General features: G+C 46.8%; 1 protein-coding gene across 1 annotated transcript; it reads left to right on the top strand.

Annotated features, from left to right (window-relative positions):
• Nucleotides 1-52,027: 52,027 nt before the first annotated feature.
• gprc6a (G protein-coupled receptor, class C, group 6, member A) lies at nt 52,028-87,727 on the top strand. The gene is made up of 6 exons (XM_085997379.1): nt 52,028-52,341; nt 58,056-58,359; nt 62,711-63,556; nt 69,111-69,314; nt 81,531-81,654; nt 84,990-87,727. The coding sequence occupies exons 1-6, from the start codon at nt 52,139-52,141 to the stop codon at nt 86,069-86,071; spliced, it is 2,763 nt and encodes a 920-aa protein (XP_085853505.1). The 5' UTR covers nt 52,028-52,138; the 3' UTR covers nt 86,072-87,727.
• The last annotated feature ends 56,452 nt before the right edge of the window (nt 87,728-144,179 follow it).

Raw genomic sequence — 144,179 nt, 5'->3', positions numbered from 1 at the left:
CTATCTCTCACCTTGACTCTTATTTTCCCCACGGGGTATACGTTATGCCCCGTGTATGTCTGTAATACGAACTTGGTATTTCTTAAAGGTATGTGAGAGAATAGCCGGTGGTAGTCCCTTCGGTTGATGACTGATAGAGCTGATCCAGTGTCCAGCTCCATTCTTACTTGGACTCCAGCTATTTTTAGTATGACCCAGATGGCCTGTAGAGCCGTTGCTTTACCCACATTGTGGATTCTCAGACTACCCAGCTCCTGGTTGTTTGGGTCTGAGTCTGAATTCTGTTCGTCTGAACTCTTCTCAGCCACCTTGTGTACCTTGTTGTACTTTTCTGGTGGTGGCTTCCTTTGATTATTGGTCTTTTTCCCAGACCGGCATACCTTCGCGATGTGACCCAGTTTGCCACACTTCCTACACTCTTGGTTCTTAAACCAGCATTGATTCTGGTCATGCGTTGTCTTCCCACAACGGTAGCATTTTGTTGTGCTTGAAGTAATTTGGTCCACCCCGAGTGCCGCCGCCTTTAGTTGCATTTCCGCCGTTCCTTTCGCTGCGGCTTCGTGCGATGCAGCTATAAGGACAGCCCTGTCCAGTGTGAGGTCGTTCTCTTCCAGTAGTCGCTTCTGCATCCCTTCTTTGGACAATCCGCATACGAACTTGTCCCGCAGCGCTTCTGTCAGATTCCCTCCGAACTGGCAGTATTTCGCTAGCCTACGCAGTTCGACCAAGTATTCCGCATTGCTTTCGTCTTTCTTCTGCGTTCTTGCGTAGAATTTGAATCGTTCAGCCAGCATCAGCGGTGTGGGGTTCAAGTGGTCCTTCAGCACAGCCACAATCTCTTCGAAGGTCTGATCCGCTGGTTTATTTGGTGCTATTAGATGCTTCAAGAGCCCGTATGTTTTTGCCCCCATCGAGTTTAGCAATGTTATCGCCTTGTTGTCTTCCTCTATTTTGTTGGCTTCGCAATAGATCTCTATGCGTTCCACGTACGTGGCCCAGTCTTCTATTTCAGAATTAAAGTCGTTAATATTCCCTCGCTTAGGCATCTTTCTTCCCTTGGGAGCAGCACCAGTATTTCTTTAAGTATACTTATTTATTTGTTTGTTTCTAAGATGGCGGTTTTCCCGCGAAATCGGCGGTTTCCCGCTCTTTCCTTCTCTCCCTGCCCACTTCAATGGCGGTATGTCAATCAAGATGGCGGTTTTCCCGCGAAAATGGCGGTTTCCCGCTCTTCCTTTCTCGCCCCGCCCACTTCAATGGCGGTTTCCCGCTTCTGGCGTCTTCTCCGCCTAATGGCGGCTTCCCGCGTTTCTTCCCGGTGGAAGGGGTACGCTTCCCCCACAGCGGACAGGTTCAGCCGCTGGCTGGCTACCGCACAGCTCCCCTTACTCGGCTATGTCTTTTCCTCCCGCCCGCACGGCTCTACCGGCGCTGGGTACGCCCCGTTAACGGAGGACAGTTCAGCCGCTGGACTGGCTCTCGCGCAGTCTCTCTCTCCATACCCGGCTCTGTCGCTCTCTCACCCGCACGTTCGGTGCTACCGGCCCTGGGTGCCCCGTTGGTGGAGAACAGCTCAGCCGCTGGACTGGCTCTCGCGCAGTCTCACACCCCGTTTTCGGCTGTGTCTCTCACCCACTCCCGCACGTTCGGTTTTGCCGGCTCTGAGTACCCCGTTGGTGGAGAACAGCTCAGCCGCTGGACTGGCTCCTCGCAGTCTCTCTCTCCGCACCCGGCTCTCACCCGCACGGTTCCCGTTCGCCTCCCCAGCCCTCTCGCAGACCGGTGTTTCCCTCCCCGGCTGCGGCTGGGTTTCTCTTCCCGCGCCTACTCGCAGGCTCAGCGCTTCGTGGCTGCGGTCGCTGCCCGGATTTTTCCCGCCGATCGCGGTCCGGCTGTCACCCGACGCCGTTGGACCCGACTTTTGGCCGCACAGCTCCCCCTCGACCGAGGTCGAGTGCTCTGCCCTTATCCTCCAGATACTTCTACACCTTCCCCTACTCACAGTCTCTTCGGCCGCCTTGTTTCTTGCTGGTCGGCTCACTCCGCACCATGGCAGAAGGGTAGTCAGTGCCTGTTGCTGATACAGCTTTTGTTGTTCGTCTTCCTGCTTTCTGTTGTTGCAGCCTCGTGTTTTCCTTTGGTAGCACGACGAGGGCGGTTGTCTCTCTTCGACGCTCTTCGTTGCTTTTGGTAATCTTGCCGCAGGGTATGATCGGACTCGTTGCCACTGTAAAGTCTGTGGGTTGTGCAGTTAATAAATACACAGACTTCAGAAGTAACAAACAAACAGGTCTTTACTATTCGAAGGTCCGGGCGAATCTGCCCCAGCAATCATGCCACAACACTTATATACTGGTGTGGTCACTATCGGTATTACAGTATACAGAAGCCAAACAACTAGTGCCACACCAAAAGTAGTTCCCTTAAAGGTGAACGGTTACATTCAATAGTTCCCTTAAAGATAGACGGGTACATACACTACATTTTCTGAGAACTGATCCCTGTACACTTACCCAACAAAGGCACAGATGGCAGACTTAAAGAAATAGCCAACACTATTGTGAATTCAACAGTTCAAGTCATTGTTCCCTGTTGAACAGGAGCCCAAGTTGTTAAACATTATGGGGAATTATTTCCTTACAAAATAAATAGGACAAGGATTGCAAGTGATGCATGGTCTACAAATAAAAATGTGGCTACACTGCTTAACAGTTTTTGGATAGGTTGTTGGGATTTTGTGTAAGAAGGGAAATATTTCAAAATTTAATAGCAACTTAAGAAGATTATATCCTGATCCAACTGCAAAGAAACATTAAAAAAAAAAATTCAATCTTTGTTCAATGTGCCTGAGCAATGACAGTGAATCAATACAATTGTATATTAGAAGCATGCCACTAAGTGAGGAGAAACATCAGTTCCTGGAGCAGTCATAGATATCAAACTATAGCGTGAAGATGATGATTCATTAAGATAATATCCAGTCAGGTGATGTTGGTAGTGTTCATCTTGTGATTACAGCTGTAGCTTATGCTCTGAGGACCAAACAACAACAACAACTTGCATTTATATAGCTCCTTTAACATAGTAAAATGTCCCAAAGCACTTCACAAATGTGATGAAAAAACATGCAACAAAAACTTATACCATGAGGGGGGCCTGGGTCAGTGATCGGGAGGGGGCCTGGGTCAGTGATTGGGAGGGGGGCCGGGGTCAGTGATTGGGAGCAGGGCCTGGGTCAGTGATCGGGAGCAGGGCCTGGGTCAGTGATCGGGTGCAGGGCCGGCGTCAGTGATCGGGAGGGGGCCTGGGTCAGTGATCGGGAGCAGGGCTTGGGTGATGTGCCAAATAACTGCCCGAATCCGAAGTTAAAGCTTAAGACAGAAGCCTTTTATTAAATAAGAATCATGGCAGAGTTAACAGAGTCCATCATCGACCGAGCCCTTGGTAGAACATACCAGAAGAGGGGCGGGGCCAGGGAGGAGCATTAGTGGTTCCCCCTAGTGGAACATTCCAGACATTACAAGTGCAAGTACAAATATCAGAACACAGTTATTTCATCACATTCACCCCCTGCTATAGATTCAGTCTGTCAGGTGGTCTGATAATCCTCTGGGAACGACGTAACTCTTGCTGACGCTCCTCCCGGAGTACTAACTCCGGTTCATTCGAATTCCCAGAATCATCAGTATTTTCCACACTGAGGGTTTGTGTCTCTGAAGGTCCAATACCACGATTGAAAACTCTACTCTCAGAGTCGAACTCTTTTCGAGCTCCAGCAGGTGCAAGGTCTTTAATAGAGACCGTATCCTCTCGCCCATCCGAATATTGAATATACGCATACTGGGGATTAGCATGGAGGAGTTGTACTTCCTCCACCAGTGGATCAGTCTTGTGGCCTCTCACATGTCTGCGCAACAACACAGGGCCCGTGGTCGTCAACCATGTGGGTAACGATACTCCATTAGTAGCTTTTCTTGGAAAACTAAACATCCTTTCATGAGGGGTGGCATTCGTCGCTGTACACAAAAGAGACCTTATGGAATGCAGCACATCTGGCAGGACATCCTGCCAGTGAGAGGTCGGCAGGGCTCGCGACTTCAGAGACAGTACGATAGCCTTCCACACTGTCGCATTTTCTTTCTCGACCTGCCCATTACCACGAGGGTTATAGCTGGTAGTTCTACTCGTTGCAATCCCCTTCGATAGCAAAAACTGTCGTAATTCTTCGCTCATAAAGGAAGAACCCCTATCACTATGTATATAGTTAGGCATGTCGAACAAGGAAAACAGTTGGCAGAGGCATTTAATTACAACAGCACTAGTCACATCCGGACAGGGGATAACAAAAGGGAACCGAGAGTACTCGTCTATAATATTAAGAAAATAGACATTACGGTCGCTCGATGGAAGGGGACCTTTAAAATCGAGACTCAAACGCTCAAATGGTCAAGTTGCTTTAATAAGATGAGCTGGCTCGGACGGCTTATAGAAGCGGGGTTTGCATTCAGCACAAACATGACAGGTTCTGGTCATTGTCCGGACCTCCTCAATAGAGTAGGGTAGATTGTGGGACTTAATGAAGTGGTTCATTCTGGTAACCCCAGGGTGGCAGAGTGCATCGTGGAGACTTTGAAGCTTATCTGTACCTAGACTAGCACATACTCCTCATGACAAAGCATCCGATGGCTCATTAAATACTCCAGGCCTGTACTGAATATCATAGTCATATGTTGACAGTTCTATTCGCCATCTTAAAATCTTATCATTTTTGATCTTGCCTCTCTGCTTAGTGTTGAACATAAAGGCCACAGATCGCTGGTCAGTAATGAGCGTAAAACGTTGGCCAGCGAGATAATGTCTCCAATACCTGACTGCTTCAATAATTGCCTGTGCCTCCTTTTCCACTGAAGAATGTCGAACTTCTGGTCCTTGCAATGTACGAGAGAAGAAGGCTACTGGTCTACCAGCTTGGTTAAAAGTTGCTGCCAACGCAAAATCAGATGCATCACTTTTCACTTGAAATGGGATCTTCTCATCCACGGCACATACCACTGCCTTCTCAATGTCCCGTTTGATATTAAGGAAAGCCTCCTGAGCTTCCGCCGATAGCGGAAAAGACGTCGACTTAATAAGAGGTCGGACTTTATCTGAGTAGCTAGCCACCCACTGGGCATAGTACGAGAAGAATCCCAGACACCTTCTTAAGGCTTTTACAGTGTGAGGTAAAGGTAATTCCTTAAGTGGGCGTAATCTTTCAGGGTCTGGCCCGATTACCCCATTCTCCACAACGCAACCAAGAATACACAAACGTGTAGTATTGAAGGTACACTTGTTTTCGTTGTAGGTCAGGTTTAACCTCTTTGCAGTCTCTAGGAACTTCACGAGATTTTGATCATGCTCCCGTTGGTCACGCCCACAGATGGTAACATTGTCCAGGTACGGGAATGTTGCTTCCAACGCGTATTCATCCACCATACGATCCATCTCCCGTTGGAAGACGGATACCCCATTCGTCACTCCAAAGGGCACCCGAAGGAATTGGAACAGGCGCCCATTAGTTTCGAAGGCCATATAAGGTCGGTCTTCTATTTTGATGGGGAGTTGGTGGTAGGCAGACTTTAAATCAATGGTGGAGAACACGCGGTACTGAGTTATCTGGTTCACCATCTCAGAAATACGAGGCAAAGGATAGGCGTCTAATTGGGTATACAAGTTTATAGTCTGGCTATAATCGACCACAAGTCTTTACTTCTCATTAGTTTTAACCACCACCACCTGGGCATGCCACGGGCTACCACTGTGTTCGATGATTCCCTCCCGTTGAAGCCTTTCCACTTCCTCTTTTATAAATGTTTTATCTTCTGAACTATACCGTCGACTCTTAGTCGCTATAGGTCTACAATTAGGAGCAAGGTTCGCAAACAAAGAAGGCGGGCTTACGTTTAAAGTAGAAAGGCCGCAGACTGTGAGCGGAGGCTGGGATCCACCATACTTAAGGGTAACGCTCTCATGCTGACACTGGAAGTCCAAGCCTAATATTAAGTTCACACACAACTGAGGTAATATGAGGAGTTTAAAATCCTTATACTCCGTATCCTTAACGGTCAATGTGACTTTACAATATCCAGTTACCTCCGAAGTAAGGGATTTGGACGCCATCACAATTTCACTTCGAGTAGGATACACCTTCAATGAACAGGAGTTAACAAGGTTGGGGTGTATAAAACTTTCAGTACTGCCACAGTCTATCAAACACCCAGTAGGACGACCATTAATCTTAATGTCCATCATAGATTTTGACAAGGAACACGGTATGGTCTGGTCAACCGTAGCCGAGGCTAGAGTAAAACGATAGGCGGCAGCAGAGAAGACATCGGGTACAGGATTACCCTTACACACTTTACTAAAATGTCCCCGTTTCTTACATTTAAAACAGGTAGCCTCTCTGGCTGGGCAACTTTGCCTGGGGTGTTTAGATTGGCCACAAAAATAACACTTAGACCCATGGGGCACAGCCGCAACAATAGGATTAAGTGGGGGCTCCATTGGTGTTATGGATGCCTCCATACTCGAAACACACGAGGCTGAGAGAGATGCATGGGCTGATGCATACACTTCTGAATTCTTCTGGGCTACATCTAACGATCGAGCAGCAGCGACAACCGTTTTTAAAACTAATGAGTCATTCTCGAGGAGTCTCTGCCTAATATAATTAGATCGGAGGCCAGATATGAAAGAATCGCGGATGGCTTCTTCCTGATACAATATGGCAGAGACAGCCATGTAGTTGCAACCCTTAGCCAAAGCCTTAAGGTCCTGCAGGAAATCGTCCAGAGATTCCTCAGGTAATTGCCTGCGAGTAGACAGGAGATACCTGGCGTATACTTCGTTAACCGACTTAAGGTACTGGGCTTTAAGAGCTGCGAGGGCCTCTTCATATGTAGTAATATCTTCAATTATAGAGTAAGTTTGATGACTTACCAAGTTGGTTAGAAGACCCAACTTGTTAACCGTCGGATCGGTTGACGATGCGATGAAGTGTTCAAAACATCAGAGCCAATGCGTAAATTTCTTCGACGCATCTGCCGAATGGGGATCGATATCCAGACGCTCTGGCTTCAAAAATCGATCCATCTTCCAAAAGTTGTTATTTAATAAAATTGATGTGCCAAATAACTGCCCGAATCCGAAGTTAAAGCTTAAGACTGAAGCCTTTTATTAAATAAGAATCATGGCAGAGTTAACAGAGTCCATCATCGACCGAGCCCTTGGTAGAACAAACCAGAATAGGGGCGGGGCCAGGAAGGAGCATTTGTGGTTCCCCCTAGTGGAACATTCCAGACAAGCAGGGCCTGGGTCAGTGATCGGGAGCAGGGCCTGGGTCAGTGATCGGGAGCAGGGCCTGGGTCAGTGATCGGGAAGGGGGCCTGGGTCAGTGATCGGGAGGGGGGCCTGGGTCAGTGATCGGGAGCAGGGCCTGGGTCAGTGATCGGGAGGGGGCCTGGGTCAGTGATTGGGAGGGGGGCCTGGGTCAGTGATCGGGGGGGGGCCTGGGTCAGTGATCGGGAGCAGGGCCTGGGTCAGTGATCGGGAGCAGGGCCTGGGTCAGTGATCGGGAGGGGGGCCTGGGTCAGTGATTGGGAGCAGAGCCTGGGTCAGTGATTGGGAGGGAGGCCTGGGTCAGTGATCGGGAGGGGGCCTGGGTCAGTGATTGGGAGCAGGGCCTGGGTCAGTGATTGGGAGCAGAGCCTGGGTCAGTGATTGGGAGGGGGCCTGGGTCAGTGATCGGGAGCAGGGCCTGGGTCAGTGATCGGGAGGGGGGCCGGGGTCAGTGATTGGGAGCAGGGCCTGGGTCAGTGATTGGGAGGGGGGCCGGGGTCAGTGATTGGGAGCAGGGCCTGGGTCAGTGATTGGGAGCAGAGCCTGGGTCAGTGATCGGGAGGGGGCCTGGGTCAGTGATCGGGAGCAGGGCCTGGGTCAGTGATTGGGAACAGGGCCTGGGTCAGTGATTGGGAGCAGGGCCTGGGTCAGTGATCGGGAGCAGGGCCTGGGTCAGTGATCGGGAGGGGGGCCGGGGTCAGTGATTGGGAGCAGGGCCTGGGTCAGTGATTGGGAGGGGGGCCGGGGTCAGTGATTGGGAGGGGGGCCTGGGTCAGTGATCGGGAGGGGGGCCGGGGTCAGTGATAGGGAGGGGGGCCTGGGTCAGTGATCGGGAGGGAGGCCTGGGTCAGTGATCGGGAGCAGGGCCTGGGTCAGTGATCGGGAGGGGGGCCGGGGTCAGTGATTGGGAGCAGGGCCTGGGTCAGTGATCGGGAGGGGGGCTGGGGTCAGTGATCGGGAGGGGGGCCGGGGTCAGTGATTGGGAGCAGGGCCTGGGTCAGTGATTGGGAGGGGGGCCGGGGTCAGTGATCGGGAGGGGGGCCTGGGTCAGTGATCGGGAGGGGGGCCGGGGTCAGTGATCGGGAGGGGGGCCGGCGTCAGTGATCGGGAGCAGGGCCTGGGTCAGTGATTGGGAGCAGGGCCTGGGTCAGTGATTGGGAGCAGGGCCTGGGTCAGTGATCGGTGTTGTGTCGGTACCTTTCTACCTAGACACAATTTAGGACTCAGAACTCAGAGATTCAAACATGAAGTGCTTTATTGGAAGGAAAGGAAGTTCCGAACAAAGAGAGCTAAACTTAGCCGAGAGAATACCCAGCCATTTATCTCCTGTGACAGCGCCACCACAGGTGGGAGGAGAACACACAATAGAACACACAATACATAACATTTCCTCCCCTCTTAAATGGAAGGTCCACATTATTCCTCAATAGGTAAGTTACTTTCAATACACTCAACTAACCTGGGGTAGAGGTAGACTGTCTCAAACCCTGACTTTACCCTGGGGTTTATTCTGCCCCAGTCTTGTGGGTAAGTCACTAAGCCTACAGATCCAAGCGTCTTGGAGGCCGCCGCTCTCTGACAGGAAACCGGCGGTCATCGCTGGCTTCCACAGCAGAAGGCATTGACACAGGCCTGGATGGAGAAGGTGCCTGTGTCAGTTGAAAGTCAGGAGTTTGCACAGGTGGAACAGTCTCTTTGACTTCCTGTGTTGGAGAAGAGCACTGTGGCAAAGGGTGCTGGTTTGCGGTATCATTCGGAAGCAGTTCAGGCCAACCAGCCATTGGAGCCTCTGTGGCTGTCTCTGCTCCTAGCAACAGTTGATCTGTGTGTTTTCTCCAGACGACGTCCTCAGTAGTCTCAACCGTGTAAGACACAGGGCCCGTCTGTGCGATCACCGTAGCAGGAACCCATTTCGGTCCAGTGTTGTAGTTTCGAGCTAGGACGTGCTCTCCCGGATGAAACCGTCTCTCCTTGGCTCCCTTCTCTCTCTTTTCAACTTGAGCTTGTTGTTGACGATGGACAACCTGCTCTGCCCTTGGAGGTTTGAGTAAGTCAAAACTTGTCCACAACTGCCTCTTCATCATGAGCGAAGCAGGGGAAGTTTTGGTTGTGGCATGCGGCTCGTTCCTGTAGGACAACAGGAAGCTGTTCAGACGTTGGTGGATTGAGCCCTGACCTTGCGATGCCTTCAAGGCGTGCTTCAAAGTTTGCACGAACCTTTCTGCCTGGCCGTTAGTAGAGGGATGATAGGGCACAGACCTGATGTGTTGGACACCATTCACATGCAGGAAGGTTGCAAACTCCTGTGATACAAATTGTGGACCATTGTCACTTACGAGTTGTTCCGGTGAGCCATAACGGCTGAACATCTCACCAAGTTTCTCAATTGTTTTCTCTGCCGTGGTAGACCTCATCACAGCGACCTCCGGCCACTTGCTACGAGCGTCCACAACCACCATAAACATCTTCCCTTCGAAAGGACCGGCGAAGTCCACATGTACTCGCTGCCACACTTCTGCAGGCCAATCCCAGGGGTGTAGGGTTGCCAGCTGTGGAACATTCCGGACCCTTTGACATGGGGAACATGTTTTGGCTTTCTCCTCAATATTCCCATCAAGACCTGGCCACCAGAAGTAGCTTCTTGCCATTTCCTTCATCCGAACCATCCCACTGTGGCCTGTATGAAGTTGTTGCAGTATAGGTTCCCTCAGAGGTGGCGGAATGGTGACACGGCGTCCCCAAAGAAGACAACCTGCCTGGACGGAGAGCTCATTTCTTTTTGAAACGTAAGGTTTCAAACTAGGAGAATCTCCTATCGCTCTCCCTCGAATGACATCATCCATTACCTCAGACAGGACTGGATCGTTGCGGGTGTACCTTCGCACCTGAACTGCAGTGACAGGTGCTCCCTCCACTTGTCTAAAGTAGAAGATGTCTATCTGACGAGGCTCTGGGGGAGTAACAGGCAAGGGTAGCCTCGAGAGACCGTCTGCGTTGCCGTGCAAGTCTGATTTGCGATATTTGATGTCGTATGTGTGTCCTGACAACAGTAAAGCCCACCTTTGCATCCTGCTTGCAGCGAGAGACGGAATTCCGGTGTGGGGCCCGAAGATTGAAGTCAATGGACGGTGGTCTGTCAGGAGCGTGAACCTTCTCCCAAACAGGTACTGATGAAATTTTCGAATTCAAAAAACGATTCCCAAGGCCTCGCGCTCGATCTGCGCATAGTTACTCTCGGCTTTGTTCAAGGTGCGTGATGCGAAGGCGATAGGTTTCTCTTCACCCGAAGGCATGATGTGGGATATGACTGCTCCCACACCATATGGTGATGCATCACATGCTAGCTGCATGGGTAGCTTTGGGTTGAAGTGTGTCAGGACCTCCGAATTCAGCAATGCTTTCTTTGCTTGGGCGAAAGCTTCGTTGCACAGTTCAGTCCATTTCCATGTTTTGCCTTGACATAGCAATTGATGTAACGGCTTCAGCAATGTTGCTAAGTCTGGAATAAACTTCCCATAGTAGTTAAGTAGCCCCAGAAATGAACGTAACTGGCTCACATTCTGGGGTGCTGGGGCCTCCACGATCGCCTTGACCTTTGGCGGCGCCTTATGCAGGCCAGTAGCATCAATCACATGCCCCAGGTACTCAACTGAAGACTGAAAGAATTCACATTTGTCTTTACGAACTCTGAGTCCGTACTCTTTCAGTCGTTGTAGTGTCGCATCCAAGTTCAGTGGCATAGTGGTTAGCACTGTTGTCTCACAGCGCCAGGGACCCGGGTTCGAATCCGGCCTCGGGTGACTGTCTGTGTGGAGTTTGCACATTCTCCCCGTGTTTGCGTGGGTTTCCTCCGGGTGCTCCGGTTTCCTCCCACAGTCCAAAGATGTGCGGGTTAGGTTGATTGGCTATGATAAATTGACCCTTAGTGTTAGGGGGATTAAATACGTGGGGTTACGGGGATAGGGTGGGATATGTGTTGGTGTAGGGGTTATGGGGATCGGGTGGGATATGTGTCGGTGCAGGCTCGATGGGCCGAAATGGCCTCTATCTGCACTGTGGGGTTTCTGTGATTCTGTGATTCTGTGATTTGTCCCAGTGACAAGGATGTCGTCCAGGTAGCACTGGACTCCTGGCAGTCCACTCAAAATCTGATCCATTGCCCTTTGGAATAGAGCAGGGGCCGACGTAATTCCAAACGGAAGGCGGCAGTACCTGTATAGCCCCTTGTGTGTCACAATTGTGAGCAGCTCCTTTGATTTGTCATCGACATGCACTTGTAGATAAGCCTGGCATAAGTCTATTTTGCTGAACTTTTGCCCTCTGGCCAGGCCCGTAAAAAGATCATCAATGAGGGGAAGAGGGTACTGTTCAACAGACAGCACCGGGTTAATAGTCACTTTAAAATCCCCGCAGATTCAAACAGATCCATCCTTTTTCAGGACAGGAACAATGGGTGTGGCCCATTTGCTCACGCTCACAGGCTCCAGGACTCCATTCTCGACTAAGGCCTCCAAGTTAGCCTCAACTTTTGGCCTAATTGCACAGGGTACAGGTCGGGCTTTGTGAAACTTCGGCTTGCTGTCAGGTTTAATGTCCAGTCTCACGCTGATCTTTTTCATGCTCCCAAGTTCCCCATTGAAGAGTTCTGCATGTTTGTTTAACACTGCAGTCAGACCTGACTCCCCTTTTGACATCATGCGGACTGCAGGCCAGTCCAGCGTGATTTTCTCTAGCCACGCACGTCCCAGTAGCGATGGGTAATTTCCCTTTACCACATATAGTGGCAGTTTTGCAGTCTGTCCGTTCAATTTAACTGTCACCTCAATGACGCCTCTCATGGCCACAGGTTCGCCGGTATACGTCTTTAGCACAATGTTTGTTGGCTGAAGGGTAAGATGCTTTCGCATTTTGTTGCAGACAGTGTTTGAAACAAGGGACACAGCCGCGCCTGTGTCCACCTCCATCCGCACTGATTGTCCCTCCACCAGTGGTGACACCCAGTAGCCATTTGAACCACCTGCAACCGTCAGTATATGCACCTCTTCCTCCTCAGAGGTGTCGCTCCCCTCTGTTTTGCTTGTTCCATCATACTGCACTGAATGAACACTCTTTTTCCTCTCTTGTCCAAATACAGACATTTTGCTTCCATGCTTCCCAGCTCTGTCTGTTCTTTTTTTACCTCTACAGGTGCGTTCAATGTGACCCTTTTTGCCACAATTTCGGCATTCTAGCTCCGTACACCAGCAGTCATTAGCGTGATGGCCCGTTTTCCCACAACGGTAACATGTGCCGTTCCGCGCACCTTTAGGCTCAGACGACACCTTGTGAACTCTCCCTGTTGAACTCAACTGGTGAGCCTCCTTTTCCGCCATCCCCATGGAGACACTAACTTCAATGGCCTTTTCAAGAGTAAGGTTGTCATCAGTAAGAAGGCGCTTCAGTGTGGCTGCATTTTGCAGACCACACACAAGTCTGTCTCTAATGGTGTCATTCAGCACCTCCTTGAACTGGCAGTGTTCCGACAACCTTTTTAAAGCAGCAATAAACATCGTCACTGATTCCCCCTCCTCTTGATTCCATTTGTGTAATCTAAATCAACAATAACCAGAGGTTTTGGTGAAAAATGTGCTCCAAGAATTTCCACTAGTTGCTTATATGTTTTAGTTCCTGGCTTATCTGGCTGCACAAGGCTGCGAAGTAAATTGAAAGTCTTCGGCCCGATTACACTCAAAAAGGTAGGCACGACCTTTTCATTTGCCACCGCATTCGCCAATACAAAATAGTCAAAACGTTCCGTATATGCGCTCCATTGCTCCACATTTTCATCAAAATCACCGATGTTTCCTAATATAGTAGCCATCTCACATTTCAAATTAAATTCTCTGTTTACTCACTGCACCCATAAAGTACGCAGATTCATCCACTCCTCATTGCCACTTGTTGTGTCGGTACCTTTCTACCTAGACACAATTTAGGACTCAGAACTCAGAGATTCAAACATGAAGTGCTTTATTGGAAGGAAAGGAAGTTCCGAACAAAGCGAGCTAAACTTAACCGAGAGAATACCCAACCATTTATCTCCTGTGACAGCGCCACCACAGGTGGGAGGAGAACACACAATAGAACACACAATACATAACAATCGGGAGCAGGGCCTGGGTCAGTGATTGGGAGCAGGGCCTGGGTCAGTGATCGGGAGTGGGGCCTGGGTCAGTAATTGGGAGGGGGGCCTGGGTCAGTGATTGGGAGGGGGGCCTGGGTCAGTGATTGGGAGGGGGGCCTGGGTCAGTGATTGGGAGGGGGGCCTGGGTCAGTGATTGGGAGGGGGGCCTGGGTCAGTGATTGGGAGCAGGGCCGGAGTCAGTGATTGGGAGCAGGGCCTGGGTCAGTGATCAGGAGGGGGGCCTGGGTCAGTGATTGGGAGCAGGGCCTGGGTCAGTGATCGGGAGGGGGGCCTGGGTCAGTGATTGGGAGCAGGGCCTGGGTCAGTGATCGGTAGCAGGTCCTGGGTCAGTGATCGGGAACAGGGCCTAGGTCAGTGATCGGGAGGGGGCCTGGGTCAGTGATCGGGAGGGGGGCCTGGGTCAGTGATCGGGAGGGGGGCCTGGGTCAGTGATTGGGAGCAGGGCTGGGGTCAGTGATCAGGAGGGGGGCCTGGGTCAGTGATCGGGAGCAGGGCCTGGGTCAGTGATTGGGAGCAGGGCCTGGGTCAGTGATCAGGAGCAGGGCCTGGGTCAGTGATCGGGAGGGGAGCCTGGGTCAGTGATCGGGAGGGGGGCCGGGGTCAGTGATTGGGAGCAGGGCCTGGGTCTGTGATCGGGAGGGGGGCCTGGGTCAGTGATTGGGAGCAGGGCCTGGGTCAGTGATGGGGAGGGGGGCCTGGGTCAGTGATCGGGAGGGGGTCCTGGGTCAGTGATCGGGAGCAGGGCCTGGGTCAGTGATTGGGAGCAGGGCCTGGGTCAGTGATCGGGAGCAGGGCCTGGGTAGTGATTGGGAGGGGGGCCGTGGTCAGTGATCGGGAGGAGGCCTGGGTCAGTGATTGGGAGCAGGGCCTGGATCAGTGATCGGGAGGGGGGCCTGGGTCAGTGATTGGTGTTAAGTCCGTGAATGATTGAGACACAGACCAGCAGGAGTGAAAACAAACAAGTCTTTACTGGTGGAAGTCAATAGTGAAACTAACAAACAGAGGCTCTCTAGCGCCTTTTATACAGGGGTGGTCACTGCCGGTACTGCAGTCTGAGACCAGTTATTCTCTTAAAGGTGCATACACAACAATTCCTCCCCTTTTAGATAAACAGTACATAACATTCATTTAACAACTAAATGATAACTAATTACAATCACAATTACGGTTGCTAGATACATTGGTTAAGTTTAAGCAATTATAAGTTCAGTCTTTGAGGAGGCTTCCTGATTCTGTCTGGATAACGCCTCTTTGGGGTATCAGGTTCTTCTGGCAATGTTGAGTCGAGGTCAATGTCGTTGTTTGGTTCATCTGCTTCCAATATCACCGATTCTGCGGTAGCTGCAATTGGTACGTCGATTTCATTGCCAGGTGTATCAGATCGTGGTGTGGAGTTGACGTTTTCCAGTGACTCTAGAATCTGGTCAGCATGGCGTCTTACAATGCTCTCTCCAATGTCCACGGTATACATGAGAGGTCCTTGCCGTGTACAAATCGTTCCTGGCTGCCATTTCTCAGTGCGGTAGTCCCGGGCCAAAACTGGTTGACCTATCTTAAAACTCCTGGTCGGCCTTTCATTCATATTCTGAAACTGCCTGTTCTCCACATCTCTTCGGACGTTTGGCTTAACCAAATCCAAGCGGCATCGTAGTCTTCGATTGAAGAACATCACGGCTGGGGTTTGGTTGGTAACCGCATGTGTCGCATTCCGGTAGGCAAACAAGAAGTTGTCCACCTTGTGTTGTAGGGGTATATCTTCATTACACATTGCCTTGATAGCCTTCTTGAATGTTTGGACAAACCTCTCGGCCAATCCATTAGTGGCTGGATGATATGGGGCAGATGTGTAATGCTTAATGCCATTGTTCTTTAAGAACCTCCGGAACTCTTCAGACACAAACTGTGGTCCATTGTCAGAGCAAATCTGTTCAGGCAGCCCATTCCTGGCGAATATGGTTCGCAAAACTGTGATAGTTTTTTCCGTGGTGGTTGAGGACATTTTTATTACCTCTGGCCACTTTGAATGTGCATCCACCGCAATTAAAAACATCGCATCCATGAAGGGACCAGCAAAATCAATGTGCACCCTTTGCCATGGAGATGAGGGCCACTCCCATGGATGCAGAGGAGCTTGTGGTGGGGCGTTTTGGACCTTCTGGCATCCTGCACAGCTCTTGGTCATCTCTTCGATTTCTCTATCGATTCCCGGCCACCACACAAACGCTCTGGCTAAGTTCTTCATTTTTACCCCACCCAGATGACCCTCATGAAGCTCATTGAGCACTCTATCCGTCAACTTAGGTGGAATTACTACTCTGGATCCACACATCAAGGTTCCTCTGCACACTGACAGCTGTTCTCTTCTCGGCGAGAATGCTGGCAGCAGTGGTTCGCCATGTGCTGGCCATCCCTTCACCGTTAAATCATACACCCGTGATAGTGTCGGGTCATTCCGTGTTTCCTTTTCTAGGTTTGCATTCGTCACAGGGAAACATTCGACTATGGTCGAGTGGAATAACTCCATTGGATCCACTGCAAGGTCTTCTTCTTCCACCGTCGGCAACGGTAGGCGTGACAATCCATCAGTATTTCCATGCTGTTTAGTACCTTTGTACTCGATGTCATATGGGTGTGCCCCTAGGAAAAGGGACCATCTCTGCAGCCGTTGTGCCGTCATTATCGGTACGCCCTTCTGAGGGTTGAAAATGGAGACAAGAGGTTGATGATCGGTTAGTAGAGTAAATTTTTGACCGTGCAGATAGTGATTGAACTTCTTCACCCCCCACACTAGGCTGAGGGCCTCTCTGTCAATCTGGGCGTAGTTACGCTCGGCAGAAGTTAACGAGCATGACGCAAAAGCTATCGGCCTCTCGAAACCATCAAGGAATTTATGTGACAGTACCGCCCCAATGCCGTAGGGAGACGCATCATACGCCAGCCTGATTGGCAGTGCTGGGTTGTAGTGAGCCAATACTTCCCTTGAAGTGATTAAGTCCTTACTCTTCCGAAAAGCACGCTTACAATCATCGTTCCATTTCCATGCTACCCCCGTTCGTAGCAGGGCGTTCAGTGGGTGCAGAATTGTCGACAAATTCGGCAAAAACTTTTGATAGTAATTCACCAATCCGAGGAATGACCTCAGTTGCGACACATTTTCAGGTGCTGGGGCCTTAACAACCGCTTCAATTTTGTCAGGGGACTTATGTAACCCCTCTTCATCAATCACGTGGCCACAATACGATATCTGTTTCTTAAAAAATTCGCACTTGGGGCGGTTGGCTCGCAGCCCATGTTCCCGTAGTCTAGTGAGCACCTGTTCTAGGTTGTTAAGGTGTTCACTGTCATCTTCACCTGTTACAAGGATGTCGTCCAAGTAACACTGAGTCCCCGGAATCCCTTGCAGGACTTGTTCCATCGCTCTTTGCCATATCGCCGGAGCCGATGCTACTCCGAATACCAATCGATGATACTGGTAAAGACCTTTGTGAGTGTTTATCGTGAGATACTTCCTAGAGGACTCTTCAACCTCCATCTGCAAATATGCTTGTGTTAGGTCAATTTTTGTAAAACGCTTCCCTCCAGACAGTGAGGCGAAGATGTCTTCTATCCTTGGAAGAGGATATTGTACTGTGTGAAGGACAGGGTTCACCGTCACCTTGAAATCCCCACAGATGCAAATCTTCCTTGGCTCTCCGGACTTATTGCTTAACGTTTTCTTCATGACAGGAACGATGGGTGTCGCCCACTCGCTCCAGTCGACCTTAGACAACACGCCCGCCTTCTCCAGATTCTCCAGCTCTGCCTCGACGGCTGGGCGAATTGCATATGGTACCGGTCTTGCTTTGAAAAACTTGGGAACTGCATTCTCTTCTATTTTTATCAAGGCGGTTACGCCTTTAAGCGTGCCCAGTTCTTGTTGAAATACCTCTTTGGCGTTAGCTAAGATTGTTGACAATCGTCCAGGAGTGACTTCTTCATCTTTTTTACCGTCCACCGTCATTGCATGAATGGAATGCCAATCTAAGTTTATCTTCCTGATCCATTCCCGTCCCAATAATGGTGGTCCACCATTTGGCAGTATGTAGAGATACAATTTCTGTATTTTCTTGCCATTGTATTCGACAGGCACCCTTATTTTTCCTCTGGGGTATACTTTTTGCCCCGTATACGTCGTCAAGACAATGGATGTCTCTCTCAAGGGTATGTGTGAAAATAGCCGCTCGTAGTCTCGTCGATTCATGACGGTTAGCGCTGATCCTGTATCCAATTCCATTTTAACTTGGGACCCTGCTATCGTGAGGGTGACCCAAATGGTTCGGTGATCCTCTTTTGCGATTACATTGTGAAGTTTGAGACAGCTTAGTCTCCTGTTTCCGGATTCACTATCGCTCATCTGGTCTTCGGAACTACTGTCCGTCATCTTTTGTACTTTCTTGTACGGTTCCTTAGTAGCCTTTTTATTGTCGCTGGTCTTCTTCCCAGACCTGCAAACTTGTGCAATGTGTCCAATCTTCCCGCATTGTCTGCATATTTTGTCTTTGGAGCAGCAGTCCTTCTGGTCATGGTTAGTTCTGCCGCAGCGATAACATTTTGCAAATCCCCGTGTCATTTCGTGGGTGCCGTATTCCTGTGGTTTTTGTTGAATTTCTGCAGCTCCCCTGGCTGCTGCTTCATACAATACTGCCACCCTGAAAGCCTTATCTAGCGTCAGCTCTTTTTCTGAGAGTAACTTCTTCTGTGTTCCTTCACTCAGGAGTCCACAGACAAATTTGTCCCGTAGGGTATCTGCCAGTCCTGCTCTGAACTGGCAGTGCTTTGATAGCTTGCGTAGTTCCGTAAGATACTCAGCATTGCTCTCATCTTTGTGCTGAGTTCTCCTGTGGAATTTAAATCTTTATGCTATCAACAGCGGTGCAGGGTTTAAGTGTTCCTGTAGGACAGCAACAATTTTGTTAAAACTCTTCGCCTTCGGTTTGGCTGGAGTAATCAGGTCCCGCAATATGCCGTACGTTCTAGCGCCCATTAAGTTTAGCAATATCGATGCCTTTTTCCCCTCCGCTATTTCGTTTGCCTCGAAATATACCTCGACTCTTTCCACATACGTGGTCCAGTCCTCTAATGTATTATCAAAAGCAGTGATACAGCCAGTCTTCGGCATCTTGCAAATCTAAAATGGCGCCTCCCGCGCTTTGCCTTCTTCCCCGATTTAACAAAATGGCGCCTCCCGCGCTTTGCCTTCTTCCCCGCTGTTGTTAGCGCTGCTTTCCATGGTTTCTTGCGCGTTAAGTATTGATTCTTTTTCTTTTATTATTTTCCCGTCGTGGAGCGGATCCTCTGGGACACTTCCCTCCCTCTTCTTAGGTCCAAACGCTGCCCGGCTTCGAAGCACCGGCCACGCCCTGTATGCTCCACCCTCTCTCTCTCTCTTTGCTTCCCGACTCACTGCCCAACCCCGTTGAAAAGCCACCCGATCGAGCTTCAGCCCGCCGCAGCCCAGGAAGGATCAGAGCACTACCTGCCACCAGCCCGATTAGCTGGGAAACCACAGACCGAGGAACCCAGCCTGGCTCTGGACAGTCTCTCCTGCAAGTTTGCAAACCGATGATTGACGGTCGACGCCCGTTTCCCGAGTTTCTTTGGACTCTATTTTTTTTTCTTTCTTCTGGCTCCGACCTTCAACAACGTCGTCTAAGGTGCTGCCGAGTTGCAGGTAAGTTCGTTTCTTACTCGTCGCCAGTGTTAAGTCCGTGAATGATTGAGACACGGACCAGCAGGAATGAAAACAAACAAGTCTTTACTGGTGGAAGTCAATAGTGAAACTAACAAACAGAGGCTCTCTAGCGCCTTTTATACAGGGGTGGTCACTGCCGGTACTGCAGTCTGAGACCAGTTATTCTCTTAAAGGTACATACACAACAATTGGGAGGGGGGCTGGGTCAGTGATTGGGAAGGGGGCCTGGGTCAGTGATCGGGAGGGGGGCCTGGGTCAGTGATTGGGAGCAGGGCCGGGGTCGGTGATCGGGAGCAGGGCCTGGGTCAGTGATTGGGAGGGGGGCCTGGGTCAGTGATCGGGAGGGGGCCTGGGTCAGTGATTGGGAGCAGGGCCTGGGTCAGTGATTGGGAGCAGGGCCTGGGTCAGTGATTGGGAGCAGGGCCTGGGTCAGTGATCGGGAGCAGGGCCGGGGTCAGTGATCGAGAGGTGGTCCTGGGTCAGTGATTGGGAGCAGGGCCTGGGTCAGTGATCGGGATCAGGGCCTGGGTCAGTGATCAGGAGGGGGGCCGGGGTCAGTGATTGGGAGGTGGTCCTGGGTCAGTGATTGGGAGCAGGGCCAGGGTCAGTGATCGGGAGCAGGGCCTGGGTCAGTGATCGGGAGGGGGGCCAGTGTCAGTGATTGGGAGGGGGGCCTGGGTCAGTGATTGGGAGTGGGGCCTGGGTCAGTAATCGGGAGGGGGGCCAGGGTCAGTGATTGGGAGCAGGGCCTGGGTCAGTGATCGGGAGCAGTGCCTGGGTCAGTGATCAGGAGGGGGGCCTGGGTCGGTGATCGGGAGGGGGGCCTGGGTCAGTGGTCAGGAGGGGGGCCTGGGTCGGTGATTGGGAGGGGGGCTTGGGTCAGTGATCGGGAGCAGGGCCTGGGTCAGTGATCGGGTGGGGGGCTTGGGTCAGTGATCGGGAGGGGGCTGGGTCAGTGATTGGGAGGGGGGCCTGGGTCAGTGGTTGGGAGGGGGGCCTGTGATGTGCCTCAATGAATCCGAGACTCGACATTAACGGAGCAAAGCAAGGCTTTTATTAACTCAGAAAGTAATACACATTGGAGAAGTGTCTCTCATCCAGAGATCTGCTGTACTGCTGTGAGACACGCTGGGGCTTGCTTAAGTAGGGGCCAGGTATGGGCGGAGCCCTACACACAATACAATACAGGTAAGGAAATGAAACTGAAACTAAACTAAACACAGGGAATACAGTGCCTGATGAATGGCATATTTCATCACATTCACCCCTTCTACAGATTTAGTCTGTTTGGGGGTTTGATAGTCCTCTGTGACCGACGTAGCTGTTGTGGTGCCGTGGGTGTCGGCTGGGTGTCCCCGGTGGCCTCCTGGGTCTCTGCCGGGGGCGCCGCCAGGGTTGTTGAAGGGGTAGTTGGTGGGGGCACCGTTGGTCGATGTTCTTCCGGGGGTGGTGAAAGGATAGTGGGTGGGTAAGAATTGCTGTGATCGTTGTTGCTGTTGTTGTCGTGGTTGTTGTCGTTACCGGCTGGGGCGACGTCTTTTATGGACACGGTGTCCTCCCTTCCGTCAGCGTGCCGGACATACGCGTATTGGGGGTTGGCGTGGAGTAGGTGCACTGACTCCACGAGGGGGTCCGTCTTGTGGCCCCTCACATGCCTTTGTACAAATACCGGACCTGGGGTGGAGAGCCATGATGGCATGGATACGCCTGAGGTGGATTTCCGGGGAAAGACAAACATTCGTTCATGAGGCGTGGCATTAGTGGCAGTACACAATAGCGACCGTATCGAATGGAGCACATCTGGGAGAACTTCCTGCCAGCGGGAGATAGGGAGGCCCTTGGTCCTTAGAGCTAGAGTGACTGCTTTCCATACTGTCCCGTTCTCTCGCTCCACCTGGCCGTTACCCTGGGGGTTGTAGCTGGTGGTACGGCTCGTGGCGATCCCCCTGGACAGCATGTACTGGCGTAGCTCTTCACTCATGAAGGACGCCCCCCTATCCGTATGGATGTAGCTCGGTATACCGAACGGGCAGAACAGGCTGTTGAGGCATTTAATGACCGTGGCGCTGGTCATGTCTGGGCAGGGGAAAGCGAATGGGAAACGGGAGTATTCGTCCACAATGTTCAGGAAGTAAACATTGCGGTCGACTGACGGGAGGGGGCCCTTGAAATCTAAGCTGAGCCGCTCAAAGGGCCGTGTAGCTTTGATTAAGTGGGCTCTATCTGGGCGGTAGAACCGAGGCTTGCACTCAGCGCAAGTGCGGCAGTTCCTGGTCAGAGACCGAACTTCCTCAATCGAGTAGGGTAAGTTGCGGGACTTTATGAAGTGGAACAGCCGTGTGACCCCTGGGTGGCAGAGGTCGTTGTGGAGGGTCTGTAGCCGATCCCCGGTGGCGCTGGCACACATCCCTCGTGAGAGGGCGTCGGGGATTCGTTAAGGGCCCCTGGCCGGTAAATGATGTCATACTCGAAGGTGGAGAGCTCGATCCGCCACCTAAGAATCTTATCATTTTTAATCTTCCCCCTCTGTTTATTATTGAACATAAACGCTACCGACCGCTGGTCGGTAAGTAGGGTGAAGCGTTTGCCGGCTAGGTAGTGCCGCCAGTGGCGCACTGCCTCCACGATGGCTTGGCCTCCTTTTCCACGGAGGAGTGTCTGATCTCGGGCCCTTGGAGGGTCCTTGAGAAGAAAGCTACGGGCCGCCCCGCCTGGTTGAGGGTGGCCGCCAAGGCAAAGTCAGACGCATCACTTGCCACTTGAAAGGGAGTGTTCTCGTCCACTGCCTGTAGCGTGGCCCGCTCAATATCCCGCTTAATGCTTTTGAAGGCGGCGTGGGCCTCAGCAGAGAGCGGAAAAGAGGATGCTTTCAAGAGGGGGCGGGCTTTGTCGGAGTAGTTGGGGACCCATTGGGCATAATAAGAAAATAACCCCAGGCACCTTTTCAGGGCTTTGGGAGTGTTGGGCAGGGGGAGCTCCTGTAGGGGGCGCAATCGGTCGGGGTCTGGTCCGATTTCCCCATTCTCCACCACGCTGCCTAGTATGCAGAGGTGCGTGGTGTTGAAAACGCACTTGTCCTCGTTGTAAGTGAGGTTGAGTTTTTGTGCGGTTTTCAGGAACCTCTCGAGGTTCGAGTTATGATCCTGCTGGTTGTGACCGCAGATGGTGACGTTGTTGAGGTAGGGGAAGGTTTCCTGCAAGTGGTGGTCATCGACCATGCGGTACATCTCCCTCTGGAAGACCGAGACCCCATTCGTCACCCCAAAGGGGACTCTGAGGAATTGGTAGAGGCGTCCGTTCGCCTCGAAGGCGGTGTACGGGCGGTCCTCTGGTCTGATAGGGAGCTGGTGGCACGCTGACTTGAGGTCGATGGTGGAGAACACCCGGTATTGGGCGATTTGGTTCACCATCTCGGATATGCGGGGTAGCGGGTAGACGTCTAGCTGGGTGTATAGATTAACCATCTGGCTATAATCTATCACCATCCGCTTCTTCTCGCTACCCCTCACCACCACCACTTGGGCGCGCCACGGGCTGTTGCTGTGTTCGATAATGCGCTCCTTCAGGAGCCTGTCTACCTCGGTCGCGATAAACCGCCTGTCCTCCCAGCTGTACCTCCTGCTTTTGGTCGCTATTGGCCGGCAGTTGGGAGTAAGGTTCGCGAATAGCGAAGGTGGCTTTACCTTCAGGGTAGCCAGACCGCACACTGTGAGGGGCGGCTGGGACCCACCGTAATTGAGCGTGATGCTTTGGTGGTGGCACTGGAAATCCAGGCCCAAGACCACGCTCGCACATAGATTCTTCATGATTAGTAATTTAAAATTATCGTATACAGTTCCGTTAATGGACAATTGTACCGCGCAGTAACCCATAATGGTCGATGTCTGGGTTTTATCAGCCATAGAGATGGTGCCCCGAGCAGGGACCACCGTTAGAGAGAGTTGTTGTGCTAGTTCAGGGTGGATAAAACTCTCAGTGCTTCCACTGTCAATTTAACATTTAACCCCGCACCCGTTTACCTCGATGTCCACCATTGATTTGGATAGCGGGTGCGGTCTGGTCTGGTCCACTGTGACCGATGCCACTGTAGGGCCCTGATCGAGACAAGATGGCGTCCGCGCTGTCTGCTCACAAGATGGCAGACCCCACGAGGTCGGGCAAGATGGCGTCCAAGATGGCTGCTCCCACGGCGCACACGCGGCGGTGGTGGGTTTTCCAGCAGGGTTCCCTCTGCACACCTTCCCGAAGTGCCCCTTCTTACCGCACTTAAAGCAGGTGGTGCCTTTCGCCGGGCACAGGTTTCTGATGTGCTTCGGCTACCCGCAGAAGTAGCAGTTGGGGCCCCGACGCGTCGCGGCTGTCGTAGGGCTTCTGGGGGGAGAGCGGGGCCCCGACGGTGTCGGGCTGCCGGGCGGGGAAGATGCCTTCCAAGATGGCGGCGCCCTTGGTGCACATGTGGCGGCGTGGGTGGCGCGGGCTGAAGAGTAGGCGTCCGAGTTTCTCTGGGCCACATCCAGGGATCGCGCTGTGTCCACAGCCTGTTCCAGGTCCATTCCCGTTTTTTCCAGTAGTCTCTGCCGGATGAAAGTGGAGCTGAGGCCTGCGATAAAGGCATCATGAACAAGCTCGTCAGTGTACACTGCGGCTTTTACATCTTGGCACTTGCAGTCTTTGCCAAGCATTTTCAGGGTGACTAGGAACTCATCCAGCGATTCCCCCGGTCACTGTGTGCGAGTAGCGAGCAGATGCCTAGCGTACACCTCGTTCGTAGGCTGCTGGTAATGCGCCTTTAGGATGTCACAGGCGGCCGGGTACGTGTCGGTGTCTTGGATGAGGGGGTAAACCCGGTGGCTTACCCAATTCTGCAGGATTCCGAGTTTCATACGCTCAGCGTCCGTAGTGCCTGTGATGGCTGCGGAATTGTCCAGGAAGAATTCCATACACTTAAACCAGTGTCCGAATCGTGCCGATGCGTCCGAAGCATGCGGGTCCAAATCCAAACGTTCGGGTTTCAAGAGTTGGTCCATTGCGTTGAAAATTGAGTTAATAAAATTGATGTGCCTCAATGAATCCGAGACTCGACGTTAACGGAGCAAAGCAGGGCTTTTATTAACTCAGAAAGTAATACACATTGGAGAAGTGTCTCTCATCCAGAGATCTGCTGTACTGCTGTGAGACACGCTGGGGCTTGCTTAAGTAGGGGCCAGGTATGGGCAGAGCCCTACACACAATACAATACAGGTAAGGAAATGAAACTGAAACTAAACTAAACACAGGGAATACAGTGCCTGATGAATGGCATATTTCATCACAGCCTGTGTCGGTGATCGGGAGGGGGGCCTGGGTCAGTGATCGGGAGGGGGGCTTGGGTCAGTGATCGGGAGCAGAGCCTGGGTCAGTGATCGGGAGGGGGGCTTGGGTCAGTGGTCGGGAGCAGGGCCTGGGTCAGTGATCGGGAGGGGGGCCTGGGTCAGTGATCGGGAGCAGGGCGTGGGTCAGTGATCGGGAGCAGGGCCTGGGTCAGTGATTGGGAGCAGGGCCTGGGTCAGTGATCGGGAGCAGGGCCTGGGTCAGTGATCGGGAGGGGGGCCTGGGTCAGTGATCGGGAGCAGGGCCTGGGTCAGTGATCGGGAGCAGGGCCTGGGTCACTGATCGGGAGCAGGGCCTGGGTCAGTGATTGGGAGCAGGGCCTGGGTCAGTGATCGGGAGGGGGGCCTGGGTCAGTGATCGGGAGCAGGGCCTGGGTCAGTGATCGGGAGCAGGGCCTGGGTCAGTGATTGGGAGCAGGGCCTGGGTCAGTGATCGGGAGGGGGGCCGTGGTCAGTGATCGGGAGGGGGGCTGGGTCAGTGATTGGGAGGGGGGCTGGGTCAGTGACTGGGAGGGGGGCCTGGGTCAGTGATCGGGAGGGGGGCTGGGTCAGTGATCGGGACGGGGGCCTGGGTTGGTTATCGGGAGGGGGGCCTGGGTTCTGGGATAGAGTTCGGGAGCAGCAGCGATTGGGAGAGGGATTAAATGTGGGGTGGGAAGGAGCTGGAGTGCTTAAATTCAGGTAAGTCAGTTAATTTCTTTGTTGCTGGGAATCCCTAGGCTGGGCTGCCTCAGGGAAAACCAGTCTTGGCATTAGGCCCCTCAGGCATGGGTAAAGGATGCCTCTTGTTTGTCATAACTCAATATGGTGGATGGCACAGTTCTGTGCTCTTCATTGTGTGAATCTCTAATCGTCTTCCCTTCAGCTCATATGAAATGGATGCCTTTAAAGCAATTGCAGCAGTGCTTTAAATGTCTTTGTCAGTATGTGTGAGCTCCCACAGGCAGCCCCCTGTGTGGATGTCCATATATAAATGGCACGTAAAGAAGAAGTTCTGATGGGGACAGCCGTGCACTACAAGCCAGTGGGATCTCCTGCTGTGCACTGTTCCGCCAGCAGCCCACACAATCAGGAAGAAGGAGCTACAGATTTCTGTTTAAAAAAACTTTCTTTTTTAATGAAATGTTGATTTTTGAGGGCCTCGGCCTTGCGGGAATTGGCAGCAGCAGGCCTAAAAAGGACAGTGCCATTACTTGCTGCCCCGGTCCCACTCCCAGGCGGACTGCTTTCATTTTCATTGGGACTTTTGCCCCAAGATGGCCCAGATGCTCGCTTGTTTCAGGCAGGAGCCTACTTGTAATATGCTAATCAGGATCATATGATCCCAACACAATTTGGAGTTACCAAGGGGCTGCTGCAGACTGCTCAAAAAACAGCCCAGATAAGTTTTTTAAAGAGCAGGATTAATGGCCCCACAAAAATCTTCTAGCCACTGCCAACCTCTCTGCACCCTCTCTCTCCCATTGTTAGGGAGGAGGAAATTGTGGTTTCACCACGATTCCTTCCTCCCAAACGTTGATCTTTCGGCTTGACTCCTCCTGCTGCCCATCCAAAGTCTGCCTGAAGTGACAACCTACCCTCTAATATCTGATTTATATTTTAGAAATTGCAAGCCAATCCACCGAAGTGCCATTCTGTGTATGGACTAAAGTCAAATTGGTGGCAACCTTCAATATGCATTGCAATCATGTGAGCCTGTGATCAAAGTTTATCGTATGCACGAATGCAACCTATTTAGGACAAGCCTGGCTCTGTACACACCATCCTTGATAGTGTATCATTATTGTTTCAGGAGCATGTACTTATCTGAAGTTTTGCCCTTCATGTAACATATCTATGACTTACTCCAAGAACTGCAAAGACCTTCAGTTGTGAGTAAAATGACAGTTACTCAGTGACATGTTAATTGTGACCATCAAAATGCTGGGGGTTTTTTAGCAATATTTAAAGCAATCAAAAATAAGCTAAAGATTGGATGGCATAATATGTTTTGCACTGCCCTTTCAAATCTGGAATCTGAGTTCAACTCCAGAACAGACTAATGGAATGAAAAGCTTCTCACTCCTCTGTTAACTGTAGGATCTTATTAGAATTGAATTTGCGCAGTGCTAATCCAGGACCCGGTGAACCTAAGTTCATAGCACAAAATCACCCTTAATTCAGCAATAATTGGCACTAGGTTGAAAATTTCAGTCAGAGTGATCATCAGGATAACTGGTTTGAGAAACAAAAAAAATCATATGGGTCTAGCAGGATTAAGACATGTAATTTGAAGGCCAATTCCACAATCTGTCCAGAAAATGGTCCGCGCTGCCTCCATTCATGTGCACAATGTAAGATACCCTAGTCGTGTATATATATGTACATAGGATTAGGATTGGGTGCAATCTCATATGATTAAGGTTTTTGCTTTCTTTTTACTTCTAAATATAGAAACATAGAAGATAGGAGCAGGAGTAGGCCATTTGGCCCCTCGAGACAGTTCCGCCATTCAATGTGATCATGGCTGATCATCCAAATTCAGTACCCGGTCCCTGCTTTCTCCCCATACCCCTTGATCTCTTTAGCCTTAAGAAATATATCCAACTCCTTCTTGAATATATTTAATGAACTGGCCTCCACCGCCTTCTGTGGTAGAGAGTTCCACAGGTTCACCACTCTCTGGGTGAAGAAATTCCTCCTCATTTCTGTCCTAAATGGCCTACCCTTTATCCTTAGACTGTGACCCCTGGTTCTGGACTCCCCGGCCATCACGAACATCCTTCCTGCATCTAGTCTGTCCAGTCCTGTCAGAATTTTATAAGTTTCAATGAGATCACCTCTCATTCTTCTAAACTCCAGCGAGTACAAGCCCAATCGACACAATCTCTCCTCATATGTCATTCCTGCCATCCTAGGTATCAGCCTGATGAATCTTCGCTGCACTCCCTCCATGGCAAGAACATCCTTCCTCAGATAAGGCGACCAAAACTGCACACAATACTCAAGATGTGGTCTCACCAAGGCCCTGTACAACTGCAGCAAGACATCCTTGTTCCTGTACTCAAACCCTCTCACTACGAAGGCCAACATACCATTTGCCTTCTTAACCACCTGCTGCACCTGCATACTTACCTTCAGCGACTGGTGCACATGGACACCCAGGTCTCTTTGCACTTCCCCTTCTCCCAATCTATTGCCATTTAGATAATAATCTGCCTTCCTGTTTTTGCCACCAAAGTGGACAACCTCACATTATATTGCCATGCTTTTGCCCAATCACCCAACATGTCCAAATCATCCTGGAGTTTCTCGACATCCTCCTCACAGCACACACGCCCACCCAGCTTTGTGTCATCTGCAAATTTGGAGATATTGGCCTAGAAATTCAGCTGCGTTCGCCAGCCGTTAGCGCCATAAGAGGGGTAGATTTCGAGCGCTAGGCACTTAGCGCCCGGGCGCAGGCTGATCTGCGCCTACGCCCAACTTCAGTTGACATTTAGCACCGGCACAAAGTGTTTGCGCCCGCTCAGCTGCGCGTGCAGCTTGTGACGTCATTTCGTCGTGCAACGCTGTTTGTGCGCCCCAAACCGGAAATTCAGTTGCGCCCGCCCAATGTGGGCGTGGCGCTGTTAAGAATTGTGAAGTGGAACGCAGCAGAGGCCCTGCGGGCCTCGGGGAGCGCTAATTAAAGGGCACTTAGACTGAACTATAAAGGCCAGCCATTTTGCTGCAATGACTTTAGTGCTTTGGATTTCTGGACAGAGACCAAGGAACAGACCTTACTGATTTGGGACAACATAGGAGAGGTATTTTTGGCTTCTGGCCAGAGCTTGGAAATTTGACTCATTGTGATTTCACTGTTTGCAAGTTTATTATGGGGGCTGCATGGGGTTCCAACCCTCAGTTCCAGCATTATGTGCGAAGGGCTCACAGACGCCGTGTGAGAGGGCCAGCCATGCCTAGACGCAGAGGGGCCATCAGGCGTCGGCAACGTAGGCCTTACCCACTCAGGGAATACCGGCAGCAGGTGTCCTATCTCACCATGACTGCCGCGCATTGTGTTAAGAGGCTGCGCTTCAGAAGGGAGGTGGTTGCAGAGATCTGCCAGCTGCTTCACAGAGATCTGCGTCCACAGCTGATGTGCAGGACGTCTCTGTCGGTGGAAGTGAAGGTCACGGTGGCTCTGAACTTTTATGCAAGCGGATCCTTCCAAGCCGCTGCTGGGGACATAGCGAACATCTCCCAGTTCGCCGTGCATCGCTGCATCCGGCAGGTCACCGATGCCCTTTTCGCAAGGAGACACCAATTCATCTCCTTCCCCATGACCCTAGAGAGGCAGGAGCAGCGTGCAGTTGGATTTGCCAGGATCGCTGACTTCCCCATGGTGCAGGGCGCCATTGACTGCACGCATGTGGCTATGCGGGCACCTATCGACAATGCCGAGGATTACCGCAACCGGAAGGGCTACCATTCCCTCAATGTACAGCTGATGTGTGACCACAGGCAGCGCATCCTAGCTGTCAATGCCCGCTTTCCAGGAAGCAGCCACGATGCATTTATCCTGCGCCAGACTACTGTGGCTGACATGTTCGAGGCACCACCAAGGGGATGGCTTATTGGGGACAAGGGCTACCCTTTGTGTACATGGCTCATGACCCCGCTCCGCGCGCCCAGGACCCCTGCTGAGGAGGCATACAACGAAAGCCATCAAGCCACAACGAACATCATAGAGCAAACGATTGGCGTCCTCAAGCAACGGTTCCGCTGCCTGGATCGTTCCGGCGGATCTCTACAGTATTCACCGGATAGAGTCTCCCAGTTCGTCGTCGTTTGCTGCATGCTGCACAACCTGGCTATCCGCAGGACTCAGGCACTGCCACCTCACGTTGGACCACCACCTCAGGAGGACGAGCAGGAGGACCATGAGGAGGAGGAGGAGTACCAGCCTAGGAGGGAGCCACAAGGTCCAAGGGCCGTCCGCCGGCGGCTTATTGAACGACACTTCTAGGCCCCCTGTCAGGGAATGGCTTGTGGCAATGAACGCACCTGAATGCAGCCGCTCCGCAAGCCCTCAGCCGGTTAACGCAACAACCACTTGAAACATGACACCTGGACAAGCTGAATAAATAAAAAGCTTTATTTAACAAACTCAGGGCCCTTCCCACATGAAACAGAAAAACAGACAAGACCCCCAAAAAACAGTCAAAAACATATCTCACTCCCACAACCTGGGGAGAAATAACAAAACTTGTCCATCCAATTGGCCTTCATCCTCGGCCTAACCAAGACAAACCCCCCCATACAGAACACAAACATCCCCATATAAAAAAACAGTTGGTAACACACTCTACTTGGTGTGCCGAGAGGGCGAGTCCTTGTGCAGGCTTCTCCGGCCCCTGCCCGACCTGTTGCTCCGCCTCAACCTGGGCCCTGTGGGTGTTGCAAGGCTGGGGGAAGGCTCCTGAGGGGCACAATGTGTGACGGCAGATGCCCTTGGGGGTCGGCCTAGACGAGGTCCGGCCCTGGAGGGGCCGGCTGCTGACTGCTGCAGCTGTGGCTGGGCAGCATCAGTCTCACCAGCAGCTCGTCGCAGCTTGGCTGGGGGAGTGGCAGTGGCGGCTGCAGCAATGGGGGCAAGCTGGCTGATGCCAGGCGCTCGCTGGTCACCAGAGACACTGGCACTCGGCCGGGCTGGCACTGCAGCAAGCGCAGCAATCTGGTGAAGGCCAGACCGCTGTGCTGCAGCAGGGCGGCGGGTGCCCTGGCGATGCGTCCGTGACACAGCGAGTGTGGCAGAAGTGAGTGCCCGAACTGCCCTGGTCTGTGCCCGCATCAGACCAGCCAGTGTCTGCACGGCACCACTCAGGAACTCTCGACTCACGTCCTGTGCTGCCGCGAGTTGGTCGACACCCCTGGCCTGTGAGTCCCCGAAATCGGCCACACTATGAGCCAGGGACTCAATGGCCTGAGGCAACTGTCCCACAACCCCCATGAACTCGGTGTGGTGCCGCTCCGAGTCCGCGGACATTTCATCAAGGAGGCGCACCTCCTGGGCGAGGACCGTCTCCGGACTGGAGGCCGGACTCTCCCTCTGGGGAGAAGGCCGCCGAGCTGCCCGACCCTTCCCGCGTGCCTGGACGCCACTGGGCCCAGCAACTGCCCTCCCCTGCAACACTTACCCCCTCTGGGGAGAAGGCAGCCGTGCTGCCCGACCCTTCCCGCGTGCCTGGACGCCACTGGTCCCAGGAGCTACACCCCCCTGCAACACTTCCCCCTGGCTCTCCTCCAGGCAAGGCGTGTCCCCTCCATTGCCATCCCCTGGCGCAGATGAGGGTTCCCCCGATGTGCCGCCTTCCTCTTGGTCCTCGTCGTCCTCCTCTTCCGAGGGACTGGCACTCTCAGCTTCAGGGACCTCCTCCTCACCAGCTGAAAGCAGGAAGGCACAAGAGTAGCTTTAGAGTGAGGACTGGGCATCAGCGAGGGAGGCATGAGTGTTGGCATTATGCGCATTGATGGGACAGTGGCAAAGGATGTAGATCTGAATCGCAAGGGGAACGAGGGAGGTCCAAACGGTCATGTCCTTACCATTGGGGCCCAGCACAGGGTCGGCATCTCCAATAGCTACGGGGCCAACCACCCTGGCACGCATGAGTCGAGCCACGCGCTCCTCCAGGTCACTGAGCTCCTGGAACTGGACACGGCCTCCCCCGGTGACAGTCCGGCTCTTCAGATTCTGCGCCAGCTTGGCCTGCAAGAGAAAGGACGGCCTCTAAGTACAGTGTGGTGCCCTGTTGTTGTGTGCACTGCCTCCCATGGTCGAATAGCTTGGCCAGTGTGGTGCCCTGTTGTTGTGTGCACTGCCTCCCATGGTCGAATAGCTTGGCCAGTGTGTAAAGTGCAGAAAGTGCTATTGATGATCATGCCAGTGCCATAGCTGCGGGAGGAGGGCTGGCCATTAGGCCTTTGAGGTCCCTTTGCCCATAATGTGAGGTGCACATGCAAGGATGAGGAGGACACTGGAAAGGGTACTCACCCTGACCAACCGAGTGAGGTCGTTGTACTTCTTGCGGCATTGGTCACCAGTCCTGGGGACATCGCTGTTGGCTGAGACCCTCTGGGCGATTTCCCTCCAGGCTCTCCTGTACTGCCTCCTGGGAGCCTTCTTGCCACTGTCCGGGCACAAGATCTCTCTTTTCTTTTCCAAACCCCTAAGCAGCACCCTCAAAGCATGCTCTGAGAAGCGCTGCGCTCGTTCACGGGCCTTCTGCATGGCTTCAGGCGCTATTTGGGTCCACCAGCAGTGTTCAGGCCTAGCTGCAGGGCTCCACTATCCAGGGCGTGGCAGCAGACAAAGTCGACCCTTTCCCCTTTAAGAGCTGGCCGGCGTCAGGGTGTCTGCTGTCAATCAAAACATGACCGCACCTGCGCTGCGCCTGGCCTCGGCGTTATCAGTCTGCACCGCCGGCTTAGCACCTAAAGATAGGAGTGCAACGCCAGTTTCAGCGCTCGCCCAAACTCCTTGGCCAAAGTTCCTGAATATCGGCGAAGTGCCCTCCACTTTCCGGCGGGCGCTAACTTTAGCGCCCGCCCGACTTTACCGCCCCAAAAGTGGCTACACTGAATTTCTAGGCCATTACATCTAGTTCCCTTGTCTAGATCATTAATATATATTGTGAATAGCTGGGGTCCAAGGACCGATCTCTGCGGTACCCCACTAGTCACTGCCTGCCACTCGGAAAAAGACCCATTTATTCCAACTCTTTGCTTTCTGTCTGCCAACCAGTTCTCTATCCAAGTCAATACCTTGCCCCCAATCCCATGTGCCTTAACTTTACACGCTAATCTCTTATGCAGGACCTTATCGAAGGCCTTCTGAAAGTCCAGATACACCACATCCACTGGTTCTCCCTTATCTATTTTACCAGTTACATCCTCAAAAAATTTCAGTAGATTAGTGAAGCTCGATTTACCTTTTGTGAACCCATGTTGACTTTGTCCGATCCTGTCACTTTTTTCCAAGTGCTCTGCTATTACATCTTCTATAATGGATTCTAGCATTTTCCCCACTACCGATGTCAGGCTTACCGATCTGTAATTCCCCGTTTTCTCTCTACCACATTTTTGAATAGTGGGGTAACATTAGCTACCCTCCAATCCATGGGTACTGTTCTAGATTCCATGGAATGTTGGAAGATGATCAGCAATGCATCTACTATTTCTAGGGCCACTTCCTTAAGTACCCTAGGATGTAGATTATCAGGCCCTGGGGATTTATCGGCCTTCAATCTCATCAATTTCCCTAACACCATTTCCCTACAAATATTGATTTCTTTCAGTTCCTCCCTTTCATCAGGCCCTATGTTCCCCGGCATCTCTGGGAGGTTATTTGTGTCCTCCTTTGTGAAGACAGAACCAAAATATGTATTTAGTTGGTCTGCCATTTCTTTATTCCCCATTATAAATTACCCTGATTCTGACTGCAAGGGACCTACGCTTGACTTCACCAATCTTTTTCTCTTCACATATCTATAAAAGCTTTTACAGTCAGTTTTTATGTTCCCTGCAAGCTTACTCTCATACTCGATTTTCCCCTTCTTAATTAATCCCTTTGTCCTCCTTTGTTGAATCCTAAATTGCTCCCAATCCTCAGGATTATTGCTTTTTCTGGCCAATTTATATGTCCTCTCCTTGGATCTTATGCTATCCCTAATTTCCCTTGTTAGCCACGGTTGAGTCACCTTTTTTGTTTTATTTTTATGCCAAACTGGGATGACAAATTCTGTAGTTCATCCATTCGGTCTTTGAATGTTTGCCATTGCCTATCCGCCGTCAACCCTTTGAGTGACACTACAATACAGAGAAATGATATTGGGTCAAAGGAGCAGGATAGTGAAACAGTTTGGGTGGAGATAAGGAATAATAAGGGGAAAAAAACACTAGTGGGCGTAGTCTATAAGCCTCCGAACAGTTGCAACTCTGTTGGACGGAATATTAATCAGGAAATAGTGGAGGCTTGTAATAAGGGAACAACTATAATTATGGGGTACTTTAACTATCATATTAACTGGACAAATCAAATTGGGCAAGGCAGCCTTCACAGAATCACTGAATCACAGAAACCCCACAGTACAGATAGAGGCCATTTCGGCCCATCGAGCCTGCACCGACACATATCCCACCCGATCCCCGTAACCCCTACACCAACACATATCCCACCCTATCCCCGTAACCCCACATATTTAATCCCCCTAACACTAAGGGTCAATTTATCATAGCCAATCATCCTAACCCGCACACCTTTGGACAGTGGGAGGAAACCGGAGCACCCGGAGGAAACCCACGCAAACACGGGGAGAATGTGCAAACTCCACACAGACAGTCACCCGAGGCCAGATTCGAACCCGGGTCCCTGGCGCTGTGAGGCAACAGTGCTAATCACTATGATGAGTTCATTGAGTGTATTAGGGATGGGTTTCTTGAGCAGTATGTAACTAAACCGACCAGGGGGCAAGCAACCTTAGATTTGGTCCTGTGCAATGAGACAGGATTAATTAAAAATGTCCTAGTAAAGGATCCCCTTGGAATGAGTGACCATAACATGGTTGAATTCCATATTCAATTAGAGGGTGAGAAGATTGGATCTCAAACAAGCATGCTGAGCTTGAATAAAGGAGACTATGAAGGTATGAGAGCGGAATTGATTAGAGTGGACTGGGAAAATAGATTAAAGGGTAAGACAGTACATGATCAGTGGTGTACATTTAAGGAGTTATTTTACAACTTCCAAAAAAAATATATTCCGCTGAAGAAAAAAGGGTGTAAAAGAAAAGATAGCCATCCGTGGCTAAGTAAAGTAATTAAGAATAGTATCCGACTAAAAACAAGGGCATATAAGGTAGCCAAATCTAGTGGGAGGATAGAAGATTGGGAAGTCTTTAAAAGACAGCAAAAAATAACAAAAAGATTGATTAAGAAAGGGAAGATAGATTATGAAAGTAAATTAGCAAAAAATATAAAAACAGATAGCAAAAGTTTCTATAGTTATATAAAAAGAAAAAGGGTGGCTAAAGTAAATGTTGGTCCCTTAGAGGATGAGACCGGGAAATTAATGGTGGGAAACATGGAGATGGCTAAAACGCTGAACAAATATTTTGTATCAGTCTTTACGGTAGAGGATACTAAGAATATCCCAACACTGGGCAAACAGGGGGCTCTAGGGGGGGAGGAGCTAAATACGATTAAAATCACTATGGAAGTGGTACTTGGTAAAATAATGGGACTCAAGGCGGATAAATCCCCTGGACCTGATGGCGTACATCCTAGGGTCTTGAGGGAAGTGGCGGTAGGGATTGTGGATGCATTGGTAATAATTTTCCAAAACTCCCTGGACTCAGCAAAGGTCCCAGCAGATTGGAAAACTGCTAATGTAACACCCTTATTTAAAAAAGGGTAGTAGGCAGAAGGCTGGAAACTATAGACCTGTTAGCCTAACATCTGTGGTTGGTAAAATTTTAGAGTCCATTATTAAGGAGACAGTAAAAGGACATTTGGATAAACATAATTTAATAGGACAAACTCAGCATGGTTTCATGAAGGGGAAGTCATGTTTGACAAATTTGCTTGAGTTCTTTGAGGAAGTAACATACAGGGTGGATAAAGGGGAACCAATGGACGTAGTGTATTTAGACTTCCAAAAGGCATTTGACAAGGTGCCACACAAAAGATTATTGCTCAAGATAAAAAATCACGGGATTGGGGGTAATATTCTGGCGTGGGTGGAGGATTGGCTCTCTAACAGAAAGCAGAGAGTTGGGATAAATGGTTCATTCTCAGACTGGCAATCAGTAACTAGTGGTGTTCCGCAGGGGTCAGTGCTGGGTCCCCAACTCTTTACAATCTATATTAACGATTTGGAGGAGGGGACCGAGTGTAACATATCAAAGTTTGCAGATGATACAAAGATGGGAGGGAAAGTAGTGAGTGAGGAGGACATAAAAAACCTGCAAAGGGACATAGACAGGCTAAGTAAGTGGGCAGAGATTTGGCAGATGGAATACAATACTGGAAAGTGTGAGGTTATGCACTTTGGCAGGAAAAATCATAGAGCAAATTATTATCTTAATGGCAAGAAACTGGAAAGTACTGTAGTACAAAGGGATCTGGGGGTCCTGGTGCACGAAACTCAAAAAGTTAGTATGCAGGTGCAGCAAGTGATCAAGAAGGCCAATGGAATGTTGGCTTTTATTGCTAGGGGGATAGAATATAAAAACAGGGAGGTATTGCTGCAGTTGTACAAGTTATTGGTGAGACCGCACCTGGAATACTGCATACAGTTTTGGTGTCCATACTTAAGAAAAGACATACTTGTGCTCGAGTCAGTACAAAGAAGGTTCACTCGGTTAATTCCGGGGATGAGGGGGTGGACATATGATGAGAGGTTGAGTAGATTGGGACTCTACTCATTGGAGTTCAGAAGAATGAGAGGCAATCTTATTGAAACATATAAGATTGTGATGGGGCTTGATCAGGTGGATGCGGTGAGGATGTTCCCAATCATGGGTGAAACTAGAACTAGGGGGCATAATCTTAGAATAAGGGGCTGCTGCTTCAAAACTGAGATGAGGAGAAACTTCTTCACTCAGAGGGTGGTAGGTTTGTGGAATTTGCTGCCCCAGAAAGCTGTGGAAGCTACATCATTAAATAAATTTAAAACAGAAATAGATAGTTTCCTAGAAGTAAAGGGAATTAAGGGTTATGGGGAGCGGGCAGGAAATTGGACATGAGTCTAGGTTTGGAATGGTCGTGGCCCTGTGCGTAGTGGAGCGGGCCTAGGGGCTGTGTAGCCTGGTTCTGCTCCTACTTCTTGTGTTCTAATTCTGTTAGATTTCAGGAGATGGTTTTATTCCTGTTCCTGGCTGGGGTGGAGATCGCCTTTACAGAAGGTAAGTACTGTAGAAAATATAGGGACAGAGTGATCTCCTGGACGAGTTTCGATCGCCTAGATGGGTCGGAGAGGAATTTCCCAGATTTTTTCTCCCAAATTGGCCATTGGATTTTTTAATCTGGTTTTTCGCCTCTCCCGGGAGATCACATGGGTTCGGGTGGGATGGAGAGTGATAGTAGATTTGAGGTTAGGGTCAGATCAGCCATGATCTTATTGAATGGTGGAGCAGGCTTGAGGGGCCGATTGGCCTACTCCTGCTCCTATTTCTTATATTCTTATGTTCTTATTCCCCAATCAATCCTACCCAACTCACACCTCAGACCATCGTAGTTTCCTTTATTTAAATTTAGGACCCTAGTCTCTGAGTCAACTACTTTATTCTCCATCTTAATGAAGAATTCAAGCATATTATGATCGCTCCGACCCAAGGGGCCTCGTACAACAAGATTGCTAATTAATCCTTTCTCGTTACATAATACCCAGTCTAAGATGGTCTGATCTCTGGTTGGTTCCTCGACATATTGGTCCAGGAAACCATCCCGTAAACACTCCAGGAATTCCTCCTCCACAGTATTGTTACTAATTTGGTTAGCCCAATCTATATGTAGATTAAAGTCACCCATGATGACTGCTGTGCCCTTATTGCACGCTTCTTTAATTTCCCTTTTAATGCCATCCCCAACTTCCGCCTTTCTGTTTGGAGGTCTATATACCACTTCCACTAACGTTTTCTGCCCCTTGGTTAATGTATTACAAGCCAAATGTATGTTGAATGTTTAAATGTCTTAATCTAAATGTACACTCTCAGGAGCCGCAAGCCTACATTTCGTTGTACTGCACTTGTGCACTAACAATGACAATAAAAGTTGATTTGATTTGATTTGATTAATGCTACCCCACCTCCCTTTCCTTTTTGCCTATCTTTTCTGAATATAGAATACCCCTGGGTGTTGAGTTCCCAGCCTTGGCCATCCTTGAGCCACATTTCCGTAATCCCAACCAAATCATATTCGTTTACCTCTATTTGCACAGCCAATTCATCCACCTTATTACGAATGCTCCTCGCATTAAGACACAAAGCCTTCAGGCTTATTTTTTTAACGCTCTTAGACCTATTAGAATTATTATTTACTGTGGCCATGTTTGATTTAAACCGTTGATTTCTCTGACTGCCACTTTTGCTTTTCTCCTTCCTTTCTTTTGCTTTTATCCTTGTTTCCCTTTCCTCTGTCCCCCTGCTCAGGTTCCCAACCCCCTGCCATCTTAGTTTAAACCCTCCCCCAGAGCACTAGCAAACACTCCCCCTAGGACATCGGTTCCAGCCCTGCCCAGGTGCAAACCGTCTGGTTTGAACTGGTCCCACCTCCCCCAGAACCGGTTCCAATGTCCCAGGAACTTGAATCCCTCCCCGTTGCACCATTCCTCTAGCCACATATTCATCTGAAATGGTGTGCAGATTTGTACTGTAGCTATAATTAATGAAATGTTTAGAGTTGTTCATTCCCAGTATGTTTTAGGGTTTAATGTGTCATGGTACAATTTAGCTGACTATGCTGTTTAGTTTCTGCTAAAAGTGCAGGATGTGTGATTCATGTCTGTTTGATTAAACTTTGTCAATACATTGTGAAATGAGATGGGCCTAAGATAGCGATAGGAAGTGGGACAATGGACCAGGATGGTGGACAGGTTGGCATCTGGTGTTTTGTTCACAATAACTGTTATCAAGATATAATGAATCATCTAAGACAGTGTGCGTGACTAGAGGCCTACAAAGATCTTGAGCTTTCCTTCACAATTTTTAGAGAGAGTCTGGATCGAAAGAATTGATGAAGGTTATATCTCAACACAGAGAAAAGATGGGGTCATTGCATTTATTTCTCTGTCTACTGCTTCCAGACATTGCGTGTGTCAAAGACTTGGTTGAACAAAATAAAAGGATTATGTTGCAACCACATTTGGTGTCAGATTCGAACTTTCTTACAGCAGCCCAACTCCTCCCAATTATGATGGCCATATGCTCTAGCGGCAATGGGATGCTTCCATAGTGCACCACTTCGGAATTGCCACTTAGTTGCAAAGTTTATCAAACGTAGATTGCTGTGCTATTCCTTCGATCTTTGCAAAGTCTTCTCTTTACCAAAAACAAGCTCAATTCCTTAACCTTTCCTCATAACCTAAATTCCTGATCCCTGGAATCATCTTCATTCGTTACCTCCACACCCTCTCAAGGACATTAATATCCTTCCAATGATTAGATGTCCAGAATAGTGCACACTACACTGATTAGGCTCTGACAACAGGAGGCATTTGTCAGTCTGTCGGTTCAAACCTACAAGAACTATTGCTACCGGGATAGCAACATTTGGTGAACAAACTGAAACATTTCTAGAACTTGAATGTTATGAAACCTAAATAGTTAATTGTGGATGTAACTGTTTAGTATGAGTATGGAATCCAGTGTTATTCTTGTCGCACTCCTGTACAAACAGATTTAGACTATTTTGTTTGCTATGTACTCATGCATATTCTGTTTCAATTTACTATATTCTTGCTTTTCTTATTTAAAAATTACAAGGAAGTGCAACATGCAATTTTTTTGTAGGCTATTATATTTCTTGTTCAACTGATCTGTCATGTCAGCCTTTTTCTCCACTCTTCCTGGTGATGCTGACTCTTGCTAAGGTGTGGCTGATGGTTGCAGCAGTGTTCCAGTGCCTCACACTATGTTGTAAACCCCCCCACCCCCCCATCCCCATGACTCTAGGATGTAAAGGGGCTGAGAACGTGGCCCACACCTACGCAGACACTAGGCAGGATTTTCATTGGGCCGTGGAGGCTGGATTGGAGGCGTGTGGGGGTTAAAATCCCGAAATCAGGGGTCCCGACACCATCCCGCCCCCAACCCGCCTCCATGCCAGTTTCAAAAGAGGCGGGTACCCGCCCCGCACTGGGTACCCGCACTGGGACCCGCCTCCCCGAGGCGGGAACGGGGATTAGTGCCAATTAACTGCCTGTTAACAGGTAGTGAACAGGCAGTTTTTAGCCTAATCCCTATTTTTAATGTTGAAGTGTGGGATTCCCCTTGTGTTCCTGTCAACATTCTTCTCTCAACTGATTAATCTGGTCATTTGCTGCTTGTGGATTCACTGTGCTTGTGATGTAAACGTACAACAAAAGAGGAGGTATTTCTTATTCTCCTTCTCAATTTTTAAAGAAATATTGAAGGAGTTATTATATTACACAGCAACAAGTAATACTTGCTCTCTATGACTACATAAATGGTGTTTGACGCAGGCACAAGAATATCATAACAAGTGTGGGTGTAGTCTTGGCAGCACCCTTAGCCTATATCCATGGCAAATTGATACCAGGTAGGAGTTTTTTGCAATTAGAATTAACTGGTGGGTGGTTACCAGTTCATAGTCTGTGGATCTCTGTTATTAAGGGTGGGAGAGAGAAACCTGGTAACTATATGCGTGTCAGTTTACCGTCACTTGTGGGAAAGCTGCTAGTATATGACATTAGGGATAGAGTGACTGAGCAGTTGAACAAATATGAGCTGATCAGACAGACCCAGCATGGCTTTGTTAAAGGTAAATCATGCCTAACTAATCTAGTTGGATTTTTTGAGGAAGTCACTAATAAAGTAGACACAGGAGTGTCTATGGATGTTATCCACATGTATTTCCAGAAGGCATGTGACAAGGTTTCACACAAAAGATTACTGGCAGAAATGAGAGTGCATGGAATTAGAGGTAGCCTTTTGCCTTGGGTTGGAAATTGGTTGGGCGATAGGAGACAGATAGTGAGGATAAAGGGTATGTACTCGGATTGGCAGGATGTGACAAGTGGTGCTCCCCAGGGATCTGGTCTGGGGCCTGAATTTTTCCCCTTATTTATTAATGACTTGGATGAATAGAGAGTTGCATATCCAAGTTTACAGTTGACAGTAAATTAGGAGGGACAGTAAGTAGTGTAGATGAGAGCAGGAAATTACAAAGGGACATAGACAGATTAAGTAAGTGGGCAAAACTATGGCAGATGGGGTTTAATGTGGGAAAGTGTGAGGTCATCCACTTTGGACCTAAGAAAGATCGATCAGAATATTTTCTAAATGGGGACTGTAGAGGAGCAAAGAGATTTGCGATTCCAAGTACACAAATTATTAAGAGCCAGTAGACAGGTACATAAATCATGAAAAAATAGTGGTCGCCCGCACCCATGGTATGTGCAATGATCTGAGTTTCAAAATAGAAAAGCCATTCCAGCATAGATCATTGAATAGAAACTCAAGACATGTATCATGGCAATTAAAGGTTCATTCACGTTTATTGCCTACTGTAAGTGCAGCTTTAATTCACATCCTGCCAATAATGAAGGAAGTCCGAAGGAAGAGGAAGTGCAGGGCGGGGGAGCCTTTTAATCACTTTGGCGCATAAAAAAATTATAGTCTGAAGGAAAGGTGTAGCTGATAGCGGTGAAAGGAAAAGCATTGTCAGCCAAAGTTGTTCTGCAGCACTCGCTGATGTAAACCAGTTAAAGGAACAACCTTCTTCAGCAACATAGAGAAATCGCAGTTTCAAATGGCAATCCAAATCAAGAGTCGACGCACCAACTGACGTACATTATTTAACATGTCCTCTTCAAGGATACACAAAACACTGGAAAATATTCCTGCGCACCCCTCTCCCCCTCCTCCTATTGGACAGTAGTCATGGCACTAGGAATGAAGAAAGATCAAACCCAACCTGGTCAGAAAGGAATGCTATCTCACAGACATAGGAACATAGGAATTGCTAGATGAAAAAAGACCAAAGTCCATATGGTTCAGCTTCTACCAACCTAGCAGTCGCATAATACAATGATAATGGAGTTGTTGACTAATTACAGCAATCAATTTCTATCAATTAGTCTACAACATGAAGCAAAAATAACCCCCAGTGTTGGAGAGCTTTGGGAACCATGGGTCCAAAGTTATCTTCTTCCTTCCAGGCATGCTACATTTACCACAAATCATGTCTCAAATTATTCATATACTGTATGCCAAAATGTTATTTCCTGAAACAAATCTATCTGATCCCAAGGTAACTTCCCAAAGAGCACAGAGTCAACAGAACTCACGCTGCAACCCCACTGAGGAAAGAGCATGGCTGTTCACAAAGATTCTCAGTACCACTCCCCACCCCCTACCCAGGATTAAGGCAATATTTCTGGCTCGGCTTCATGGAAGAGCCACTGCATTTTCTGCACCCTCACCCACATCCACACCCACCCCTCCGCACCACCCACCCCCCCACCATCGCCACGATCGACAAGCTGCCTGTCAATGCTCGTTGAATGCTGGTAGTTCGCCTAAATTATGCAGATGAGACCTGACCATGAAAATGATTTGTGCCTCTTCCTGGTGCCATTGGATGGGGAGTGCGCTACATATTAAATATGGGCCCAGTTGTTGACTAATTATAGCAATCAATCTCCATCAATTAGTCTACAACATTAGTCATTCCAGTGTACAACCCCTAAATGATATTCTACTAGGCAAAATAGATCTGGGGACTTCCTGGTAGATCATCTGAGGACCTGGTACTGATTCCATTGGCTGCTTATCCCGATGAGATACAGAGCCAAATTTGGTGTGCTGGGGTAGCCTATCCTGTTCTGGCTGAGGGACATGCTCTGGGTTGCTTGTCTTGTCACTTGGCACCAACTTGAGAACCAACTGTCTGTCTTTGTGTTTCTGTACACATGCTGCCGCTGGAAACAAAGCCCTCAAGGCAGCCACCGATTTCTCTGTGCAAAGGCCATTGTTTTGCTGCAATGTTTCTGAATTCCTTCCCCCTCCCCCTGATTGCTGTTCCTAGTGTGCTACAAAACAGCTAATGCTTTACACCTGGTGGAACACCTTTTTTAATGGTTCAGGCTTTCTACCAATATTTTTATTGAGTGCTCACAGCAAATCGGTAAGTTCCATAAGCAAAGAAAAACCTGTACCCTTTAAACATATTGTGAGTGAGATAGTATGCCAATGGATTAATAATTCCCCCTTTATTATGATACAGTTTACTGAAGATAATGATAATCCCACCACATTCTCCTGTGCACTCCAAAAGGCAGTAAGTATCACACTGTCAGACTGTTTCATAAAGGCTAAAACTAATGGACTTATTTATAAGTAAGACAATTACACGAAAGCATAAAGTGCAGCAATTTACTGAGGGTACTGCAGTGTATGTACCCGTCTACCTTTAAGGAAACTATTGTATGTAACTGTTCACCTTTAAGAGAACTACTTTAGGGGTGGCACTACTTGTTGGCTTCTGTATACTGTAATACCGATAGTGACCACACCAGTATATAAGTGTTGTGGCAGGATTGCTGGGGCAGATTCGCCCTGACCTTCGAATAGTAAAGACCTGTTTGTTTGTTACTTCTGAAGTCTGTGTATTTATTAACTGCACAACCCACAGACTTTACAGTGGCGACGAGTCCAATCGTACCCTGCGGCAAGACTACCAAAGCAACGAAGAGCGTCGAAGAGAGGCAACCGCCCTCGTCGTGCTGCTGAAAGAAAACACGAGGCTGCAGCAGGAGGAAGGAGGAAGACTTTAGCAACAAAAGCTTCCATCTGCAACAGGCACTGACTACCCTTCTACCATGGTGCAGAGTGAGCCGATCAGCTGGAATCAAGGCGGCCGCGGAGACTGTGAGTAGGGGAAGGTGTAGAGAATATCCGGAGGATAAGGGCTGTGCACTCGACCACGGTCGAGGGGGAACGGAGCCGGTCAGAAAGTCGGGTCCAACGGCGTCGTGAGACAGTCGGACCTCGATCGGCGGGAAAAGCCGGGCAGCGACCGCAGCCACGAAGCGCTGAGACTGGGAGTAGGCGCGGGAAGAGAAACCCAGCCGCAGCCGGGGAGGGAAATACCGGTCTGCGAGAGGGCTGGGAGGCGAACAGGAACCGTGCGGGTGGGAGAGAGAGACAGAGCCGAGCAAGGAGAGAGAGACTGCGCAAGAGCCAGTCCAGCGGCTGAGCTGTTCTCCACCAACGGGGTACCCAGAGCTGGTGGAACCGAACGTGCGGGAGAGAGAGCGACAGAGCCGGGTACGGAGAGAGAGACTGCGCGAGAGCCAGTCCAGCGGCTGAACTGTCCTCTGTTAACGGGGTGTACCCAGCGCCGGTAGAGCCGTGCGGGCGGGAGGAAAAGACAGAGCCAAGTAAGGGGAGCTGTGCGGAAGCCAGCCCAGCGGCTGAACCTGTCCGCTGTGGGGAAAGCGTACCCCTTCCACCAGGGAAGAAACGCGGGAAGCCGCCATTAGGCGGAGAAGACGACAGAAGCGGGAAACCGCCAGTGAAGTGGGCGGGGCGAGAAGGAAAGAGCGGGAAACCGCCATTTTCGCGGGAAAACCGCCATCTTAGAAATAAACAAATAAATAAGAATACTTAAAGAAATACTTGTGTTGTACCCAAGGAAAGGAAGATGCCTAAGCGGGCGGACATCAACGAGTTCAATTCGGAGATAGAAGACTGGGCCATGTACGTAGAACGTATTGAGATACATTGTAAGGCTAACAAAATAGCTAAGGATGAAAAAGCTTTAACCTTACTTAACATGATGGGTGCGAAAACATTCGGGTTGTTGAAGCATCTTCTCTCACCAGCTAAACCGGCGGATCAGACTTTCGAGGATATGGTAGCAGTGCTGAAGGATCGCTTGAACCCCACACCGTTGATGCTGGCTGAACGATTCAAATTCTACGCAAGAACGCAGAGGAAAGACGAAAGCAATGCGGAATACTTGGTCGAACTGCGTAGGCTAGCGAAATACTGCCAGTTCGGAGGGAATCTGACAGAGGCACTGCGTGACAAGTTCGTATGCGGATTGTCCAAAGAAGGAACGCAGAAGCGACTACTGGAAGAAAATGACCTCACACTGGACAGGGCTGTCCTCATAGCGGCATCGCATGAAGCCGCAGCGAAAGGAACGGCGGAAATGCAGCTAAAGGCGGTGGCACTAGGGGTGGACCAAATTACTTCAAGCACAATAAAATGCTACCGTTGTGGGAAGACAACACACGACCAGAATCAATGCCGGTTTAAAAACCAAGAATGCAGGAAATGTGGCAAGATCGGGCACATAGCTAAGGTATGCCGGTCAGGAGCAACGCACAACAATAAGGAGTCACCACAAAAATGGTACGGGAAGGTGCAAGAGGTGACTAAGAAGAGTCTGAGGGAACAGAAGTCGGTCTCACACTCCAAATGCAAAGGACTGGACAGTCTGAGAATTCACAACGTGAGCAATGAAGCTGACCGACAAACTATCTGGATAACGCTACAGATTGCAAAGGTCCAAGTAAAAATGGAAGTGGACACCGGATCGGCGTTGACGGTCATGAATAAGCATGACTATAAAAAATTTTTAAAGCATATTCCACTACGGGATACGGAACTAGTACTACAGACATACACGGGGCACAAAGTATTCCCCATCGGAAAGATAGAAGTCAAGGTGAGATACAAGGATAAAGATCATCACCGGTTGGACCTGTATGTATTGCCTGAGGGAGGACCACCACTTCTGGGACGGGAGTGGATCCGAAAAATAAAGTTGGACTGGCAGTCACTAAACACCATGACGTTGGATTCCGAAAAAGAGGATGTCAAACCTGAACGGTTGTCCAGAATATTGGACGAAGCTAAGGAGGTATTCCAGCAAGGACTGGGAACACTGCGAGGAATTAAAGCAAAGGTTAAGATTGCAGAAAATGCAAGCCCAAAGTTTTTTAAGGCCAGATCGGTACCTTACGCAATACGACCAGCTGTGGAGGCAGAACTGGAAGAACTTGAACGATCAGGGGTTCTGTCAAAAGTGGACTGGAGTGAGTGGGCCACGCCCATTGTTCCCGTCATGAAGTCCTCGCCAAGTAATAAGCCAGGGGGACCGGGGAAGGTCCGTATCTGCGGAGATTTCAAGATCACTGTGAATCCGGTGCTTCACACGGTACAATACCCGCTTCCGCGGATTGAAGATATCTTTGCTTCGTTGGCTGGAGGGAAGCATTTCACGAAAATAGATCTGGCTCAAGCATATCTACAGATGGAGGTCGAGGAAGAGTCACGCCAGTAACTCACCATCAACACTCACAGAGGCTTGTATCGCTACAATAGACTGGTTTTGGGGTAGCTTCGGCACCAGCAATTTGGCAGAGGGCCATGGAACAGGTGTTACAAGGAATTCCAAGCACGCAGTGCTACTTAGATGACATTTTAATCACGGGAAGAGATGAGGAAGAACACCTCACGAATTTGAAACTGGTACTCACCAGGTTGAAGGAGTATGGCCTTCGGGTCAATCGCAAGAAGTGTGAGTTCTTCCAAAAACGGATCTCATACTGCGGTCATGTCATTGACCGAGAGGGACTGCATAAGTCACCTGAAAAGATAAAAGCGGTCGTGAAGGCCCCCGCTCCAGGAAACGTATCACAGTTAAGATCATTCTTGGGGTTGATTAATTACTATCACAAGTTTCTGCCAAATTTATCCACGGTGCTGCATCCGCTGAATGACCTGTTGCGGAAAGAAACACCATGGAAGTGGAGTGAAGAATGCAAAAAGGCTTTTCGCAGAAGCAAGGAGTTGATTACCTCTGAAGAAGTGTTGGCTCATTTCAACCCAGCATTACCCCTTCGTCTAGCTTGCGATGCTTCCCCGTACGGAATTGGGGCAGTACTCTCGCACAGGCTACCAAATGGCTCGGAAAGGCCAGTGGCTTTCGCGTCCCGATCATTGACACCCGCGGAGCGAAATTACGCCCAAATAGATAGGGAGGCCCTCAGTCTTGTGTGGGGCGTGAAGAAATTCAACCATTACCTACAATGTAAAAAGTTCACATTGCTGACAGACCACCAGCCGTTGGTGTCCATATTCAACCCAAATAAGGCCGTTTCCACCATGACAGCACAAAGGTTACAAAGATGGTCCGTGTTACTTGGGGCACACCAATACGAAATTGAGTACAAAAGGTCTAAACAGCATGGAAATGCTGATGGGTTGTCCCGCTTGCCATTACCGATGGTAGAAGAAGCGAGTATAGTGGACCCAGTAGAGTTGTTCCACTCATCCATAGTGGAGTGTCTACCGATAACAAACTCAATGATTGAGAATGAGACAAGGAATGACCCGACTCTTTCACGAGTCTATGATGTAACGGTGGAGGGATGGCCAGCACAGAGCGAACCAACACTGCAAGCATTTGCACAGAGGAAAGAACAACTGTCAGTGTGTCGAGGAACCCTGATGTGTGGATCTAGAGTGGTGATTCCACCCAAACTCCAAAAGAAAGTGCTAAAGGAGCTGCACGAAGGACATCTGGGTGGAGTAAAGATGAAGAATCTAGCAAGAGCATTTGTGTGGTGGCCAGGCATTGATGGAGACATAGAGGAGATCACGAAGAACTGCCTAGGATGTCAGAGGGTTCAGAACGCGCCACCCCAGGCTCCTCTGCATCCATGGGAGTGGCCCTCATCGCCTTGGCAAAGAGTACACATCGACTTTGCTGGTCCATTTATGGACTCGATGTTTCTAATAGCGGTGGATGCCCACTCCAAGTGGCCGGAAGTAATTAAGATGACCACCACCACGACGGAAAAAACCATCACAGTGTTAAGGACTATGTTTGCTCGGAATGGCCTGCCAGAACAGATCTGTTCGGATAATGGACCACAATTTGTGTCCGAAGAATTCAAGAAGTTCTTAAAGAGCAATGGGGTTAAACATTACACGTCAGCCCCATACCATCCCGCCTCCAATGGATTGGCTGAAAGGTTTGTCCAGACCTTCAAGAAGGCCGTAAAGGCCATGAGTAATGAAAACATAAGTCTACAACATAAGGTGGATAGCTTTTTGTTGGCATACCGAAATGCAACACATGCGGTCACAAATCAAACTCCCGCAATGATGTTTTGTAATAGACGCCTAAGATGCCGGCTGGATTTACTAAAACCAAACGTCAGAAGAGACGTAGAGAACCGGCAATTCCAGGGCATGAACGACAGGGTCACTAGATCTTTCCAGATCGGCCAACGAGTGTTGGCCCGGGACTACCGTACTGAGAAATGGCAGCCTGGAACTATTGGGAAAAGGCTGGGGCCGTTGATGTACACCGTGGACATTGGAGACAATATAATAAGGCGTCATGTTGACCAAATCATAGGGTCCGCCACAAATGGGCAACCGACTTCACCACTTTCTCCGGGTAAGGTTGAGACTGAGATACCCAGAACACCTACTTCCGATCTAGTGATACTGGAGTCAGCTGAACCTGACACGGCTTTACAAGCCGAATCGAACTTGCCAGAAGCACCTCCTAGCCTGCCTGAAATGACGACACCACTGCGGCGTTATCCGGACAGAATCCGGAAACCCCCAGAAAGACTGAATCTATGAACTGTCTTACATAAACCTGTATATATGTTAGAATGTATGTTCACTATGGACTTAGTGTGTTGAAAGCTAAAAAGGGAGGATTGTAGTGTATGTACCCGTCTACCTTTAAGGAAACTATTGTATGTAACCGTTCACCTTTAAGAGAACTACTTTAGGGGTGGCACTACTTGTTGGCTTCTGTATACTGTAATACCGATAGTGACCACACCAGTATATAAGTGTTGTGGCAGGATTGCTGGGGCAGATTCGCCCTGACCTTCGAATAGTAAAGACCTGTTTGTTTGTTACTTCTGAAGTCTGTGTATTTATTAACTGCATAACCCACCGACTTTACAGGTACAGATACTCAGAAAACAAAGCCAGAATCAGTCTAAAACAGAGTTAAAATATGAGGGCCAAACTTTCTTCCCTCCCCCTCTCCCCCTCCGCTAGGCACAAATCATGTGGAGCACACCTCTGACGTGCGATCCACTGACCTGACCTGAACTTGCTTATAGTTGTGGGTGATTCCCCTAGGCCCAATGTATCCCATTTACAGACCTACCTCTTGGAAATGGGAATGAAAATCTAACTACTACTGCAGACCTGCTGTCCAAAACAGCAGCCAGAATGCTCCAACCCTAATGAGCCTGCAAAAGAAGGCACTCATGTTCACTTCTGGATGTTCCTCCAAGTGGGTGCCCGTTGGTTTATGAGAGAGGAAAATGAGATGAGTTACTGTTACATCGGTCCTTTCTCATTTGCATGAGGTTTGAATGATGCCACCCCTTCCCACCTCCAGAGAAACCCCAGAAATCCAAGGGAAATGCAATGGAGTCAATTAGATGTCTGGTGGTAATTAGACAGTAAAATGATCAACCATGGAAATATCTGCCTGGTGTTCCCATTGGAGTGACATCAGAACGGCAAAGTCATACCAGAATGCCAATTCAACTAATTTTACAAAATTATATATTTTTTTCACATTCAAAATACACCAGAAGCATATGTCACTCATAATTTATCTGGTCAGTTCACTTGTGGAAGAATTTGTCATGTTGAGTATAATATATATTTTTGGGGACAGGGAATGTGTTGCTAACCAAATATGCAGTTCTGTCCAATACTAACTATAGTAGTTCAGCTGCCCAGGGAAATATATCAAATAGTTGGTAACAGGTATCAATCAATTATACAATAGCTGGATGCTGGAAATCTGAAATAACAACAGAAAATGCTGGAAAAACTCAGCAGGCCAGGCAGCATCCGTGGAGAGAGAAACAGAGTTAACGTTTCGGGTCGAAGACCTTTCATCAGAACTGGAAACAAGCAGGAAAAGGAACAGGTTTTAAAGCAAGTTTAGGGGCTGGGAAATGGGGGAGGGGATGGAAGAACAAAAGGGAAAGTCTGTGATAGGATGGAAGGCAGGAGAAAAAAAGAGGCATTAAGAGATATTCAAGGCAAAAGGAGATGGTAATGGGACAGGTTAATCTTTCGATTAGGCACTTTACAGCCCTCTGGACTCAACATAGAGTTCAACAATTTCAGATCATAACCTCGGCCCCTATTACATATATATTTTTTATCCACACTTTTTGTTTGTGCTTTTTTTCCACATGGCAGCTGTCTTTCATTCTGCCAGCACAATTCACACTCCATCTAGAGCCATCCTTTGTTTCTTAACCTGTCCCATTAACTCTGTTTCTCTCTCCACGGATGCTGTCTGGCCTGCTGAGTTTTTCCAGCATTTTCTGTTGTTATATCAACCAATTATAGACTGTTAAAGGATTCTATATACTTTTACAGTAAGGATCTGGCACAGAACTGTCTTTCATTAAGCTTTATCAACAGGAGCAATTTGTTGCCTATTGTATACTGCTACCTGATATGCTTGCATTCAGGAGGTAATTTGAGGCACAATGTAAAACCATACATTTGGATCAGCATAAGAAAGGTGTTTCAAATCAGGCTAAATCTATTTTCCTCCTTGCAATATAAAAAATATATTCCCCATTTCCTGAGCGGAACTATTCTCCGTAACTAGGGCACCATTTGATTACCTCGCCAGCCTATTAATATCTTCACTGAACCTGTGATTGACATTTAGATTGGCAGATTAAAATTTATTAAGGACAGATGGGAGCCTATAAATTAAAAAAAAATTGACACAGATTTCCTCAGGGAAACTCAAGGCTCTGTATGTATAAATGTAATTTAAGTAATCACGAATGCCAAGATTTTAAGATTACTCAATATATACTAATGCTTTTAGCTGCAATTTCAAATAAAAAATTAATGGAAATCAAAATGAAGAAATTTGGTGGCTGTATTAATATTTTTGCATCAAAATCAAAGGTATAACAAATGCAATTTGTACTTCACTGGTACCACAGATCAAAAAAGTGTACGTTCTGGACAACATTACATGACATTGTGGGGGGGGGGGGCGGCGAGTGCGAGTGAGAAGTATGTTCATGTATGGGGGTGAGTGTGCGTGTGTGTAGGTGAGGTGCAGAATATAATGGGGAAATAATACACAGTGAATTGAGAATATCTTTCTAAACTCAGGAGTTAAAGTGACATTTGGTTGTTGATTTCCCATCCCTCTAGACATCCAGGCAGATTTGAACTTGGCACACCCAGTGGAAATGGAACCGTAGCAGAGTTAGAATGACTGTGTTGAACTTACCATCCGGTTCCCACACCAATGCCAGAGTTACTGGGCCTTCTATGGGTGGCCCAGCCATCCGCCTGAATGTGGGAGTCTTGTCACTGTATGCAAATTAGGGTCCTATGACATACATAGGACTCTGAGACAATTGCATTGGGTGGTGAAGAGGAAAAGGCCTCAAAAAAGTAAGTAATAATTATTTTTGTGGAGCCAGGATGAGCAGGAGTGGCTTCCTAGGCTGTCCCATTCCACGATTGATTCCCCCCCACCGCCCACACCCCCCCCCAACTCAGAACTACCTTCCTGCGGGCTGTGTTGGCCTCAGGGCCTTCCAATACTGCGGCATTTGGGATGTGCAGCATGGTAATAAGGCCTGGCCCTCGAAATAGACTGGGCCTCCCACCAGCAGGACTGGGCGGTAACAATCTACTCTGGAGTGCTTAATGTTTCTTCATTTTACTAGTGGTGACAAACATGACCGTTTTTTTTTAGTATGTGTGGAGGGAATAACTATGGGGGCTATTTTAAAACCGGACAGGGGAGAGCCAGTTAAAATTACTCAGGTTACTTACCCACACTTGAGAGGCCTGGATTCCGCTGTCTGTGATTTTTACTCAAGCTTACTTAGGCTGAGCCAATGTCCAAAACCAATGAGGTCCCACTTTAGATATGCTGATAGGGGTTCAATGGTGTCAATTGGATCCTGGCACCATTTTTACTCGGGCCTGAGCGAGGACATCTCCCTGGCTTTACCGCCAAGAAATCCGAGTCAGGACTTGCCGGTAAGGAGGCGGCCTCAAAGGTAAGTTTTAAACACAAGGAAAGTCGCAATCTTCCCTGCCCAGGACTCGCCACTTTCCTTACCGAGAGACCCCCAGAATCCCCTTCCCTATACTTATCTGTCTGCTGAGGGATGGCCAAGATCCAGAGGCTGGGAGCCACTTCCCGCCCACTTCCATCCCATTCCACGTGAGAAGTAGACTAGTATATTAAAGAGGCCCGGCGGTTAAAATCATGCTACAAAGGGCGGGCAAGAAACGAACTCAAAAACTATCGGTTTCCTCACGGAAACCCATGGCAGTTAAAATACCCCCGATGCTTAACCATAAATCTAACCTGTTGGTGATAAAATCTCATTTAGACAAACTGATAAAATTGTCTAAACAGTCAAGAATAAAACTAGCCATAACATGATATAAATGAGTGAAACTGTAATCTAACACCTGTGCAATGATGACATGGCACTGGATTTCTGATTGGTGCCAATACTGTTTCTGCAATCCAGGAACCTGCCTATAACACCAATAAGAGAAGCAGAAACTATTAAACAAGGTGTGGCTGAGTATTTTAGACTTTGTTTCTCGTGTAACCGGCAGATACCAGGAACTTGCCGGCTATGTAAAAACAAAAATCACAGCCTGAGCTAATCTGTCATTAGGAAACAATTTAGAAATGCTCAGAAGCATGATTCTGTACAACGGGTTCCTTGTACTGTGCACCTTATCTATCAATATGCTACGTGCGTGTGAAATTCTTGATGAGTTTGACAACACCCAGGCTTCAGGAGACATCATCATTGGTGGTCTCTTCCCAGTACATGAAAAGACTGTAAATTTGATGGATCTCAAAAAACCAGAAGCTCAAAAATGTGAAGGGTAAGTCACTGATTTAAAACATAACAAAAGGAGAGATATGTATTTAATGATAACTTGAGTCAGTGTAATTGGTATAAAAAATTATTGTTCTAAATTTAAAATACTTTTTAGAGATTACTACATTGACTTAAAATAAGCGCAGTGATGTAAACTCATTAAGCTTTTCTATCTTACCTACATTGTTAAAATGCAGAAGGGAAAGGGAAGTTCTTTTGCACATTATAATGCACAAGCAGTCATTTTGTACCTTTTAAGTTGCTGTAATCCTTTGTCTTAGAGCTTTTAGATGCCTATAATAAAATAATACATTTAAATAATAATGAGAATTCTGATGCACTATTTCAAATTGTTAAAATAATTTTGCCTTATGATAGAAATGAAGATGTATCACATTAAATAAAATTCAGATCAAAACCACTGAGAAACCCATTGGTGCTTGTAGGTAATTACTGGTTTAGGTCTCCTTGGCAACACATAAGGGAGCATATCTCATATCATTGTGATCCATATGATCCAGCAGGGCATTTATAACATTAGAACCTTTAATAAGCAAGAAGGCAGTGTGGTTAAGTAATATCGTGGAACACCCATGGCTTGTGCCATAGAACAGTAGAACACCAGCTTTTGATTATCATTGCCCACATTGTGTTATTCTTAGTAGCAGTTTGATGCAACGGAGTGGCTTGCGAGGCCACTTCAGAGGGCAGTTAAGAGTCAATCACATTTGTTTGGGACTTTTGTGGCCTTATCACCCTGTAAGCTTTCAGTCTTTGTTATGAATGCAATTATTGCTACTTTTAAAATTTTCATCCTTGTCTTCAAATCCCTTTATGGCCTCGCCCCTCCCTATCTCTATAACCTCCTTCAGCCCTACAACCCTCTAAGATATCTGTGCTCCTCCAGTTCTGGCCACTTGCACATCTCTGATTTTCATCGCTCCACCATTGATGGCCATGCCTTCAGCTGCCTAGGCCCTAAGCTCTGGAAATCCCTGCCTAAACCTCTCCGCCTTTCTACCTCTCTCCTCCTTTGAGATGCTCCTTAAAACCTACCTCTTTGACCAAGCTTTTGATCACCTGTCCTAATATCTCCTTATGTGGCTCAGTGCCAAATTTTGTTTGATAATCACTCCTGTGAAGCTCCTTGGGACATTTTATTATGCTAAACGTGCTATATAAATGCAAGTTGTTGTTGTTTATTTGGGATGGAAGAACATTTGGAGGAGGAGAGGCAGCAGCAGCAACCTAATCAACCAGCACCTACAGCCTTTAAGCAGACAGTAGGTGAGGGGGCTGCTCATAGGAGGCCATACTCAGCAAACAGGGTCTATAGACCAAGAATTACCATTTTGGACCTATCTGAGGAGCAGTGCAGGAGGAGGCTTCTCCAGGCAGGCTGTTAAAGACCTCTACAGCCTCCTGGAACATGGCCTGCTGCCTCCTGCACCATGGAGCCATGTTTTACCAATGGCTCTCAACGTCACCACAGCCCTTCATTTTTTCACAACTGGATACTTTCAGTCTGCTACAAGGAACATCAACCGCATATCACAGTCTGCAGTACAGAGCTGCATTAAGCAGGTTACTAATGCTCTGCTCACCAGGGCTGACCAGTACATCACCTTCTCCATGGACCTCAGCAGTCAACAGGAGCGAGCTTGGGGGGGGGGGGGGCGTTGCAGCAGTGATTGGCTTCCCTTGCGTGCAGGGCTTTAATAACTGCGTGCATGTTGCCATCAGGGCAATAGAAATGGACACCACTTCATCAATGTACAGCCACTGACCAATCACAGGAACACCATCATGCAGGTCTGTGCATGGATACCCAGTGAGCTGCCACAATGCATTTATCCTGAGACATTCTACCCCAATATTTGACACTGTGACAGGATGGCTGCTGGGGGACAAGGGATACCCCCTGCACAACAACAACAACTTGCATTTATAGAGCACCTTTAACGTTGTAAACCATCCCAATGTGCTTCATAGTGGCGTTATCAGACAAAATTTGACACCGAGTCACATAAGGAGATATTAGGACAGGTGACCAAAAGCTTCATCAAAGAGGTAGGTTTTAAGAAGCGTCTTCAAGGAGGAGAGTGAGGTGGAGAATTGGAGAGGTTGAAGGAGAGAATTCCACCGCTTAGAGCCTGGACAGCAGAAGGCTTGGCTGCCAATGGTGGAACGAAGGAGATTGGGGATGCACAAGAGGCCAGAATTGGAGGAACGCTGAGATCTCGAGGGTTGTAGAGCTGGAGGAGGTTACATAGGAGCAAAACTGGTGAAAGGCCACTGTTCCAAAAGTTTGGACCCTTGAAATGCTTGCACATGTAAGACCCCAGCTGTAGACTGCTGCACCTCAGCTACTGCCGGGGCAGTCTGGCCCAGCTGACTTGCTGGCACCATGGCAGATATTGGTTCAGGGGGTGATGAAGGAGCAGAGGTGCTGACATCCTGAGAGAGGCCAACATGTACCACTCCCATTATATCACTGCTACTTTCATGAAGCTGGGCCTCAGCACCGCCATTGATCTGTGGGAGAGCAAACTACAGAAGATGAGTGACTCCTTCACTCCTTTACACTCCTCACTTGTGCCTTGTAGATGATGGAAAGGCTTTGGGGAGTCGGGAGGTGAATCACTCGCTGCAGAATACCCAGCCTCTGACCTGCTCTTGTAGCCACAGTATTTATGTGGCTGTTCCAGTTAGGTTTCTGGTCAATGGTAACCCCCAAGTTGTTGATGGTGGGGGATTTGGTGATGGTAATGCCGTTGACTGTCAAGTCAAAGTGGTTAGACTTTCTCTTGTTGGAGATGGTCATTGCCTGGCACTTGTGTGGTGCAAATGTTACTTGCCACTTATCATCCCAAGCCTGAATGTTGTCCAGGTCTTGTTGCATGCGGGCATTATCTGAGGAGTTGCAAATGAAACTGAACACTGTGTAATCATCAGCAAACATCCCCACTTCTGACCTTATCTTGGAGGGAAGGTCATTGCTTAAGCAGCTGAAGATGGTTAGGTATGACTCCAGCCAGTGGAGAGATTTCCCCCTAATTCCCATTGACTTCAATTTTACTAGGAATCCTTGATGCCACACTTGGTGAAATGCTGCCTTGACGTCAAGGGCAGTCACTCTCACCTCACCTCTGGAATTCAGCTCTTTTGTCCATGTTTGGACCAAGGCTGTAATGAGGCCTGGAGCTGAGTGGTCCTGGCAGAACCCAAACTGAGCATCGGTGAGCAAGTTATTGGTGAGTAAGTGCCGCTTGATAGCACTGTCGATGAAACCTTCCATCACTTTGCTGATGATTGAGAGTAAGCTGGTGGGGCGGTAATTGGCTGGATTGGACTTTTCCTGCTTTTTGTGAACAGGTCATACCTGAGCAATTTTTCACTTTGTTTAGTAGATGCCAGTGTTGTCGCTCTACTGGAACAGGTTGGCTAGAGGCGCAGCTATTTCTGGAGCACAAGTCTTCAGCACTACAGCCGGGATGTTGGTGGGGCCCATAGCCTTTGCTGTATCTAGTGTGCTCAGCCATTTCTTGATATCATGTGGAGTGAATCAAATTGGCTGAAGACCGACTTCTGTGATGGTGGGGACCTTAGGAGGAGGTTGAGATGGATTATCCACTTGGCACTTCTGGCTGAAGATGGTTGTCTTTTGCACTCATGTGCTGGGCTCCACCATCTTTGAGGATGGGGATATTGTTTAATTGTCCACCACCACAACTGGATGTGGCAGGACTGCAGAGCTTTGATCTGATCCGTTGGTTGTGGGATTGCTTAGCTCCATCTAAAGCATTCTGCTTCTGCTGTTTAACATGCATGTAGTACTGCGTTGTAGCTTCACCAGGTTGGCACCTCATTTTTAGGTACACCTGGTGCTGCTCCTGACATGCTCTTCTACACTCCTCATTGAACCAGAGTTGACTCCCTGGCTTGATGGTAATGGTACAGTGAGGACTATGCCAGGCCATGAGGTTACAGATTGTGGTGGTATACTATTCTGCTGCTGCTGATGGCCCACAGCGCCTCATGGATGCCCATTTTTGCGCTGCTAGATCTGTTCTGAATCTATCCCATTTAGCACGGTGGTAGTGCCACACAACACAATGGAGGGTGTCCTCAGTGTGAAGACAGGACTTCATCTCCACAAGGACTGTGCGGTAGTCACTCCTACCAATACTGTCATGAACAGATGCATCTGCAACAGGTAGATTGGTGAGGATGAGGTCCTCACCAATAATTAGTATTATTACAGTTGAGTCTTGATTGGTTAAGGAAATCATATAGAAAAACAGCATAACATTTAGCTTTTCTTTTCGTTGCTGTTTGAAGCAACAAAAAAAATTAGTCATTTCTAAAAGCGCAAAACATCCCCTATATAATTTGATATGAGGGGCAAGCATTCTATTGAAAGCTTTCACATAATACAACATTTATAGGAAATCTTATCATTTTTTGTCCTCATTTTTTGTAATTACTTCTGACTCCTGTAGGTGCTGCTGCAATAGAACTTTCAATGTTCAAAGTGCCACATAAACCCCACTGTTATACTGGATGTCCTGCAGAGTACTTATATCTATATTTTCCTCAAACATCATTCAAAAGTATTTGCTGAAAAAAAGTTTGACTTACCATTTTTCTCTCCATAACTGAAATTTCCAATGTCCGAAATAAGGTTTTTGTTTTAATCAAAAAATTATATTTCACAATAACATGATTAAATTTATCTGTTGAATTGTCTTTTGTGTCCATAATCCCTTCATTAAAATTTTTACTTGAAGACCTGATTAGTAGCCGGGTTGAGCTACTGTGGGGTCGGAGGGGCACTCCTGCTCCTCTCAGCTCCACATTCAGGTAAGAATGGACTCCTTCCTGCCGGTTAGCACCATGTCGTGTTGTGTGAGTTCAGCACATGGCGAGTGAAGCGCTGGGGTGTTCAAAAATCGAAAACAGGTCCTGCAAAACGTGCAGAAACCTAATTTGAATAAATTATTCTGGCTTTTAAATATTCCCAATATGCACTCCCGCTACCTTATCCTATAAGGCGGGTGGTGCACTTCTGGCCAGAAATGCGTGCACGCTTCCATATTGGGAGCTTATTAGGCTGAATTTCTAGGCCCATGAGTTCAAGCCCCACTCCGGAGCCTTGAGCACGTAATCTAGGCTGGCACCTCAGTGTGGTACTGAGGGAGTGCTGCATTGTCGGCGGCGTCATCCTTTGGATGAGACATTAAACCGAGGCCTTGTCTGTCCTCTTGGGTGGATGTAAAAGATCCAATGACACTATTCTATTTGATGAAGAACAGAGGAATTCTCCCGGTGTCCTGGCCAACGTTTATTCCTCAAACAACACCCAGAACCAGATAATCTGGTCATTTATTTAATTTCTGATTGTGTGCAAATTGGCTGCCGCATTTCCCACATTACAACAGTGACTACACTTCAAAAGTACTTCATTGGCTGTAAAGCACTTTGGGATGTCCTTGAGCCGTGAAAGTTACTATATATAAATGGAAGTTCTTTCTTCCTAGTAGCAACAATAGTAGAATAATAACAATCATAGTAATCATAATAATATTAATTATCACTATAATAGTAGTAATATTAATAGTGATCATAATAAATGTAATGCTGAAATACTATACATCCAGTGCATCTGTTTATAATTTACCAATTTTATTTCTATTTCTAATACTCTCTGATCTTCAGGTTTGACGTGCGAGGTTTAGTTAAAGTTCTCGCCATGATCCACTCCATAGAGATGGTGAACAATTCGACTCTGTTACCTGGAATCAAACTGGGATACGAACTATATGATACTTGTACGGAGTCTACAATGGCACTGAGAGCAGTCTTGAGGTTCCTTTCTAAATTCAACTCTTCAGATAACTGTATTGAAGTTCAGTGTAATTATACAGATTATTTGCCAACAGTAAGGGCAATTATAGGAGCGGCTATCTCAGAAGTTAGCATTGCAATTGGAAGGTTGTTAAACATACATCTTATGCCTCAGGTAACTAAGCTTTCTTCATTGGATCTGGACATTTTTTCATTTTTCTGTCAAATTATTTTAGTATTTATCCTGCTTATCTTATCTTATATGGTCTTGTCTTAGTCTCCTTATATATATTATATTATATATAGGGTAATACACGGCTGGAATTGTGTAACAATGAGGTAACATAAGAGTTCAGAGGACATAAGAAAATAAAAATTTAGGAAAAGAAAAAAGGCCGTTAGGCCAATAAACCTGCCATTTTTTGATTGATTTCAACCCCGTCAAACCACCATGCCCTTCAATGCCTTTTCTTTTCAGAAACACATCTCTTTGGCTAGTAAGCCCATTTATACTATCCACTAAAGTTACATTCAATGGTAACTTATTCCAAAGCCTTTTTGTTTCTCTCCATTCTTCCTTCCCTTCCTAAAATATTGTTAGCACTAACATTAGAAGTCCTGTTATATGTTACTGCCACCTGGTACGTCACTCCTTCAAGCGCTATTCTGGACTTAGTTTTAGGGAATAAAGCTGGGTAGGTAGAAAGGGTAACAGTGGGAGAGCATTTTGGTGGTAGTGATCATAATTCAGTTAGATTCAGCATAGTTATGGTAAAGGACAAGGATGGACCAGGAATAAAAGTTCTCAGTTGGGGAAATGTCAATATTACTAAGCTGAGATGTGATTTAGCAAAAATGAACTGGAAACAGCTACTTGAAGGTAAATCGGTGTCAGAGCAGTGGGAGGTATTCAAGGAGGAGATAGTGAGGGTTCACAGCAAATATGTTCCCACAAAGAAAAAGGAAGGGACTCCAAAATCTAGAGCCCCTGGATGTCAAGGAGCATACAGAGTAGGATAAGGAAAAAGAGGGAAGCTTTTATCAGATGCCGAAAGTTAAATATTGCAGAAAGCCTAGAGTAGTATAGGAAGTGCAGGGGTGAAATTAAAAAGGAAATTAGAAAAGCAATGAGAGGGCATGAAAAATATTGGCAAGTACAATCAAGGAAAACCCAAAGATGTTTTATAAATACATAAAGAGCAAAAGGATAACTAAGGAAAGAGTAGGGGCTATTAGAGACCAAAAAGGTAACCTGTGTGTGGAGGTGGAAGACATGGGTATGGTTCTTAATGAATACTTTCTATGTCTGTCTTCACAAAAGAGAGAGATGATGCAGACATTGAGGAGGAGGAGTGTGAAATATTAGATGAGATAGACATAGTGAGGGAGGAAATATAAAGAGATTTAGCACCTTTGAAAGTAGATAAATCGCCAGGTCCGGATGAAATATAGCTCAGGCTGTTAAGAGAAGCAAGGGAGGAATAGCAGAGGCTCTGGCCATTATTTTCCAATCCCTTTTAGTTACAGGACTGGTGTTAAGGACTGGAGGACTGCTAATGCTGTACCGTTGTTTAAAAAGGGAGAAAGGGATAGACCGAGTAATTACAGGCCAGTCAGCCTAACCTTGGTGGTTGCAAATTATTGGAAAAAATTCTGAAAGACTGTATAAATCATCATATAGAAAGGCACAGATTAATCAAGGACAGTCAGCATGGATTTGTTAAGGGAAGGTCGTGTCTGACTAACTTGCTTAAATTTTTTGAGGAGGTAACAAGAAGGGTCGATGAGAGTAGCGCATTTGATGTAGTCTACATGGATTTTAGCAAGGCTTTTGACAAGGTTGCGCATGAAAGACTGGTCAGAAAAGTAAAAGCTCATGGGATCCAAGGGCTCAGTGGCAGGAAGCAAAGGTTAATGGTCGATGGGTGTTTTTGTGACTGGAAGGCTGTTTCTAGTGGGGTTCTGCAGGGCTCAGTATTAGGTGCCTTGCTTTTTGTGGTATATATCAATAATTTAGATTTCAATGTAGGGGCATAATTAAGAAATTTACAGATGATACAAAAATTGGTCGTGTGGTTGAGAGTGAGGAAGAAAGCTGTAGACTGCAGGAAGATATCAATGGACTGGCCAGGTGGCCAGAAAAGTGGCAAATGGAATTCAATCTGGAGAAATGTGAGGTAATGCACTTGGGGAGGGCTGACAAGGCAAAGGAATATACAATAAATGGTAGGATACTGAGAAGTGCAGAGGATCAGAGGGACCTTGGAGTGCATGTCCAAAGACCCCTGAAGGTAGCAGCACAGGTAGATAAGATGGTTAAGAAGGCATACGGGATGCTTTCCTTTATTAGCCGAGGCATAGAATATAAGGGCAGAAAGGTTATGCTTGAAATGTATAAAACACTAGTTAGGCCACAGCTGTGAACTTTGTACAGTTCTGGTCACCACATTATAGTAAAGATGTGATTGCACTAGAGAGGGTACAGAGGAGATTTATGAGGATGTTGCCAGGACTGGAGAATTTTAGCTATGATGAAAGATTGGATAGACTGGAGTTGTTTTCTTTGGAACAGAGGAGGCTGAGGGGAGATTTAATTGAGGTGTATAAAATTATGAGGGGCCTAGATAGAGTGGATAGGAAGGACCTATTTCCCTTAGCAGAGAGGTCAATAACCAGGGTGCATAGATTTAAAGTAATTGGTAGAAGGATTAGAGGGGAGTTGAGGAGATAATTTTTCACCCAGAGGGTGGTGGGGGTCTGGAACTCACTGCCTGAAAGGGTGGTAGAGGCAGAAACCCTCATCACATTTTAAAAAGGACTTGGATATGCACTTGAAGTGCTGAAACCTGCAAGACTAGGGACCAAGATCTAGAAAGTGGGATTAGACTAGATAGCTCTTTTACGGCCAGCACAGACACAATGGGCTGAATGGCCTCCTTCTATGCCTTAAATGTCTATGATTCTATGATACATAATGGCCCAGAAATTCGGGTCTCCACGGGTGAGTACGCATGGGGCACTCACCCGTAGGCCCAATGGAAGTGCCGGTTTCGTGCATGCACTTCGCATGCACGGGAAACCGGCGCTTCCGTTCCCCTGAAAGAAGGGGTTCAGAGGTGGAACGCGTGCGCAGGAGAGCCAGCGCATGTGCATTGAACTAACGTTTTTTTTGCAGGTTTTCCCGGGAGGGTAAGTCTCCAGGCGCAAGGCCTGCTTTTTAAAAGGTAAGTGGTGAATTAATTAAAATTAAAACATTTTTTCCACAGGTTTATTATTTTTAAATACTTTAAAGAAAGGTAAGTTTATTTTTAGCCCTGTTAGAAAATGTAATTAATTTTTTCAAAAATTTTAAATTATTGTTTAAAATAGTTATTTCATGTCATTTATAGTTTATTTTAAAAATGTGATTTAAAAAAAAAATTATTTGAAGATTTAGTGATGTTTTGGGGCTTGTAGTATTTATAGGTTTGACGGGTCTTCCTGTCAAACTTATGAATGAAGCATTCCCTGCTACCATTGGCTCTCCATGGCCCACGTGATCCCAGGGGACGCATCAAACTAACTGCACCCCTGGGATACGCAAGCACTGCGCGCCGGCAGTTGGAGGAGGCCCAGGACCGGAAACCCACGCGGGCCCACAGCTCAACGACCGGCGTGGTAGGTAAGTGCAGGTCGGGGGCTTGAACCAGCGGGAAGCCCCCGACCCGAATTTCTGGGCCATTAATATATACAGAGTTGCTTTCAGTTTTATGAAAATGTGCAATGAAGTTTTGTAGCAGAAACACACAATTTTCAGTGGCTCAAACCTCAATACTACTTATCATGTGTCATAATGCAGTAAGATGGACTTTTATTTCACTGCATGCCAATTGGAAATAGCATATCATGTAGGTTATATATAATTTAAAACCTTCTGACTCGGTCAAATCCCCATGCAGGTCTTATGCCCTGCAGACTTGAATTATAACGTGCATTGGTATGCTACTAAGAACTTGCCCTTGTAAAAATTGATTGTGTCCCTTTTACACTGGCCTGACCAATATACCATATTTAATGGCAGCTTCTTTTTTCTTTGAAGCACTGTGGGCACCATCCTGTTCTTTTGTGTGTCAGCATAATCTTAGAATCAACAGTAATGAGATCATGCTGTGTTGCTTGTTTGGAAAGTTCAGCCCTTTGTGTCATTGCCAGACCAAAAAACAAATTTCTTCTCATTTAGCTCACTCAGATAATACTGACCATGCTGAAATGCTCTATATGTCCATATACTTCAAATTATATTTTATTATAACATTCAGTATTAGGAATTTACAAAACCATCATATTCATAGTTATTGAGAAAGAAAAAGACTGATTGTTGCAAAAAGTTATTTACACTCAAAAATAGTTAATGCCACTTCATGTGGCCTTATATTTCTGCAAAACTTTAATAAAACATTTGACGAATAATCCTGAATTATGGAGCATACCAGAAATGTAGACTTCAGAAATAAAACTTTTCTTCCGAACATTTAATTCTTTTACAGATCAGCTACTCATCTTCTGCTAAAATTCTCAGTGACAAGGCTCGATTTCCTGCATTTTTGAGAACTATTCCAAATGACGGCTATCAAACCAAAGCCATGGCCAAGCTGGTTCAAAATTTCCAGTGGAACTGGGTGGGAACTATTGCGAGTGATGATGATTACAGCCGGTCTGGAATAGATAACTTCATTTCACAAGCAGAGAGCATGGGTGTATGCATCGGTTTTCAAGAAATTATTCCATTTTATTCATCGGACCGAATAACTACATCCAGAATAAAAGAAATAGCAAACACTATCATCAACCGAACAAAAGTGAACGTCATTGTTATTTTTGGAAAAGGATCTCATATCATTGAACTATTTAAAGAGTTGAGTACTTACAACATAAGTAAAGTTTGGATTGCCAGTGACAGCTGGTCAACTAACAGTAATATTACTCGCTTGGAGAACATTCACAACATTGGGGATATTGTTGGATTTACTTTTAAGAGTGGAAATCTATCCAAGTTTCAAAACTATCTGAAAAAATTACCAGTTAATTCTACAAATGTTAACACATTTTTAACAAAGTATTACAGGCTTCGTACCCTTTGTGCAAATGTTCAAAATGATGATCTCGAGACTTGTATTTCAAACAAGACCCATCATTCGGTGGTTAATGAACGTCGTGTCAACAGTGCCATGGAAATACAATACCAGGAAGATGATTTTCTGGTGAATAATATTGAGCCCGGTGTTATTTCCAGCATACAATGGTCAGTGACTGCTCTTGCACATGCTCTTCGAAAGCTACTCAAATGTAAAGAAGGAATTTGCCAGAAATCATTTGATTTTGCACCTTGGGAGGTAAACCTTTCTCCTACAGCACAAACAATGAATGACATAATCCCACTCGCAGGCTAACCACTACACATATAGCTTCCATGTAGATCTTTAATATAATTGTATATTGAACTCTTCCTATAAAGTGTATGGTGCCTTGCAGCCCTCTTCTATCTGATGCGGGCAGATTATTAGCAGTGTTTGCACTGAGAAATAAAACCAATGTTCAAAGTTTAATAAACTTTCCCTCCCATTACTGTACAATCTGGGTACGTATAGGTGAATGGAGTAGTGTGACAATGAGATCAATTATGAGTGTTGTAATATCCGTGTATCTTAATGTTGTGTCCTTCAATAATCAGACAGCAGACTGCAGGGAACGATCAACAGGTGTTTACTGAATGAGGGTTCAAACTGCAACTGACTGTACAGATCACTGCTCAGGGTTTATATACAGGTGTGGTCACTGCCGGCACTACAGGATACAGGAGCTGTAAAAAGTAGTTCTCCCCCTTAAAGGTACATACATTACAATTCCTCCCCTTTTAGATTAACAGTACCATAACACTCATTTAACAATTAAATATCAAACTAATTACAATTAACACTTTTAACATGCAACATTAACTGAAAATAGTCTATTTATAAATTCAGTCTTTGGGGAGGCTTCCTGATTCTTTCTGGATAACGCCTTTCCCGAGTGCCTCGCTCTTGGTGCAGAGGCGATTCTAACACCCTGTCGTCAGTTGATTCATCAGCTTCCAATGCTATTGTTTCTGAGATAGATGCGACCTGTACGTTGGGTTCCTCACCAGGTACGTATGGCCGAGACATGGGGTTGACTTGTTCTTGTGACTCTAGGATCTGGTCAGCATGGCGTCTCACAATGTTCTCCCCAACATCCACTGTGTACATTAATGGCCCCTGCCGTGTGCATATCATTCCTGGTTGCCATTTCTCTGTTCGGTAGTCGCGGGCCAAGACTGGTTGCCCTACATTGAAGCTCCTTGTCGGCTTCTCATTGAAGTGCTGGAATTGCTTACTCTCAACATCTCTTCGTACATTTGGTCTGAGCAAATCCAGACGAGATCTCAACCTTCGGTTAAAGTACATCATGGCCGGGGCCTGGTTGGTGACTGCATATGTCGCATTTCTGCAGGCTAACAGGAAATTGTCCACCTTATGCTGCAGTGGAATGTTGTCATCGCACATGGTCTTTACTGCTTTTTTAAAGGTTTGTACGAACCTCTCAGCCAATCCATTTGTGGCTGGATGATGCGGGGCGGATGTGTAATGCCTTACCCCATTCCTTTTCATAAATCTTCGAAACTCTTTGGACACAAACTGTGGTCCGTTATCAGAGCAAATCTGCTCTGGCAAGCCGTTCCTGGCAAAAATGGTCCATAGGACTGCAATAGTGTTCTCCGTGGTGGTGGAGGACATTTTGATCACCTCAGGCCATTTCGAGTGCGCATCCACAGCTATTAAAAACATTGAGTCCATGAATGGACCAGCAAAATCAATATGCACCCGTTGCCATGGAGATGAGGGCCCCGCCCATGGGTGTAGAGGGGCATGTGGTGGTGCATTTTGGACCTTCTGGCATCCTGAGCAGCTCTTTGTCAGGTCCTCGATTTGCTGATCGATCCCCAGCCACCACACATAAGCCCTAGCAAGGCTTTTCATTTTCACCCCTCCCAGATGACCTTCGTGAAGCTCATTGAGCACTCTCTCCCTTAACTTGGGTGGAATTACCACTCGAGATCCACACATCAAGGTCCCCTGGCATACTGACAGCTGTTCTCTTCTGGATGAGAATGCTGGCAACAGTGAGTCGCCATGTGCTGGCCATCCCTTCACCGTCAAATCATATACCCGAGACAGTGTCGGGTCATTTCGGGTCTCCTTCTCTATACCAGCATTACTTACTGGCAAGCATTCAATTATAGTCGAATGAAATATTTCGACAGGATCCACTGCTGGTGCTTCCTCCGCAGTAGGCAGTGGCAGGCGTGATAGCCCATCAGCGTTTCCATGCTGTTTCGTGCCCTTATACTTGATTTCATATTGGTGCACCCCTAGAAAAAGGGACCATCTTTGTAGCCGTTGCGCAGTCATCACCGGAACGCCCTTCTTTGGATTAAAGATGGAGACAAGTGGTTGGTGATCAGTCAGCAAGGTGAACTTCTGCCCGTGCAGATAGTGATTGAACTTTTTCACTCCCCACACTAGGCTGAGGATCTCCCTGTCAATCTGGGCGTAGTTACGCTCGGCTGAGGTTAGTGACCGAGACGCAAAGGCTACTGGCCTCTCCGAGCCGTCCGGGAATTTGTGCGACAGCACCGCTCCAATGCCATAGGGTGATGCATCACACACCAACCGAATTGGTAGTGCTGGGTTGAAATGAGCCAACACCTCTTTTGATGTGATCAATGCTTTGCTCTTCTGGAAAGCTCGTTTACATTCGTCACTCCACTTCCGTGGTACCCCCGTTTGCAGTAGGGTGTTCAGTGGGTGTAGTACGGTAGACAAATTCGGCAAGAACTTATGGTAGTAGTTCACCAGCCCGAGGACCGACCTCAGTTGTGACACATTTTCCGGTGCTGGAGCCTTGACTACTGCCTCAATCTTTTCAGTGGACTTATGTAACCCCTCTTTATCAATAACGTGGCCACAATACGAGATCTGCTTCTGGAAAAACTCGCATTTGTGGCGATTAGCTCGGAGCCCATATTCCTTCAATCTAGTGAGCACCTGCTCCAGGTTGGCGAGGTGATCACTGTCTTTTTCGCCCGTGACCAGGATGTCGTCCAAATAACACTGGGTCCCTGGAATCCCTTGCAGGACTTGTTCCATTGCCCTTTGCCAAATAGTCGGAGCTGATGCTACCCCGAACACCAGCCAGTTGTATTGGTAGAGACCTTTATGAGTGTTGATCGTGAGGTACTGTTTTGAGGCTTCTTCTACCTCCATTTGCAGGTATGCCTGGGCCAGATCAATCTTAGTGAAGCGTTTCCCTCCAGATAGCGAGGCGAAAATATCTTCAATCCGCAGAAGCGGATATTGCACAGTGTGAAGGACTGGGTTCACTGTCACCTTAAAATCCCCACAGATGCGGACCTTCTTTGGTTCCCCAGGCGTATTACTCAACGACCTCTTCATTACAGGAACGATGGGTGTAGCCCACTCACTCCAGTCCACTTTGGACAGTACTCCTGAACATTCCAAACCTTCCAGCTCTGCTTCGACGGCTAGGCGGATCGCATAAGGTACCGGTCTGGCCTTAAAAAACTTTGGGCTTGCATTTTCCTCTATTTTGATCGTCGCTGTTATGCCTTTTAGTGTTCCGAGTCCCTGCTGGAACACTTCTTGTGTGTCAGTTAGCATTTTTGACAGTCATCCAGGTGTGATGTCATCATCCTTTTTGGCAGCTACAGTCAGTGCTTGTATGGAATGCCAATCTAGCTGTATCTTCCGGATCCATTCACGTCCTAGTAGTGGTGGTCCTCCATCTGGCAATACATATAGGTCCATTTTTGGTGTTTCCTTGCCGTTATATATAACGTTCGCCCTTATTTTTCCTTTGGGGTAGACTTTTTGCCCCGTGTACGTCTTCAAGACAATCTCTGTATCTCTCAAGGGTATATGTGAGAATAGCCACTTGTAGTCCCTTCGGTTTATGACCGTTAGGGCTGATCCTGTGTCCAATTCCATTTTCACTTGGACTCCTGCTATCTTGAGCGTGACCCAGATAGTTTGGTGATCCTCCATTTTGATCACATTATGTAGTTTCAGACAACCCAGCTCCTTGCTTCCGGAGTCTGTATCATTCTTCTGTTCATCTGAACTACTCTCCGTCACCTTATGTACCTTCTTGTACTTCTCCTGTGGAGATTTCTTGCTGTTGGTTTTCTTTCCCGACATGCAGACTCTTGCTATGTGTACTACTTTTCCACAATGTCTGCATACTTTGTCCTTGAACCAGCAATCATTATGGTCGTGTGTTGTTCTGCCGCAGCGATAGCACTTCACTGTTCCGTATGACATTTCATTTGTGCCATATTCTTGCGGTCTCCGTTGTATCTCTGCAGCGCCCCGTGCGGCTGCTTCGTATGATACTGCAATGCTGAAAGCCTTGTCCAGCGTAAGATTCTTTTCTGATAGAAGACGTTTCTGGGATCCTTCACTTTGAAGCCCACACACAAACTTGTCCCTTAAAGTATCTGTTAGTCCCGTTCCAAACTGGCAGTGTTTCGATAGCTTGTGCAGTTCCGTTAAATACTCAGCATTCCTTTCATCTTTATGCTGGTTCCTTTTGTGAAACTTAAATCTTTCTGCTATCAGCAGCGGTGTGGGGTTTAAGTGGTCCTGTAGGATTGACACTATGTTTTCAAAATCTTTTTCTACTGGCTTCTCTGGGGTTACTAGGTTTCGTAGTAAGCCATACGTTTTTGCACCCATTGAATTCAACAATACCAGTGCTTTCTTGTCATCTGGCACTTCATTTGCCTTGCAGTATACTTCTATGCGTTCGACATATGTCGTCCAATCTTCGACTTCATTGTCGAACGCTGTGATACTGCCACTCTTTGGCATTTTTGGGTGTGGTTAGACTGGCTTAAAATGGCGTTTCCCGTGCTTTCCTTTCTTCCCCGCTGCGGCTTAAAATGGCGTCTCCCGCGCTTTCCTTTCTTCCCCGCTGCGGCTTAAAATGCAGAGTTGCAGGTAGGTTCGAATCTGCGTCGTCGCCAATGTTATATCCGTGTATCTTAATGTTGTGTCCTTCAATAATCAGACAGCAGACTGCAGGGAACGATCAACAGGTGTTTACTGAATGAGGGTTCAAACTGCAACTGACTGTACAGATCACTACTCAGGGTTTCTATACAGGTGTGGTCACTGCCGGTACTACAGGATACAGGAGCTGTAAAAAGTAGTTCTCCCCCTTAAAGGTACATACATTACAATTGTCTCTATCGGAATAGTCCCTGGACTAAGTTGTTACTGGGATCTGCCTCAGCTATAACCTGGCTCCTTCTATGGTCTTCTGAGACTTTCTAGGCTATTTACACCTAAACCAAATGCTCTGGTCCCAATTAAATTTAATTCTCCACGGGCCAGTGAAAAGAGAGAATCTTTGAATTTGTAACCCAGTTAATTTACTCCCTTAACTTTCCAATAAAGATCAGTTATTATTCATGCTGATGGTAAAAGCAAGGTCATCACCAAACAGGAAAATTAAGTTGGCAGGTTTACTGATTTCCCCTTGTGAAATCAGGTCCTCTAACATGAGTCTCATTTGGCTTTAATTGCTTTCTATCTAATCCATAGTTTACCTGCACATGTCCTAGAAAGGAAATAGGTGAACACAAATAAAAGCTATTTAGTGCGTGAATGGCTTCAAAGAATTGTTTAGAATTTTCACAATGAAATTTCACAATCTTGATAAAAATGTAAAAGTTGAAGTAGTAATATCCTGTAATCCAATGTTAATTTTATTATTAGAACCTGATATTAAGCTTAGCGATATTGTCTTAAAAGAAAATGCATTTTATTTATTCCTCACATTTTCTTGCAGTTGTTGGAAGAACTGAAGAATGTGAACATCACTGATGAAGGCACAAAAATCCAATTTGATCCTTCAGGAGATTTTAACTCTGGATATGATATCCTCATGTGGAAATCAGTCAATGGCAAGATGGAGTTTAATCACACAGTTGCTGAATACGATATACAGGAGGATAAATTTATAATTAAGGATACAAGATTTAATGATTTAAAGGTAATTTTGTATAGTATTAATAATTTTTAATTTTTACATTTTAGAGTTAAGCATAGAGCCTAAAAATTACAGTTAATATTACCAGACATATGTTTAGCACACATATGACTTTCCTTTGACTGCTATTGTAACAAATGTATTAATGCGTTTGTTAATATAGTGAATGCCATATCTCCATCTCAATTCCCCTTGCCCCCTCTCTCCTCCAAATTCATTGCCATCTTGTTCTTCCTAAACCTCTCCCTCTATATAAACTATCCTACCCAAATTTATGGTCACTCCCTTGACCTTGCCATCTCCCATGGCTTCTCTACCCCCATGGTCTCAATTACAGACAAGGCCATTTTCCTTATTTCCCATACCACCCACATCTCTCTACCTCCTTCCAGCCCCAATGTCTTTCTGTGTTCACCCCTGGAAAAAAATCTCTCCCAAGTTACTTACAACTGTACCTTGAAACTTCCAACTGCCTAGCCTTTAGCTCAACATCCACCACGATTTGCTCAACAATTCCATCATCTCCACCTTTGATGCCTTTGTCACCAGCAAGACTTTTTATCTCTTCCATCCTTTTCAATCCCCCATGTATGGCCCCAACTTTGCTCCCTCAAGTCCAAAGAAATGCAGACTTGAGCGTATCTGGCACACAATTGGTTTATATATCTATCACCAGATCTTGGTGCACCACATCAGTGCACTATCAGGCTTCACTCTTCTCTACAAAACTGTCCACTACTCCAGCATAATCCTGGAGAGCAAAGCTAATCTCCAGCTTCTTTTCTCCACTACCAACTATCTCCTTAAACCCCTCTCCCTTGCACCTTCCACCTTCACCTCCAATAACAAGTTCATAGACCTCTTAGTCACTAAAGTTGAGACTATCCGTTCAGCTGCTTCTGCTGCTTCTACTCTTTCCCCTTACTCACCATGCCAAACCTCCCCGCAGGCTCCCCCCACCCTAGCCCTGAGCCCAAATCTTTCATTAGTTTCTCACTTATCCCCCCTCACTGTGCTCATCTTGCCCATGAGATTGATATCCTGCCCTCTCGACCTCATTCCCACTAAACTGCTGCCCACCCAACTTTCCATCCTGACCCCATATTAGCTGACATTGTAAATGGTTCTCTCTCCTGAAATATTGTTTCCCGCCATCCTTTTCCTCTTCAAAGTCCTCAAATGTGTTGTCGCCTCCCAATTCTGTGGCCACCTTTCCCACAACTGTATGTTTGACTCTCTCCAATCAGATTTCTGTCCCCACCATAACAATGAAACAACCCTAACCAAAGTCACAAATGACATTGTCTGTTACTATGACAATGTTACATTACCTCTTCCTCATCCTCCTCAACTTCATTGTAATCTTTAACCTGGTCAACAACACCAACCTCCATGGTCCTTACTTCAGTTGATCTGCTGCTGAAACCTTCCTCGGTGCCTTCATCACCTCTAGGCTCAACTATCCCAATGCTCATCTAGCCGGTCTCCCATCCTTCACCCTCTGTAAACTTCAGCTCATCCAAACTCTGCTGTCCATATCATACCCCGTACCAAGTCCCGCTCACACATTACCTTTGTCCTCGCAGCCGTACATTGACTTGCAGTCCCTCAACACTTCAAATTTAAAATTCTCATCCTCGTGTTTAAATCACTTCATGGCCTTATTCCTCCCTACCTCTATAACCTCCTCTAGCCCTACAACCTGCCCTGAACTCTCCACTCCTCCAACTCTGACATTTTGTGCATCCCCCCTCCCTTTGTCCAAGCATTTGGCAACTGTGCCTTCAGCCACTCATATTCTGGAATTTCCTGCCTAAGCTCCTTCACCTCCCCACCCCTCTCTCCTCCTTAAAGGCCTTCCTTACAACCCATGGTGCTAATTATCACCTCCGACGGCAAACTTGGCTTTTATCGCCCCTGGAGGTGATTGGAGTGCTAAATCAGGCACTTCACACCTGTCTTAAGGCGCAAAGGCCGAGGAGCGAGGCACTACCTCAGAGCGCTGGCAAAGCTCATGTGATATCAGTCAGCAATGGAACACAGACACACTGGCGCCGGCCAGTTCTTAAAGGGGAGTTCTGATGAAAGGTCATCGACCTGAAACGCTAACTCTGTTTCTCTCTTCACAGATGCTGCTTGACCTGCTGAGTTTCTCCAGCATTTTCTGTTTTTATCTTAAAGGGGAGGGTTAATCTTGCTCTCCATCCACATCCTGCTCATTGTAGCCTTGAATCTCGGCCTGGAGAGACCTGTACATCAAATCTGCTGGAAAGAACAATGGAGAGGCCCAGGGAAGGAGCTCAGAGTGCAGCCCCCACAGTCTCTTCTAAATTGATACAAGGAAGGGCAAATCAAAATGAACCTGCAAAGTGCTGCTCAGTACCCAAAACTCCTTCACACAGCATTGAATCACTCCAGAAGTCTCTCTCTCTCTCTCAGAATGCGTGGTGCAAAAATGTCACCAACAAAAAAAGGCAGGAAGCAGTCGCCTTTAAATAGCGCTCCCCCAGTCCCTTCCTGACTGCAAAACGCTCCCCTCAACCTGTTGTTGCTAGCGGTAACGCAGGGGGTGCCACTCAATATCCGGTCCGGGGTGCTACCAGGGCATTGCGCACTCGACTGACGTCATGATCTGCTGGCGCAGGAGATCGTGGCGGTAGTGTTTAGCGCTGCCTCAAAATGTCTAGTTAATTTTGCGAGTGGCGCAAACATCGCCTCGCACGGGCGCTAGTTGCTTTGTGCCCCATTAGCGCCCTCTTAAGGCGCTAACGGGAGGCGCAAACAACTAAATTATTCCCCCTTAACCTTCTCTCGTTTACCTTTGGTGAATAAATATGATCACAATTCAATAGTATTCTATGACAAAGAAAACGTCCCAACTAAAAAACAATACTGCAAATAGATTATTTACCTTTAAAGAAAACTTATGTTAGAATTTACTAAATGAATGAGAAAAAGATAATCCCTTTCGACTGGCTATGAAGCACACAAGCAAATTATGCCTGGCAGTTATGAACACACGTCTGTACAGAAAATTTGCAACTCCTTACTTGAAAATTTAAGCTCTGAGTGGTCTGTAATTGATACTGAACAGACAAAATGCTGCCCAATGTACTCCAGGATGTTGCTCTGAGTTTGGTGATTGAATTTATTCTCTTAAGAAAGAAAAGAAAGACTTGCATTTGTATAGCACCTTTCACGACCACCAGACATCTCAAAGCGCTTTACAGCCAATGAATTACTTTTGGAGTGTAGTCACTGTTGTAATGTGGGAAATTGATTTTGACATTCAGCAGCACAGTCCTTGATTTTCACATTTTTATTAGCTAGATAAGGGGATAACATTCAACTTCAGCAGGGGCTGGAAAACTGGTGGTATCAGATTGGCCCTCCATTACACACACCGCCCGATTCTCTTTCCTGTTGTCTTCAATGGGAAGAAATATCAGGCAGGGTGTATAAAAGGCGGCCGATCCGATTATGCCAGTTTTCCGCCCCCGCTGAAGTTGAAACTTGCCTCAGGGCGGGAAGTGTGTATTCACCAACATCAGCAATCACTTGAACAAAAAGCAAAATGCTGCAGATGCTGGATATCTGGAAAAACTCCCAGAAAATTCAGGAAACACTCAGCAGATCAGGCAGCATCTGTGGAAAAAACAGACTTGTTAATGTTTCAGGTATCAGAATTGGAAGTCATTACAGATGAACAGAATTTTAAAAAGGAACAAGGGGAAGGGATGGGATAAAACATACAAACACACACAGGAATAGAAAATAAATGATTGATAAAGTGTTTAAGTGGAGGACAGGAGAGGGCTAAATGGCAGGTGATATTAGCATGAAACAATAGGAGGAATAATGAGAGAAATCAATGAATAAAAGACATATATGGCCACTTAAAATAAATATAATTTTCATATTGTGTATATTCATCAAAATTCCACCAGGAAATATGTATAGCTATTAGGTTACATACAATATTTTCCAAGTGATTAGCCCTAGCATTGGCTGAAAGACAAGTAAGTATATGTAAATGAGCTGAACTGATTGGGTTATTTACTGATGACTAAATAATGATAAGAAAATTACACTAATTCTTATTGAAAAGATACAATAACCAATCATTTTGAATATATATTTGTGAAGGTAGATTCATAAGTAACTGCTTCAAGAATGCTCGCAAATGTTTAAAGCACGCAAGCTACCATTTTTCAATCAGAGTACAACATTTTTTTTTCATTAGTTTAAATTTTCCATAAGTTTGGAAATTTTCCTTTTTGAAAACTTTGCTTAATTTAGCTTAATGGTGGTATTAGCACAATAGAGAGGGATGACCTAAGTTCAGGAAACCAGGATGTAGAAGCGGTTTGGGTAGAGATGAGAAATAATAAAGGCAAGAAGTCACTTGTGGGAGTGGTGTACAGGCCCCCTAACAATAACCACATGGTAGGATGGAGTACAAAGGAAGAAATAATGGGAGCTTGTCAGAAGGGTACGGCAATAATCATGGGGGATTTTAAGCTGCATATAGACTGGAAAAATCAGATGGGCAAAGGTAGCATAGATGAGGAGTTCATGGAATATTTTCAGTATAGTTTTTTACAACAGCACGTTCTGGAGCCAACCACAGAGCAGGCTATACTAGACCTGGTATTGTGCAACGAGATAGGATTAATTAATGACCTCATAGTGAAGGTGCCCCTATGTAGCAGTGATCATAATATGATTGAATTTTACATTCAGTTTGAGAGAGAGCAGAGTGGGTCCAAGACTAGTATTTTAAGCTTAAATAAGGGCAATTACGAGGGCATAAATGCAGAGCTAGCTAAAGTGAACTGGCAAATTAGGTTAAGGGATAGGTCAATAGAGTTGCAGTGGCAGATATTTATGGGGATATTTCAAAATACACAGAATATTCCAACAAGAAAGAAAAATTTCAAGGGGAGGACCCACCATCCGTGGTTAACTAAAAAAGTTAAAGATAGTATAAACTTAAAGAAAAAGCATATCATTGCGCAAACATGGGTGGCAGGTCAGAAGATTGGACAGAATATAAAGAACAGCAAAGAATGACTAAAAGATTAATAAGGAGAGAAGAATTAGAGTACGAGAGAAAGCTAGCTAGAAATATAAAAAACAGATTGTAAGAGTTTCAATAGATATTTAAAAAAGAAAAGAGTTAACAAAGCGAGCATTGGTCCTATAAAAAGTGAGTCTGGGGAATTAATAATGGAAAATATGGAGATGGCAGTTGAATTGAACAGGCATTTTGCATCGGTCTTCACTATAGAGGATACAAGTAAGATCCCAGAAATAGCTGTAAATCAGGAAATGGAAGGGAGGGAGGAACTCAACAAAATTATAATCACCAGGGAAGTGGTACTGAGCAAATTGTTGGAGCTGCGGGCTGACAAGTCCTCGGGTCCTGATGGACTTCATCCTAGGGTCTTAAAAGAAGTGACTAGTGAGATAGTTGATGCGTTGGTTTTAATTTTCCAAAATTCCCTAGATTCAGAGAAGGTTCCATTAGATTGGAAAATAGCGAATGTAACTCCCTTATTCAAAAAGGGAGGGAGACAGAAAGCAGGAGACTACAGGCCAGTTAGCTTAACATCTGTCGTAGGGAAGCTATTAGAAGCTATTATTAAAGACATTATAGCAGGGCACTTAAAGTTCAAAGTAATCAGGCAGAGTCAACATGGTTTTTGTTAGATCCGTGTGTTAATGGAGACACGGAATGCAGGAGTTGATTTAACAAGTGTTTACTGAACAAAGTCTGGAGGTGAACTAACTACACAAGACGCTACACAGGCTTATATACCCGAGTGGTCACTACTGGTACTACAGTATACAGGGGCTTCAAAAACATAGTTCCTCTTAAAGGTACATACACTACAATTCCTCCCCTTTTAGATAAATAGTACATAACATTTTAAGTAATCATTAAATAACATTTTTACAAGAACAATAATCTACACATTTGCTGAAGTTAATCAATTACAAATTCAGTCTCTTTGGAGGCTTCCTGACTCGGTCTGGATAACGCCTCGGTGGTGTAGTAGGTGTCGGTGGTGTAGTAGGTTCTTTTGGCAAGGTCGATTCGGCTTCAATGCCAGTGTCGGGTTCATCTGGTTCCAGTATCACCGGATCGGAGGTAGATACTATGGGTATCTCTGCTTCATCACTAGGCGTATAGAGTTGTGGTGTAGGTTGTCCTTTTTCGGATGACTCTATGATCTGGTCAGCATGGCGCCTTATTATGCTTTCTCCAATGTCCACGGTATACATCTGCGGTCCTAGTCATGTGCAAATAGTTCCAGGCTGCCATTTCTCGGTACGGTAGTCCCGGGCCAAAACTGGTTGACCTATCTGGAAGGTTCTAGTTGGCCTTTCATTCATGCTTTGAAATTGCCGGTTCTCTACGTCCCTTCTGACATTTGGCTTGACCAAATCCAGCCGGCATCTTAGTCTTCTATTGAAAAACATCATGGCGGGGGTTTGGTTTGTAACCACATGTGTTGCATTCCTGTACGCAAACAAGAAGTTATCTACCTTATGTTGTAGATTTATGTCTTCATTACCCATGGCCTTTATGGCCTTCTTGAAGGTCTGGACAAACCTTTCAGCCAATCCATTGGTGGCGGGATGGTATGGGGCGGACGTGTAGTGCTTAACCCCATTGTTTTTTAAGAACTTCCTGAATTCTTCGGATACAAATTGCGGTCCATTATCAGAACAGATCTGTTCAGGCAGCCCATTCCTGGCGAATATGGTCCTTAATACTGTGATGGTTTTTTCCGTGGTGGTGGAGGACATCTTTATTACCTCCGGCCACTTGGAGTGTGCATCCACCGCGATTAAGAACATTGAGTCCATAAATGGACCAGCAAAGTCGATATGTACCCTTTGCCACGGAGATGGGGCGTTTTGGACGTTCTGGCATCCTAGACAGCTCTTGGTCATTTCTTCGATGTCTCCATCGATACCTGGCCACCACACAAATGCTCTGGCTAAGTTCTTCATTTTCACTCCACCCAGATGCCCCTTGTGAAGCTCCTTTAGCACTCTATCCTTGAGTTTGGGTGGAATCACCACTCTGGATCCACACATCAAGGTTCCTCGGCACACTGACAGCTGTTCTCTTCTTTGTGAGAATGCTGGCAACAGTGGTTCGCCATGTGCTGGCCATCCCTTCACCGTTAAATCGTAGACTCGTGAGAGAGTCGGGTCATTTCGCGTTTCCTTTTCAATGGTAGAATTTGTCACCGATAGACATTCCACTATGGTCGAGTGGAATATTTCCACTGGGTCCACTGTAGGTGCCTCTTCCACCATTGGCAATGGTAGGCGCGATAAACCGTCAGCATTCCCATGCTGTTTTGTTCCTTTGTACTCAATGTCATATTGGTGTGCCCCTAGGAAAAGGGACCACCTCTGTAGCCTTTGCGCTGTCATAATGGGAACGCCCTTTTTAGGGTTGAATATGGAGACGAGGGGTTGATGGTCAGTCAACAAGGTAAATTTTTGTCCCGGCAGGTAATGGTTGAATTTCTTCACCCCCCACAGCAGGCTGAGTGCCTCCCTGTCGATCTGGGCACAGTTATGCTCAGCTGAGTTCAATGAGCATGACGCAAAAGCTATCGGCCGCTCCGAGCCATCAGGGAATCTATGTGATAATACCGCTCCCACGCCGTAAGGGGATGCATCGCACGCCAGTCTGATTGGCAGTGATGGGTTGTAATGAGCCAACACTTCCCTGGACGTGATCAAGCCTTTGCATTTATGGAAGGCACGTTTACAGTCTTCGCTCCATTTCCAAACTACTCCCGTTTGTAGCAGTGCGTTAAGAGGGTGCAGAGCCGTCGACAAGTTTGGTAAAAATTTATGATAGTAATTTATTAATCCCAGGAACGACCTTAATTGTGAGACATTTTCAGGCGCTGGGGCCTTTACGACCGCTTCAATTTTTTCAGGTGACTTATGCAACCCTTCTTCGTTAATGACATGGCCACAATATGATATTTGTTTCTGGAAAAATTCGCACTTGGGGCAATTTGCTCGTAGGCCCCGTTCTCTCAGCCTCGTGAGCACCTGCTCCAAGTTGGCAAGGTGCTCGTTGTCGTTTTCTCCTGTTACAAGGATGTCGTCTAGGTAGCATTGAGTCCCCGGAATCCCTTGCAGGACTTGCTCCATAGCTCTTTGCCAGATAGCCGGAGCTGATGCCACTCCGAAAACCAGTCGATTGTACTGGTACAGGCCTTTGTGTGTGTTTATCATGAGATACTTTTTAGAGGCCTCCTCAACCTCCATCTGTAGATATGCCTGTGCCAAGTCAATTTTGGTGAAACGTTTCCCTCCGGATAGTGAGGTGAAAATATCTTCTATCCTCGGAAGACGATACTGTACCGTGTGAAGAACCAGGTTTACAGTCACCTTGAAGTCCCCACAGATGCGAATTTTTCTCTGTTCTTCAGATTTATCATTATTCAACGTTTTCTTCATGAGCGGGACGATGGGTGTTGCCCACTCGCTCCAATCTACCTTGGATAACACGCCTGCTTTTTCCAAATTCTCCAGCTCTGCCTCGATGGCTGGACGAATTGCGTATAGCACCGGCCTTGACTTTAAAAACTTGGGAATTGCCGCATCTTCCACTTTTATTGAGGCGGTGGCGCCTTTCAGGGTTCCTAGTTCCTGTTGAAACACTTCTTTGGCGTTAGCCAAGATTTCTTTTAATCGTCCAGGTATGACGTCATCATCATTTTTTTTCTTACTGGTCACCGTCAGTGCCTGAATGGAGTGCCAGTCTAAACGTATCTTTCTGATCCATTCACGTCCCAACAACGGTGGACCACCATCTTGCAGAACGTATAAATACAACTTCTGTATTTCCTTGCCGTTGTATACAACAGGCACCTTTATTTTCCCTCTGGGGTATACTTTCTGCCCCGTATATGTCTTCAAGATAATGGATGTGTCTTTCAAAGGTATATGCGGAAATAGCCGCTCGTAATCCCGTCGACTCATGACGGTCAGAGCTGATCCTGTATCTAGCTCCATTTTGACTGGGGACCCCGCTATTGTGAGGGTAACCCAAATGGTCTGGTAATCTTCTTTGGCAATTACATTATGTAATTTGAGACAGCTTAGTCTCTTGTTTCCGGAGTCGCTATCGCTCTTCTGGTCTTCGGAGCTACTGTCCATCATCATTTGTACCTTTCTGTACTTTTCCTTATTGACCTTTTTACTGTCAGCGGATTTTTTTCCTGATCTGCATACACGTGCAATGTGTCCCATCTTTCCGCATTGCCTGCATGCTTTGTCCTTGAACCAGCAGTCCTTCTGGTCATGGGTGGATCTGCCGCAGCGATAACATCTCTCGAAACCCCGTGTCATTTCATGGGTGCCGAAGTCCTGTGGCTTTTGCTGTATCTCTGCAGCTCCTCTTGCTGCTGCTTCGTATGATACAGCCACACTGAAAGCCTTGTCCAGCGTCAAATCTTTCTCAGAAAGTAGTCTTTTCTGTGTTCCTTCGCTTAGGAGACCGCAGACGAATTTGTCTCGTAGAGAATCTGCCAGTCCTGCCCCGAATTGGCAGTGCTTTGACAGCTTTCATAGTTCGGTGAGGTAATCAGCGTTACTTTCATTCTTGTGCTGATTCCTCCTGAAGAATTTGAATCGTTCCGCTATCAGTAGCGGTGTTGGGTTGAAGTGCTCCTGCAAGGTATCAACAATCTCCTTAAAATTCTTGTCCATCGGTTTGGCTGGAGTGATCAAGTTTCGTAACAGCCCGTATGTCCTTGCGCCCATCAGATTTAGAAGTACCGATGCCTTTTTATCATCTGCTACTTCATTCACCTTGCAATATACCTCCACTCTTTCCACATATGTGGTCCAATCTTCTATATCAATATTGAAAGCAGTAATATTGCCAGTCTTCCGCATCTTGAAAATCTAAAATGGCGCTTCCCGCGCTTTTCCTCCATCCCCGATGGATCAAAATGGCGCCTCCTGTGCTTTTCTTTCTTCCCCGCCGAGTTAAGATGGTGACTCCCGAGCTTTCCCGCCGCTGCCGCTGCTGCCAACGCTGTTCTCCGCGGTTCCCGTTGCGACCTGCAGCTTTTCGCGGTATTTCTATTTTTTTAACATTTTTAAAATATATATCTCTTCAATAGTTTCTCCGTTACTTGGAGAACCATTCCCGTCGTGGAGCAGACCCTCTGGGACTTTCCCCTCCCTCTGCTCGGTCCGAACGCCGACCTGCTTTGTAGCACCGGCCGCGCCCTGAGTGCTCCACCCTCTCTCTCTCTTTGCTTCTGCTTCCCGACTCACTGCCTGGCCCCGTTGCAGAGCCACCCGATCGACCTCTAGCCGGCCGCAGCCCAGAAAGGATCAGTGCACTACCTGCCACCAGCCCGTTTAGCTGGTGAAACCACAGTTTTTTTGTTTTTTTTTCTTGCTTCTGGCTTCAACCTTCGTCTGAGGAATCAATCCCCTTGAGGTGCTTTTGAATTGCAGGTAAGTTCATTTCTAACTCGTCGCCACTGTTAGATCCGTGTGTTAATGGAAACATGGAATGCAGGAGTTGATTTAACAAGTGTTTACTGAACAAAGTCTGGAGGTGAACTAACTACACAAGACGCTACACAGGCTTATATACCCGAGCGGTCACTACTGGTACTACAGTATACAGGGGCTTCAAAAACATAATTCCTCTTAAAGGTACATACACTACAGTTTTGTGCAAGGGAAATCATGTTTAACCAATTTATTGGAGTTCTTTGAGGAAGTAACATGTGCTCTGGATAAAGGGGACCCGGTGGATGTACTGTACTTAGATTTCCAGAAGGCATTTGATAAGGTGCCACGTCAAAGGTTATTGTGGAAAATAAGAGCTCATGGTGTAGGGGGTAACATATTGGCATGGATTGAAGATTGGCTAGCTAACAGGAAACAGAGAGTAGGCATAAATGGGTCATTTTCTGATTGGCAAGATGTAACAAGTGGTGTGCCACAGGGATCAGTGCTGGGGCCTCAACTTTTTACAATTTATATAAATGACTTGGATGAAGGGACCAAAGGTATGGTTGCTAAATTTGCTGATGACACAAAGATAGGTAGGAAAGTAAATTGTGAAGAGGACATAAGGAGGCTACAAAGGGATATAGATAAGTTAAGTGAGTGGGCAAAGATCTGGCAAATGGAGTATAATGTGGGAAAATGTGAAGTTGTCCATTTTGGCAGGAAGAATAAAAAAGAAGCATATTATCTAAATGGTGAGAGATTGCAGAGCTCTGAGATGCAAAGGGATCTGGGTGTCCTAGTGCATGAATCACAAAAGATTACTATGCAGGTACAGCAAGTAATTAAGAAAGCTAATAGAATGTTATTATTTATTGCGAGGGGAATTGAATACAAAAGTAGTGAGGTTATGCTTCAGTTATGCAGGACATTGGTGAGACCACATCTGGAGTACTGTGTACAGTATTGGTCTCCTTATTTTAGGAAGGATGTAAATGCAATGGAAGCAGTTCAGAGAAGGTGTACTAGACTAATACCTGGAATGGGTGGGTTGTCTTATGAGGAAAGGTTGGACAGGCTAGGCTTGTATCCGCTGGAGTTTAGAAGAATAAGAGGTGACTTGATTGAAACATATAAGGTCCTGAGGGGTCTGGACAGGGTGGATGTGGAGAGGATGTTTCCTCTTGTGAGAGAATCTAGAGCTGGGGTCAGTGTTTAAAAATAAGGGGTCGCCCATTTAAGACAGAGATGAGGAGAAATTTTTTCTCACAGAGGGTCGTGAGCCTTTGGAACTCTCTTCCTCAGAGGGTGGTGGAAGCAGAGTCTTTGAATATTTTTAAGGCAGAGGTAAAGAGATTCTTGGTAAGCAAGGACGTTAAAAGTTATCGGGGTAGGCGGGAATGTGGAGTAATCGGATCAGCCATGATCTTATTGAATGGCGGAGCAGGCTCGAAGGGCCAAGTGGCCTACGCCTGCTCCTAATTCGTATGTTCGTATGTTTGTATAGCCAACTTGGCCGCAGTACTACTCCAAGCTGCACTTGCTGCAACCACTGTTTGGTTTTAAAATTATAATTAACTAGCATATTATCAAACCTAGCTGATGGTATAATTAGAGAGTTAGAGATTACATTTTGTGATTATAGTACTTTCTAGATCTTTCCCACATTTCTAAATATTGTTTTCATTTTCTTAAAAGGGTATGACATCCAAGTGCTCGACCCACTGCCAACCAGGGCAAATAAAGTTGTCATCTGAAGGCCAACACACGTGTTGCTATGATTGTGTAAACTGCAGCTACAATACATTCTCCAAAACAATTGGTAGGTAGTAAATTATTGTCTACATCATCTATTGTACAATCATGTACCTTACCTAAGGAAGGATATACTTGCCATAGAGGGAGTGCAACGGAGGTTCACCAGACTGATTCCTGGGATGGGGGGATTGTCCTATGAGGAGAGATTGAGTAGACTAGGCCTATATTCTCTAGAGTTTAGAAGAATGAGAGATGATCTCATTGAAACATACAAAATTCTTACAGGGCTTGACAGGGTAGATGCAGGGAGGATGTTTCCTCTGGCTGGGGAATCTAGAATCAGGGGTCACAGTCTCAGAATAAGGGGTCAGCCATTTAGGACTGAGATGAGGAGAAATTTCTTCACTCAGAGGGTGGTGAATCTTTGGAATTCTCTACCACAGAGGGCTGTGGAGGCTCAGTCATTGAGTATATTCAAGACAGAGATCGATAGATTTTTGAATATTAAGGGAATCAAGGGATATGGGGATAGTGCAGGAAAGTGGAGACGAGGTAGAAGATCAGCCATGATCTTATTGAATGGCGGAGCAGGCTCAAAAGGCCAAATGTCCTACTCCGGCTCCTATTTCTTATGTATTACACCATATATATGAAGTATGAATGGTATAAAAGAGGGGATAGTATCTTTGCATCATTAGGCTTCTAATGATGAATGGAGTGGGAGCAACAGGTTAGTAATGTACTCCCAGAAAATTCCTCCACCTCTACAGACATAGCCACAGTGACGTACTGTATCTCTCAACAGAGTCTTTGAAAAGAAAACAATCCTAACAGGATCCATGCTATGGAATTTGTAACATATGAAAATATTCACCATTCCTTTCATGCATCTCACACTAGTACACACTTTACCCTGAGCTTTTCTGACCAATTTTCTCCCCTCCTTCTCGCCTCACTGAAGTACAGTTGTACAAGTGCCAGGTGCCCTCAATACCTTGCTCAAGTGGGCATTATTCATGTGAGACTTGACAATGACTGCAGGAGAGAAATCAAAAAACCAATTAGGAAGACAAAGAGGAACTATGAAATTAAATTATCAAGGAACATAAAACAAAATAGTAAAATATTTTAGAGGCACACCAATAAAAAAAAGGAAGGTTGTGATGGGAATAGGGCCATTAAGGGATAGACAGGACAATACCACAGGTAACGATAGGGAGATAGCAGAAATATTAAATAATTATTTCGCTTCGGTATTTACCAGGGAAATAGCACAGGTGGACATGACATTGGATGATGAGATGAGTAATGAGATAAGTGCATTTAAAATAAAAAAGGGGAAATATTAAATAAACTAATCAAACTCAAAGAGGATAAAACCCCTGGTCCCGATGGATTGCATCCACATATTTTAAAAGAATCTAGGGAAGAGATAGCAGAGGCATTACTACACATGTTTAATAATTCGTTAGAAAAAGGTGTAGTGCCAGAGGACTTTCGGACAGCTAACATAATACCTATATTTAAGAATGGGAATAGAACATGTCATGGGGATTATAGACCAGTCAGCTTAACATCTGTGGTAGGAAAAGTAATGGAATCCCTACTAAAGGAGAGAATAGAAGAACATCTAGAATTGAAAAGTATAATAATGAATAGTCAGCATGAATATCAAAAGGGAAAATCTTGCTTGACCAACCTCATTGAATTTTTTGAAGAGGTAACAGAGAGAGTAGACAATGGTAATGTAGTAGATGTAATTTATCTAGATTTTCAAAAGGCCTTCGATAAGGTACCCCATAATAGACTAATGAATAAGGGCAGAGAATGCGGAGTCAGGGGACAAGTAGCAGAAAGGATTGCTAGCTGGCTTCAAGACAGAAAGCAGAGAGTGGGAGTAAAGGGTAGCTATTCACAGTGGCAGAAGGTGGGTAGTGGTGTTCCACAAGGATCAGTGTTGGGACCACTGCTGTTCACAATTTACATTAATGGTTTAGACCTTGGAATCAAAAACACAATTTCTAAATTTTCAGATGATACCAAATTGCGGGGTGGGGGGGGGGGGATAGTCAATACTGAGGAGGACTGCAACAAATTACAGGAGGACATTAATAAACTTGCAGAATGGGCAAATAATTGGCAAATGAAGTTCAACACAGATAAATGTGAGGTATTACATTTTGGTAGGAAGAATAGGGAGGTCACTTATCACTTGGAGGGTGCGAGTCTAGGTAGGGGAGAGGAACAAAGGGATCTCGGAATACAAATACACAAATCACTAAAAGTTGCACCACAGGTTAGCAAGGCCATAAAAAAGCAAACCAAGCACTAGGGTTTATTTCTAGAGGGAGAGAATTGAAAAGTAGGGAAGTTATGCTAAACCTGTATCAAACCTTGGTTAGACCACACTTAGAGTACTGCATCCAGTTCTGGTCACCATATTATAAAAAGGATATAGAGGCACTGGAGAGGGGGCAGAGAAGATTTGCAAGGATGATACCAGAAATGCGAAGATATACATATCAGGAAAGGATGAACAGGCTGGGTCTCTTTTCTCTTGAAAAAGAAGGCTGTGGGGTCACCTAATAGAGGTCTTTAAAATTATGAATGGTTTTGACAGAGTGAATACAGAGAGAATGTTTCCACTTGTGGGGAAGAGCATAACTGGAGGCCATCAATATAAGATAGTCACCAAGAAATCCAATAAGGAATTCAGAAGAAACTTCTTTACCCAAAGATTGGTGAGAATGTGGAACTCGCTACCACAGGGAGTGGTTGAAGCAAATAGTATAGATGCATTTAAGGGGAGGCTGGACAAGCATATGAGGGAGAAGGGAACCGAGGGTTACGCTGATAGATTTAGATGAGGAAAGACGGGAGGAGGCTCGAGTGGAGCATAATCGCCGGCATGGACTGGTTGGGCTGAATGGCCTGTTTCTTTGCCGTATATCCTATGTAATTCTATGATATTCACCAAGGAAGGCGTCAAAGCCAACGTTATCCAGTTTTTGCTTATAATTCACACAAACACACTCAGCTGTTTCCCAGAAAGTTCACTGAATAGTAGTAATTAGGTGCAAAAATCTGGCCGACATCCCTTTCCTAATGTAGGGAAACTGAGGCCAACTATAGCAGTCCTACCACCGTTGTGGCTAAGATCATTTAAGTCATCAGAGATTGGGGATGGAACTGGGACCATTTTGGCCTGTATTGCTCAACTGATCACTAGACAAATTCACTCAGCCATGTGGATGGGTTGTAGTAAATCTGAAATAAGAGTAGGATTAAAAGGACCCTTGGGTAGACCTCAACAAACCTTTTCCACTAAGACCAGAAGGACAGTCTAACTAAATAATTCAATATGTTAATTTTTATCATTTTTGATTTTCTTCATTTCAGATGCACAGCAATGTTTTCCTTGCTCAGAAGATGAGTGGGCTCCGATAGGAAGTGATATATGCAACAAAAAACACATTATATTTCTTGCCTGGAGTAATGGATTTTCTATCGTATTGCTAATTTTTTCAGCCTTTGGAATTGTTTTAATCATCGTAATAGTTGTTATCTTTATCAAGAATGTCAACACACCAGTTGTTAAGTCCAATGGTGGCAACATTTCCTTTATTATGCTCGTCTCTTTGTCGCTCAGTTTTTTAAGTGTTGGCTTTTTTCTTGGAAAACCGAACAACGTTACTTGCAAAATCAGGCAGTGTTTATTTGGCATCAGCTTTACTCTTTCTGTTTCATGTGCTCTGACAAAATCACTTAAAATACTACTAGCATTCAACTTTAACCCAGCTAATCAAAAGCATTTGAAGAACCTGTACAATCCCTGGCTCATCATAGGTGTCTGTACTGGATTTCAGATTGCCATTTGCACAATGTGGTTGGTTCTTAATGGTCCAAGAGCTCAAAGAGATACCAAGAGATTGCCAAAGGAAGTTTTGCTGGAATGTAACGAGGGTTCTTATGTAGCACTTGCTGTTATGTTGGGGTATATAGCATTCCTCGTGCTGATTTGTTTTACATTTGCCTTTAAAGGTAGAAAGTTGCCAGAAAGCTACAATGAGGCTAAGTTTATCACATTTAGCATGTTGATTTACTTCATTTCATGGATTACCTTTGTACCTGTCTATGTAACCACTCATGGCATGTATCTCCCAGCAGTGGAAGTGGTTACAATTTTATCTTCAACCTATGGGATATTATGCTGCCAGTTTTTCCCAAAGTGTTATATAATTCTGTTTAAGAAAGAATATAACACTACCACTTCGTTTTTGAAAAATCTGTATGACTATTCACTGAAGAGCACAGATGTTCTAGCAAACAGTCAAACTTCTCTAAACTTTTCAATATGTTCCGTTTCTTGCAAGTCCATTAAAAATAACAACTGTCAAAAGTCAGAAGACATAAATTCTAATTCTTTTGTACAAAACAACAGAATCAATAGGGTTTCAAGCAAAAGACGTTCTAGTTGGTAAATGTTTAATTGGCGAAAATGATTTGTATTCAGGATAGTCACATCACATTGAGGCTGTTTTAGGTTTGAGTCCACACTATGGTCAGTTCAATCCTGCCCATTGTAGCATTAATGCACTTTATCATTTTTCGGCCTTGGTTGCTAAATGTGATGGCTCACAGTAACAATGGATTGCACTTTTGTGATACAGAGACTGATATATCATCCATCTTATCCTCTTCCTATTTCCCCACACCGCAAATATAATACACCAGTTCAAGTTGAAGGAGCATTGCTATTGAAAGAAACACAAGAGTCATTCATTAGCCCACATTCTTGTCCTTCCCGATGAAGAGGAATACATACAATTAATGATCATGGATGGAGGAGGGAATGAATGTGATATCATTTGATTTTTGCTACCTTTCTGGATGATAAGATTTAAAAAAATTTATCAAAGTTAGAAAACAGGTAAAATTTCTGAATTTTGTGACATCACTGGATACCAGAGAAATAATATAATGTGATATCACAAAATGTGCATTTGCTGATATGTTAATTTTACATCTTTTCCAATTTCAAACAATAACTTCTAAGAGATTCTTTTTAGGGAAAATTGTGGAAAGATGCAGTTTACTTTTTGTATTAGTATCTCTCATTCTTCATTTTCCCTACCAAACACCATCATATAAGCACCATCACCACACGGACTGCAGCAATTCAAGAAGACCTAGTAGAATCATTTCAGGGCTACTAGGGATGGGCAATAAATGTAGCTGTGCCACCATCATCCAAAACACGAGAACAAAAAATAGAGTATTATCTCGCGTTTTAGATCCTCCCATTCCCTGACTTGGGGTGTTGACTGGTGGCCTGTGTTCAGACCTCTCTCAATGCTGCTCCATACCTTTCCTGAGGAGATTCCAGGGGAGCAGCATGTGGTGAATCAGCTGCTGATTCTCCATGCCGACTTGTTTGTCGGAAAGTGACAGATCATGATCTCATCGTGCAAGGAAATCTTGCAGATGAACCTGTTGGATCAGTTCATCAGTACATCATCAAACTGTATCACCAGATTGATCCAAAACTTGTAGTTTGGTGACTATACTACAGCGAGAGAAGCTTCTCAATGTAATGTTTAAAACGTTCTGTCTATGGCAATGATACAGAAACACGTTGAGCAGGGTAGGCAAGTAAGTTAAAAAGAGGAAAGAGATGGGTAATTTACTATAGCCATTCAGATATTATTAAATTAATATGTTGTGTGTTCTGCTTGTGATAATATATATATAATTATTGATTTTTTGTGAAATTTATATTTGTGTGATTACAATTAATAAAAAGTCTTTACTCTTTATAAATTACAGTCTCCTTATTAATATTTCTCATGTGCATTTTCTCATATCTTGTACAACAGTACTGTACGATCATTAGTGATGGTCACTAATATTTGGCAAAACTAATGCAAATGTAGAATACACAATAGCCATATTATTCTAAGTATTACTTATACCTTTAGCCACTAACAACTTGGAAATCATATTGGTACTTAGGTAGCTCAATTGTTATGTATCACAGCTGTGTATGTTATGCTATATTTTTATTGATATATTTAAATTTTAATTCTTAAACAGAATAAAGAATATACAAATATCTCGTAGAACGGTATTTACAAAGTGAAAGTATTAATTATTTTTTAAATGCATTTCAAATTACTGTTTAAATAAAGCTAAACTCAAATTAGAGCCCTTTTTGTTTGTGACATTCTTACATATTGAGGAATTATCCAGTAAAAACATATGGCCCGGAATTTCCTGGATTGCATTTATGCAGAAAGTTATACCAGTTTCTACACCAATTTTGCTAATGGGAATTTACACAAAAACAGAAAACAGTTTAAACAATTGGGACCTGAGAAAAGTGCAAAACATACGCTAAGTTTCTTCTTTAGGTCACTCTTTACCTTATTGATGTTATGAAAATTAAAGTTTGAAGCCATCAAATCATCATTTATGCCTATTAAGCACAATAGCCTGGAGTTTCCGATTAAATTCCACTAATTTTGAGAAGTGTTATTTTTGTCAAGTTTCCGCTCAAACTCATTTGCGTATTGCCAAACATAGGCCGCTATCTTTATAGAGGAGGCGGGTTGAGGGCGGGCCCGCTACTCGGCAGCTTTTGGACCCGCTCCCGGATGCCGCCTCCCAGCAGTTACTATTTTCGCTTGATTGGCCTCGTTACAGCCGATGTGCTCGTCCCTCCAGGCCATTGGTTGCAGAGCGTCAGATTCTCGCCTCTGATGACACGTTGTTTCAGGTAAAAATTTAAAGGGGCCATGTCCCCTTTGCAAAAGCATTAGGTTTTTCCTCTTAAAGGTGCTGGCTGCTGCAGGAATGGCAGCCCCAAAAACTAAGGCTGCACCCAGGTTCAATGAGGGCTCCCTCCATGCTCATGTGGAGGGAACTGGAGGACATCAGGAGGTCCTCTTCCCTGGAAACGCAAGGAGGAGGCCACTTCAGCAAACCAAGGCAAATTGCTGAGGAGGTGAGTTCAAGGTCTGTGTACAGACACACATGGGTTCAGTGGGGAAAAAGGTTAAATGATCTGCTGAGATCACCTAAAGCGTGGCCTCTGTGTTCTGGGAAATGGAAGTTCAAGAGTGAGGGCTCAGAGCAAATGCCACGTAAAATGTTGGTGGTGATACTGAGCACTTTAGTAGACAGATGATGCCTGGGGTTTTGAGGATGTCGGAATTATATTCATTTCCATGTGCCAACCACCTGTGGTTGAAGCGTAAGCTTACTTGAATCTGGCATGGATGAGTGCATCCCTTGCCTGACGGCCAGCAGTGTGGTCGCCTGCTGCTGGATTGGCCACATGCGGACCCACAAAGTGTCGCTCCCCGTCCTCCTCCTCATCCACCTCCTTGTCCTCTTCCTCGTCCTCTTCCTCTTCCTCTGAGGAGGCTGTGTGCTGAGCCACTTGTTCATCCGGCAGCACTAAGCCGCGCTGCTGTGCGATGTTGTGCAGGACACAGCAGACCACAACAATTCTGGACACCCTGGCTGGTGCATATTGCAAGGCTCCACCAGATCTGTCCAGGCACCAGAAGCGCATTTTGAGCAAGCCAATGGTTTGATCGATGATGCTTCTGGTGGATATGTGACTCACATTGTAGCGCTCCTCAGCATCATTTGATGGCCTCCTCATCAGTGTCATTAGCCACGTCTTCAGGGGATAGCTCTTGTCACCAAGAAGCCATCGGAAAGTTGGGTTGGCAGATGGAAGAGCTGAGGCGCAATAGAATGGCGCAGGATGAAGGAGTCATGGCAACTGCCAGGGTACTTTGCACAAACATGCATGATGATCTTCCTGTGGTTACACACCAGCTGGATGTTCAGGGAGTGGAAGCCCTTGCAGTTGATAAATACAGCTGGGTGGTGATAGGGGGCCCTAATGGCTACGTGTGTGCAGTCTATGACATCCTGCACCATTGGCAAGCCTGCCATATTAGCAAAGCAAACCACACGCACCGTCACACTTGGGCCATCCGTGGAGAAGTGAATGGAATTGTGCGCCTTTGCAAAGAGGACATCGGTGACCTGCGTGATGCAAGTGTGTGCGACCGACTGGGAGATGCCGCTGATGTCTGCAGCTGATCCCTGGAAGGAGCCCGAAGCAAAGAAGTTGAGTGCGGTGGTGACTTTGACAGCCACTGGTAAGGAGTGTCCACACGCTCCTCTGGGCTCCAGGTGTTGGTGCTGGTGTTGTGGCTGGTTGTGGTGCTGCCACGGCTGCTCTTCCTCTAAATCTAACGACCAGGATGAGAGGATATAAATGGTCCCCATCCTGTTGCTGTAGATTTCAGTTGAGGCAAGAAGCTTGCAAGCGCACAGTCAAAGTGGCCTGAAATTATTCCAATCAGGTCACACTGCAGATGGCTGTCAGCTTGACCAGTCACAAAGTCAGTAGAGTTGCAAAACTCTTATCCCAAACCTCCAACAGCAAAGTTGTTGCATTTGAATGTAAGCCATGTTACAGGAGCACTTTTAAACTGCTGCACCAATTACTACAAATCATGTCCTCCAGCAACTCATCTCCTTGCAGCTGGCCTGTTTCTGACAAGACAGGAAACAGGAGCCAGAGGCACAAAAATGGGAAACCACTATAAAAATAGGATTAGCAAGGCAGTTAACAGGCTCTTAACTGTCTTAACTACCTGTCCCACCGGTTCCAGTCGGGTCAGTTTGGGAGCGGCTGACGCAACAGTCACGAAAATCGCGTGAGGGCGGGATGGAGGCAGGTTGTCAGTCTGAAGCCATTTTTTCCGATTTTCACTGCTCACCCACCTCCAAACAAGCCTCTTCAGGGCTATTAAAATCGAGCCTGTAAAATCTGCCATGAACCAGTGCAATCAGGCAACGTTTTAGAACGTAATTTTTTTTAAAGAACCATTTTGCTTTAAAAATATTCTTTGATATATGTAAGAGTGGTAACCTGGGGCATTTGATAAATACAGCTGAAAATGGGTTTATCACAAAAAAATAAGCATTTTTAATCAGAGTGTCTAGTCCAACGCCTGTGAGGAACCCGATTGTAAATAACTGAAAATGACTTTAAAAAAAACTATACAGAACCATTTACTAGTTACACTGGTGTACAGTAGTCAGTTTCTTAGTAAAATAAAAAAAATTATATTCAAAAAAGGGGGAAAAGTTCAGTTGTTTGCGCCTCCCGTTAGCGCCTTAAGAGGGCGCTAATGGGGCGCAAAGCAACTAGCACCTGTGCGTGGTGATGTTTGCGCTGCTCACAAAATTAACTAGACATTTTGCGGCGGCGCTAAACACTACCGCCACGATCTCCTGCACTGGCAGATCGTGACGTCAGTCGAGTATGCAATGCCCCGGTAGCGCCCCGGACCGGATATTGAGTGGCACCCCCTGCCTTACCACCTGCCGCTAGCAATGACAGATTGAGGGGAGCGTTTTGCAGTCAGGGAGGGACTGGGGGAGCGCTATTTAAAGGCGACTGCTTCCTGCCTGTTTTTGTTGGTGACATTTTTGCACCATGCATTCTGAGAGAGAGAGAGAGACTTCTGGAGAGATTCAACGCTGTGTGAAGGAGTTTTGGGTACTGAGCAGCACTTTGCAGGTTCATTTTGATTTGCCCTTCCTTGTATCGATTTAGAAGAGACTGTGGGGGCTGCACTCTGAGCTCTTTCCCTGGGCCTCTCCATTGTTCTTTCCAGCAGATTTGATGTACAGGTCTCTCCAGGCCGAGATTCAAGGCTGCAATGAGCAGGATGTGGATGGAGAGCAAGATCAACCCTCCCCTTTAAGAATTGGCCGGCGCCATTGTGTCTGTGTTCCATTGCTGACTGACATCACATGAGCTTCACCAGCACTCTGAGGTAGCGCCTAGCTCCTCAGCCTTTGCGCCTTAAGACAAGTGTGAAGCACCTGATTTAGCGCTCCAATCAACTCCGGGGGCAATAAAAGCCAAGTTTGCAGTTGGAGGCGATAATTAGCGCCAGGCACTAAGCTTTGCGCATGGCCGATAATCTCACCCCAAACGGGGCGATATTGAATTTTTCCCCCAAATACTTTCAAAACATGCCTATTAGTGCCCTCATGCCTAAAGAAAGATTGGATAGGCTGGGGTTGTTTCCTTTGGAACAGAGGAGTCTGAGGGAAGACTTGATTGAGGTGTATAAAATTATGAGGGGCCTAGATAGAGTGGATAGGGAGGACCTGTCTCCCTTAGCAGTGTGGTCAATAACCAGGGGGCATAGATTTAAAGTAATTGTTAGAAGGATTAGAGGGGAGTTGAGGAGAACTTTTTTCACCCAGAGGGCTGTGGGGGGTCTGGAAAGCACTGCCTGAAAGGGTGGTAGAGGCAGAAACCCTCATCACATTTAATAGGTACTTGGATGTACAATTGAAGTGTCATAACCTACAAGGCTAGTGACCAAGAGCTGGAAAGTGGGATTAAGCTGGATAGCTCTTTTTCGGCTGGCACAGACACGATGGGCCGAATGGCCTCCTTCTATGCCGTAAATTTCTATGATTCGCTGAAAAAAAGCTTAAATTTACGAGCCTTCTCGAAGGCCCACAAACGGACGTAATTAGCAGAAACTCGCAATGGTGAGTCGTTCGAACTGGGGGCGTGGCCAATCCAGCACAATGTTTTTTGAACTAGTACAAAACATCATGGAAACTTGATTTGTGCTGAACGTAATTTGTGCTTAAAATTCCTCGATCTTTTGCAACCTGGCGGAAACTGCATCCCAGCATGTTTTAAAAAATTCAATTGTGGAAGCTATGCGTTTTTTAATTTCACAGATTCTGATGTATTCAAAGATATAAAAAAATACAGTGCGTGTCTCCAAAAGGAGAAATTAAAAACAAATCGCTCAGAAAGAATCACCAGAAATATTACTTTGGGTCCTGCGGTGCCTAACATTTTGGGTGTAAATTTACATTCAGAACTGGCATAAATGCAGGAAGCACAAGTTCTCTGGTGTTTTGCATAGCGGTGGAACTATGTTAATGACCTAAATGGAGTTTCAGTGAGTGGAGCAAATGATCGAGGAAATTCGCATGTAGCGATGTTTCATCATAAAATTGACATAAATCAGTTTCCTTCAAAAAAGGGATGCAACTTCACTCTTGCGCCATAGTTACGTTGAAACTTTCCAGGAAATTCTGGGCCCACATTTTCCCCAGGGGCATGTCATTGATTTCTCCTTTTATGGGTAGCTCTTTGGACATCCCTCTGTATTTGTAGATTTTGGAGGAACAGGAGAATCAGAGAAGGCATACCAGGCAGGTGTACTGGCACCTAAGATGCTCAGCTAGTACCTATCCATCGGCCACCATTTGTGTGCGCAGGGTTGGACAATCATATCTGGACATATCCAAAGATGATTGCATACAAGCACTACGACTTCAACATTATGGCTCCCACAGCACAATTGGGAGCATGATTTAAATTTACCAGCTGATAAAATGCATCTATTTTATGCATGTTAAAATCACATTGGGTTCCTTTTTAAAAATTCATTTTTATGGGATGTGGGCGTTGCTGGCAAGGCCAGCATTTATTGCCCATCCCTAATTGCCCTTGAGAAGGTGGTGGTGAGCCACCTTCTTCAACCGCTGCAGTCCGTGTGTTGAAGGTACTCCCACAGTGCTGTTAGGGAGGGAGTTCCAGGATTTTGACCCAGCAGCGATGAAGGATCGGCGATATACTTCTAAGTCAGGATGATGTGTGACTTGAAGGGGAACTTGGAGGTGGTGGTGTTCCCATGCGCCTGCTGCCCTTGTCCTTCTAGGTGGAAGAGATCACGGGTTTGGGAGGTGCTGCCGAAGAAGCCTTGGCGAGTTGCTGCTGTGCATCTTGTAGATGGTACACACTGCAGCCACGGTACACCGGTGGTGGAGGGAGTGGATGTTTAAGGTGGTAGACGGGGTGCCAATCAAGCGAGCTACTTTGTCCTGGATAGTGTCGAGCTTTTTGAGTGTTGCTGCAGCTGCACTCATCCAGGCAAGTGGAGAGTATTCTATCACACTCCTTACTTGTGCCTTGTAGATGGTAGAAAGGCTTTGGGGAGTCAGGAGGTGAGACACTCCCCGCAGAATACCTAGCCTCTGACCTGCTCTTGTTGCCACAGTATTTATGTGGCTGGTCCATTTAAGTTTCTGGTCAATGGTGACCCCCAGGATGTTGATGGTGGGGGATTCAGTGATGGTAATGCCATTGAATGTCAAGGGGCAGTGTTTAGACTCTCTCTTGTTGGAGATAGTCATTGCCTGGCACTTCTGTGGTGCGAATGTTACCTGCCACTTATCAGCTCAAGCCTGAATGTCGTCCAGTTCTTGTAGCACACGGGCATGGACTGCTTCATTATCTGAGGAGTTGTGAATGGCTCTGAACACTGTGCAGTCATCAATGAACATCCCCATTTTTGACCTTATGTTGGAGGGAAGGGCATTGATGACGTATCTGAAGATGGTTGGGCCTAGGAAAACTGCCCTGAGGAACTCCTAATGACATCATAAGATTTCAATTTGTATTGATGGGGCTCCTGCCTGCTTCTGGCAGTTGCCTCGGCGGCGAAAAGAACTGCACCATTAAAATGGTGGGATGCTGTAGTGTATGTACCTTTAAGAGAGAACTACTTTTACAGCTCCTGTATACTGTAGTACCGGCAGTGACCACACCTGTATATAAGCTTTGAGCATGCCTCTGTAATGTCAGTCTTGAGACTACCCTACTCCAGTAAACACCTGTTGATTGTTAAGTTACAGCCTCCGTGTAGTTATTGGAAAACATCATACTTTAAGAATCACGGATCCAACAGTTGCGACGAGGTCGATTCGAATCTGCCTGCAACTCTGCATTTCCCTTCAAGGATTCGCTCCGGGAGGACGGTGGAAGAAAGTCGAGGCCAGAAGCACGGGCGTCGACCACGAGCAACTGCCCAGTCATCCGGCAGAGAGTGAACATCGCAGGGGAGGCTGTTGAGAGCCGGACTTGGTTCCCCAGCCATGACGATCCAGCAACAGACTGGCAACAGGTACAGTGCAGACCCTTCCCGGACAGCGGCGTCTGGAGCCGACCGACGGCAGAGAAAAAGCCGAGCAACGTCGACGGGGTAAGAGAGAGGGTGAAGCGCACAGGGCGCGGCCGGGGGTTGAAAACCGAGCGGCGTCGAGGAAAAACAAACAGAGAGAGAGAGAGGGTAAAGCAGCAGCCGGGTTCAGGACCGAGCGACGGCAACGGGAAAGGCGCACAGGAGAACGCGCAGAGCACAGCCAGGGCTCAAGGGCTGAACCGCGCCCGCGGGGAGAAGAAGGGAGAGCGCGGGAGATGCCATTGAGCCGCGGAGAAGAAGGGAGAGCGCGGGAGACACCATTTTTAGAAGCCGCAGCGGAGAAGAAGGGCGAGCGCGGGAAAAAAGGAAAGCGCGGGAGACGCCATTTTGTGCCAGCGGAGAAGAAGGGAGAGCGCGGGAGACGCCATTTTAGACAGTTAAATCACACCCAGGGATGTCGAAGAGTAGCAGTATCACTGCGTTCAACAATTAAGTCGAAGATTGGGCGACATATGTGGAACGCATTGAGGTGTACTGCAGGGCGAATGAAGTGCCAGATGCTAGGAAAGCACTGGTTTTGTTAAATTCCATGGGTGCAAAAACTTATGGCTTACTGCGAAACCTAATAACCCCAGAGAAGCCTGTGGATAAGAATTTCGAAAGCATAGTAGAAATCCTACAGGACCACTTAAACCCCACACCATTGCTGATAGCAGAAAGATTTAAGTTCCACAAAAGGAACCAGCATAAAGACGAAAGCAATGCTGAGTACTTAACGGAACTGCGCAAGCTATCGAAACACTGCCAGTTTGGAGTGGGACTAGCAGATACGTTAAGGGACAAGTTTGTGTGTGGGCTTCAAAGTGAAGGAACCCAGAAACGGCTTCTATCAGAAAAGGATCTTACGCTGGACAAGGCTTTCAGCATGGCAGTATCACACGAAGCAGCTGCACGGGGCGCTGCAGAGATACAACGGAGACCGCAAGAATATGGCACCAATGAAATGTCATATGGAGCAGGGAAGTGTTATCGCTGCGGCAGAACAACACACGACCAGAAGGATTGTTGGTTCAAGGACCAAGTGTGCAGACAGTGTGGAAAAGCAGGACACATAGCAAGAGTCTGCAGGTCAGGGAAGAAAACCAACAGCAAGAAATCTCCACAGGAGAAGTACAAAAAGGTACATAAGGTGATGGACAGTAGTTCAGACGAACAGAAAAGTGATACAGACTCCAGAAGCAAGGAGCTGGGTTGTCTGAAACTACATAAGGTAACCAAAATGGAGGATCACCAGACTATCTGGGTCACACTCAAGATAGACGGAATCCAAGTGAAAATGGAATTGGACACTGGATCAGCCCTAACAGTCATAAACCAAAGGGACTACAAGCGGCTATTTTCACATATACCCTTGAAAGCTACAGAGATTGTCTTGAAGACGTACATGGGGCAAAAAGTCTACCCCAAAGGAAAAATAAGGGTGAAAGTGATATACAAAGGCCAGGAAATACCTAAAATGGACCTATATGTATTGCCAGATGGAGGACCACCACTACTAGGACGTGAATGGATCCGGAAGATTGGGTGACCGCTTTGCGGAACACCTCCGTTCAGTCCGTAAGGGTGACCCCGAGCTTCCGGTCGCCTGTCATTTTAATTCACCGCTCCATTCCCACTCGGACCTCACCATCCTTGGCCTCTTGTATTGTTCCACGGAAGCTCAACGTAAACTCGAGGAACAGCACCTCATCTTCCGATTAGGCACTCTGCAGCCTTCCGGACTCAATATCGAGTTCAACAATTTCAGATCATAAGCTCGGCCCCTATTTCATTTTTTCTTGTAATATTTCCACTCCTTTTCCACCCCCCCTCTTTCCTTTTGTTTCTCTCTCACACCTGGCAGCTATCTCTTGCCCTGCCAGTACACTTTACACCTGATCTCAGCCTATTACCATCTCGTCTAGCTTCTAATCTCTTTTACTTCTTTTGTTTCTTTTATTCTTTTGTCCGATCGCAGCCCTGCCTTCGATCTAGTTTCTTTTCTTTCCAGTTTTGAAGAAGGGTTCGACCCGAAACGTCAACTTAAATTTCTCTCCACGGATGTTGCCTGACCTGCTGAGTTTTTCCAGCATTTTCTGTTGTTATTCCGGAAGATACAATTAGATTGGCATTCCATACAGGCACTGAAGGTTGAGGCCAAAAAAGATGACGACGTCACACCTGGACGACTGTCAAAATGCTAACTGACGCACAAGAAGTGTTCCAGGAGGGACTCGGAACACTAAAAGGCATAACAGCAATGATTAAAATAGAGGAAAATGCAAGCCCAAAGTTTTTTAAGGCCAGACCGGTGCCTTATGCAATCCAACCAGCCGTCGAAGCAGAGCTGGAAGGGTTGGAACATTCAGGAGTACTGTCCAAAGTAGACTGGAGCGAGTGGGCTACACCCATCGTTCCTGTAATGAAGAGGTCGTTGAGTAATACGCCTGGGGAACCAAAGAAGGTCCGCATCTGTGGGGATTTTAAGGTGACAGTGAACCCAGTCCTTCACACTGTACAATATCCGCTCCCACGGATTGAGGATATTTTCGCCTCGCTATCTGGAGGTAAACGCTTCACCAAAATTGATCTGGCCCAGGCGTACTTGCAAATGGAGGTAGAAGAAGCCTCGAAACAATACCTCACGATCAACACTCATAAAGGTCTCTACCAATACAACCGGCTGGTGTTCGGGGTAGCATTGGCTCCGGCTATTTGGCAAAGGGCAATGGATCAAGTCCTGCAAGGGATTCCAGGGGCCCAGTGTTATTTGGACGACATCCTGGTCACGGGCGAAAATGACAGTGATCACCTCGCCAACCTGGAGAAGGTGCTTACTAGATTAAAGGAATATGGGCTACGAGCTAATTGCCACAAGTGCGGGTTTTTCCAGAAGCAGATCTCGTATTGTGGCCACGTTATTGATGAAGAGGGGTTACATAAGTCCCCTGAAAAGATTGAGGCAGTAGTCAAGGCTCCAGCACCGGAAAATGTGTCACAACTGAGGTCGTTCCTTGGGTTGGTAAACTACTACCATAAGTTCTTACCAAATTTGTCTACAGTATTACACCCACTGAACAGCCTACTGCAAACGGGGGTACCATGGAAGTGGAACGACGAATGTAAACGAGCTTTCCAGAAGTGCAAAGAATTGATCACATCAAAAGAGGTGTTGGCCCATTTCAACCCAGCACTACCAATTCGTTTGGCATGTGATGCATCACCCTATGGTATTGGAGTGGTGCTGTCGCACAAATTCCCAGATGGGTTGGAGAGGCCAGTAGCCTTTGCGTCTCGGTCACTAACCTCAGCCGAGCGCAACTATGCCCAGATCGACAGGGAGGCCCGCAGCCTAGTATGGGGAGTAAAAAAATTCAACCACTATCTGCATGGGCAGAAGTTCACCTTGCTGACTGACCACCAACCACTTGTCGCCATCTTTAATCCAAAGAAGGGCGTTCCGGTGATGACTGCACAACGGTTACAAAGATGGTCCCTTTTTCTAGGGGCGAACCAATATGAAATAGAATATAAAGGCACGAAACAGCATGGAAACGCTGATGGGCTATCACGCTTGCCACTGCCTACTGTGGAGGAAGCACCAGCAGTGGACCCTGTCGAGATATTTTATTCGTCAATAATTGAACGATTGCCAGTAACTAACGCGGATATAGAGAAGGAGACCCGCAATGATCCGACACTGTCTCGGGTATATGATTTGACGGTGAGGGGATGGCCAACACATGGCGACTCACTGTTGCCAGCATTCTCATCCAGAAGAGAACAGCTGTCAGTATGCCAGGGGACAGTGATGTGTGGATCCTGAGTGGTAATTCCACCCAAGTTAAGGGAGAGAGTGCTAAACGAGCTTCACGAAGGTCATCTGGGAGGGGTGAAAATTAAAAGCCTTGCTAGGGCTTATGTGTGGTGGCCGGGGATTGATCAACAAATCGAGGACCTAACCAAGAGCTGCTCAGGATGCCAGAAGGTTCAAAATGCACCACCACATGCCCCTCTACACCCATGGGAGTGGCCCTCTTCTCCATGGCAACGGGTGCATATTGATTTTGCTGGTCCATTCATGGACTCAATGTTCTTAATAGCAGTGGATGCGCACTCGAAATGGCCTGAGGTGATCAAAATGTCCTCAACCACTACAGAGAAAACGATTGCAGTCCTACGGACCATATTTGCTAGGAACGGCTTGCCAGAGCAGATTTGCTCTGATAATGGACCACAGTTTGTATCCGAAGAGTTTCGGAAATTTATGAGAAGGAATGGGGTAAGGCATTACACATCCGCCCCGTATCATCCAGCCACAAATGGATTGGCTGAGAGGTTCGTACAAACATTTAAAAAGGCGATAAAGGCCATGTGCGATGATGAAATTCCACTACAGCATAAGGTGGACAATTTCCTGTTAGCCTACAGAAATGCGACACATGCAGTTACCAACCAGACCCTGGCCATGATGTTCTTTAACCGAAGGTTGAGATCTCGTCTGGATTTGCTCAGACCAAATGTGCGAAGAAATGTTGAGGATAAACAATTCCAGCACATCAATGAGAAGCCGACAAGGAGCTTCAATGTAGGACAACCAGTCTTGGCCCGTGACTAACGAACAGAGAAATGGCAACCCGGAACGATATGCACACGGCAGGGGCCACTAATGTACACAGTGGATGTCGGGGAAAACATTGTGAGACGCCACGTCGACCAGATCTTAGCATCACAGGAACTAGTCAACCCCATGTCTCGCGTACCTGGGGATGAACCCAACATACCGGTAGCATCTACCTCAGAAACAGTAGCAGTGGAAACTGATGAACTATCCGACGAAAGGGGGCCAGAATCGCCTCTGCACCAAGAACAAGAACCTCAGGAAAGGCGCTATCCAGAAAGGATCAGGAAGCCGCACCAAAGACTGAATCTATAAATGGGCTATTTCTGTTTAATGTGCATGTTAAAGTGTTAATTGTTATTTGAATACTATGGGTACTGCTAATCTAAAAGGGGAGGAATTGTAGTGTATGTACCTTTAAGAGAGAACTACTTTTACAGCTCCTGTATACTGTAGTACCGGCAGTGACCACACCTGTATATAAGCTTTGAGCATGCCTCTGTACTGTCAGTCTTGAGACTACCCTACTCCAGTAAACACCTGTTGATTGTTAAGTTACAGCCTCCGTGTAGCTATTGGAAAACATCCTACTTTAAGAATCACGGATCCAACAGATGCGGGAACAGGACAGTAAGGTTCCTGATGAAATTTTAACTCTGCTACCAACAACAACTTGTATTTATATAGCACCTTTAACATTGTAAAACATCCCAAGACTCTTCACAGGAACGTAATCAAACAAAATTTGATACCGAGCCACATAAGGAGATATTAGGGCAGAGCTTGGTCAAAGAGGTAGGTTTGAAGGCGTAAGAATTGTATGGGTCTTCTGCGGGCAGAGCATCTCCAAAAAGCGGAACCATCCGCCCTTCTCCAGGGCAGCCGGAGGATCTGTCAAGACCATTCTTGACAGATCGGAAAAGACGGTTTTCAGCGCATGCACTGTGCATGCTTAAAACTGGCATCTCCGATGTCCCTACGGGTGGGTGCACAGCGCGTACCCACCCGTAGGGATTGGAATATCTGGGCCATTACTATACAACTAAATTATTCTCTTTTGAACCATTTTTCTATCAATGTTATCTCCTGTGTCATTGCTTATGGACAAAAATGGTAGAGCCGATTTTAACCCTGCGTGAATGAAGTGAGCAGGTGGTTAAAACGACAGTCGGGCACTTTGATGCCGCCATTTTAACCATGCTATTTTTGGTCTCAGGAATTGTTGAGTCTGTGGTTTCAATTGCAGTTATACTGAATAACAGGACACAGACTACAGAAGTAAGTAAACAGGTCTTTAGTGATTGAGGGTCAGGGCTGAACTGAGATACACTTTGCTCTGCAGGGTTTATATACCGGTGTGGTCACCACTGGTACTACAATGTACAGGAGCCATCAAAAAGTAGTCCATCACCTTAAGGTATCCTCTTAAGGTGGTACAGGTTACATACACTACAATTCCTCCCCTTTTAGCTTAACAGTTTACACCCCAAATTAAACATTGCATGGATAACATATATACAATTTACACACAACTGTTCAAAGATTCAGTCTCTGAGGAGGCCTCCTGATCTGGCCCGGATAACGCCTTTCAGGGGTCTCTGGTTCTCGTTGCTGGGGTGACTCATCCACTTGATCTCCTATGGATTGAACATCATCAGGTACGTTCGAGTCTGAGGTAGATGCTACAGGCTCAATAAGTTCTTCAACTGGTGTCTCTGCCATAGACATGGGGTCGACCCTTGTTCTCGATTCCACAAGTTGGTCAGCATGACGTCGTATTACGTTCTCTCCAACGTCTACCGTGTACATCAAGGGTCCTTGCCGTGCATGAATTGTTCCAGGTTGCCATTTATCATCCCTATAGTCCCTGGCCAACACTGGTTGTCCTATTTCGAAACTACGAGTGGCCTTGTTATTTACATGCTGGAATTGCTTGTTTTCGACTTCCCTTCGCACATTGGGTTTTAACAAATCCAACCGGGACCGCAACCTTCTGTTATAGAACTTTACGGCAGGGCTTTGATTTGTCACTGAATGCGTGGTGTTTCGATACGCCATCAGGAAATTGTCCACCTTGTGTTGTAGTGGAATATGGTCTTCACTCATGGCCTTTATCGCCTTTTTGAACGTTTGAACAAATCTCTCGGCCAACCCATTTGTAGCCGGATGATATGGGGCAGATGTATAATGTTTCACCCCATTCTTTTTCATGAATTTCTGGAATTCTTCTGACACGAACTGTGGTCCGTTGTCTGAACATATTTGCTCCGGCAACCCATTCCGTGCAAATATGGTTCTTAGAACTGCGATCGTCTTCTCAGAGGTAGTGGTCGACATCTTAATCACTTCTGGCCATTTAGAATGTGCGTCTACTGCTATCAAAAACATGGAATCCATGAATGGACCTGCAAAGTCGATATGCACACGTTGCCATGGGGCTGAAGGCCATTCCCACGGATGCAGTGGTGCAATTGGAGGTGCATTTTGAACTTTTTGGCACCCTGAGCAGCTTTTAGTCAGATCCTCTAATTGTTTGTCGATACCTGGCCACCACACATAAGCCCTAGCAAGGCTTTTCATCTTGACTCCCCCCAGATGACCTTCGTGCAATTCTTTCAGAACTCTCTCTCTTAATTTTGGAGGAATAATCACCCTTGTTCCATACATCAATGTTCCTTGACATACGGACAGCTGTTCTCGTCTGGCTGAGAATGCTGGTAACAGTGGTTCGCCATGTGCTGGCCATCCCTTCACTGTCAAGTCGTAGACCCGAGACAATGTTGGGTCATTTCGGGTCTCTCTCTCAATACCCGCATTGGTGACTGGTAAGCATTCAATGATGGTCGAGTGAAATATCTCTACAGGGTCAACTGCCGGTGCCTCTTCCGCTGTAGGTAGTGGCAGGCACGACAGCCCATCAGCATTACTATGTTGTTTTGTACCTTTGAATTCAATATCATATTGATGTGCCCCTAGGAAAAGGGACCATCTCTGAAGCCTCTGCGCCGTCATTACCGGAACACCCTTCTTAGGGTTGAAAATGGAAACCAACGGCTGGTGATCTGTCAGCAGCGTAAACTTTTGGCCTTGCAGGTAATGGTTAAATTTCTTAACTCCCCACACGGGGCTGAGAGCCTCCCTATCTATCTGAGCATAGTTGCGCTCAGCGGAGGTCAATGATCTGGATGCGAAAGCGACTGGCCTTTCCGAGCCATCTGGAAACTTATGTGAGAGCACTGCCCCGATACCATATGGAGAAGCATCACAAGCTAAGCGAATAGGCAGCGTTGGGTTAAAGTGAGCCAACACTTCCTTAGAGGTGATCAGTGCTTTGCTCTTTTGAAAAGCCCGCTTACAATCATCGCTCCACTTCCATGGTATTCCCATTTGCAAAAGAGTGTTTAGCGGGTGTAACACCGTGGATAAATTTGGAAGAAACTTATGGTAATAGTTAACCAACCCGAGGAACGACCTCAACTGGGATACATTCTCCGGTGCAGGAGCTTTTACAACAGCTTTGATCTTGTCAGGTGACTTATGGAGCCCCTCCCGGTCAATGACGTGGCCGCAGTACGAGATTCGCTTTTGAAAGAACTCGCATTTCTGGCGATTAACTCTGAGCCCATATTCTTTCAATCTGATGAGCACCTGCTCCAAATTCGCAAGGTGATCGTTATCGTTATCTCCTGTAATCAGGATGTCATCCAGGTAACATTGTGTGCCTGGAATTCCCTGCAATACCTGCTCCATGGCCCTTTGCCAAATCGCTGGAGCCGATGCCACTCCAAAAACCAGTCTATTATACCGATATAAGCCCTTATGCGTGTTGATCGTGAGATACTGACGTGACGCTTCATCAACTTCCATCTGTAGGTACGCCTGCGCCAGGTCTATCTTAGTGAAGTGTTTCCCGCCAGACAGTGAAGCGAAGATATCTTCAATCCGTGGAAGCGGATATTGCACCGTGTGAAGAACCGGATTAACAGTGATCTTGGAATCGCCACGGATGCGAACCTTCCCAGGTTCCCCCGGCTTGTTGCTCAATGAACGTTTCATGACAGGAACAATGGGTGTAGCCCATTCGCTCCAGTCCACCTTGGACAGTACCCCTGAACGTTCTAGCCCTTCCAGCTCTGCTTCCACAGCAGGTCGTATCGCATAAGGCACCGGTCTGGCTTTGAAAAATTTTGGGTTTGCATGTTCTTCAACCTTGATGGTTGCCGTAATTCCTTTCAGTGTTCCAAGTCCCTGTTGGAACACCTCCTTAGCATCGTCTAAGATTTTGGACAGTCGTTTAGGTTTGACGTCGTCCTCCTTACAGGCATCTACAGTCAGTGCTTGTATGGAATGCCAGTCCACATTTATTCTCCGGATCCATTCCCGTCCCAGTAGTGGCGGACCTCCATCAGGTAACACATACAAGTCCATTTTCTGAAATTCTTTACCATTGTAGACCACGTTTACTTTTATCTTTCCTTTGGGGTATACTATTTGCCCCGTGTATGTTTTCAATACAATCTCCGTATCCCTCAGGGGAATGTGCGAGAATAACCTTTTGTAATCTTGCTTATTCATGACCGTTAATGCCGACCCAGTGTCTAATTCCATCTTCACTTGGACTCCTGCTATCCGAAGCGTGACCCAGATAGTTTGGTGGTCTGCTGTGTTACCCACATTATGTATTTTCAGACAACCCAGTTGCTTACTGCTGGAGTCTGAATCCGTCTTCTGTTCATCCGAACTGTTCTCTGTCACCTTGTGTACTTTTTTGCACTTCTCCTGCGGTGACTTTTTGCTGCTGGTCTTCTTTCCTGATCGGCATACTCTCGCAATGTGACCAAGTTTGCCACATTGCCTGCATTCTTTATCTTTGAACCAGCACTGGTTCTGGTCATGCGTTGTCCTTCCACAACAATAGCACTTTACTGTGCCCAATGCCATTTCATTGGTGCTGAATTCCAATGGCCTTTGCTGTATCTCTGCAGTGCCTCGTGCTGCTGCCTCGTGGGATGCTGCAATGCTGAAAGCTTTGTCCAGCGTAAGATCCTTTTCCTCCAGCAGTCGCTTCTGGGTTCCTTCCCTTAGGAGCCCACACACAAACTTATCTCTCAGTGCGTCTGCTAGTCCTGTTCCGAACTGGCAGTACTTTGATAACTTGTGCAGTTCTGTTAGGAATTCAGCGTTGCTTTCTTCTTTAAGTTGAATTCTTTTGTAGAATTTAAATCGTTCCACTATCAGCAGCGGCGTGGGGTTTAAATGCTCCTGCAGGATAGTAACAATATCCGCGAAACTCTTCCCTACCGGTTTGTCTGGTGTTACAAGGTTCCTTAATAACCCATACGTCTTCGCACCCATTGAGTTTAATAGGGTTAGTGCTTTCTTATCCTCCGGTACCTCATTCGTTGTACAGTAAACTTCGATGCGTTCCACGTAAGTGGCCCAATCTTCCACATCGTTATCAAAAGCAGTGATGCTACCCGTTTTTGGCATCCTTGCTGAGTTTCTCTTTCCCCTTTGGATATTATTATTCTTTTTTTTTCAAAATGGCGGCTTTTCCCGCGCTTGGCGGCTTTTCCCGCGCTTGTCTTCTTCCCCCGCCGACTCAAAATGGCGATTCCCGCGCTGTTGCCGTCCACGCCTCCCAGCGGTCCTTTATTTTCCCCTGCGTTGCTGCTCTTGTTCCCCCGCCGCTCCCGCGGTCCCTGTGGCCATAGACGCTTTTCTGGCTGCTGCGCGTCTCTGCCCGATTGCAGTCCAGCCCCTGACACCGGCTGCGGTCATGTTCTCCGCCCTTTTCGTCGTTTTCCCTCCCCTTCTCCCCTGACAACTCGGCCGACTTTCCCCCCGTGCCGCTCGATCGGGCTTACCCGCCGCTGTCATAGAAGGGATGCTCACTGATGCTTGACTTCATGGTCAGCAAACCAACCCGGGTTTCCGATGGCCTCCCGTGCAATGCAGGATGTTGAGGGCAGATGCCCTTTTTCGACGCCCGTTCCTGAGGACGAAGCTTCCTTTGATGCAAAACTGCCGCAAGGTAAGATCAGACTCGTCGCCACTGTTGAGTCTGTGGTTTCAATTGCAGTTATACTGAATAACAGGACACAGACTACAGAAGTAAGTAAACAGGTCTTTAGTGATTGAAGGTCAGGGCTGAACTGGGATACACTTTGCTCTGCAGGGTTTATATACCGGTGTGGTCACCACCGGTACTACAATGTACAGGAGCCATCAAAAAGTAGTCCACCACCTTAAGGTATCCTCTTAAGGTGGTACAGGTTACATACACTACAGGAATGGTGCCTGCCACAGGCAGGCAGGGCCCTCATAAATATGTAAACGTTGAGGTCCTATAACACAATTTGGACCCTGACACGATTCCCTCGGGTCCCTGGCGGCTGCCTGAAATCCCGCTCCCGCCCACCGGCCAGCTCCCGCTTCCTGTCAGGTTCAGGTGGGGGGCTGATGGCCAAATTGGAAATGAGGCCTAGGACTTAAAATCTCCAAGGCCTCATGCTGCGGAATGCTGGACAGTTTGCCACCCACCTTGAGCCCCGCCCTCACAACTCCCAACTGGAGTTAAAATCCAGACTGTTGCCTCTCATTTCTTGTAACTGCCTCTCTCTTTTTCTACCAATCAGGAGGGAGGGGGGGCATGTTCGGGATTGCAGGTAAAGAGGGAGGGCGTCGGCTGAATGCGGCAGATGTTTTGCCTGGGAGGCCGGGGGTGGTGGGGAGGTTGGGTGAGGAGGGAAGCACTCCTGCTATTCCTGGCCCAGAAGCAGTGCTATAATAAGCACTTACTTCTGGAACCGGCAGCTCCTACCTTCCTTCAGCTGTCAGGATTTTCAAGCCCTGGGAAACCCAGCCAGCCAACGTTTAGTTTAAATCGCTGCCAAAATATCAGGAATGGAGCCTCATTTACATATTAAAATGACAGATCCGCCTCTCCAGAGCAGGTCACTCGGCCAATCCCAAACCCGCCGTGGTTGGGTTGGGTTTCTCAAATTTGCCGATTTATCTCTCCCCCTGACCTTCTCCCGCCCATTGTGGGTGGCGGGGGGGATTAAAATTCCCCCCATATCTCTCTGTTTGTGACTGTTTTTCTCATTCCTTCTGTCTCTTTCACAGTTTTTCTATCTTTCTCTCTTTATGTGTCTCCCTTTGTCTTTCTGCTGGTCTTTCCCCTTTGTATGTCCTGCATCAAAATCAGGGCTCCACTCCAGGGACTGTAGCAGAAATGATCTTGTATCAATCTCCCTGCTGGTGAAGGAAGGACTGGGACCTGGAGCAAGACATACAGACTGGAGGGTAACAGAGCACTCAAAAAAACATACTCACAGGCAGAGACATTCGCACTTACATTACTAACTGTCTGTGTGGAGTTTGCACATTCTCCCCGTGTTTGCGTGGGTTTTCTCCGGGTGCTCCGGTTTCCTCCCACAGTCCAAAGATGTGCGGGTTAGGTTGATTGGCCATGATAAAAAAAATTGGCCCTTAGTGTTAGTGGGGATTAAATACGTGGGGTTACGGGGTTACGGGGATAGGGCTTGGGTGGGATGGCTGTCGGTGTAGGGACCGGGTGCTAGGGTTTGGATGATCAGCCATGATCCCGTTGAATGGCGGAGCAGGCTCGAAGGGCCGAATGGCCTACTCCTGCTCCTATCTTCTATGTTTCTATGTTTCTATGTAATAAGGTTTCTTCAAAAAAAAATTCTGAATGAAAGTATTTGGGCCTAGAATGGTTTCCTAAGCTTCCAATAAGACAGGCAGGAAGCACATGCTTAATACAAACCAGAGGTTTGGTAAAGGCCAAAAGATAGGCGTGCAGTGCCCACGCCTGAAACAGGTATTCGGTCCTTTGTATATGCAAATAATAGGAACATAGGAACAGGAGTAGATCATTCAGCCCCTTGAGCCTGTTCCATCATTCAATCAGACCATGGTTGATCAGTACCTCAAGCCCATTTACCCAGCTAACGCCTGTTGGAGGCCTCCACTGCAAGACTGGTTTTCCCTGAGGCAGGCAGGCAGCCTTAGGCCGCAACCAATGAGGTATGGTTTTAAAATATACTTACCTGAATGTGGAACCAAAAGAGCAGGTGTGCCCCTCCCAACCCCACATTCAAAGAACCCGGGCCACTGCTGGCCATCGCTCCCTCCCCACCCCTCCCACCGCCGATCGCTGCCGCTGCCCGGCCACTGCTTCCTTCTCAAGCTGGTCACTCCACTTAAAAGTCAAGCCAGAAGCTGTTGGCTTGAAAACGCTAGTGGGGAGACAGTGGCCCGTATTTTACAATCCCTACGGGTGTGTACGAGCTGTGTACACACCCGTAGGGACCTCGCAAGTGCCGGTTTCAGGCATGTGAAGCACATGCTCTGAAAACCAGCACTTCCGATCTGTCAAGAATGCTCTCGACAGATCACACACCTGCCTGGGTGAAGGGCCTCTGCGGGTGGAGAGTTCCGCTTTCTGCAGAACCTCTGCCTGCTGAAATCCCTTAACAATCTTACATCTGCGTAAGGCCTGCTTTTACCAGCATAAGAGTTTAAAAAAGTAAAAAAACATTTTTTTTTCACTCATTTATAATTTTAAAATAAAATGATCCCCGTAAAAAACTTTAATTTCAAAAAAATGTTTGTTTAAAATATTTAATTTAATGGAATTTTAACTAATTTTTAAAATATGATTTAAAATCACAGAAACCCCACAGTGCAGATAGAGGCCATTTCGGCCCATCGAGCCTGCACCAACACATATCCCACCCGATCCCCGTAACCCCTACACCAACACATATCCCACCCTATCTCCGTAACCCCACATATTTTAATCCCCCTAACACTAAGGGTCAATTTAACATAGCCAATCAACCTAACCCGCACATCTTTGGACTGTGGGAGGAAACCGGAGCACCCGGAGAAAACCCACGCAAACACGGGGAGAATGTGCAAACTCCACACAGACAGTCACCCAAGGCCGAATTCGAACCCGGGTCCCTGGCGCTGTGAGACAACAGTGCTAACCACTATGCCACCGTGCTATATATATAATATATATAATATATATATAATATATAACAATATATATATATAATGTTTTGATGTGTTTTTGGAGTGATCTCCATTCATACTTTTGATGGGTCTAAGCTGAGAGACCTGTCAAAAGTATGAAGGGAGATTCCCTTCTCCCATTGGCTGGCCTGGCCCACGTGATCCCAGGGACATTTGCGAACCACATGTGCCCCTGGGATGCCTGGGCCCTGCGCATTTCGTAGAGCAGAGACCCAGGAGCGGAAATTTCCGGACCTCCGGAGCCCTCAGGTAAGGGCATAGATTTTTTCCAGATCAGAGGCCCCCGCACGCAGGAAGCCTCCGATCGGAAAATACGGGCCAGTGTGTTACTGAGTGCACCATTCAGGATTGGGAAGCCAGGAAGATGCCAGGTTAGATCAGTGTTGATTTGGGCAATAGATGTAGGGTTAGGTTGGGCTTGGGACAGATCAATATTTCTGGTATATTAGCTGAAACCAAATACAGGGAAGTATTTTTTTTAAGTTTAAACAGAAAATATAAAGTATGCCTGCCTTTTGTATACTGTAGGATCTGGTTGGTTTCCTCTCAACACATAGTTAGCATAGACAGTTCCTGGGATCTGATTGTTCTGTGGTGTCAGTTACAGCAAAGCTTGAGGTTCACTGTGGACAGACAATTTTATTTAATAATTTGTGTCTCTTTTACTTGAACAAGATAATTGCATCACAACACAAATATATTCATTTGATGGTCAGACATATTTGTCCAGATCTGGGGGTAGATTTTCATCCGGGCATAAAGAATTGACTTATGATAGATCCTGTCTGATTTCTCCTTGTTTAAATGAATGGAAGGAAAATAGTTAGGTTCTGTTAGCGATGTGCAAGTCTCTCTGCCCGATTATGCTCCCTGTGCTCTATCTCGGCGATAATTCATGTCCAGAGATCATAGACAAAAATCTATCCCTTAGTTTCTATCTTTAGTCATTAGCATCAAAAAGGAATTTCTATAATTTCCTCAATCTACATTTTGCAATACCTTGTGCGTCACTTTGTCCCCCCATAAATTTAATTTTAGATGGAATGTGATACTATGACAACCAGCTTAACAGGTTTTGAGCTATATAGCTTGAAGCAAAGCTAGGTACAGAGTGTATATCATAACCTTATTTAAACAATAAATAAGATTATGCTGAAGGAATGAGACCAAAGTATCCGAATTGGGAAAATTTGCCGTTTCTTTGAGAATGCCAGATTTTGCCAAATTTAACTTCGCTTTGATATATCTATCCCGTAAATTATGTGTAGAATTGCGTACAGAGTTACACATCCTCATCTCTGTGAACATTCTCCCTACCCGACTGGGTTTTGGGAAAATAGTTGCTGTTTGTGGCTGCAGTCACAACAACAAGACACTGATGTAATCAAAATAAAATGCAAAAATATAACCTAATGAGGAGGCACTCAATTCCTGAGAGTGAAATAATGAAGTAAAGATCCAATGACCAATTGATCCATTCAGGGCTTTTAAGGTGATACCAACCAGTTTAAAGGTAAATATGCATTGGTATTCCTTAATGGTACAATGTGACGATTATGTTTCTTAAATGTTATACATCTTGTGGAATGTCACACATTTCCTGTGGAAACCCGGCTTTGTCTCTCATTGTACATTTCTGCTGAACGTTTCATGGTGTCTTCAATAGCCGAGTCAGCTCAGCTCAATGTCAAGTTCATCAAAATAATACTTACCTCTGCATAGCATGTGATGAGAATCAGGAGGAGCGTGAAATTAACTTCTGAGTGTTGATTTCCAAATTCAACTGATTCAGACTGGCAAAGAAAGAAGAGTGGATGGAGCCTGATAAAACCAAGCTGCATGCAACTTTGAAAGGCTTTTCTAAAAATCTGACGAGTCTTGAATTTGCCTCTGGCAGAATTATTGGGAAAAAGGGAAAGGAAACAGCACAATGAAAACAGAGATTCCTGTTTGTCTCCCAGTTTGTCTTCAGGGATTCACCAGAGGTCTTCATGTGTGACTTGAAATTTACAAACAGACCTGAAGTTCTGTTTTTCTCTTTATTTTGGATTTCAGACTATATTTATGATTAATGTATTCAGTGTATCCCAAAGTAACCAATTACATTTTAAAAACAGACAAAGGATGCTTTGCTTCATGTGCAATGACTTTACAATAAATTTCTGTCTTGAGCGTCCTGAAAATACATTGATATCTTTAATGAGTTGAGAGATGTTGGCAGGATGCCTGCATCTCCAGTGATCAATGCCAACTCCCACACTGGCCACTTGGTTTGGGATCAGATCTTCAGAATAAGCTTTATTCTTGGCTTTCAAAGCTACATTGAAAGGGAGAGGAATCATTAGTCTCACCACTGGTAGGTGTAGTGTATGTACCCGTCTACCTTTAAGAGAACTATTGTATGTAACCATTCACCTTTAAGAGAACTATTTTAGGTGTGGCACTACTTTGTTTGGCTTCTGTATACTGTAATACCGACGGTGACCACACCAGTATATAAGTGTTGTGTCAGGATTTATTGGGCAGATTTGCCCTGACCTTCGAATAGTAAAGTCCTGTTTTAAGTTACTCTTAGAGTCTGTGTAATAATTAACTAAGCAACCCACAGACTTTACAGTGGCGACGAGTCCGATCGTACCCTGCGGCAACAATACTTCCGAAGCAGTTAACGAGCGTCGAGAAGAGGCAACCGCCCTCGTCATTCTGCTGGGAGAAAACTCGAGTCTGCAGAGCTGGAAAGGAGGAAGAATTCAGAGACAAAGACTTCCATCAGCAACAGGCACTGACTGTCCCTTCTGCCACGGTGAGGAGTGAGCCAATCAGCACGAGAAGCAAGCCGGCCACGGTGACTGTGAGTAAGGGAAAAGTAAAAAGAATAACCGGAGGATAAGGGCGGTGCACTCGACCACGGTCGAGGGGGAAAGGAGCCGGACAGAAGTCGGGCCCAGAGGCGCTGAGACTGGGGCAGCGTGGAGCAAGGAAGCCGCGGTACAGACAGGCTGGGGACGCAACGGCGTCGTGAGACAGCTAGACCGCGACCGGCGAAAAAGGCCGGGCAGCGACCGAAGCCACGAAGCGCTGCAACCGGGAGCGTAGGCGCGGGAAGATATAAAAATTCAGCCGCAGCCGGGGAGGGAAGCACCGGACTGCGAGAGGGCTGGGAGGCGCGATTGGGAGCCGAGCGAGCGGGAGAGGCAGAGCCGACCAAGGGAGACTGAGCGAGAGCCAGTCCAGCGGCTGAAACTGTTCGCCGTCAACGGGGTGTACCCAGCGCCGGTAGAGCCGAGCGAGCGGGAGAGAGACAGAGCCCGAGCAAGGGAGACTGAGCGAGAGCCAGTCCAGCGGCTGAAACTGTTCTCCGTCAACGGGGTGTACCCAGCGCCGGTAGAGCCGAGCGAGCGGGAGAGAGACACAGCCCGAGCAAGGGGAACTGAGCGAGAGCCAGCCCAGCGGCTGAAACTGTTCGCCGTCAACGGGGTGTACCCAACGCCGGTTGCCCTGCCGAGAAAAGGGAAAGCACTGCAGCCGACGCGCAGGCTGTGAACCTGAAAGCCAGCGGCCGTCGCCCGTGGGGAAAGTGTACCCCTCCCACCAGGGAAGAAACGCGGGAAGCCGCCATTAGGCGGGGAAGAAGACAGAAGTGGGAAACCGCCATTGAAGTGGGCGGGGAGAGAAGATAAGCGCGGGAAACCGCCATTTTCGCGGGAACCGCCATCTTGAAAAAAAAAAAAATTTTTTAAAGAAATAATTCGTGGTGTTTATCAGGAAGAGAGGAAGATGCCTAAGCGTGGTAACATCAACGATTTTAATTCCAAGGTAGAAGACTGGGCCACGTATGTGGAACGCATTGAGATCTATTGTGAGGCCAATAAAATAGAAGAAGATGACAAAGCTATAACCTTGCTAAACTCGATGGGCGCGAAGACATACGGGCTCTTGAAGCATCTACTATCACCAGCTAAACCGGCGGATCAGACTTTCGATGATATTGTGGCTGTTCTGAAGGATCACTTGAACCCCACACCGTTGATGTTGGCGGAACGATTCAAATTCTATGCGAGAACGCAACGGAAAGACGAAAGCAACGCAGAATACTTGGTCGAACTGCGTAGACTAGCGAAATACTGCCAGTTTGGAGGGAATCTGACAGAGGCATTGCGAGACAAGTTCGTGTGCGGATTGGCAAAGGAAGGAACGCAAAAGCGACTACTCGAAGAGAACGACCTTACACTTGACAGGGCTGTCCTTATTGCAGCATCGCACGAAGCCGCAGCAAAGGGAACTGCGGAAATGCAGCTAAAGACAGCGGCACTCAGTGTGGATCAAATTACCTCGACAACAACAAAATGTTATCGTTGTGGGAAGACAACACACGACCAGAACCAATGCTGGTTTAAGAACCAGAAATGTAGGAAATGTGGCAAACTGGGTCACATAGCTAAGGTATGCCGGTCAGGGAAGAAGACCAACAACCAAAGGACCAACAACCAAAGGAAGCCATCACAGGAAAAGTACAACAAGGTACACAAGGTGGCTGAGAAGTGTTCAGACGAACAGAATTCGGACTCAGACCCAAATGGCCAGGAGCTGGGTAGTCTGAGAATTCACAATGTGAGTAAGGAAGCTGACCTACAAACTATCTGGGTCATGCTAAAAATAGCTGGAGTCCAAGTGAAAATGGAGTTGGACACGGGATCAGCTCTATCAGTCATAAATCGAAGGGATTACCACCAGCTATTCTCACATATACCCTTAAGAGATACCAAGTTCGTATTGCAGACATACACGGGGCATAAAGTATACCCCATGGGAAAGATAAGAGTCAAGGTGAGAGATAGGGGTAAAGAACACCCAAGAATGAACTTATACGTACTACCTGAGGGAGGACCACCACTTCTAGGACGGGAGTGGATCAAGAAAATAGACATGGAATGGCACTATCTAAAAGCCATAACGAGTGAGGACTCGGTGCAGACAATCAGCTCAGATTCTGAATCGGATGACGATAAGACCAACCCAAATGTGAAAGACAAGGCTAAAATGGACTTGCCGACTAAGGTTGGAAAAACGAAGGCATGCAGAAAGGCTTATGCTCCAGAGAAGAACAAAGTTTCAGAACAGATCTCCACCGAACAACGACAACATAGTTTGACAGAGAATTCTGAGTCTGTTCAGTTTAAGGACATATCCATGACGGAAGAACACCGAGCTCGGACTCAACTTTATTTCAAATTACGACAACAATTAGAACAATTGAGTTACCGTCTCGTACAAGAGATGAAAACAATGAAAAAGTTCTATGACACCGAATGGGAGAATCTGGAAAGACAACAGAAGCAGTTAGCTCAAGCAGAGAGCGACCATAGAGCCATCGTGACCAATCACCGATCACATCTCCCTTATGATGTTCAGGAGTTAGAATATTTGCAGAAAGAAGCAAATGAAGAGGAATCTTCAGGAAGCCAGGATTTTATTCCAGTTCTTCTCTACGACTCTTTACAAGCAGAGTTTGAGAAGTTGAAGGAACAGTATGAACAGGCCCAGGCTACAATCCTGGAGGGGGTTAACTCGGCAACCTCTGAAAAGCTAGTTTCAGTGGAAGCATATGAGCAACTAAAGGTTGAACATGAGCAAGAAGTCCAAAGGCTGCAGGAAATTCTTGATGAGCTCAAGGCCAAGACAGACTCATCGGTAGAAGTTCCATCCATAGATGAGAAATTAGAGGTGAAAGACATGGCAGAACATGAAAGTCAAGATGTCCAAGAACTCATAAAAATATTGAAGGAAACCCAAGACAAATATGAGGCGGCAATGACCGAGGTTCAACAACTTGAAGAACAGATTCAACTGGGAATTCTTTCAGTGAAAGAAAAGGCAACTGTAAGAAACACAGAGACTGTAAGAATGGCCCCTGAACATGAGCTAGAGAGCATCAAGGCGCAACTTCTCCGAGCGCTTAAAGCCAAAGTACAAGAGGAAAAAAAGGTGAAAGCATTGGAGGAAAAGGTGGATGAAATGGAGAAGACTCTGATCCACAGGGACCCCGTGGAAGAGTTAACGGTCAGCCAACTCCTTCATATGCTGAGAGACAAGACTCTGCAATGGGAACCATTTGAACACGAGCTTCAATCTTCAAAGGGAAGGGGTTCGGAGCTCTCAAAAGTTTGGGGAATAGTTGAGGTTGCAACACAGATTTTACGGGGCTGCCGAAAGTACGCTGAATCACGTCAATGTGAACTACAGAATGTTGAAACAGCTGCTCCAGTAGAAGGATTGAGTAGCCCGATCAATCAATCCCCGATGGAAGGGGAAGTATTGGAATCACAAATGAGGTCATTAGTGAAGGATTGGCAGGAAACCCAGGAAGAGCGGGATGAATATGAACGCATGAAGGAGTCTCTTCAGGAAAGATGTCTAGGGAGGGAACAACAGTCGGCTAACGTCCAGTTGGGTAAGGAAGAAGTAGCAGGCCCTCTCGCTAGACTAGCTCAGGACGACACCGAATATTACCATGACCTGTTGAGTGACACGGAATATCACGATGACTTGGTCTGCCCAGCTTGTGATGAAAACTCCCAAAGTGCAGAAATCAGGATGAAGCACTTAAAGTCTAAGGAACATAGGGAGATGGTGGCGCTACAGCTGGCAGCGGATAAGGGAGCCCTGAGAGTCTCCAAGAAGCAGAAAAGAAATAGACGAAGCAGAAGACGATAACCATCTAAATCATTATCACTTCTATCAGATCATGCACGTGGGCCCTACGAAGGGGGCCAAATCAGTTGGAAAGTAGGAAAAATTACCAAGGCAGTCCAGCTGTTTGTAAAAGTCAGCACTGCTGGTTCAGCAGGATGGAAGTTCAAGCTGTTAAGCCAAGGGAAAGACTATTGGATGAGTCACGCTAGAAATGTGAACCGGCTACACCACAGAGATGTTGTTCGGACCGAGTCAAGACCAGAGACTGAATCTGTGAACTGTTCCCGCAGAGACTGAATCTGTGAACTGTTTCCCGCAGAGACTATATCTGTGAATTGTTTTACATGAAGTTGATTATATGTTATGTTTAATGGGGAATAAGTATGTTGTAAGCTAAAAAGGGAGGATTGTAGTGTATGTACCCGTCTACCTTTAAGAGAACTATTGTATGTAACCGTTCACCTTTAAGAGAACTATTTTAGGTGTGGCACTACTTTGTTTGGCTTCTGTATACTGTAATACCGACGGTGACCACACCAGTATATAAGTGTTGTGTCAGGATTTATTGGGCAGATTCGCCCTGACCTTCGAATAGTAAAGTCCTGTTTTAAGTTACTCTTGGAGGCTGTGTAATAATTAACTAAACAACCCACAGACTTTACAGTAGGAAAGTTATTGGTCAGCTCAGCAATTAAGCCCATTGAAAGGGAATGCCTGCTCAGGCACCATTAATTCCCTGTAAATTCTGTAGGATATGTTTAATTGCAACAAGTTGGAAAAGTCATTCCCATTAAGAGAACTCTAGTATATCATAAATACAATACATAAACAGATACACAATGGCCCCAATATTTACTCGGAGCACATTGGGAGCGGGGTGGTCTGATATCGCATGGTAAACCCGGAACTAAGTTCAGCACATCTGTCTGTGGCTTTTGAATGCAGCCACCTCATTATCATTTTACTTTCAGGTTTGGCGTCGATTGCGCTGCAGTGGGCATGATGCAGAGCCACATGATGCAATCTCAACTCCAGTATTTAAAGGGCCTTTACAAAGATGGAATTTGCAGGAGCTTGCAGTTGGAAGCAACAGAGGAAGAAAGGTCAGTATGCATTCAGACGATCAAAGGCTGCATCCTGCTTTAATAATACCTCACTTGATGTGCTGCTGGGGGCTGTGAGGTGCTGGAGAGAGATACTCTTCCCCAGCAATGGGAGGAAGAAACCTGCTGCTGACACAAAGAAGGTGTGGCTGGAGGTGCCCCAGGAGGGCAGCAGCAGCAGCATTGTGCCACACTCATGGATTTAGTGCAGGAAGTGCTTTAATGACCTAACCAGGTCAAAAAAGGTGAGTACAGTTACACATTCACCTACATCCTGCTGTGCGCATCAACCACCGCCCCCCCCACCCCCAGCTATCACACTGCCTTGTCAAACCTACTCCATCACATCACTCCTCATACCCACTTACCTTGCATTGCTCCCATCCTCCTCTTTCTATGCACTTCCTCACATCCCCATCTATCCATCCACCACTGCAGCTCACCCTCAACCTTATGCAATTTCTTGCCTCTCCCTGATAGTCACCCTCACCAAATGCACTGAATCCATCGGGTGAACACATGCCATTACAGTCACTCAGAGGTCTGCTGCATCCCCCATTGCAGGAGAAGAGAGCACAAAACACGAGGGAGTGGGAGAGAACCAGAGGCGGGCCTCCACAGATCTCGCAGCTCACAACTGTGGAGGAGAAGGCGCTGGAACTCAGTGGCGTTTCGGCACCCATGACCATTGGAGATGGGGAAACGGGGACCTCCCAGCTACCTGGTGACATAATTAAATATCAGCAACCCTCACGTTATGTGCCACTTAGTCATGTTGACTGGATTTCAGCAGCAAGTGAAATAGGATCATCTTCATAATGATAAGTTGCAACATTCCTACCTTGCCAGTATTAATTCATATCTTTTCTCTCTGACAGGGCCTTCACACGTGCGGCAAGAGTCCATGGACTTCGCGGCTGACAAATCCTCAGAGGAGCTGAATCCTTCTGAGGATGCACCGTCATAGGACTCATGCAGACCATGCACCATCTCAAATATTCACACTTCAGTGGGACCAGTAAAGCAGATAGTTGGGTTTTCACCTGGTGACTCACACTTCACAAGTGAGCAAGAGCAAATGGTGGAGTCAGGGACAGCAGTGGAAAGTCCAGGTCGGAGGGCGCCGCCCTTTCCAAGCTCTGCTCAGCTGGACACAGATGCTGTACCCCGGGGGGGTGTCAATGAAAAGGAGAATCATTGAGCAGCAGCAGAGACTGTGTGATGTATTGACAGACCTTCCAAGCACACTGACCTCAATTGCAGAGTCCGCCTCAAGCATGAGTGTGCTGATGTTGCAGGGCATTGCGACAATGATTTTATTGATCTTATTGAAACATATAGGGATAAAAATTGGGCGCTACCCTCACCGGGCCGCTAATTTTACCGCCCCGGAAAAGTTAGCACCCCCACGGCCGATTTTCCCAGATAGCGCTCCGAGAGGGAGGAGGGACGCTACTGGAAGCGCCCCGTGCCCCTCTTGGGGCACTGCGAACCAAAACCATGGTGTGACATGCCGCGGTATTGCAGGCCTTCCTCCCCTTATTAAAGGGGAGGGGTCTGGCACAGCACGCCCCAGTGCCCAGCTGGGCCACCAGGGATCGGGAGTGCTGACAAACGAGCCCAGCACTCAAGAGGAGTGCCGGGCACACGGAGAGCAGCCGGCACCCCCCAGATGGCTTCACGAGGGCCGGGGACAGCAATGGGGGCAGGTGCTGGCAGGCGGCCAGCAACAAAAATGGCTGCCCACTACCTCCCCTTTAACTAGTGCCGTCCCGGCCGCAGGTAGGCCCCCCTGACCCCATCGGACATAGCGTCCGGTGGTAAGTCAGGGGGACGCCACCCAATATTACAGCCAGGGCGCGAGCGGGGCACTGCGCACAGCGATGACATCATTGCCGGTGGCACAGCGCTAACTGTTAGCGCTGCCGCTAACCTCCCACTGAATTTTGCGGGAGGCGTTAGCGGCGCCGCGCCCAGGCGCTAGTTGATTTGCACCCCGTTAGCATCCTCTTAGGGCACTAATGGGAGGCGCAAATCAACCAAATTTAGCCCCCGTAAAATTCTGAAGGGGCTTGACAGGGTAGATGCAGAGAGGATGTTTCCCCTCATGGGGGATTCTAGAACTAGGGGGCATAATTTCAGAATAAGGGGGCACCAATTTAAAAGGGAACTGAGGAGGAATTTCTTCTCTCAAATGGTCGTGAATCTTTGGAATTCTCTTCCCCAGAGAACTGTGGAGGCTGGGTCATTGAATATATTTAAGGTGGAGATAGACAGATTTTTGAATGGTAAGAGAGTGAAGGTTTATGGGGAGCGGGCAGGGAAGTGGAGTTGAGGCCAAGATCAGATCAGCCATGATCTTATTGAATGGCAGAGCAGACTCGTGGGGCAAATGACCTACTCCTGCTCCTTCATCTTATGTTCTTATGTTCTTAATGTTTTCTTGCATGGATAGAGTGGCCAATTCCGTGGAACATCAAATGCCGCAACCACATGATTCCATGCACGCCTTGACCACGGCCGTGCACACTCTGGATGCCAACACTTCTGCCATCTTAAATAGGATGACAGGTACATTAGCCTTAGTCTTGGCCTTACAGCACCGCATTGATCTGCACCAAGGTGGTCTCCAGCAGAGTGACATGCAGTTGGTCCATGAGAGGGACGGTGGCAAAAGGGAACATGGAAGTGGGAACTCTACTCAACGCACTTCCACTTCTCATCCATTGCCCCCCTCAGTCAGTAGCCCACATGTTGCCTCGTGTCCCTATGGCTGAGTCTGCCTCTGCACAGGTGCGGGAGGAGCAGTCTTTGGCGGGGCCCTCACGGGCTCCAAAACCCAGAGGACGTGGGCCAAGATCAGCTCAACAGTTAGAGCAGGGATCTGAGCAGCCTGCCTCTACCTCTGCTGAAGCCACAGGTGTATCACCACAGAGGAGCAGCTGGAAAAGGAAGAGCAAGGCTTTGTAGTTGCGCAAAGTTGTACATGTGTGTATGAGAAAATGTTATGTTGTTAAGTTTCTATTCTTTAGGTTAATCACATAAATTGAATTCTTTTGCACCACTTTCCCGTCTTGCCCATTCTTGGTTGCTGGGTGGCAAGTCGTCTTTTAACTTGATCATGAATGGGAAGGCATGAATTGATGGGGACCAATCGGGGAATGTGTAAGTGATGGTTGGTTGTTTACAGGACTGCTTTGTGTCAATGGCACTGGGGGGTCAAGGGAACAGTGGGCGTTGCATGTGCTTCTGACATCGGTCCACTGGTGCAACCTAAGTGAACCTTACATTGGGCCAGAAATTCCAGGCCAGAAGCGTGAGTACGGTCGGCTTACTCACGCTTCTGGCCGTTGGAAATGCCGGCGTTCAGCATGAACAGCGCATGCGGGGAACGCCGGCATTTCCAGACCTCGAGCGCGTGCGACTGCACAGGCAGCGCTTGCGCAGTGAACTTCGTGGATTTCATTAAATCCGTGAGGTTAAGTCCTTAGAAGTTACACTGAAAAAAAGCAAGTGTAAAGTGGTTCATTGGCTGCGGAGGAAGATATATTTTATCGTGGAGCTTTTGAAATGCAATATTTTTGTTTGGGAAAGGGAGGGAAGTTATTTTAAGAAATTTTAAGTAAGTTTTAAAGTTAAAATTTTTTTTTTTTTAAAGGGTTTTCAGAACGGTAGGTAGAAGGAGCAATTGTGGCTGTGTGAATGGAATGTGAGAATGAGTTATGTACGTATGTCCACATATATTCCTTTACGTATATGTATGTATGTTTTATATTCCTTTACTATGAATGTATGTTTTTAATTATGATTTTCCAATAAGTTACTTTCTCTGAAAGTCATAATTAAATAATACATTCATACACATAAGTAAAGGAATATATACATAACACGCAAAGGAATATATACAGACATACATACTTTCAGAAGCTCCACGATAAGAAATATCTTCCTCCGCAGCCTCTGTAGCAACTGTACCCATGCTTTTTTCATGTGTAAGTTGTAATGACTGGACCTCACTGAAAGCATTAATGAAAGCGGCGAATTATACTGCGCACGCGCTGCATGTGCAGTCGCACGCGTTCTGCCTCTGAACCCCTTCGTTCAGAGGACAGGAAATGCCGGTTTTCCCCACATGCACTGTGCATGCTGAAAACCGGCATTTCATCCGGCCAGATGCGTAAGTACCCCGACCGTACTAGCGCATTTGGAAGGGAATTATTGGGCCAACATTTTACATGTCAATAAAATAAAAAATTTAACACTTGCACGACTTGCCCCCTCGCATCTGCGACTGAGGGTCCAAGGAGGTGCATTGCGCAAGAGGTCATCATCGGACGTATCCTCACACTGTTCCCTTTGGGGAACTGTATGAAGTGGTGGAAGGATTTATGGCCGTGATTAACGCTCATTCCGTGACCGTAACCATCTTTGAACCAGCCATTAGGGTGGTTAGTCCTATGGCGGGAGGGTTTTACGGGCTCCCACAACCCATCTGAGGGGGGGGGGGCCACCAACACTCACGGACGCAAGTATCCCGCTGGATGTCCACCCAGAATTTAAAGTTGGAGCTCCGACTCCACTTGCCGGGACTGTCTGGAGTGGGGTTCAAAACCCTACTCCTTCTGGCCCAGCGGTGGGGATGCTTACTGCTACGCAAAAGGCCCACTCCGCACAAAAGGTGACACCCATACGTTTCCTGCACCTTTTCCCTCCCCGTGACTGGAGCCCTATGCTGCCATTTCACGTTGCTAATCGGATTGGGCGTTTGTCATAGCGGTAGGATCCCCGCCGCTGGGCCAGATCAGGGTAGGGTTTCGAACCCCGCTCCAGACAGTCCCGGCAAGTGGAGTCGGAGCTCCGGCTCTAAATTCTGGGTTGACATCCAGTGGGACATTTGCGTCCGTGGGTGTGGGTGGCCCCACCTCCTTGTACAACTTGTGGGAGCCCGTAAAACCCTCCCGCCATAGGACTAACCGCCCTAATGGCTGGTTCAAAGATGGTTACGGTCACGGAATGAGCGTTAATTACGGCCATAAATCCTTCCACCACTTCATACAGTTCCCCAAAGGGAACAGTGTGAAGACACGTATGACGACGACATTGCTAAATAAATAAATGGAATTTAAAAAATTCTTTTTGGGCTTTTAAAAGTCTTTAAATTGCTTTAATTCTCTTTAAAACTACTTCAGATTACTCAAAATAATGTAAACATTTTAAAAAGTTTATAAAAGTTACCAAAATCTTCAAAAAACTTCCAAAAACCTATTTAAACTGCTGCTTTGCATGTAAAAAAGCAAAGCAGCTTGACAGAAACATTGGGGGCGTGTCCAGTGAAACTGAGACCTCAAGGGGCGTGTCTCACTTACACTGCACGCTCCTGGGTCCGCGCTGGCTGCACTCCTGGGCGGCGTGACGTCATACGCTGCCCGGGAATGTGCTTTCTATTTCTCCAAGTTCAGGCGTCCCAGAAGCTGATCGGCAGGAGCGCGGGGTAAGTGCAAATACGGGGCTTGCACGCGCTGCAAGCCCCGTTCTGGAATTTCTGGCCCAATAATAAGGGATTCCCTGGCATCCTGGGCAGCAATGTGAGCAGCTGGTGGTGCATTGCCCTCATCACTTTCCTCCTCCTTGTGTAAGATTAGGATCACAGGTCACACACAGATTACCCAAAGGGTCTTAGGAGTTGCAAGGCTTTTTATTAAAGAGCTACAGTTTTAAAGCATAATCAGATATTACATATGGTTTAAGCTGAGTATAATAGACATACAACCCATGACAGTAGAAAGCGACCTATGACTCCCGAATCGGAATGCCACGGCCGGACGGACGGTTGGTTAGATGTCTGATGAGACAGCACGGAAGTCTCAGGTCAGTGGGTCTCTGTAGTCAGTAACAGCAATCACTTCTGTTGATTCGTCCCCCGGGCTGTTGGAGGTGTTAGGCATAAGCCAGCATTGATCCACCTCAGAGGCTAAACTTAGTCAAGGTGTTAGGCCTGAGCCAGCATTGATTTCCACCTCGATAAAGCCTTTGCCCCTCGCTGTCTGATCACCCCTCAGTCCTCTATATTTATAGTTATTTCTGTGGGCTGTGATCTATCTAGTTTCAATCGTCTATAATTCAAGTGTGGTGCAGGATGACATCTCTCACTGTCCCTTTCTGCATGGCTGACGAGGCCTTTTTCTTATCTTTCTGAGGAATGTTTTGTTATGTTTCTTTAAGGACATTTTATGACTTTGTGGCTCCTTATTGCCTAGCTATGGTGTTATCCTCCTGTGTTTTCTTGCATTTTACGATCCTCTTATCATTTTGGTGTTTGTTATTTGACCTTGCTGACACTTCAACCATTTGTTCCTGAATGCATTTAAATTTCTGTTCTAAGAGTCAAACTTCATCTATGAATCTAATAGCTATTTCTTACACTTGTCTTCCTCCCCCTCCTCGGAATTGTTGGCAGAGGCTCTGTGCTCTGCGCCTTGTTCCTCCTGCAGGTCCAAAACCGCGCTGCTGCGCAATGCTGTGCAGAGCACAACACACCACTACCATTCTGGAGACCCTGGCTGGTATGCACTGAAGGGTGCCTCCAGATCTATCTAGGCACCTGAAGCGCCTCTTCAGCATGCCGATTGCTTGTTTGATCACATATCTGGTGGGCATATGGCATTCATTGTAGTGCTGTTGGGCTTCATTGGTCAGGTTTCTGACTGGTGTCATCAGCCAAATTTGAAGTAGATATCCCTTGTCTCCTAGCAGCCACCTCAAGTCTGCTTGCAGGTCCAAAGAAGTCAGGGAGCTTGGACTGCTGCAGGATGAAAGCATCATGGCAGCTTCCTGGGAATCTTGCGCACACATGTTTAAATATCTTTTTGTGGTTGCACACCAGCTGCACATTAATGGAGTGGAAGCTCTTGCTGTTACCGAATACTAGTTGACCTGGGGGTGCGCGGATTGCCACGTGTGTGCAGTCGATGAGGCCCTACACCTGTGGGAAGCCAGCCAGAGCTGCAAAGCCGAGCGCCTGCTCATTCTGACTGGCGCCATCATAGGCAAAGTTCACATAATTTCTGGCCCTGGCAAACAACCCATCAGTCACATGTCTTATGCATTTGTGGGCCACCGACTGGGAGATCCTGGATATGTCTCTGTTAGAGCCCTGGAAGGATCCAGATGCTAACATGTTAAGGATGGTAGTGACTTTGACAGCCGTTGGTAATGCATGGCCACCAGATCCAGTGCTGGTCATACTGCTCTTCACCCAATGGCCAATCTAAGGCAGCCAAAGTGCCACCCATGCTGATGTCATTCAGAAAACCTCCAATGTGTAGAAAATAAACTCTCAGCAAAAGTACTATGAACAAACCCTTTCCCACTATTAGATAAGAATTCAGCTGTGAGTGCTGAGTATTTATTGCAGCATTTCTATGAGTTTGAATCAGCCCCCTCAATTGCTGTTGTGTTCTTGCCTTGCTTTCACTGGTGAGTTTCAGGAAGCCTGGGAAGTCCATGGATGCAGCACTAAATTTGAAAGTCAGTTGAAATATTACTCCTATTGAGCAATTGCCATATGTTAATAGGCAACCGGCCTTTCCTGATGGGGTTGCGCGCAAGCAACTTAACACGCTCAAGTTAAACAAGTTGGTGGGATGGAGCCGGCTTCCCAACTAGCTCGTATTTTTCCCGGTTTTCACCCCCCCACCCGTACCCAAACCCATGCGCTCCTCGAGGTTAAAATTCCCCCCAGTGCATCTGTAAAGAAACCTGGGTAGGTTTGACATACTCTGCAGGCTCCTTTACTATGAATGTATACATTTTGAAAGGGTATTTAAGTAAAGCAACGATTACAACATTCTGGAGAGGTTGACTGGGTTTATACATTATAATTAATGATTATGCCACGTATGACTCAATTGTTTTTGTGCCAGGCAAAATCATGATTAATCATGTCAACTTTCAATTTATTTTGCACTTCCTGCAGTCCTTAGATTTCTGCCTCCTCAAAGCTGTTTACCTTTCTGTTCCTTCACTTCTGTCCCTTTCTCTCTCTTCCTCCTTCATTTCTGTCACTCGCCTCATTCACATCTGCTTATATGTCTTCGTCTTCCTTTACCTTTTTTTTGCTTATTCTCAGGATGTGGATGACATTGAGTGGTTTGCTCAGCATTCAGAGGGCATTGGGTCAGTCACAGAGTGTGAGACTGGGGTCACATGTAGGCCAGAACAGATAGGACTGACAGATTCTCCTCCCTGAAGGACATTACAACAACAATGACAGCAACAACCACTTGCATTTATATAGTGCCTTTAACGTAGTAAAACGTCCCAAGGTGCATCACAAGAGTATTATAAGACAAGAAATTTGACACCGAGCCACATAAAGAGAAATTAAGGCAGGTGACCAAAAGCTTGGTCAAAGAGGTAGGTTTTAAGGAGCCTCTTAAAAGTGGAAAGAGAGGTAGAGAGGCGGAGAGGTTTAGGCAGGGAATTACAGAGCTTAGGGCCTAGGCAACAGAAGGCATGGCCTCCAATGGTTGAGCGATTATAATCAGGAATGCTCAAGAGGGCAGAATTAGAGGAGCGCAGTTATCTCATGTGGTGGTCGGGGGGGGGATGCGGTTTGTAGGGCTGGAGGAGATTACAGAGATAGGGAGGGGTGAGGCCATGGAGGGATTTGAAAACAAGGATGAGAATTTTGAAATTGAGGCGTTGCTTAACCGGGAGCCAATGTAGGTCAGCGAGCACAGGGGTGATGGGTGAACGGGATTGTGTGCGAGTTAGGACACGGGCAGCCGAGTTTTGGATGACCTCAAGTTTACGTAGGGTAGAATGCGTTGGAATAGTTAAGTTTAGAGGTAACAAAGACATAGATGAGGGTTTTAGCAGTGGATGAGCTAAGGTAAGGGCGATGTTACGGAGGTGGAAATAGGCAGTCTTAGTTATGCCACGGATATGCGGTCAGAAGCAAATTTCAGGGTCAAATATGACACCAAGGTTGCAAACAGTCTGGCTCCGCCTCAGACAGATGTTAGTGAGAGAGATGGAGTCAGTGGCTAGGGAGCGGAGTTTGTGGCGGGGACCAAAAACAATGGCTTCGGTCTTCCCAATATTTATGTGGTGAAAATTTCTGCTCATTCAGAACTGGATGTCAGACAATTTAGAGACCGTGGAGGAGTCAAGAGAAGTGGTGGTGAGGTAGAGCTGGGTGTCGTCAGCGTACATGTGGAAACTGACGCTGTGTTTTCGGATGATGTCGCCAAGGGGCAGCATGTAGATGAGAAATAGGAGGGGGCCAAGGATAGATCCTTGGGGGACACCAGAGGAAACAATGCGGGAGCGGGAAGAGAACCCATTGCAGGGTGATTCTCTGGTTACAATTAGATAGACAAGAATGGAATCAGGCGAGTGCAGTCCCACCCAGCTGGACGATAGTGGAGAGGTGTTGGAGAAGGATAGTGTGGTCAACTGTGTCAAAGGCTGCAGACAAGTCAAGAAGGATGAGGAGGGATAGTTTACCTTTGTCACAGTCACAAAGGATGTCATTTGTGACTTTGAAGAGAGTCATTTTAGTTCTGTGGCGGGGCGGAAATCTGATTGGAGGAATTCAAACATGGAGTTGCGGGAAAGGTGGGCATGGATTTTGGAGGTGACAACACATTCAAGAATATTGGAGAGGAAACGTAGGTTGGAGGTGGGGCAGTAGTTTGCAAGTGCGGAGGGGGTCAAGGGTTGGTTTTTTGAGGAGGGGGGTGATGACAGCAGAGTTGAGGGAGAGGGGGACAGTACCTGAGGAGAGAGAACCGTTAACATCAGCTAACATGGGACCCTGGCACCAGGGAGGCAACATACCATCCTGGAGTCACGTCTATGCCCACAGAAATGTCTATCTGTTCCCCTTATGATAGAATCCCCTATCATTATTGCTCTCCCACTCTTTTTCCTCCCCTCCTGTGCAGCTGAGCCACTCGTAGTGCCATGGATTTGGCTCTTGCTGCATTCCCCTGAGAAACCATCCCCCCATCAGTATCCAAAACGGAAAATCTGTTGGAGAGGGAGATGGACCCAGGGGATTCTTGCACTACCTTCCTAGTTCTTTTACTCTGTCTGGCAGTCACCCATTCCCTTTCTGCCTGTGCTCTTTACCTGCGGTGTGACCACCTCATTAAACGTGCGGAGGTGAGGGTGGAGGAGACAGGGGAGAGGGGTTTAAGAAGATGGTTAGCAGTAGAGAATAGAAGCTGGGGTTTAACTTTGCATTCCAGAATGATTCTGGAGTAGTGAGCAATTTTGGAAGTCGAGAGCAGGACCTGATAATGCTTTATGTGGTCCAGCCAGATCTGGTGGTGAATGGGTAAACCAGTTGTCCGCCATATCCATTCGAGTCTGCGTCCCTTGGGCTTAAGGGAGCAAAGATGAGGACCATACCAGGGGGAATGGCCAGGGTGAGAGAAAGTAATTGTTTTAATAGGGACTAGGGCATCAAAGGTAGCTGCAGAAATGTCATGGTGAATGGAGGGTCCAAGGTTGGAGAGTTGGGATTTCATAAGTGCAGTTGTAAGAGAGCTGGGAGAGAGTTTTTTCCAGGGGTGGACACAGAAGGAAGTAGGTTTGGGGTGGGGTGGGGGTGGAGAGCGGTACTAGGAATTGGTCAGAGATGGCCTATCTGCAATTGGCACGATGGCAGTAGCGAGGCCACGAGAGATGGCAAGGCCAAAAGGGTGGCCGTGAGTATGGGCTGGGGAGTTTACATGGAGGGAGAGATTAAGGGAGGATATGAGACTAGTGAACTCAGAGGAGAGAGAGCAAACTGAATTGAGCTGGTGATTAAAATCACCGAGGATGAGAAGTCGTTCGGTGCAGAGGCTGAAGGAGGGAAGCAGTGAAGATATCTCGGTAATAACATTTTTATGGTGCTTGGGTGGGTGGTGGAGAACGAGTGGGTGCAAAAGGTGGTGGGTCAGGTGGGAAAGTTGTTTTTTTTGACAGCGGACCAGGCACCCGCTGTCTTCTTGCTCCCACGTGCCTTTCCCACAGGTGCGTCTGTCATTGCGGAGTGACCCAATTTGAAATCATTATCTGGTGCTTTACAGGCACTTAAGAGCCTTTCTCCCCCATATATTTTAATTTCTCTGCATGGCCACAGGATTCACGCAGCTCGGGAACCACGTCTGTCAACCTGAAGCGTGAGTTCCGTGGCCATTGCTCCAGCTGATTAGATGACAGCATGGAAAACAAACCAAAAAAAAATCTTGATTATATCAGCTAACAGATTGATGGAGATTCTGTTCTACTTGAAAAGCGACTGATAAATGTTAATTTTTCTCTGGCCTGTTCACTTTTCACTCTCTGCTGTTGCCTTCCAACTTAACAGTAATTGCAGTGAATTGATCTGCACTATAAAAAAATGATATTTCCCATTTAAATACATTTTTGTGTTGTTTCTAGTCAGGTTTTTCTCACAGTATACTGTTATTGTCCAATTACACATTAATTCAAGTTATCAACCATAACAATTTAATTCTCATCACTCATTCCACTGGTTCAATTTGCTTTCAGTCTATGAATATGAATCATTTAATTTTTCAGCCTGAGATTTTAGGGTGAATTTCTGTGGTGGTTCTCTCACTTGTCTGGTGTTAACTTCAACAGAAGAGCTGCAGAAATCCCATAAACACGTTGTAAGCACCACTTACACTGTTTGTCAGGGATTCCACAGCTCTTCTGCTGAGCTTGCATAAGATTATAAATCCACCCTTTACAATTACATTTAAAATCTGCTTAATTTTATATATTACCTATACACACACATCTTTTATTTGTACAAGTTACTGATACAAAAGTCTATGGGGGAGAAATTGGGTGCCTTTGCGCCTCCTGTTAGTGCCTCTGGGGACGCTACCGGCTTTGAGACCGGCGTGGCGCTAGTAGAAACATAGAAACATAGAAGATAGGAGCAGGAGTAGGCCATTCAGCCCTTCGAGCCTGCTCCGCCATTCAATGAGATCATGGCTGATCATCCAAATTCAGTACCCTGTCCCTGCCTTCTCCCCATATCCCTTGATCCCTTTAGCATTAAGAAATATATCCAACTCTTTCTTGAATATATTTAATGAAATGGCCTCCAGAATTCCACAGGTTCACCACTCTCTGGGTGAAGAAATTCCTCCTCATTTCAGTCCTAAATGGCTTACCCCTTATCCTTAGTGTGGTGTATGTGCCTTTAAGAGCCCCAGGTGTGCGTAATGCCGGTAATTGCCACTTGGGCTATATAAGCCTGTGTATTGTGTATATCCTTTAGAAACCGCCCCCCCAGACTTGCTTAGTAAATACCTATGAACCAACTCCTGTCTTCAGTGTCTTTATCTACACACGGACACTACAGTGGCGACGAAGTGGAAACGGACTTACCTGCAATTCGGCAGCACCTCAAGGACATCGATTCCTCCAGCGTCCAGAAGACTCAAGGAAGTAAGAGAAACTGTGGTTTCACCAGCTGGCCAAGCTGGTGACAGGTACTGTGCTAATCCTTCCTGGGCGTCAGGCTGGAGCTCCAGCGGCGGGCTCTACAGCTGAGACAGGCAGCGAAATCGGAGGCAAGCAATAACGGACTGGGAGGGTGCACTCGAGAGACGGCCGGCGCGGCAAGCAGGTCAGCGTTTAGACCTCCGTCGGGAACGAGTCTCCAACAGTGAATAAACGGAAACCACAGTAAAACAGCGTTGTTATCGGTAGCAGCGGCGGGAAAGCGCGGGAGGCGCCATATCGTTGCTACAGACAGAAAAAAAAAAGCGCGGGAAGCGCCATATCTTTTCTGAAATGCCTAAATCTGGTAATATTGAGGCTTTTGATGGCGAAATAGAAGATTGGACCACATACGTGGAAAGAGTAGAGGTTTATTGCACTGCAAATGGAATAACAGATGAAAAAAAAGCTTCAGTACTTCTGAACTTAATGGGCGCGAAGACATACGGGCTGTTACGAAATTTAATCACTCCAGCCAAATCAAAGGACAAGACTTTTAAAGAAATTGTTGATACCCTGCAGGAGCATTTAAACCCAACACCGCTGCTGATAGCGGAACGATTCAAGTTCTTCAAGAGAAATCAACACAAGAATGAAAGTAACGCTGATTACCTAACCGAATTAAGAAAGCTATCAAAGTACTGCCAATTCGGAGCAGGACTATCAGATTATCTTCGAGACAAATTTGTTTGCGGTCTCTTAAGTGAAGGAACACAAAAAAGACTGCTTTCTGAAAAAGATTTAACATTGGACAAAGCTTTCAGTATGGCTGTATCATACGAAGCAGCAGCAAAAGGAGCTGCAGAGATACAACAAGAGACACAGGACTTCGGCACCCATAAAATGACACAGGAGTTCGGAAGATGTTATCGCTGCGGCAGATCCACCCATAACCAGAGGGACTGCTGGTTCAAGGGCAAAGCATGCAGGCAATGTGGTAAGATTGGACACATTGCACGGGTATGCCAATCTGGACAAAATAAATCCACTGACAGAAAACAAAAAATCAATAAAGAAAAGTACAGGAAGGTACAAATGATGACGGACAGTAGCTCCGAAGACCAGAAGAGCGATAGCGGCTCCGGAAACAAGAGACTAAGCTGTCTCAAATTACATAATGTACTTGCCAAAGAGGATTACCAAACCATTTGGGTTACCCTCACAATAGCAGGGTCCCCAGTTAAAATGGAGCTAGATACAGGATCAGCTCTAACCGTAATAAATCGACGAGATTACGAGAGGCTATTTTCGCATATACCTCTAAAAGACACATTCATTATCTTAAAAACATATACGGGGCAGAAAGTCTACCCCAAAGGAAAAATAAGGGTGCCTGTGGTATACAACGGCAAAGAAATACAAAAGTTGTATTTATACATTCTACAAGATGGTGGTCCACCGTTGTTGGGACGTGAATGGATAAGGAAGATACGTTTAGACTGGCACTCCATTCAGGCACTGACGGTGACCAGTAAGGAAAAAAAACAATGATGACATCATACCTGAACGATTAAAAGACATCTTGGCCAACGCCAAAGAAGTGTTTCAAGAGAAACTAGGAACCTTGAAAGGCATCACCGCCTCAATAAAAGTGGAAGATACAGCAATTCCAAAATTTTTTAAGGCAAGACCGGTGCCATATGCAATACGTCCGGCAGTCGAGGCAGAGCTGAAGAATTTGGAAAAGGCAGGCGTATTATCCAAAATAGATTGGAGTGAATGGGCAACACCCATCGTTCCAGTCATGAAAAAAACATTGAAAAATAACTCTGAGGAACAGAAAAAAATTCGCATCTGTGGGGACTTTAAGGTGACTGTAAACCCGGTCCTTCACACGGTACAGTATCCTCTTCCAAGGATAGAAGATATTTTCGCCTCACTATCGTTTCACAAAAATTGACTTGGCACAGGCATATCTACAGATGGAGGTTGAGGAGACCTCTAAAAAGTATCTCACAATAAACACACACAAAGGCCTGTACCAGTACAATCGACTGGTTTTTGGAATAGCATCAGCTCCAGCTATCTGGCAAAGAGCTATGGAGCAAGTCCTGCAAGGGATTCCGGGGACTCAATGCTACCTAGACGACATCCTTATAACAGGAGAAAACGACAACGAGCACCTTGCCAATTTGGAGCAGGTGCTCACTAGGCTGAAAGAACGGGGCCTACGAGCAAATCGCCCCAAGTGCGAATTTTTCCAAAATCAGATATCATATTGTGGCCACATAATTAATAAGGAAGGGTTGCATAAGTCACCTGAAAAAATTGAAGCAGTTATAAAAGCCCCAGCACCTGAAAATGTTTCACAATTAAGGTCATTCCTGGGATTAATAAATTACTATCATAAATTTTTACCGAACTTATCAACTATTCTACACCCTCTTAATGATCTTCTACAGACAGGAGTGATTTGGAAATGGAACGAAGACTGTAAACGTGCCTTCCATAAATGTAAAGACTTAATCACATCCGAGAAAATTTTGGCTTATTACAACCCATCACTACCAATCAGACTGGCGTGCGATGCATCCCCTTACGGCATAGGAGCGGTATTGTCCCATAGATTCCCTGATGGCTCGGAACGGCCGATAGCTTTTGCGTCACGCTCATTGAACTCAGCTGAGCGTAACTATGCCCAGATAGACAGGGAAGCACTCAGCCTGGTATGGGGAGTGAAGAAATTCAACCATTACCTACACGGACAAAAATTTACCTTGCTGACTGACCATCAACCCCTCATCTCCATATTCAACCCTAAAAAAGGTGTCCCCATTATGACGGCACAAAGACTACAGAGGTGGTCCCTTTTTCTAGGGGCACACCAATACAACATTGAATACAAAGGGTCAAAACAGCATGGGAATGCTGACGGTTTATCACGCCTACCATTGCCAACGATAGAAGAGGCACCTACAGTAGACCCAGTAGAGATATTCCACTCTACCATAGTGGAATGTCTACCGGTGACAAATTCTGCCATTGAAAGGGAGACAAGAAATGACCCTACTCTCTCACGGGCCTACGATTTAACAGTGAAGGGATGGCCAGCACATGGCGAACCACTGTTGCCAGCATTCTCGCAAAGAAGAGAACAGCTGTCAGTGTGCCGAGGAACCTTGATGTGTGGATCCAGAGTGGTGATTCCACCCAAACTCCAGGATAAAGTGCTAAAGGAGCTTCACGAGGGGCATCTGGGTGGAGTGAAAATGAAGAACCTAGCTAGGGCGTTTGTATGGTGACCAGGTATCGATGGAGACATCGAAGACATGACCAAGAGCTGCCTAGGATGCCAGAAGGTCCAAAACGCTCCGCCACAGGCCCCTCTACATCCATGGGAGTGGCCCTCATCTCCCTGGCAAAGGGTGCACATCGACTTTGCTGGTCCATTTATGGACTCAATGTTCTTAATCGCAGTTGATGCACACTCCAAGTGGACGGAGGTAATAAAGATGTCCTCCACCACCACGGAAAAAACCATCACAGTATTAAGGACCATATTTGCCAGGAATGGGCTGCCGGAGCAGATATGTTCTGATAATGGACCGCAATTTGTGTCCGAAGAATTCAGAAAGTTCTTAAAGAACAATGGGGTAAAGCACTACACGTCCGCCCCATACCATCCCGCCACCAATGGATTGGCTGAAAGGTTTGTCCAGGCCTTCAAGAAGGCCATCAAGGCCATGGGTAATGAAGACATAAAACTTCAGCACAAGGTGGATAACTTCTTATTTGCATATAGGAATGCAACGCATATGGTTACTAACCAAACTCCCGCCATGATGTTCTACAATAGAAACCTAAGATGCCGGCTGGATTTGGTCAAGCCCAACATCCGAAGGGACGTGGAGAACCGGCAGTTTCAGGGCATGAATGAAAGGCCAACTAGGGCCTTCCAGATAGGCCAACCGGTTTTGGCCCGGGACTACCGTACCGAGAAATGGCAGCCTGGAACTATCTGCACACGATTAGGACCACTGATGTATACCGTGGACATCGGAGACAGCATAATAAGGCGCCATGCTGACCAAATCATCAAGTCATCCGAAAAGGGACAACCTACACCACCACTCTATACATCTAACGATGAAGTAGAGATACCCATATCTACCTCCGATCCGGTGATACTGGAGCCCGATGAACCCGACACTGGCCTTCAAGCCGAATCAGCCTTGCCAGAAGAACCTACTACACCACCAGAAACTACTACACCCCCGAGGCGTTATCCGGACCGAGTCAGGAAGCCTCCTGAGAGACTAACTTATAATTAATTAATACAGCAATGTATATTATTTTGCATATAACATGTAATTAATAATTACTTAAAATATGATGTACTAGTTAGCTAGAAGGGGAGGAATTGTGGTGTATGTGCCTTTAAGAGCCCCAGGTGTGCGTAATGCCGGTAATTGCCACTTGGGCTATATAAGCCTGTGTATTGTGTATATCCTTTAGAAACCCCCCCCCCAGACTTGCTTAGTAAATACCTATGAACCAACTCCTGTCTTCAGTGTCTTTATCTACACACGGACATTACACTTAGACTATGACCGCTGGTTCTGGACTCCCCGGCCATCAGAAACATCCTTCCTGCATCTAGTCTGTCCAGGCCTGACAGAATTTTATAGGTTTCGATGAGATCCCCTCTCAATCTTCTAAACTCCAGTGAGTATAAGCCCAATCGACACAATATCTCCTCATACGTCATTCCTGCCATCCCAGGTATCAGCCTGGTGAATCTTCGCTGCACTCCTTCCATGGCAAGAACGTCCTTCCTCAGGTAAGGCGACCAGAACTGCACACAATACTCAAGGTGCGGTCTCACCAAGGCCCTGTACAACTGTAGCAAGACATCCTTGTTCCTGTACTCGAACCCTCTTGCTACGAAGGCCAACATACCATTTGCCTTCTTAACCGCCTGCTGCACCTGCATGCTTACCTTCAGCGACTGGTGCACAAGAACACCCAGGTCTCTTTGCACTTCCCCTTCTCCCAATCTATTGCCATTCAAATAATAAACTGCCTTCCTGTTTTTGCCACCAAAGTGGATAACCTCACATTTATCCACATTAAAGTGCATTTGCCATGCTTCTGCCCAATCACCCAACCTGTCCAAATCATACTGGAGTTTTACGACATCCTCCTCACAGCTTACCCTCCCACCCAGCTTTGTGTCGTCTGCAAATTTGGAGATATTACATCCAATTCCCTCGTCCAGATCATTAATATATATTGTCAACAGCTGGGGTCCTAGGGCCGATCCTTGCGGTGCCCCACTAGTCACTGCCTGCCACTCGGAAAACGACCCGATTATTCCAACTCTTTGCTTTCTGTCCGCCAACCAGTTCTCTATCCAAGTCAATACCTTGCCCCCAATCCCATGTGCCTTAATTTTGCACGCTAATCTCTTATGTGGGACCTTATCGAAAGCCTTCTGAAAGTCCAAATACACCACATCCACTGGTTCTCCCTTATCTATTTTACCAGTTACATCCTCAAAAAATTCCAGTAGATTAGTCAAGCATGATTTACCTTTTGTAAATCCATGTTGACTTTGTCCGATCCTGTCACTGCTTTGCAAGTGCTCTGATATTACGGCCTAGAAATTCAGTTGGTTGCGCCAGCCGTTAACGCCTTAGGAGGAGCAGATCTCGAGCGCTAGGCGCTTAGCGCCCAGGCGCAGCGCGATCTGCGCCTCGCCCCAACTTCAGTAGACAATTAGCGCCGGCGCAAAATCTTTGCGCGCGCTCAGCTGCGCGCGCAGATCATGACGTCATTTCGTCGTGCAACGCCCTTTGTGCGCCCGGAACCGGAACTTCACTCGCGCCGCCCCATTGTGCGCCTGGCGGCCCGAACGACTGTGAAGTGGAACGGTACACAGCCGAGGCGGGCCGCAGGGAGCGCAAATTAAAGGGCACTCCTGCAGTAGAAAAGGCAGCCGTTTTGGAGGAGGAGGAGGAGGAGGAGGAGGAGGAGGATGATGATGATGATGATGGTGTGCCGGTACCACATAACAAACTGATGGAGAGAAGCCCTCCCCAACAACACAAATACAGCAGTCTCGGCCTTTCAAAAAAACAAATCCACCCTCCCCCTTTAAGAGCTCACCGGAGCCAGAGTGTCTGCCATCAATCAGCAGCTCGCCGCACCTGCCCTGCGCCCAACTTCCGGTGTTAGCGCCCGGGCCGCCGGCTTAGCGCCTAAAGAGAGCCGTGCATCGCCAGTTTTAGCGCTCGAGCAAACTCTTAGGGCGAAGCTAATGAATATCGGCGAAGTGGCCTCGAATTTGCGCCGGGCGCAAACTTTAGCGGCCGCCCGACTTTACCGCCCCAAAAGTGGCTATAATGAATTTCTAGGCCTACATCTTTTATAATAGACTCTAGCATTTTCCCCACTACCGATGTCAGACTTACCGGTCTATAATTCCACGCTTTTTCTCTACCACCTTTTTTGAATAGTGGGGTAACATTAGCTACCCTCCAATCCATGGGTACTGTTCCAGAGTTTATCGAGTTCTGGAAGATGACCAGCAATGCATCTACTATTTCTAGGGCCACTTCCTTAAGTACCCTGGGATGTAGATTATCAGGCCCTGGGGATTTATCGGCCTTCAGTCCCATCAATTTTCATAACTCCATTTCCCCACAATTACTGATTTCTTTCAGTTCCACCCTTTCATCAGACCTTATGTTCCCCGGCATCTCTGGGAGGTTATTTGTGTCCTCCTTTGTGAAGACAGAACCAAAGTATGAATTTAGTTGGTCTGCCATTTCTTTGTTTCCCATTATAAATTCCCCTGATTCTGACTGCAAGGGACCTATGCTTGACTTCACCAATCTTTTTCTCTTCACATATCTATAAAAGCTTTTACAGTCAGTTTTTATGTTCCCTGATAGCTTACTCTCATATTCTATTTTCCCTTTCTTAATTAATCCCTTTGTCCTCCTTTGTTGAATCCTAAACTGCTCCCAATCCTCAGGATTATTGCTTTTTCTGGCCAATTTATATGCCGCCTCCTTGGATCTTATGCTATCCCTAATTTCCCTTGTTAGCCACGGTTGAGTCACCTTTTTTGTTTTATTTTTATGCCAAACTGGGATGAACAAATTCTGTAGCTCATCCATTCGGTCTTTGAATGTTTGCCATTGCCTATCCACCGTCAACCCTTTGAGTGCCATTCCTCAATCAATCCTACTGAACTCACTCCTCAGACCATCGTAGTTTCCTTTATTTAAATTGAGGACACTAGTCTCTGAGTCAACTACTTCATTCTCCATCTTAATGAAGAATTCGATCATATTGGCCCAGTAATTCGGGTACAAATGCGTGAGTACGGTCTGGGTACTCACGCATCTGGCCGGATGAAATGCCGGCATTCAGGAAACACCGTGCATGCGGGGAACGCCGGCATTTCCAGTCCTCTGAACGAAGGGGTTCAGAGGCACAGCGCGTGCGACTGCACAGACAGCACGTGCGCAGTGAACTTCGTCGATTTCATTCATGGATTCAGTGAGGGTAAGTCCTTACAAGTTACACTTGAAAAAAGCATGTGTAAAGTTGCTCCAAGGCTGCGGAGGAAGATATATTTTATCGTGGAGTTTCTGAAAGGCAATATTTTTGTTTGGGAAAGGGAGGAAAGTTATTTTAAGAAATGCTGAGGTTAGTTTTAAAGTTTAAATTTTTTTTTTTAAACGGGTTTTCAGTACGGTAGGTAGAAGGAGCAATTGTGGCTGTGTGAATTGAATGTGAGAATGAGTGTTCTAAAATGAGTAATGTAACATTTCCAACACTTTTAAGAAAGAAACTTTTCATCAGTAATAAGTAATTATGTATGTATGTCCGCATATATTCCTTTACGTATGTGTATGTATGTTTTATATTCCTTTACTTATGTGTATGAATGTATGTTTTTAATTATGATTTTCCAATAAGTTACTTTCTCTGAAAGTCATAATTAAATACATACATTCATACACATAAGTAAAGGAATATATACATACACGCAAAGGAATATATACAGACATACATACATAATTACTTAAAAGAATATATTACTGATGAAAAGTTTATTTCTTAAAAATGTTGGAGTCATTTTCACATTTAATAAACACAGCAAATTCAATTCACATAGCCACAATTGATCCTTCTACCTACAGTACTGAAAACCCGTTTTTAAAAAAAAAAAAAACTTTAAAACTTACCTCAGCATTTCTTAAAATAACTTTCCTCCCTTTCCCAAACAACCGCAGCCTCTGGAGCAACTGTACTCATGCTTTTTTCATGTGTAAGTTGTAAGGACTTGACCTCACTGAAAGCATGAATGAAAGCGGCGAATTTTACTGCGCACGCGCTGCCTGTACAGTCGCATGCGTTCTGCCTCTGAACCCCTTCGTTCAGAGGACAGGAAATGCCAGTTTTCCCCGCATGCGCTGTGCATGCTGAAAACCGGCATTTCCTCCGGACAGACGCGTAAGTACCCCGACCGTACTCGCGCGTTTGGAAGGGAATTACTGGGCCAACATTTTACATGTCAATAAAATGAAAAATTTAACAATTGCACGATTTGCCCCCTCGCATCTGCGCCTGAGGGTCCAAGGAGGTGCATTGCGCAACAGGTCATCGTCGTACGTATCTTCACACTGTTCCCTTTCGGGAACTGCATGAAGTGGTGGAAGGATTTCTGGCCACGTTAACACTCCTTCCGTGACCATAACCATCTTCATACCAGCCATTAGGGTGGTTAGTCCTATGGCGTGAGGGTTTTACGGGCTCCCACAACCCATCTGAGGGGGGGGGCCACCCACACCCGCGGACGCAACTATCCCGCTGGATGTCCACCCAGAATTTATAGTTGGAGCTCCGACTCCACTTGCCGGGACTGTCTGGAGCGGGGTTCGAAACCCTACTCCTTCTGGCCCAGCGGCAGGGATGCTTACCGCTACGCAAAAGGCCCACTCCGCACAAAAGGTGACACCCATACGTTTCCTGCGCCTTTTCCCTCCCCGTGACTGGAGCCCGATGCTGCCACTTGAAAGGCCAAGCTATCATCTGTCCTTTTTGCGGCGCCTTTGACTTCTCATTACCAATGATGAGCAGGCACTGCGCCTCCACCTCGTTGAGGAGATTGCTGAGGTCATCATCAGTTCAATTGTGAGTTCTTTTAATGCTGTGAATTGTGCTCATTCCAGCCATTTCACGTTGCTAATCGGATTGGGCCTTTGGCGTAGCGGTAGGGTCCCCGCCGCTGGGCCAGACGGGGTAGGGTTTCGAACCCCGCTCCAGACAGTCCCGGCAAGTGGAGTCGGAGCTCCGGCTCTAAATTCTGGATTGACATCCAGTGGGATATTTGCATCCGTGGGTGTGGGTGGCCCCCCCTCCTTGTATAGCTTGTGGGAGCCCGTAAAACCCTCCCGCCATAGGACTAACCACCCTAATGGCTGGTTCAAAGATGGTTACGGTCACGGAATGAGTGTTAATCACGGCCATAAATCCTTCCACCACTTCATACAGTTCCCCAAAGGGAACAGTGTGAAGACACGTATGACGACGACATTGCTAAATAAATAAATGGAATAAAAAAAATTATTTTAGGGATTTTAAAAGTCTTTAAATTGCTTTAATTCTGTTTAAAACTACTTCAGATTCTTCAAAATAATGTAAACGTTTTTAAAAGTTTATAAAAGTTACCAAAAGCTTCATAAAAATACCAAAAACCTATTTAAAATGCTGCTTTGCATGTAAAAATGCTTAGCAGCTTGTGAGAAACATTGGGGGCGTGTCCTATTAAACTGAGACCTCAAGGGGCGTGTCTCACTTGCACAGCGCGCTCCAGGCTTCGCGCTGGCTGCACTCCTGGGCGACGTGACGTCAAACGCTGCCCGGGATTCTTCTGTTTCAAAATGGAATTCCAGGCGTCCCTGGAGGTGAAATGTCAGCGCGTCGGGTAAGTGCATATCAGGGGCTTGCACGTGCGGCAAGCCACCGACCCGAATTACTGCCCCATTATGATCGCTCCGACCCAAGGGGCCTCGTACAACCAGATTGCTAATTAATCCTTTCTCGTTACATAATACCCAGTCTAAGATGGCCTAATCTCTGGTTGGCTCCTCGACATATTGGTCCAGGAAACCATCCCGTAAACACTCCAGGAATTCCTCCTCCACAGTATTGTTACTAATTTGGTTGGCCCAATCTATATGTAGATTAAAGTCACCCATGATGACTGCTGTGCCCTTATTGCACGCTTCTTTAATTTCCCTTTTCATGCCATCCCCAACCTCCGCCTTACTGTTGGGAGGTCTATATACCACTCCCACTAATGTTTTTTTCCCCTTAGTATTTCTCAATTCTACCCATACAGATTCCACATCATCAGAGCTAATATCCTTCATTACAATTGTATTAATCCCTTCTTTAACCAGTAATGCTACCCCACCTCCCTTTCCTTTTTGCCTATCTTTTCTGAATATCGAATACCCCTGGATGTTGAGTTCCCAGTCTTGGCCATCCTTGAGCCATGTTTCCGTAATCCCAACCAAATCATATTTGTTTACCTCTATTTGCGCAGCCAATTTGTCCACCTTATTACAAATGCTCCTCGCATTAAGACACAAAGCCTTCAGGCTTGTTTTTTTAATGCTCTTAGACCTATTAGAATTATTATTTACTGTGGCCACGTTTGATTTAAACTGTTGATTTCTCTGACTGCCGCTTTTGTTTTTCTCCTTCCTATCTTTTGCTTTTATCCCTGTTTCCCTTTCCCCTGTCTCCCTGCTCAGGTTCCCAACCCCCTGCCATTTTAGTTTAAACCCCCCCCGAACAGTGCTAGCAAACCTCCCCGCAAGGATATTTGTCCCGTTCTGGTTCAGGTGCAATCCGTCCAACTTGTACAAGTCCCACCTTCCCCAGAAGCAGGCCCAGTGATCCAGGAAACTAAAGCCCTCCCTCCTGCACCAACTCTTTAGCCACGCATTCATCTGCTCTATCCTCCTATTTCTATACTCACTAGCACGTGGCACCGGGAGTAATCCAGAGATTACAACCTTTGAGGTCCTGCTCTTTAATCTGCTACCTAGCTCCCTAAATTCTTGCTGCAGGACCTCATCCCTCTTCCTACCCATGTCATTGGTCCCAATGTGAACCACGACCTCTGACTGCTCACCCTCCCACTTCAGAATGCCCTGCAGCCGTTCAGTGACATCCTTGACCCTGGCACCAGGGAGGTAACAAACCATCCTTGAGTCACGACTACGGCCACAGAAATGCCTATCTGTTCCCCTTACGATAGAATCCCCTACCACTATTGCTCTCCCACTCTTTTTCCTCCCTTCCTGAACAGCAGAAGCACCCCTGGTGCCAGGAAGTTGGCTGCTGCTGCCTTCCTCTGGTAAGTCATCCCCCTCAACAGTATCCAAATCGGTATACCTGTTTGAGAGGGGGATGGCCACAGGGGTCCCCTGCACTACCTGCCTGCCTCTACTGCTCTGCCTGATGGTCACCCATTTCCCTTCTGCCTGTGCAGCCCTTACCTGCGGTGTGACCACCTCACTAAACATGTTATCCACGACCCTCTCAGCATCGTGAATGCTCCAAAGCCCATCCATCCGCAGCTCCAGCGCTGCAATGCGGTCTGCTAGTAGCTGCAGCTGGATGCATTTCTGGCACACATGGTCATCAGGGACACAGGCAGCGTCCCTGAATTCCCACATAGAGCAAGAGGAGCATAACACGGGGCTGGGCTGTCCTGACATGACTTACCCTTTAATTAATTTAAATTAATTCACTATCACCAATTAAAGATAAACTCTAAGGCGCTTGTATGGTTTACCAACAGTCCCCGCTACACCAGAAAAGACCTTAGCAACTATAAAGCACAGAGTTAAAGTTTAAAAAGAGAAATACTCACCAACCAATCACTTACCTGCTCCCTGGTGACATCACACTCTGATTACTTTTTACCTCTCTCCCTGCTGCTGAGTTGGTATGCCTCACTGCTCCCTGGAACTGGTCGGGCCTCAGTGCTCGCGCCGGTTTTTATACCGGGCTCCTCCTCGCCTCACTGCTCCCTGGAACTGTTCGGGCCTCGGTGCTCGCGCGGGTTTTTATACCGGGCTCCTCCTCACCTCACTGCTCCCTGGAACTGGTCGGGCATCGGTGCTCGCGCCGGTTTTTATACCGGGCTCCTCCCCGCCTCACTGCTCCCTGGAACTGGTCGGGCCTCGGTGTTCGCGCCAGTTTTTATACCGGGCTCCTCCTCGCCTCACTGCTCCCTGGGACTGTTCGGGCCTCGGTGCTCGCGCCGGTTTTTATACTGGGCTCCTCCTTGCCTCACTGCTCCTTGGAACTGGTCGGGCCGCAGTGCTCACGCCGGTTTTTATACCAGGCTCCTCCTCACCTCACTGCTCCCTGGAACTGGTCGGGCCTCGGTGCTAGCGCTGGTTTTTATACCGGGCTCCTCCTTGCCTCACTGCTCCCTGGAACTGGTCGGGCCTCGGTGCTCACGCCGGTTTTTATACCGGGCTCCTCCTCGCCTCACTGCTCCCTGGAACTGGTTGGGCCTCGGTGCTCGCGCCGGTTTTTATACCGGGCTCCTCCTCGCCTCACTGCTCCCTGGAACTGGTTGGGCCTTGGTGCTCATGCCGGTTTTTATACCAGGCTCCTCCTTGCCTTACTGCTCCCTGGAACTGGGACCGTGAGATTAAGCTGGAGGTTTGCGGCGGCAGTAACCACTAGCGCAACGATCTCCTGCGCCGGGAGATCATGATGTCATCCGGGTGCGCAGTGCCCCAGCTCAGAAATTCACTCTCACCCCCGCCTGAGCGCCTGCCATTAGCAATGACAGGTACAGGAGGTGGTTTGCAGTTGGATGAGCGCTGGAGGAGCGCTATATAAAGGGGTCAACTTCTGGGTTTTTTTGTCGGCAAACAATCCTGCTTTGTCAGTTTGACACAAACAGACAGGCGTTTTGACCCATTTGACCATTTTCAACTTGAAGGAGTATTCTGGCTGAGAAAAATTAACACTTTCATTTGGGTTACATTTGATAGTGCAACATTTCCATCATTTAATGGGGGCTATACTGGCACTGGACCTCGCCCTCCAGCGTCACTGTCGGAGGCAGAGAGAAAGATTGCAAAACATGACCAGAGGGAGGAGGGCCAACAGGGCTCTCAAGAGGAGGCCTTACCCTCCCAGGGTATTCCGGGAGCACTTCTCTTACATTCATCTCTCAGAGGAGCAGTGCCTTAGAAGGCTCCGCTTCAGCAAGGAGGAGGTCACAGAGCTTTGCCACCTCCTGCAGCCAGACCTCCAGCCTCAGCTCAGGACCAGGACCACACTTCTGGCTGACACGTGCTGGGTGACCTCCCTCCACATCCTCCTAAAGGCCTGTGGCAATGGCCTCCTGCCAGTGTCTGGGAAGAGCACTGCTTGTCGGCGTTCAACGTCCGTGACCAGAGCCTCCAGGGTGTGGTCGCTGAACCGGCAAGCTCTCTCTCTGGGCCTCTGATCAGCCATCAGTTGCTTGAATAAAGGCTTGCAGCTCCTTGCAGGCCCAGTTCACAAGCAGTAATGATCAGAGTGAGGCTGTGCAGCATGATTGAATCCCCCCTTTAAGAACTGGAAGGCGCCAGTCTGTCTGACGACTTTCTAATAGACAGCGCCGGAACTTGATTAGCGCTCTGAAGGTAGCGCCCCGCTCTGAGACATTAGCGTCCTAAGAGAAGTGTGTAGCGCTTGATTTAGCACTCCACTTCCCTCTTGCGGTGCTAAAACTCAATTTCGTGTTTGCTGGCACTAAAGTTAGCTCCCAGATAATGTTAGCACCCCAAAATGGTCGATACTGAATTTTTCCCCCTATAGATTTGTGACTAAAGCACCAATAACTTTCCAATTAATGTACTTTTTAAATTATGTTCATGATCGTATTTGTAGATGGAATCATATTACATAATGATAATATTTTTTCAATATTTCTTTGTCACTCATATATAACTTTTATTATATTATTATACAGTAAAGATTCAACACCCACTATGTTAGATTAAACTTAAGGTTTAATGTGGCCATGGTCCCTTTAAGGATCCCGGCTTAAAACACGCCATGAATGATGTCACCAGACCCACTCCAACTCATTGGGCCGGGTAACGCGGTGGGCGGGCTTAATAGGACCCAATAAGGTAAGTTCATTTTGTACAGCGGGATTGAGCCAGCAGCGGGGCCGCGACCCACCACCGACACGGACACTGGCTGCACTGGACCAGCCAATGTAAGGAAAGTTCCGGCCTGTGAGTTTGCTAAACACTGTGTTTTCATGGCGAGCTTAGGACCCAGCGCTGAACTCAGTGCTAAGGTCCAAGTTCGCCGAGGTGACATTAAGTCAGCGTGTGACATCACCTCTACCTAATTTAAATTTGCAGGGCCATCACTCTAACCGGCAGCGCTGCTGGGCCTTGAAAAATGGCAGACGGCACGGGACCCTGCACCAGCTGGCGAAAGAGTGGCGGTCGCCCTCTTTCACTACTTTTTGATAGTAAAGGGTGGCGTAAAGCCCCCGAATTTTTAGCCTGAAGAAACAGGTTGGATTTAACTCACAGGCTGGCAATTGGGCACTTTGGGATTATGACTGTACTGTTGATATGGTGTTCTTTCTTAATATTGCAAGGAGCTTGATTTTCTCTGCACATTATGTTTAGCATACTGGTTGATGCAATAACTTTAAATCCTGCTGTGCTGGTAGCCAAGTGGTTTAATTTAACTGATTACTAAGTCTGAGAATATAGCACAAGCAGAAATTTACGCAAATGTGTAAGTTTCAGGGTTCTCAAAATTCCCGCACTCCCCGAGTTATGGATCAAGGGACCCTGTTTTGGACAAGTTATTTGAAAGCAGGGTACCCAAAATGGCTTCTGTAAACCTCGTGACCAAACTTGACAGGATTTTTAAAAGCAAGACTCTGCAGACAAGCAGGCTCAGGGACGATATATAAAATGCAGGAATCTGTGAGAACAGGACTTTCGAGAGCCAGCCAGACAAAGTAAACACAGAATACGCATTTATTCGACTTGAGTCAAATCAAAATAGAATGGGCCTATAACCGTGGCCATTAGCTTTCTGCATGTTTATTCGATAACAGCTCATAGTAGCCATCAAGTTAGGATGGGGACAATTAAGTCTTATCCATGACAAAGCAACCAGGACATCGGGGCCATTAGACCCGGAGACAACCACTCCTAAAGTCGTTAAAACAAATGGTTGTCATCATTTAAACCAAGCCCGCCAATTGCTAAACAATGGACTGACCTGATTTGGCGCGCAGATAAGGAGTGGAAGAACGGGTATAACTGTAGGCCCATCAGTAGCAATCGCTCTCTTCTCTCTCTTCCCTTGACTCTTGTCTGCGGCCTTGGCCTGCTGCCTCTCATACTCGCGCCCTGGCCTCATGGCGGGTTCTCTTCTCGCTCCCCGCACCGCTCAACAACCAAGGACACCCATT

The sequence above is a fragment of the Somniosus microcephalus genome, chromosome 9, assembly GCF_052327205.1.
Source record: "Somniosus microcephalus isolate GS21.2 chromosome 9, FLI_Smic_1.0, whole genome shotgun sequence".
NCBI classification, from domain to species: domain Eukaryota; kingdom Metazoa; phylum Chordata; class Chondrichthyes; order Squaliformes; family Somniosidae; genus Somniosus; species Somniosus microcephalus.
The sequence above is the reverse complement of the archived record's forward strand: the minus strand, read 5'-3'. Positions and strand labels throughout refer to the sequence as shown.

Excerpts from the sequence above, each read along its gene's own strand:
- gprc6a (XM_085997379.1), top strand. The coding sequence starts at position 52,139 with ATGCTCAGAAGCATGATTCTGTACAACGGGTTCCTTGTACTGTGCACC. Across the intron at positions 58,360-62,710 it reads ACATACATCTTATGCCTCAG|ATCAGCTACTCATCTTCTGC; the intron begins GTAACTAAGCTT and ends ATTCTTTTACAG. Across the intron at positions 69,315-81,530 it reads CAAGATTTAATGATTTAAAG|GGTATGACATCCAAGTGCTC; the intron begins GTAATTTTGTAT and ends TTTTCTTAAAAG.